At 34.7% G+C, this 144,179-nt stretch overlaps 1 protein-coding gene and 1 pseudogene across 2 annotated transcripts; both read left to right on the top strand.

Annotated features, from left to right (window-relative positions):
• The first annotated feature begins 26,870 nt into the window (after nt 1-26,870).
• On the top strand, nt 26,871-121,312 carry LOC148779371 (ABC transporter G family member 39-like; annotated as a pseudogene). Its single transcript, XR_016046178.1, has 22 exons — nt 26,871-27,029; nt 27,524-27,614; nt 34,099-34,246; nt 34,325-34,445; nt 34,905-34,993; nt 35,060-35,144; nt 115,858-116,017; nt 116,099-116,175; nt 116,264-116,317; nt 116,449-116,913; nt 116,972-117,092; nt 117,230-117,348; nt 117,443-117,587; nt 117,691-117,782; nt 117,953-118,027; nt 118,174-118,506; nt 118,975-119,265; nt 119,395-119,612; nt 119,735-119,955; nt 120,253-120,431; nt 120,529-120,715; nt 120,788-121,312. The product of XR_016046178.1 is annotated as an ABC transporter G family member 39-like (transcript).
• Nucleotides 35,231-36,679, top strand: LOC148779372 (pleiotropic drug resistance protein TUR2-like). Its single transcript, XM_088854432.1, has 3 exons — nt 35,231-35,522; nt 35,620-35,874; nt 36,226-36,679. The coding sequence occupies exons 1-3, from the start codon at nt 35,247-35,249 to the stop codon at nt 36,493-36,495; spliced, it is 801 nt and encodes a 266-aa protein (XP_088710558.1). The 5' UTR covers nt 35,231-35,246; the 3' UTR covers nt 36,496-36,679.
• Nucleotides 121,313-144,179: the final 22,867 nt, after the last annotated feature.

Raw genomic sequence — 144,179 nt, forward strand, 5'->3', positions numbered from 1 at the left:
ATTAACTTATAGATCTCTTCCTTTTTATATAATTAAAAAATTATCCTTTTTTCTTTTCTTTTTTTTTCAAATTTTACATTAGGTTACCTTTTTTTTTTTCTTTTCTTCTTTTCTTCTTTTATTTTTTGTTTTTTTTATTTTTTTCATATTTTGAGTTCTACAAAACTTAGATCTCACTATCTAAAAATTGGGTGGTCTCTATTCATCTGGACACAATATATTTTTTCAGGTGCATAGAGTGTACAATTAGAAAAATTTTATTGAGGTTAATCTATGAGTTGAAAAGGTTACATCTCCAAAATTTGGAGTCATAGAGTAATTCTAGGCGTGATTTCATCCGAGGGGGTAAATGAACATCCTACTCTTGAGGGAGTAGAATATATTTGGGCTTAATTGTTTATCTAGTGAGATGCTAATCGGGGTTTCTTATGCGATATTTGTAGAATGCCAATAGTATGGTAAATATCATCTCGTCGTCCATACTCAATATGACCTCTTGAGCCTTGTATAATGGATTTGGGCTGAAAAATCGCTCATCTCCACTGTATATGGTTGAACCAGTGTTCGCAAAACCGGTCGGTTAGAAAAGGAACTGGCCGGTTAGATTGCTACCGGCAGGGTGGCGACTCCGGTTAGGGCCGGTTTTGGCGGTCTACTCAGTAATTGGTGAGCTCCAAAAAATTTGGGTACAAACACCAGCCGGTTAGCCCTGAACCGGAGGTTTTTCCACAAAACCGATCGGTTTCTGCTAACCGGATCGGTTAGCATATATAACTCCCGATATAATGTAAATAACGGTAGAGTAGTAAATAACGGCCATTATTTCAAAATCGAGGCTGTTATTTGTAGCAGGCAATCTAGAATCCAAATTTTCACTTTTTTTTATCCCGTTTCGTGCCCTTTGTTTTATCCTTTTTCATGATTTATTGCTGTAAATCACTATCTATAATCTATAAAACAAGAAATTTGGATTGAAACATCGAAAAAACAAAAGTTTCTTGGATCGAAATGGCACATTTTTTAGGTTTTTGAAAATTTATGCCATTCTTTCAATAATTTCTTTAATACCTAATGGTTCTTAAATAAATTTAGTGGTTTTGATAGATAATTGAATTATTCATCAGATTTATGTTTCAAATTGTTCAGAAAACCAAATATTACGGGTTGATTTTAGCCCGAAATGCTGATGTTCAAAGAATTGGTATTCGATAAAAAAACACAGATTTTTTATCTATTTATTGGTCATTTTTTACTTAATTGACTTGTAGACTTTTATGATCAATGTTTGATCTCTTAAATAAAATAGGTATGTCTATTTATGATTGATTAAATATTTTATGTCCATTTTTCCGTTGCACCATATCATGAAAATTTCATAGATCTGAAATTTCTGCCCTTTTTTCAATTAAATTAAAAATACCAAATATTTATTTGATGAGATTTGGTGCGTTTGAAAGATGACCGAAGCCTTTATAATGCATGCATGTTTATTTGTTCGATTATCCTAACACTGAGGGTCGTTTCTTGCTCAAAATGTTGCTTGATTTTTGGGGGTTTTGGAAAATCGATTATTCTAAAAAAAATATTTTGTTTAATAAAATTATGTTTTTTGATAAGTATGGGAAGTTTTTTTCAATTTTGCTTAATAAAATTATTTTTAATAGAATTATGATTTTTTAATAAAATTACAGTTTTTGATGAATATGGAAAGTGTTTTTCCATTTTTCTTACTAAAATTATTTTTAATAGAATTATGATTTTTTTAATAAAATTACTTTTTTTTATGAATATGGGAAGTATTTTTTTATTTTTCTTAATAAAACTTTTCTTTTTGATAAAATTATTTTTTTGATGAAATTGATTCTTCTTTTTGATAAGTGCATGATAATGTTGCTCGATTTTTTTTAATTATGTTTTGTTAAGTGCATGATATAGTTATATTTCTAATGATGGAAATGAGACATTTTGTTTGTTTAAGTGAATTTAAATATTTTGTTTGTCTTATGTTCAATGAAACACTACACCATCGTCTTCTATGAGCTTGGTTCTTCTATTTTTCTATTCTTTTTTTTTTTTTTCCATTTTTCTCAAGGTTTTTGGAATGTTATGGAAAGAGCCTTTAAAAGATCAGCCGATTTTTTAAAAATCGGCCAACTCCCAATCTAGCCTGATTCCAAAAAGAGAGAGAGATTTACAAAGGTGACCTAAATTTCAAATCATCCCTCACATTTTGAGAAATTGATTTTTCTAAAAAAAATTCATTTTGCTTCGTACATTTATGTTTTTTTATCAACATGGGAACTTTTTTTCTATATTTCTTATTAAAATTATCTTTTATTTTAATAAAAAATAATGTTTTTTTTTATGAATATGAGAACTACTTTTCTATTTTGCTTAACAAAATTATTATTTTTTTATGAAATTATGATTTTTTAATAAAATTATGTTGTATGATGAATATGGGAAGTGGTTTTCTCTTTTGCTTAGTAATTTTATTTTTTGATAAAATTATGGTTTTTTAATAAAATTATGTTTTATGATAAATATGGGAAGTGTTTTTCTATTTTGCTTAATAAAATTATTTTTTGATCAAATTATTTGTTCTAGTGTTCTTATTTGTTGATAAAATCAATGCACAATACACTGAAATGGATATAGTAGATACATATAAGAGCAGTTGTGCATTGATTTTTCGTTTTGTTGCATGTCATGAGATGTACTTTTTGTAAAATATGCCTTATTTAACTTTATCGAAAAGGTATTATATGAATTATGTTTTATCTAACTATATGGAAGAGGTCCTTTCTATTTTTTGTCTTCATTAGTTGGCGTTTTTATTTTATTTAATAGCATCAAGCTACTTTTGTTATTTTCAAAAAAGTGCATAAACTTTCATTCCTTATGTGAGCGATTTGTATACAAAAGAAACTAGAAAGATTTTCATATAAGGTTTGGAACGAATATGTTAATTCTTGAAAGAAGATGTTACATGACAAAAATATCTTCAAAAAATATCCTAAGATATTTTCATGTACAGGACCATAGTATTCAAATATTAATTTATAAAAAATTGTTTCAACTTTTGTTTTTGTAAGATAAATATTTGTAACAAGATATTATACACTTAATCTAAATATTTTTATTTTTTTGGGAGTTTTTGACCCATTTTTTTAAAAAAAATCTACTTGACCGGTTAGTGCGGTTAACCACCCGGTTAGTCCGGTTCCAATTCAAACCGCTCCCAGCTCCATGTCCGGTTAACCGTTCCAGTTTGATTTTGTTAACACTGGGTTGAACATCAAAAAGTATCACGATTCTCTCACTCTTTTTTTTTTTTGGATAGAAAGTAACTTTTTTCTTTTATTCACGGTTCTCTCTCTAGATATCTCCTCGAGTCGAAAAGAAAATTATTAGATCAAGGTGATATTTAGATTAGTAACTTTTTACTTACTTTAAAATGTTAGAGTATTATATTTTCAAATTCCGCCATAGCAAATCATACCGGTCCTAAGTCAAGATAAAGGAGGGGGTTGTGTTAGGTTGACAACCAGCATAAAACTTTGTAGCATCTTTTTATGAATCCTAGACAACTCCAAATAATTAGGATAATGTTTAGAAGCTAATGATAAGAATACTAATTTTTTTACTTCATTTAACTTTTCAAAGCTAAGTATTTGATGGGAGGTGGTTTGGGAGTTGAATTTGTTTTATTTCCAGTTAATTCTCATTAAAAGTTGAAATATAAGCACGAATAATAGCAACAAATTTTAGTTTTTGGAGCAAATATTATTATTCTTTTGCCTTGTTGCTTATGAAGGAGCTCTGAAAGTGGATGGGAGAGGACCAACGGTTTGGGATACTTTTGCTCATTCTTTTGGTAATGCAATTTGTTTGAAGCCAATATAGTATTAAAAAAGATTGTATACTTTGAGACTATTTATCTTAAATATAAGGAGGTTACAATTACTCCTAACCATTAGATATCCAATTGGATGGTTTGAGGTATATCACAAAGTTCAAAACTTTTTTCTTTGAACTTTGAATCTAGTTAAAGACAGATTCCCATGCATTCGATTTGAAATCTGATAGATAATAGTGATTGTGACCTCTATGTAGTAAATGGTTCTTTTTATATGTCGGTCAAAGCACCTAAAAAAAAGAAAAAGGGTGAGGTTTGTATAAAGCATCAACTTTAAATAATTAAAATAAGACATGCTTCAAAATTATGTTGAAAGACAATTGTTGTGTTGGAAAGCTTTGCGATGGCATAAAAATATTTTGTTACCTATAATTATAAAATTTAAAGCTCCAAAAATAATAATATTGAGCAGATCTACAAACAAATACAAAATTCAGAAAATGGGTGGTCTAGATAATGCATCACAAGATGCACTACCTTGATTATTTGAAATCCTTTTTTCTCTTTATGTTCATACATCTCGATGTTGAGATGATCAAATTGAAGTTTCTTTAGCATTGAAACAACCTTTTCCGAACACCTTACTTCAACAGTATAAGGTTGGCACCTTATGTAAACTTTTTTTCTAAATTGAATGAGAAGGTTAAGTAAATAATTTTACCATTGGTGACTTTTAAAGTCCCTTAATTTAAGCAACTCCTAAAGAATTTTCATGAAGAACCCCAAATTATTTTGAGCATGTGATCCAAAACAATTAAGGGTACTCTAGTAATTTGTTCCACTTAGATTAATTTTTTAGCCTAATGAATCATATAACCCTACTTGTTCTGGTTTTTAAACCTTGAGCATGTTTCTTGAATTGAAAAATCTTCTTCCGCATTCATAATCTTGAAGAAAAACAAGTTGGACATTACTGGTCAAATAATTCAATTTTTGCTTGGGAAATTAACTTATAGATCTCTTTTCTTTTTTATAAAGAAAAATAATATTTTTTTTTTCCTTTTCTTTTTTTTTACATATTTTACATTAGGGTCACCGTTTTTTGTTAGCTGACCCCCCCCCCGGCATGTAAGTTTTTTTCTTTTATATCTCGATCTGAAACTTACAAAACTGGACTGAATCCTCCATTTTTATTTATTATTATTATTTTTTTAATTCGGTATGGTATTTGAAGCACCAAACGCCCTTGAATGATGAAAAAAATGGCTTGAGTTATAAGGCAAAAAAAAAAAAAAAAATGCTGTTTGGCACTTGAAGTCCTGACTCTCGACTCTTTGTTGTTTTTTGCTAGATCCAGTACTTGAAGTACCTACCCAACTAGAATGACGAAAAAATGTGATCTGGTACTTAACAGATCGAACCGGTTTGTGGAAAAATACTTGGTAAAGGTCAGTCAGGTATTAGAAATACTGGACAAAAGATAATGTAGAGATGATCTAGAATTTCAAGTGCCAAATTGAATTTTAGAAGAAAAGGGTCTTGTGTTCAGTCAATCTTGTTGTACTAGACCACGGTTTTTTGTGAAAAAATAAAAAGCAGACAAAAGTAAGATCCGCACATAAAATGTGAAAGAATAGAGATTACTTTTCAATTCCAAAATAATAAAAGGGATATACAGATTAATTTTCCTTTTTATATTCCAAGGCACACAACATACCTATAGTATGAGTGTTGTTGAGATGAAGATATTAAAATAAATGAGTGACAAAACAAAAAATGATAAGAGGTGTGATTTGGTTCAAATGGAAAGCTCTAAAAAGGAAGAAGCACGCCCAAAAGGACATATGGATGGAAGTATGAGAAAAAATATGATAGCCTATCGTCTTAGTGAAGGTGTGACCCTCAGTAGAACAGAATGGATGAACATGATTTGTTTGACCGACCCCAAATAATTGAGATAATGCTTAGATGATGATGATATGTGAAGGCATAATACTTGAGACTGAGGTTGAGATAGTGGTGGTAGCACCACTTAAACCTTAGCTTAATCCAAGTTTCTGTTTCCACTGACGTATTCGAAAACTATTCACTACTACTAAAAATGGGTAAGGCCCGTATTCCCCTCAGATATTACCCAAAAAAAAAAAAGAAAAAAAAGAAATATGGCAATATGGCCAGCGTTACTTTGTTATCTATTACCGAATTAATTTATATGGTGTTTGTAGATGGTAGTGGCTATATAAATCAGACAGGAATCGATCACTACAACAAACTCATTGGTGCACTCGTAGCCAAAGGTACAGCAATCTCTCTCTCTCAATTGGATCTCTTGTTGTGAAAAACATCTTTCGTCTTTAACTTTAGTAGAGAAAACCCCGCTCTCTCTCTCTCTCTCACACACAATTTGATTACTTGTGAAAACCTTTGGTCATTTTATGATAAATCTCGGCCGGACTTGGACCTGTAAAAAAAAAAGGGATTTGGATCCAAACCCAGATCCAATCAGACCTAGACCTGGACCTCATTGGACCTGGACCTAACCCAAGCAAAAAGAACAATATATATAATATGGAAAAAGCTGAGTTTAGCCCACTAGCTCATATAAACATATGAGCCCAACGGTCCAGATTGAATCTGGGTCGATCTGACTACTATAGATGTCCAGCAGTGTTTGAATTTTATTTATTTATCTACAAATCCAAATCACTTGAAATTTTAGACTTGTGTTTATAAAAACTAGGTGAATTTTTGAAAAAATATCAAAAAAATATTTTACATGAAATAAATTAACCAAAATACCCTCCAAAAGTTTCGAGGCTATTTTGTTCATTGTTTTTTATGAATAATTATTTTTATTTTTTTATTAGGTGTGCATTGATGAGAAGTACGCATACCTAAAATTTTAAATGATTTGAATTTGTAGAAAAATAAATAAAATTCAAGTATTACCGGACATCTGTGATCTTCAGATCGACCCAGATTCAATTTGGACTATTGGGCTCATTTGTTCATATGAGCTGGTGGACTAATTCCAGCTTTTTCCTATATATATATATATATATATGTGTGTGTGTGTGTGTGTGTTATCTTAAATTTATACATGTAATATTTAAATATTATACCGAAAATATATAGTTATATTTCTTTAAGGAATTGTCTACAAAAAGATCATTCATCTTTTATAGATAAAGATCACAATTATTCTCACTCATTAGATGTCAAAGTGAATGGCATGGACTGAGTCACAAAGTAATAATATATATATATTTTTTTAAACTTTGTGTATATTCAATAACACTCTTATAACCACCTATTTTGAAATTTAAGGGACAATAATGATTGTGACTTCTATGTACAAAAGATAAAAGGGTTTTGTTAGGCTACGCCACTTCGTTGTCTATACCCTTACAGTTCTCAACATTTTTAGACACTTAGATACCTTTGTCCTATAGTACAGTAACCTTTTGTTTAGGGGTATTTTAAGTAATTAGCCAAAGGTAAACTAGGAATTTTTAATAGAAACAAAAGTATTTATTAACAATAGTGGACAATAACATCACAGATATATTATATAACATCACCTATTGTTTTTTAACTACTAATACAATGCCACTATTTTTTTATAAAAATATCCATTCTACCATTCTAAATGACAAAAAATGAAAAATTTTGTATTACAATTCAAGGGTATTTAAGTATCAAAAAATGTTGAGGAATTTAAGGTATACACCACATTGTAGCCTAAAAAAACCCTTAAATAGTCTCTTTGTAGGCAACCCCTTTATTTAAATATTATTAAAATATTATATAGTAAATATTATAGATGATGTTTCCAATAGGGCCTAGGATTATAGATGATGTTTCCAATAGGGCCTAAGATTATAGATGATGTTTCCAATAGGGCCTAGGCTTTATGAATATAAAATAAAGCCTCACCTCAAATCCTTATGAAGAATGCCCTTTCGGCATCAGAAATCTTCATGATGGTTCAAAAATTAACCTCCAACACTGACAATAAAATTTGAAACTCAAAAAATGATTCAGATCTTGTTGATATGTAAACACTTATTTCTAGGGTGAAATGGATGGTCCTAGATGATTTGTTAGCATATATACTATTTTTAAAATTTAAAATCCTATTGTTTTTTGCAAATCACAATGTTCAAGCTAAGATGATCGATTTAAAGTTTCTCAACACTTGATTAGCAATTTTTGATAAGTTATGAGGTGCGGCTTTACTTAATTTGATCGGACTGCAGCCCCATCAAACCATTTTCCAAATATTATTTATATAATAACACTATTTGAATCGGGGTTGGGTCGCGTCCACATGGATCTAGACCCGAACCCAAATAGTATTCGGATCGGATATTTGGACCCGGAACCAACCCACAGGGTCCAATTATTGGACCCATACTTAGATCCGGGTCGGGTCCGGGTCCAGGTCCGGGTCCATTTCCATCCCTACATATCTTGTATTGAAAAATCTCTTTGGTCTTTAAGATTAGTAGAAATAATCTCTCTCTCTCCCTCTCTCTTAATTTGAACATTGCAATCATATCTAACAGTAGTAAATGGTTTTTAAGTAAAAAGAAACTCTCTCTCCCTCTTAATTTCAACATTGCAATCATCTCTACCTAATAAAGAAATTTTGCAGGCATTGAACCCTATGTCACCCTCGAAGACAAATACATTGGATGGCTCAACTCAACAATCATATAATATATTCCATTTTTTTAATCTTTCAATTTCAACAACAAATGATAACAATAATATGTGAAAAGATTTCAGTGTTTCTATGCTACAACTCCATATGGGTTTCAAACAGTATGATACCAGCTCATGAACCATCCTATTCCTACCGACATTGAGCTGAAGAATGGCACATCTCGGCCATCTGTTGTTGGCATCAGGTGGTTGAGGAGTTGAAGCATACTGTTTGATGCCAAACTTTCAGCATAATAGATTTTCCATAAAAATATATTCATTGTTGCTGCTGCTGCTTGTTGAAATAACCTGCCCTTCAAAGTGCTTGTGGAACATGTTTGGTGGGTGATTGTTGTTTGTTATTTTCCTTCTCAAACAGAGCAGATTTCGCAAATTATGCCGAAACATGCTTCCGATTTTTCGGCGATAGGGTGAAGCACTGGATCACTTTCAATGAACCACACACCTTTGCCATTTAGGGCTATGATGTAGGTATACAAGCTCAAGGAAGATGCTCTGTTCTCCTTCACCTCTTTTGTAGATCCGGAAATTCGGCCACAGAACCCTCCATTGTTGGGCATAATGTTCGTCTCTCACATGCTACAGTTGTTGACATAAGTAGAAGAATATACGAGGTAAATATTTCACCTTTTTGGTGAAATTATACAATAAGATAGTTTGCTAGGAAGAAAACAAGAGTCGCCTGATGTGATTCGGGCGGTTGGGACCTAGTCACCTAGCGTAAAATCGGGTGGTTCGTAGTTCGCCATTGATAAAGAAAAGCCTTGTGGATAGAAATGACGCATTCAATCCTCCAATTGGTCAAAAGACTTAGTCAGAGGTAGTTTCAATCTAAAATTTTGATAACCATCTAAAAATTACTATATGATTATTTTCCAAAAAAAAAATTTTGAAGTTTGATTTTTTTAGTCTTTAAATCTCACCATCTAAAAAATGGATAGTCTCTGTTCAATTTCGAGATATTATTTATTTCAAGCACATATAAGGTGCAATTAAGGATTTTTATTTATTTATTTATTGAAATTAATCTATGGGTTGAAGACGCCACATCCCCATAATTTGGAGTTCTAAAATTAATTTTACTTGAGAAATAAATGAACATTATACTCCCATGAAATGAAATATAATATCCTTTGGCTTACATTAGATGGGTTTTGGTGTTTGTGACCACTTTATAGGAAGGGGACTGCATACACTCGGTTTTTCTTATTTACTTGTTTCTCTTTTAATGGCATTTTATTGATTGTTGAAAAATGGTGCTGAAATAATTTTCTTATCAAAATTTAAAAGATGCAGTTTCTAAAAGGTTTAGGTTTTTTGAAAACAAAGTAAATCCTCCCATCAAATGCTCTTTTGGAAAGCACTTTGGGCATCGGAAATCTCTATTATGGCTCTAAAATCAATTTTGATCACCGAGTATGAAAAACTTAACAAATTTAATGGTATAGATCTTGTGGATCCCTGAACATTTATTTTTAATGGATGGTCTAGATAATGTGTTACAATATACACTATTTTTAAGTTGTGAATCTTTTTTTTTTACAACCATAATGATCAAGGTCGAGATGATGGATTTGAGGTTTATCTGATGCCAGAACTACATTTTTTGGAGAGTTTTGATTTGGATTTGGATCTGAAACTCCACAACACCATCATCTCGACCTTGGTCATTATGATTGTGAAAATAAAAAGATTCACGACTAATTTTTCCCATTAGGATCTGGATTTGAATATGAAAAATATACATGGGATCCCAAACCAGACTTGATCTAGATCGAAAATATTCAGATCCGAATCCGAATCCAAACAGTAGACATGGGATCCAGATTTAGATCCAATCGGATCCAAAAATATATTTTTATATATTCTTTTATATATAATGTAATATAAAATAATACTATATAACATAGGGAAATGTATCTATATGTAAAATAATTGGATCGGATCTGGATCGAATCCGCCTATACATGAATTCGATCTGAATTACTCTTTGGATCTAAATTTTGGATCCGGATTCAACCTATCAGATCCAGCTCTTGGTTTTATACCAGGATCCGGGTAAGGTCGTAAATTGTGTTTCATATCCAAAATGGGTGAATTCTCAGCTCTATTTAATATGTCCGAGGGAATAAAATTTATTGTTTTCTCTGATCAAATCTATTGTATCCATGAGAGCCTGAAATTGGGACGTGGTTTACCTAACCAAGCGCTCAACCTGAAAAAAGGCAAAGCAACAACATTCACATCAATACGAAAAAAGTCACAACTTAGAGCTGCACACAGACCGTCCAACTTTTCTTTTCCTAGGATAGATCTAGGAACTCGAATATTTTTTCTTTTAGTTTTTTAAAGTAATAATTCGGTGCTTACAAAGTGGATCCCAAAATTTCAGATAAAAAAAATCCCGTGAAGAAGGATATTTGCCCAACAGAGTTCCAACTTCTAACTATTTTTTCAATTTTCTCTATTTTTTGAATGCTATAGATAGAATATTTCTATAGATAGAATATTTCTATAGATAGAACATTTCCTTACCTTCACATCCTCTTCCACTTTAATCTAAACATCTCTTCTTTCTATAATGTCTCTCTCTTAAACCTCTCTCTTGCCGTGAGTTTAAGAGAGAGAGAGAGAAAAAGAGATGTTTAGATAGAAGGGAGAGAAGTTTAGATAAAAAGGACACAAATATAAAGAGGTGTGTTTGGTCAAAAGGGGCTTATTTGAGTTCAAAAGATTAGAAGATACAATAATTTGAAGTCATATGTTGTCAAAAAGATTTTGAAAGCTTGGGTCTCTTGATAAATGGTTTTTTAAAATAAGGTGTATGGAGAAATTTTCTCTTTAATTTTTTATTCCAACTCATAATCATGTATCTTACAAATTTTTTTTTTAAACTAAATAAAAAACAGTGGTAAATTGTAAAGCAATTCCTCTCCAACATATTTTGACAAATTTCCCCTTTCTATTATCCCCTTGCAGTAAGCCAGGCAAAGCAACAAGGGTCCATTGGAATCTCATTTGATGTGATGTGGTATGAACCCATGTCTAATTCCTTAGAAGACATCGCCGCAACTCAAAGAGGTCAAGATTTCCAATTCGGATGGTAATTAACCTGCCCATTTGACGGTTGTATTTTTCTCTTAAATTCTCTTGAAAATGTATACAATGAGACCATTTACTTTCCATACAAGGAGGTCACAATTGTCATTGGCCGTTAGATTTGATATCAGATGGTTGAAGATGTGTCAATGTTTGGGCACAAAGTCTAAAATAAGATTTTTCGGATGTTGCAATACACTTTCATCTATTGGATTTCATAGCACGATTGGGACCTCCTTGTATAAAAATAAATAGTCTCATTATAGAGTCCCATTAATTAAATAATAATTTAGAACATAATTTAAATTTTTGAGAAATATTGAATGGTAATTTATTTTTTAACTATTGCTTTAGTTTAAATAAATAAAATAACTCTAAAAGTGTAATAACAAATAAAGAGATAAAGAAACGTAGAAATACAAGTGATTGATTAAGCTATCTTCATTTCAAAATCTCATAAGCATGTGGTACGTTGGTGAGTTTGTGCACACACGTGCTTATTTACATATGAGAGAGAGAGAGGGGGGTGTGTGATGAAAGTATTGTGTACCAAAAAAAAAAAGAGATCATGAAAATTTTTTAAACAAGTGATAAAAATGTTTGAATTAAGTGAGCTCCTTGATCCGACTCAAGAAAGTCCGAGTTTGGCCGAGAAAGTTTTGATAAGTAAAATTAAGAACTTATTTGAAACCTAGAGACTTGGGCGATTCCAGGGTATTTTGGCCCCAAATCGCTTGGCACCTGATTTGGTCTGGATAGGCTAATATTGGTTAAGCGATTTTCTAAACACTGGCTCAAACCTTTAAAAGCCCATGTCAAGACTCGGGCTTCCCAGGGTCTTAAGCCCGAGTTAGAGGCCGGCCTACAAAAACAGCATGCCACTTCCATATCTCCACAGTTTTACGTTGAATCTCTAGATCTATACGTGCATGTGCATGTGTGTGTGCGTGTGCGTGTACGTGTACGTGCTATGTTGTGCTGATTTTCACTAGAGTGACATCACTATAGTGACAACAAATTTCGTTGAACAAATTGCAAGTTCATGGACCCTTTGTTTTTCGGGGACTATCCGAGCTCATTGAAAACTCAGGTTGGAAGCCGTTTGCCACAATTCAGCAAACCCCAATCTGCTCTGATTAAGGGTTCCATAGACTTTGTGGGCATCAATCACTACGCAACTTATTATGCCCATAAAAACACCTCTAACATTATTGGTGTCCTTCTCAATGATTCCCTATTAGACTCTGGGGCTCTCACCCTACGTAATTCTCATCTATTTGGATTTCAATTGCTTCTTTAAAATTCAATAAATTGGATTAATTTAGCCTGATTTTGGAAATTTTAATTTGGATTTATTTTGGAAATTTTGATTTTGTTTTTCTAAAAAATTTGCCTTAGTTTTTGCAAAATTAAGTGAAATTTGATCAGAGCGTATTTCACGAGGATGTGGTTGTATGAGGCAACACCTGAAATAACCATCTTGAAGATGGATTGAGGATCCAAAATACCTTTTGGTGACTTGTAGATCCATTTATGCCCTAACTATGGAAATTAAAACTCCAAAAATTGTGCAAATCTAGTGTGTATGTATAAAGACTTGAAATGGATGGTCCAGATGAAATGGTACAATATAAACTATTTTTTAAAGCTTGAAATCCATTTTTACCAGATCCATGATCATAGAAGTGGAAATGATTCATTTGTAGAGTTTCCAATGCTTTCGAAGGTGATTTTTTATGATCTAGAGGTGAACATGATGGATTTCCAGTGCTTTTACCCCTGAATTTTAGGTGTTGTCACAAGCAACCTCAGCCACACCAAAGCCTCATCAAATTTGATGGCTTTATCAATTTCAATTTTTTGTTCCCAAGTTTCCAATAACCCTATATTATGAGTGGGCAGTGCTGCTCATCTTTTGGCATTACTATTGTTGTTTTCCCTTTTAATCTTTCGAACTTCTTATTTTTGGCTTCTATGTGTATCTGTTACTCACTATTTCCTTTGATGCATTTACAGCTTTTAGAAATGGTGAACCCATTAGAGACAAGGAACAATTCCAGCTCAAACCTCGTTACTTCAATGAATATTATTAATACATAAAACAAATGGTATTGTAAAAATATTATATGCTTCCATGTTTGAGGAGCAAAATGTGCATTTGCTCTAGGAGTGAAATCAAAACCCTAGCTGGTACTTTGAAGCAGTGGTTTAAAAAACAGATTGGTACTCTAGATTGGGCATCCCAAAAACCCAACCAGATTGGTGAATCAACGGTTTGGATTGGGAATCGACCGAATCGATCGGATTCAACAATAAAAAAATCCAAAAAAAATATTCAAAATCATTATAAATGTTGTTTTTTAGGAATCCAATAAGAAATTAAGGTACTACATTATTAACTTTCATTTGTTTTCATTAATATGTGACTAATGAGATATTTTTTCCCTGTATGAACTTATATTAACCATTAAATCACAAAAAAAATAAAATCATAGAATTATCATGGATGCAATATATAATCATACATGGACTACAATAAAAAATGGATTAAATCGATAAAAAAATGGCCACTAAAATCTTGAATTGGCGGAAACACTAATCCACTAGAAAAATCCCAAACTATTACAACCTAACTAACTATAATCCAAACTTATTACAACCTAACTAACTATAATCCAAACTTATTACAACCTAACTAACTATAATCCAAACTTATTACAACCTAACTAACTATAATATTATATACTGAAATTGAAATTGTTGGTTTACATTATATAATTATTTTACTATACAATAATAACAAATCCAAAATATCTTATAATACCATCTAATTTAAAATATATTATTAACAACTGTAAGAAAAAATAGTACATTACATAATTTATAATGCAAAATTAATAAATAAAATATAAGATTTGGATATCAATGTAAAAATTATTAGAATACGTACCAATTTTCAAAATAACACTTTATTTTTTCAAAAATCTAATGTAAAGGTTTCTAGAATAAATTTAGTAGAAGAGATTGTTATGAGAGAGAGAGAGATTTCAAATGGCCTCATTGTATGAACCCTATCTTTAAATTAATATTCCTAAATTTATGTTAAAGACCATCATATTATAAAAATAAAAAATATAATTAGAACATTTATTCCAAGGTAAAAAAAAATCTAACAATAGGCATTCATTATAATTAGACTATTTATTTTTGGGTAAAAAAAATTCTAACAGTAGGCATTCTTAGATGAGAGAGAGAAAAAGAGCTAATATGCTCCAAGCATATATTGTATGGGTGCAGTTGGCATACAACCGCATTCGTAGCTGTAGAGGTAAGGTGGACCTTCAGATTTTATCATGGTATATAATTTTGATGTAAAATGTTCTTAGGATTATCTCAAAATCTATTTTTATATCTAATTATAAAACTTAAAATTTCAAAAATGATTGAAATCAAGTAGATTTATAAACATATGAAAATCTTGAAAATGGACAGTGTAAATAATATATCGTAAAATGCACTATTTCTACGACTTAAAATCTTTTTATTTTTCATGGTCATACATCTCAATGTCGAGATGATCAATCAAAGGGTTTTTCAACATTAAAACTACCTTTTTTGATGGATTTTTGAGGTGCATCTGTAGTTTTGCATTATAAAGTTGCATCCTTAGGGATCGTTTGGGTACCTGAAAATCATTACGTGACAATAGATTACAAGAAAATATGACATTTCCACTGTTTGGGTACACTTAATCGTAAGGAAATGGAAAGATATTAAGCTAAATTTCCCCAAAAATTAGACCCCAAAAATAAAAAAATCCATTACGCACGGTGATAGGTGAAAATCTATTACGACGAGTAATTTTGGGAAATCTTTGGCGTGCGTTTTTGCCTATTCTATTCTTGATTAAAAAAATCTTCTAAGCCCTCTCTTTATAATATCTTGGTGATCCCTCCCTTTTTAAGCTTGTCCCCTTATCTAAAGGCATCAACTCTCATATAAAAACAAAAAAAATAAAAATACAAATTAGTAATCAATAATAAATTACACCACACAAATCATAATAAAAGTTTCACACAACATAATGTGATCCCTCCCTTCTAGTTTACTAATCAAACTTCTTCCCATTTTTTAGCTCGTATTCTACAGATTTTGAATTTAGTATCATAAATTTATTTTTTATTTGAAATTACATAAAGAGACATTTGAAAGACTTCTATAAAAAATAAATAAAAATAAGGCTTATCATAATAAAATTATGTTATTCCAATCATATTGTTCCAATGATTTATCATGTTGAAACCAATGTCATGTTAGAAAACATGTGATTGCATATAAGTGCCAAAGGCACTTAAAATAAGTAGGAAATAGTGTCATGATTGTAAAATGGTATAAGTTATTATTAGAAAATCTTTTTAGAATGGTGATAATGTTATTATTAGAAATCTTTTTGGAATGGTGTGATGATGATTTTAATTCAGTATTTTAGTGGAATTTTGTGACAAAAGAGAAGGAAATGATAATTATGCATTTTAGTGAAATTTTGTGACAAAAAGGAAAGAAATGATAGTTTATAGGCACATGCTAGTAAAATGTTGGTAGTGCATTTCCTATATTTCTTCCAGACATAGCCAAACAATAACAATGTATTTCCCAGGTAGCATCTAAATATTACCCAAACAGTAACAATTTATTTACAGGTAATGTATTACGAAATATATTTCCAAGTATCCAAACGGCCCCTTATATAAACTTTTTCTATTGTATTACCTTTACATGTCTAATTTGAGCTTACAATAATTGCAGCTCAAATTGCATCCTTATATAAACTTTTTCCATATTATATTACTTTTACATATCTAATATAAGCTTACAATAATCGCAGCTCAAATGCATTTATTTTTTTTGACAAGCAAAATAAGAAGATGGCGCTGCCCAGGCTCAGGCCAAGTACCTTCAATGTGTAAGAAAGACGTGATAACCAACTACACCACATGCCTACTTGTTGTATTATTCACATGAATAAAAGCCTGAAAGCCTTTATTGTATTGCCTTTGAATCACAATAAGTACCATGCTCAAATCCCACATCAAAAAAATGAAGACGTGAATAAAACCTTCCGTAGTACTACACACATTGCATGCTTGAAAAGCATGATGAAGCATGAGGCAGTGTGCCCAAGGATACGTGGCGCTAGGGGCTCATGGTTGATGGAGACATACGTCGCCATGTGATTGTTTCCATTTTTATTGAAAATGATAAAAATGCCTATTGTTCCCATTTTTATTGAAAATGATAAAAATGCCCTCGACCTTGCCGGATTCCGTTTTATAGCTGGATCTGGAACAGTCCAGCTGATACCCGATCCGAATCACGACACATGTGGCGATGTGATTGTTCCCATTTTTATTGAAAATGATAAAAATTCCCATTGTTCCCATTTTTATTGAAAATGATAAAAATGCCCTCGACACGGCCGGATTCCGTTTTATAGCTGGATCTTGAACAGTCCAGCCGATACCCGAGCTCAGTTCCAGATTGAATCGGTGTTTTTTTGAACTTTTGAACACCCAAATTTGGTGATATGAGCTGCCTAATTTAGCTACCAACCTAAGAAAAAAAAAAAAAAAAAAAAAAGAATATACGATACGCACCTTAGAACTGCATGAAAAGCTTCACATTGAGGACTGCAAACAAATTGTCTAAATGGTCTGATCAAAATGATTAGCACTTAAAAACTGTTTCTTTTAATTTTATAACACTAATATGGTTATTTAAAGGAAAGTATATAATGAAATCATTTACCTTTGATATAAGGTGGTTATAGTTAATCTTAGAAATTGGTTGACTGCTTTTGTTTCATTGACCATGTTTAAAGTTCAAAAGAATTTTTTCAAACTTTGTCACACACTCAAGCTATCAGATTTCCCATCATATGGATATAAGTAAGTGTGACCTCCCTATACCAAAAGATAAATGGTCTCATTGTATACAAGAGCCTAAGGTCATTGACCCTAGGAAGCATATGTAAATTCTGCTCCCAAGGGAACAAAATGTACATTTGCTCCCTTGGACCAAGACCTTGATATTATTATTGCTACTTCTACTCATTCATTCGATGATAATGATGATGGTGATGTTGATAATGGAGCTAACAGTGATATTAGAAAAGGGGATGTACTTGATGTCTTAGGGGACACAATTGTTAATCTGCGTCCGCGATGTACCAAATGTCCACTGGGGTCAATGCAGGTAAAAAATGGCAACTTTAAAGTTGATTATCAGATAGAAGACGTATGTACATCATTTAACTGGAGTAGGAGGTAGAATTCTAAGATACATTAAAGGCTTTCGCCATAAAACTTAAATAAACATTTGAAATATATAGTTTATATGTTTATTAAAGTGTCAAACACGAGTTTTTGGCATTCATGACGTATCGGCACATGCTCAAAATATTAGATATATGTGTTCCAATTGCATAGCTCCATTCAAATTAACAAGTAGGCCATGAGCACTGGTGTCTTAAAATGCGAAAAGTATACACTTATATTTAGTACAAGGTGATCACAATTAATGTTGACCAGTAAAATGTGAAATTGGGTGATTACATGTATTGCATTGACTAAGCTCAAAATTCAAAATAATTTTTTTCAAACTTTGTGACACACCTAGGCTTTCAGATTTACAACGGATGGTTATAAGTAATTGTATCCTCCTTGTACCAAAGGTAAATAATTTCATTGTATACAATCCCGTTAAAATATTTATTATTTTTTTACCTTGTGTGTTTATAAGGATAGACGATCCAGACAATTCCCTAATTCCCATCAAGGACACGTTGAAGGATGAGAAGAGGATCAAATACCATAATGACTACCTCACAAATTTGCTGGCTTCCATGAGGTACGTTGCTTTATTGACTTGTGAAATTCCATTATTTTTCAATTTGAATTGCAAAATTTTGTACTTTTCCCTTTTAATTTTGGGAGAATCAGGGCTAAATAAAGGTGGCAATGGACCCGACCAGACTCGAGACCTGGTGGGTAGACCTGACCTCCGATTTGGGTATAAGTCCAAATTTTTCAGGTTCGGGTCCAAAACCTAGACCCAAATACTATTCGGGTTCAAATCTAGCCCGACCCATTACCACTCCTAGGGCTAAAATTTTGGCACATATAAATTTCAAAATTACGCTCGTTATGGGTAACCAATGTGAACTTTGTCGAATTTTCTATTTGTACAACCCATGAAGTCATTGTGTTACATGAGTTGCCTAATGCGAAGAAAATATGGCAATCATTTAAACTTTTAAATTGTATTTTACAATATGAGACCATTTACAAGGCTATAAGGTCCACCCACTACTTTCTGTAATCTAAAACTTTTAAATTGTTATCATTTAAATCAAATATCCCCCCCTCCCCCCCCCCCCCCCCCCCCGCCCCCCCCGTCCCCCTCAAATTTAAATCTCATAATCCATGGCTTTTGTTGACCCCCTTCCTAATTTGGAAAGGTAGATTGTGCGTTAGGGGACGCACTTCTACAGTAGCCTCCCCTTAGCCATGTAACATCCATCATGGAGACGGATGCTGGAAAATGGTAGCTCCAAAAAGTTTGAAATCAATAGTGTTAAAATTATGTAAAAAAAATTATTTTTTGTGTTTTTAATTTTCTTTTTTTTAAGTTACTACTTGTCATTGTTGAGATTATACATTCCTCAAAATTTTGAATCTAAAATCTCTATCTAAAATGGATTTTAGAGGGAGGACTCATTAAAAAAGGTGACTCCGTTGACTCATAGAAACCTTGTCCTCTTATTTTGGAAAAAGTTCATATAATTGCGATGCTCTAAAGAATCAAATTAGGGTAGATCTCAAAAATTTGACTAGAAGAGGTTGTTTTGATGCTCAAATATTCTCAAATTGATCATCTTGACCTCAAGATGTAGAAACATGAGAAAAAAAAATGATTTCATGTTTTAGAATTAGTGTAACTTGTAATGCATTTTTTTACCGTCAATTTTCAAGTTTTCATAGATATGCTCAATCTATATTATTTTTTAAGCTTAAAATTTTATAATTAAATATAAAAATATGTTTTAAAGCTATCACAAAGATTTCCAGTTTTGAAAACACATTTATCGATACTATTTAAAGGTGCTCTTTACTTTCATTGTTTAGAGTTTCGGCTCTATAGAATCCACACTTTAATTTTTGCATAGAACATGAAAAATGTTTTCCAAATTTGGTACAAAATACTTTGAAATTCCATAAGCTTCCAAACTTTGGCAATTCCAATTTTACGAGGATGGATGCATTATAAAGGGGTATTTTGTGTGGTCTCTCTTGGACAATTGGGAATGGGCGGCCAGATTTACTTTGAGATTCGGCCTCTACGTCATAGATTATAATGATAAGCTCAAGCGATATCTAAAGGACTATATTCAATGGTTCAAAAACTTCTTAAAATGATAATGCAATTATGTTTGTCTCAAAAAGGCATATAATAAAACTGTTTACTTTTTGGTACAAAACGGTTATAATCGCCTGTAACACTCGCATACGAAATCATGCAACTGAGGGTGCACTATTGACTCGTGCTCAAAATCCGAGGAAGTAGTCCTCAAATTTGAGGGTGCACTATTGACTCGTGCTCAAAATCCGAGAAAATAGTCCTTAATTTTCTGTCGACAAATAACACAATCTAGCGATCCAAATTCACGCTACAAGACTCGTGACTTTTGCGATATGAAAAGTATAAGTCACATCATACAATCTCTTTTTTTGTATTATTATTTCGATGTATCTCATCATTATTTTTTTATTTTTATTTCAATGTTTTTAAAGATCCATTGTCTTTTGACCAATCCGAGTTTCTATATATTGAATTTTATCCAAAAGATTAATGGTTAATAAGAATAAAAAAAATTGTAGGTACCTTCAATTTAGACTTTTTAAATAACCTCTCCCCAACCCACTTTTTTATCGCAACTTTTACCCCAAAACATACTTTTTTGGCAAATACCCTACAGTTAAAACTCATATTTATTTGGATGAAGATACCCTTATCTGTACAAACTCGCGTCACATCCCGGTAGGATGCGTAATGACCAAAGCTTAAGTGTCGGGCCGCAGTAAAAAATTGTCGCACCGTTACAATAAAACCACTGCCGTACCCCAATGCACAGCTACCGGACCGCATGAAAAATATGTTGGACCGATGTAAAAGAGTGCTGGACAGATATCACCTTGTGCCAGACCGAGCTAAAATCACAATCGGACCCATTGAATATTTGTCAAATCGAAGGCACCTTGTGCCGAACCACGCGCACACTATACTAGCAAAGAATACAATGCTGGACTGGCAGTTGGAAGTGCCAGACTGACAGTTGGAAGTGCCAGACTGACAGTTGGAAGTATTGAACCGACTGCACCTCATGTTGGGAATATGACACGAGCTTGTACGGATAAAGGTTTTTTGGTCTAAATAAATGACTTTTTAATTGGAGGGTATTTGTAAAAAAAAAATATTTTGAAATAAAAGTTACGAAATAAAATTGGTTGGGAGGGAAGTTGTCTAGAAAGTCCAAAGTAAGGGTATCTGTAATTTTCCCATAAGAATATCCATATCCTAAATATTTGTGAAACCCCTTCGACGTCTTTTAAAACTCGAAACAGTTAGGTGAGTTGTCAGGTTCAATTTTTTTTGTTTTTTTTGAGAAAACTACAACTGTTGTAAACTCTACACCGCATGCTCCAACAAGCCACTCGGCCCTATAGGTTCTCCACGGTACAAAAAGAACTCTATACTTGAGGATACTTAAAATATCCGAGATGCCTTTATGAATACATCAACACATATTTCTCCGTCCTTTCATAAGTCTTCAACAATCCTTGTGCGTTGCTCCCTGCCCTTCCTTGCCTGAGTAGCAACATCAGCTGCAGGATCATGCTTCCTCCTGTTAGTGGTAGCGGCTGCCCATTCCTTCAAGGTACATGCATCATGGGCAGTATGTTGGCCATGCTATCTGTTGTCGGTTGCATTTTCTTCGTTGAGCTCTTGTTGGAAGCTGAGAGCGTTGCTTCTTTTCCCGAGAGGATAATGTCGTCAGATGAGGAAGACTTGAACTCCTCATCACGCCCCAAGTCCACCACCGGCACAGATGTGCTAGGGGTATGAACTGCTGCCGTGTCGGCACCTTCTTCATTAGTATCATGGGAAGGGCCTTGAGTGACTTGGTGGTCATGCCTATTCAAAGTGACGCCACCTCCCCCTAATGCATCCCTTCCATCATTGACCCCAGTGCCAAATATGGTCTCTAAGACCTTGAAGTATAAAGGTAAAGTCTTGCCATTGTATCTTTTTACAAAACTATTCTTCTGTAAATAAAACATATGCATGTATTCAATTTGTGGGAACATTGCACTGAAACTTGCATAACCACATAGAAATAGACAATGAAAGGGTTTTCAACTCACCACTGTATACTGAGCCCATAGGACTGGTTCACCAGTCTCCATATTTCTCCCATAATCAAACCCAAAACCAGATTGTGATAAAGTTTTACTTCCATGAACTTGGTCCTAAATTTCTTGTATTTATTCTTCAATCGTTCTAAGTCATAGGAATTTCCAATTGCCCCTTTCATGAATTATATCATTCGGAGTCATGCACCTTTTTTTAGGCCCCTACCTTTTGACCTCTTTCAACAAGATATCAATAAATTGATTCTCCTCTGCAACGTTCTACTGCGCAAATTGTCTGGTTTCGCCTTTTCGTGATTTGCTCCCCATGACAGTATTTTTACTGGCCGTTGACGATTGGTTATCCATTCCTTCGGAGACAAATAGTGCATTTATATATTTACTAAATCGTATGGAGTGATAACACCACCTATGCACAAGGCATATGGACAATTGACCATTCATATATAAATTTGTTACAATATATCTACAATGATAACCGTTCATAGTACCAAGTTAACGATTTTGTTTACAATGCAAACAAGAGAGATCTTGATAGGACGATCCCTCAGATCCGTACAACAAAATGATTTTAAAAAAGTGATAGAGAGTAAGGAAAATCAAATTCTGATTTGAGGCTAGATCTACTCAGAAATGAGTAGATCCGCTCTCAGATCAATGGCATAGCCAGCATTGATCCAAAAAGCACGAAAGAATAAAATAAATATAAGATCCTAGATCTAACAAAATAACTAAAAAATAAAGGAAAAAGCATAAGAAAAATGCTTGGCCAAGCCAGTTGGCCCGGCAAACCCGAGGCTTCAAGGCCTCGCCCGTATCAGGACCGGCTGAGTTTATGCCGTACGTCCTTTTTTGTCTCTCTTCAAGTTTTGACCAAGCCTTGGCTTGGTTGGATTTCTTGATCTAAGGGTGGCCTAAAGCTAGGGTTTTCCTAAGTCTAAGATTTGCTAACCGGCTTTTTGTCTCTTTATCTTTTTCTCTCTCTTCCTCTCTTTCGTTTTCTCTGAGCTCTCTCTCTCTCTAAGCTGTTTTATTTCCTGGGCTCTTTCTCTCTAGATTTCCTAGCCTCCAACGTTCCACCTCTCTCTCCCAACTCTTCCCTTTCTCTCCCCTTAAACACGCTAGTTTTCTTTTCTTATAGACCTAATAGGGATGTGGATTGGATAACTACTAAAACTATAGGATTTGCTCGGTATAGAATGGATAACTACTAAAAACTATGGGATTTGCTATGTATAGAGTAGATAACTACTAAAAACTATGAGATTTGCTAGGTCTGAGTCGTAGGATGGGGACCATGGATTATGGTTGGTTTAGGGGTCTACTGAAATAGTGTGGTCCTATGGTTTTTTTAAGGTTAGAAAAATCATGGAATTTTACCAATTTTAAAAATGTGGTGTCTACAGTTGCCACTCTTTGGCACTCCCTGTCCTTCGAGGGACAGGTGAGTGCCAAAGAAGTAGACACTCTTTGGCACTCCCTGTCCTTCAAAGGGCAAGTGAGTGGCAAAGATAATGTAGACACTTTAATTTTCATCATGACGTATTGTAGTCAGAGGACATACCAACTATCCTTCCAAGATATTGCTCCTTCCGCTCACCCACTTAGGGTATTTTCATTCTAGGGTTTTCGGCATGAGATGTCGATGAGTTACACTAGCTTAAAACTCGAGTTGGATTTTTTGACCTGACACTTTCTTTTATTTTCTTAGGGTTTTCTAAGGTCTTTTATAGATTTATCTTGTTTAGGCAGAGGTTTACTTGGTCAATTCTAAAGAGAGAGATGAGGTGGCAACATGGTAATCATCATATATTAGTGTCCAAACTCCTTCGTTTTTAAAAGTATTTTTAGAAATAAAACCTAGAGCCTTGAACTGGTCATGATTTTAACAAAGAAATTAAAGTTCTTTTAAAACATATGGCATATGATGAAAATTTTGAAATGAGAAAGATATTTTGAAAAACAAATTTTTAGTTAGCAGTTTTAGCTCCTGCAACCATGGAGCCCTTTAAGTAGTTTAACGTCATGCAGCGATGGACAGGGTAGTTGGCAGTTATACTCATGCAAACGATGGAGTGTTTTTTAAAAGAAAAGTTTTGAAATGAAAGTTTTAAGATTTTTATTTCTTTTTAATTTTTTTTAAATGTGGGTCTTACAGTTTAACCACTTGTAACCCCTTTGGTAGACCCTATATGAGTGTGTCGGCTCCTTGCTTGAATCTTCAGGACGAGGAATCATCAAGTATTTCATTATCTTCCAACCTCAACTCTTGTATTTCAATTCAAAGGAGAGTTCTTTGGAGTTTTCAAGCAAAACATAGTTTTGAAAATACAGGATACTGCCCCTGGGTGTTTAGAGTCTCTTTGGATTTCCGATTTAGTTCCTCCATCATTCACCTTTCAAAGTCCAGATGATCGATGTCCTTAACAAAGTTCCATCAGGCTAATGCTTATTGATTTTTCTTTTGACACTATTCTGACTCAGGATGAAGGAAGAGAAGATGTTTACATATAAAAGACTTTAGAGAATAGAAGGAAAGGAGAAAACTTCTTCTTTTTCATCACTTCCAGCATTTCGGGTGTTCAGCCTGGTAGCCATTTTTCCAACACATGGGGTTCCATTTAAAATTTAAGCCCAAATGCTTTCTTTTTTTTTTTTCCTTTTTATTTCTCCCTTGGGTCCCTTTCGGGTGTTCAGCCCAGCATATTTTATTTTATTTTATTTTTTGAAGAAGAAAATGACGATAAAAGAAGACGAGGAGGAAGAAGAAGAGTCAACGGTGTTTTATTTTATATTTTTTATTTTATATTTTATTTTTTTATTTATTTTTTTTATTTTTTATTTTTTTTTATTTTTTATTTTTTTGGCATTTCGCTTTAAGACTATGTAAGGATTTGATCATCTTTTCCTTATCCAAGTAGCAGGGAGGTTCTAATATCAGCCATCCTCTGATTTCCTTTGCCCCAGGTTGGCATCGAATATTTCTTTGACAATGGTCATCAAGCTCCCTTTGGATTTATCTATTGAATTGCCCCACTTGATCCTTGATTTTGGGACTAATAATTACTCTTAGTTTCCTAATCCCTTACATGGATGGATAAGCTCATTAGTTATTCCCCGTTAATGGGATAATTTGTATTACTCATTAAGCGTTAATGCCTTTTGAAGTTTGAGGCGTGAATGCCCTATTTGGTTTCTTGCAAGGGGTGATCACTCACCCAACTCCTTTTTTATTTTTTTTTCATTGAAGATTTTTTGCTCTTCGGAGGTTAACTCCGTAATAGGCTCCTCCTTAGTGCTCGAACTTGGAGGAGATTCTCGCAGGAGAAGAGTGACTAAGTTAACATTGGATGACCTTATGGCACGTTGGGAGTCTGCAAACAAGGGCTCAATCTCATTAACTGCCCCTGTTGTGCCCTCTTCATGAGAGGAGATTACCTCTATTTAGTAGTTTGATGGGGTTGCCCCTGCAGGGCTTTATGTTCTGTTAGGAACTTGTTTTTCATGAGATGAACTTTTGTGATATGGGCATACCCCAGTTATCGGAGTTGTGCTCCTGCCCTAGTTAAGCTTTAGAAATCTCTCCTCTTGAGGAGGTGACCCAATTTGGTCACCATATGGGTGGATCATCTAGGAAGTCTTGTGAAGACGGCCCAGGTGGGCCTCTTAGAATTTTTAGAAGGTCAACTTCTAAAAATAGTTGAGGCAGTAAGTCTCCTTGAAGAATTTTCTCATCTGCCTCCTCTTGAGTTATTCTCCCGGAATTAAGGTTTTCTTGTCACCATGAGTTTGGAACTCCACAGTTTCTTAGTCTTGGTTAAGCTTATGCTCGAGTTCGCCTTGCTTTTGCCAGTTTGATTCATTATCATACATGTGTGATTCATTTATTATGTGAATTTAGAAGTACAGGTTGAAGGGATCATCTGCCCTAGTTTGATTACCGATGATGGGGACTTCTTGTACCTCTTTCGAGACTACATCTTGGAGTGGAATTCCACATGTGATGACCCTTTCTCGTATGTTTTTTGGGTTAACTCCTGGGTGAGCTTATGCTCGTTTTGTTTTTCATCTACGAGACTGTCCAATTGATTTCTTCTTGTGCTCCAAGGCCATTGTAGCTGTTTTTCAGGTTTGAGTGCAGTGCAGTTTGTGATTCTTCTGAGTTAATCAGGTTGACATCAGAATTGTTTGTCGAGACATCTACAGTTTCTATTTTTTCTCTACCAATCACCTCTTTCTTTTTAACACTTATCGTATTGTTATCAATGAGGTCCTGAACTCTATGCCTGAAAGCTCGGCACTCTTTAGTATTATGAGCATAATTTTGATGCCACTCACACCATCAAGATGTATCACCTCCATGGAAGGGAAGATTCCTGGCTACTACAGGTAATTCTATGAGCCTTGCCTTAAGCAATGTCTTAATGACATCGGTCATAAGCTCATTAATGGGAGTGAATTCCCTTGGTGTGGAAGTCTGCATTCTCCATGTGGTAAAGTAAGTTTTAATCCTTTCTTTTGAATGGTTTGTAGAAGGGTTGCTTTTCTTGATTATGTTCACCTCTCCTTCTTGAGAGGGTCTTTCGCCAGTCGAGTTATCAAAGACTATAGCCTCATCCTCCTTAGCCCGTTCATAATGCGCTACTTTCTCAAGTATAAGGTCAAACGAGTAAGGAACCGCTCCATTGCTGAAGAACATGACATATTCTGAAGTCATGTTCTCTAATGTTATTCTTACCTTCACAGATTTAGGGAGTGGGGTTTCGACGACTCGTGTAGCGGTCTCTCTGAATCTTGTTATAAATTCAAAGGGAGACTCGTTCGACTTTTATTTGGTGGATGTTAGCTCACCAAGGGTAATGGGTCTTGGCCCCGCCTGAATATTTCGTCAGGAGTTGCTTGAGGGTTATCCTTCATGAATCTTTGGTGCCACATCAAAGGAACCTCTGATAAGTCATGCGAAAACATGACCTTAAGTTGGTTGGGTAAGTCTTGCAACATATGGACCATTAATAAGTAGGTGTTGATGTGTGCCTCAGGATCCTCTTTCCCAAAAAATTTGTGTATGAATTCTAGCATCGCAAACGTTACTGGTAGATCTTCTAGGTGTCCTAGAGTTTCTTGTACATAGGTTTTAGGAGTTGAGAAGTCTCATATTCTCATTTCTCTAAAGAGTCTTAGAGGCATTTCATGTAGGTGAATTGAGACGTCGTTATAACCGTGACCTTGCTCGGCTGCATGGTCTGTTGAACCTGGATTTGTGGTACGTGGCTTGTATAGACTGGCTTTCCCATGTAGCGGGTTGCCCCATGGATTGAGCCTAAGGACTATGTTGAACTTATTATGCCAGTTGTCGGCCTACAGATTCACTCGAATTGAATTGGGTAAGAACAGACCCATTACTCGGAGTTTGCACTACTTGGCCGCAAGAAGGCCTACAGGTTAGAATAACCACTTGATTAGGATGGACGACTCAAGCTGCTATGATGACTAGACCTCTAACCTTTGACAGTGAAGTTCGCTTGTCCTTGACCTTGACTGGATGATATAACCCTAGGGTTATGATATTCTCTTGCCCCAACACTGGACTGAAAGAGTGCAAGGAGGTCATAACTCGATTGAATTGGCAGGCTAGCACCTCTAAGGTTATCATGGTTTGAGCCAAGTAGTTGGCATGGTTTATAGCATGAGCTTCTGACCTAACCTGCTTGGATTGACTACATTTGATGGTGTACCCTCGGTTCAACGGGTCTTTAAAGAATACATGCACCTTATGATTGTCTTGATACCGAGTTAGGTCAAAATTTTGACTTTTACTGGTGCTGGGTTGCTTGGGTAGACTTTCTCTAGCTGTGTGTGAACCCACTTGCCCCCTAACTGGCTGATTACTAAGACTAGAATGTAACTGGTTGATTACTAAGACTAGAATGCTGGGCTGCTAATTGAACATTAGGGTTAACCCAGCTGGGATTGACTGACTCATACATCTAGACCGGGGTCTTACTCTTAGTGTGCCAACTAGATTTGAGGCTAACCCCCATGTCATGGAGGATTGCCCCTGGCCTAACCTCTTGACTGTTCGGGGTATTACGGCACTATTAACCTGTTGGCTCGTGGCTTCCAAATGATTGCCCTGAGGGCGCTTGGACGGCTAGATATGATTCCATATGGGTTGAGACTCGATTCACTAGCACGAGTGCTTTGGATTTGCGAGGGAGCACTATGACGATGCCTCTTGGACTGACTAGGTTCTCTAGATCTAGACTGGGTTGAAACCATAGGGTTGGACCTTGCTTTGCTTTGATCTTGGGTCATAACTCCTAAACTTGTGCTAGACTAGAAAGGTTGGACCTAGCTTGGGCATGGACTTAGATTAGGCTGGATGGACTTATGTTTGAATCCCAAATAGAGGTGAGCCCAGTCTAAGTCTAGGAACAACTTTGAATCTAGACCTAAGAAAAGACCAGACTTGATGGATCTTGCTATACTCGATTGGTTTCAATTTGAACCTTAAGTTAAGATGAACCTAGTCTAGTTCTAGAGGAATCTCTATACTTAGACCTAGGCTAGGACCTAGACTGAGATCTTAACTAGATGGGTACGAGTCTTGGCTCGAACCGAGGAGGCACCTAGGTTTGAACTTAGGCGTGAAGCCGGTTCGGACCTGGACTAGGCTAGCCACAAGCTTGAGTTTGAACTTAGAGGGTTGGTTAACAGACCGGTTGTTGACCCGAATTGGATGAAGGTTAGGTTAAGCACGAGCCTTGGCTTTGACCAAAAGGGGGCCTAGGTTTGGACCTAGGTGTAAACCTGGTTCGGACTTGGGCCAGGCAAGGCACAAGTTTGGAGTTAGACCCAGAAGGTTTTGAAAATCAAACTGGGTGTGGACCCGGACGGGATCAAGGTTGTGTTACCAAAAGGGGGCTTTGGTTCGGACCTGGGCTAGGCTGGCTACAAGACTGGACTTAGATACAAAAAGTTTCAGCTCGGACTAAAGAGGATCCGGACTAAGATCTAGGACTAATCAATCGAGATATGCAAACAATGCATTCGAAAACTTTGCCTTAAACTATAAGTAAGCTCGGTCTGAGTGGGTTCCTTACTATTGAAATGCGGTTAGGTTGAGTAGGTCCCCACATAGGTCCTGGCCTCCTGTTATGGAAATCAACCAAGTCCTACTATGTGTGGAGTTGCTTTGAGGCTAGGGATTATGGAGGGGCGCTCACAGTTAAAGTTACATAAATCTCAACCTCCTCGGCTCTCAATGCTATCTTTCCCTCACGACCGTTAGTGCAGGATTTTTGGAGTTTTCAAAAAATTTGTTGGTTTCCCGAGCTTCCCCAGTCCGTTGTGTGCAAGAGTGTGTAAAGAATCTTGCAAGTGAAAAGAAAAATAGCAAACAGGAAAACACACAATGCAAGAAAAAAAAAGGAGTGAGCACTTGGCACAAATTGTGCCAAGTGAGGTGTGCTTCGGGTCAGGTTTTTGACCGACCAAATGCATAGTCAGATGTGCGGGTAAGCAACGCCCAAGAAGGTATACAATTAATAAAAGTGGAACCAGACACAACCCGTGCCTAGTTGAGCATGCCCCAAGTCAAGGGTGACTCGATCAGGGCACAATTAGATAGAGAGTGCAGATGACCCTGAATTTTATTTATTTATTTTTTAATGAAAATAGAAAGTAGTGGCAACTATCGAATTACAAGAAAATAAATGAAAAATAGAATTATTATTTTTTTGACAAAAATTTTTCTTGTTTTGGAAAGAGGGAGAGGCCAAAGTTGAATTTTATTTTTTATGAGAAGATTCTTTATTTATTTATTTTTCTGTGAAAATGAAATGATATACAAAAAAAAACTTTTATAGCAAAATTGATTTTTTTTTTTTTAAACCAAAGAAGCTTTAAAAGTTGTTTTTTCTATCTTGCAAAGCAAATTTTTCTTTTCCAAAAATGAAAAATGCCTCAAAATTTTTTTTTTTTTTTTTTTGAAACCAAGATAGCATTTTGCCTAATTTTCAGATATGAGAAATACCTTTTAAAAAAAAAGAAAAAAATTGAAAGCAAGATTGCCTTTAAAAGATTTCTTTTGTTTTTTAGACAAAGATGCCTAAAATATTTGCTGATTTTTTTTTTTTTTTAGGAAAGTGATTTTTTATTTTAAAAACTAGCTAAAGATACCTTTTTTTTAGTGGATAAGAAAGATGGCCTCAAACACCCACTCTTTTTCTCTCCCTTCCCCATTTTCTCTCCCTATTTTCTCTCAATCTCCCTTCCCTGTCCATCTCTAGCTAACTCTTTTATAAATTTCCTCTCAAGGGATTAGTTGCTATCTAAGTAAATCTCCTCTCAAGGAAAGAGTTTCTATCTATTCCCCAAAGTTCTCTTAACAACTCACACACCTCATCCCACTTAACTTAAAGTCACTTATTATTGATATGAAGAACTATGCCATGAATACCAAAGAAGAAAAATTATTCCATGAATATCAAAAAAAGATTAAAGCAGAAGAGTCCAAAGAATGTTTTTGAACGTGAATACCAACGGTTAACAATTAACCCAAAGCGTTAACTATGGAATTATCTCCAAAAAGAAAGCTCTACCTCTTAATCAAAAAGTTTGCTTCTTTTAGTAAGATAAAAGAAAATGAATAAACAACAAGGAAACCTTACGAGGAAATAAAAGAAGACAACAACAAACTAAAACAAACAAGGAAACTAAAGTCAGAATCCCAAAAGAAAATATTTATGCCCTTCTCTCTCTTTCTCTCGGTCTAAAACTCACAAAAGTTCAAGGAGATGAAAATAAAATAGAAAACATTGAAATCTGAAAATTTCTAGCCATAAACAAAGACACGCAGTCCCCCGAAACACAAGAAAATTATTTGGAACAGATCCAAGCCCTTAACAAGTTGGAGTAGGTGGAGAGAGAAGAAAATAGGAAGTTGAGTAGCCTCTTTTAATAGAGATAATCACGAACCCAAAACAACTTTTTAGAAGTAGAAACGAAACAGACACATAAACATAAACATGCTCTTATCACAAAATTCAATGAGTAATCCTCTTTCTTTTTTTCTGTTTTTTCTACTTACAAACAAATATAATAATAAATGAATAAATAATGAAAAGAAATACTAACGGAAAAAGGTAACAAAAACAAGGCATATGGACAATTAAGAAATATTAAATCTTATGGAGTGATAGCACCACTTATGCACAAGGCATATGGACAATTGACCATTCATATATAAATTTGTTACAATGTATCTACAATGATAACCGTTCATAGTACCATGTTAACTATTTTGTTTACAGTGCAAATCAGATAGTCTTCATAGGAAGATCCAGCAGATCCGTACTACAAACTGATTTTAAAAAAGCGATAAAGAGTGGGGAAAATCAAATTCTGGTTTGTGGCTAGATCTACTCAGAAATGAGTAGATCCGCTCTCAGATCAATGGCAGAGTCAGCATCAATCCAAAAAGCATAAAAGAATAAAATAAACATAAAATCCTAGATGTAACAAAATAACTAAAAAAATAAAAGAAAAAAAGAATGAGAAAATACCTGGCCAGGCCAGTTGGCCCTGCAAACCAGAGGCTTTAAAACCTTGCCCATATCAAGACCGGCTGAGTTTATGTCGTGTGTCCTCTTTTGTCTCTCTTCAAGTTTTGACCAAGCCTTAGCTTGGTTGGATTTCTTGATCTAAGGGTGGCTTAGAGCTAGGGTTTTCTTAGGTCTTAGGTTTGCTAACTGGCTTTTTCTCTCTCTGGGCTCTCTATCTTTCTCTCTCTCCCTCTCTTTCTTTTTCTCTGAGCTCTCTCTCTCTAAGATTTCTTTTTTCTAGTTTCTTTCTCTCTCTAGATTTTCTAGCCTCCCATATCCCACGTCTCTCTCCCATCTCTTCCCTTTCTCTCCCCCTTAGCACGCTAGTTTCCTTTTCTTATAAACCTAATAGGGATGTAGATTAGATAACTATTAAGAACTATGAGATTTTTAGGTGTAGAATGGATAACTACTAAAACCATGGGTGTGGATTGGATAACTTCTAAAAACTATGGGATTTACTAAGTCTAGATGACTAACTACTAAAAACTATGAGATTTGCTAGGTGTGGATCACATGATTGGGAACATGGATTATGGTGGTCTATGGTTTAGGGGCCTTCTAAAATAGTGTGGTCCTAGGTTTTTCTAAGATTAAGAAAATCATGGAATTTTGTCAATTTTAAAAATAGGGTGTCTACAAATTTATATCAATGTATGGGAAAGGCAAACAGTTCTAATCCCATTTCTTATTTCTATAGCTATTGTTTCACATTAGTGGAGCAGATAATGATATCAAAATCAGACAAAAAATAGGTGTATTAAACACTGCTACATATTCAGCAGCATATGACCAATTATCTCATGCATTTAGGATTTGACTCAAATAATGAGATCAAATGATGTTTGATCCACTTATGCAAACCAATGACATTCTAAGTAAGCCAATGACATCATAATGATATCAAAATGATATCAAAATCAGATAACAAATAGTGTGTTAAACACTGCAGCATATTCAGCAACATATGACCAATTACCACATGCATTTAGCACCAAGATTTGACTCAAAATAAGATCAAATGATGCTTGCTCTACTTCTGCAAACCAATGACATTCTAAACAAGCCAATAACATCATAATGATATCAAAATCAAATAAAAACAATGTGTTAAATACTGCTGCATATTCAACAGCATATGACTAATTATCACACGCATTTAGCACCAATATTTGGCTCAAAAAATGAGATCAAATGATGTTTGAGCTACTTCTGCAAACCAATGACAGTCTAAGCTAGCCAATGACATCAAAATCAGATAACCAAATAGTGTGTTAAGCACTTCTGCATATTCAATGGCATATGACCAATTATCACATGCATTTAGCACCAAGATTTTACTCAAAATGAGATCAAATTATGCTCTATCTATTTCTGCAAACCAACAATATTCTAAGCAAGCCAATGACATCATAATGATATCAAAATCAGATAAAAACCAATTTGTTAAACATTGTGCTACATATTCAGCAACCTATGACCAATTATCACACGCATTTAGCACTATGATTTGATTCAAAATGATATCAAATGATGCTTGATCTACTATTTCAAACCAATGACATTTTAAGCAAGCCAATAGCATCATAATGATATCACAATTAGATAAAAAATAATGTGCTAAGCACTATTGCATATTCAGGAGCATGTGGCCAATTATCACACACATTCAACACCAAGATTTGACTCAAAATGAGATCAAATGGTGCTTGATCTACTTCTGCAAACCAATAAAATTCTAAACAAGTCAATAACATCATAATGATATCAAAATCAGATAAAAAATAGTGTGTTAAACACTGATGCATATTCATCAGCATATGTCCAATTATTACACACAATGAGCACCAAGATTTGACTCAAAATGAGATCAAATGATGCTTGATCTACTTCCACAAACCAATGACACTCTAGGCAAGCCAATAACATCATAATGATATCAAAATCAGATAAACAATAGTGTGTTAAACATTACTGCATATTCAATAGCATATGGACAAATCACTCACATTCAGCAACTCAAAATAATAACAAATAGAGCTTGATCTACTTCTGCAAACCAATGACATTCTAAGCAATCTTATAACAACATAATATATCAAAATCAGCTAAAGAATAGTGTGTTAAACGCTACTACATATTCAGCAGCATATGGCCAATTATCACACACATTGAGCATCAAGATTTGACTCGAAATGAGATCAAATGATGCTTGATCTACTTCTGCAAACCAATAACATTCTAAGCAAGCCAATGGCACAGTAATAATATCAAAATAAATAAAAAAACAGTATGTGAAACATTGCTGCATATTCGACAGCATATGGCCAATTATCACTCACATTGAGCACAAGATTTGACTCAAAAAATGAATGGAGAGAGAGAGTCAGTTGCATAGTTCAGAATAAAGGTACAAACCAGCAGGATAATAAAATCTTCGTCAAGAAGCTCCGCGAGCGCATAGACAGGTATATATATATATCTATATCTCACACATGTTTGCTCTTCCTATCTAATGGTGGTTGGCTTTGGCTTTGGCTTTGCAGAGTGAATATAACATTGCCGGAGGTTGAGATCAGATATGAGCAACTCAGGGTGGATGCAGAGGCTTACTTGGGAGGGAGGGCTTTGCCCACTCTCCTTAATGCCACCCTTAACACCCTTGAGGTGCCTACTCTCTCTACTACATGATTGTATTGGGATCCTACAGCAACTACTATATTTGAAAAGAAATATACAGAGAAAATACATTCGAACTTAAAAATCCTTGAATTCTTAAATTGTTCTCTTGAGAGACCTATAATGGCCTTAATAATTGAAAAGAAACAGTATATAAAGCTACCATATATTTTTAATACAAAGAGGTCAGAATCACTCTCATATGTCAGATTTAAAATGCAGTGATTATAAGCGTGTTTTGGACTAGACTTCAAGTTAAAAAAAAAAAAAATATGACATCCAAATTGACATCTAATAACTAGGAGTAATTATGAATTCCTCGAATGGTCTCACTTCGAACAATCGTGACCAAAAAAACCATTGGAATCACCTAAGAAAACATACAACTTTCTGCAATACCTGTGCTTTCAATTTCATATTCACTTAAGAGAGACATGTTGTTGGCAGAGCTTTATGAGTTTCCTGAAGTTGCTCAAGAGCAAGAAGAAGCCCGTGACAATTCTCAAGGGAATTACCGGCGTGATAAAACCCGGAAGGTGGATAGACAAAACTACTTCTCTCTCTCTCTCTCTCTCAAACAATGTGTGTTGGTGTGATGACAGGATGACCCTGCTACTAGGCCCTCCAGGGGCTGGAAAGACCACCCTCCTCTTGGCTCTCGCAGGAAAATTGGACAAAAGCCTCAAGGTGGGTTCACTCTTCCTACAGTTTCATCTCCAAAGCTTTTTCTTAAAATTTAACTATAAAAACTAGCACTTGAGAATGTCTTCTTAAACTACCTAACCAAGAATGTTCAAGATAGATATTTATATTGCCTTCCATGCTAGTACTTCATGCATTCCAACTCACTGTTGTTCTAACCTCACTGTGCTGCACGAATGGTCAAAACATAGAGAGCAGCAACAAGACTTCCTCAATGCGATGGGTTCCATGTTCTCTGCGGTTCTCTTCCTCGGGGTGAATAATGCATCTTCAGTTCAGCCAGTGGTCGACATAGAGAGAAGTGTATTCTATAGGGAGAGAGCAGCTGGGATGTTCTCAGCCCTTCCATATGCCTTGGCTCAGGTATGAAACAAATTCAACAACTCACAACTTTGATAAAAAGAAAATACAGGTATATCTTTTGATGGCAATGGCAATGAAAGTGAAATTGTGTTTGTAGGTTTTGGTGGAACTGCCTTATGTGTTTGTACAAACAGCTGTATATGGGGTGGTGGTGTACTGTATGATCGGATTCGAGTTCACTTTGGCAAAGTTCTTGTGGTTTTTCTTCTTCATGTTCTTTACCTTCCTCTACTACACATATTACGGGATGATGACTGTGGCCTTAACTCCCAATGCTACTTTTGCCTCCATTCTTTCTTCTGCATTCTATGGTGTATGGATGCTCTTCACTGGCTTCTTGCTCCCACGCACTGTAAGTGAATTACACATCTTTCGTTTTCCTGGTTATTTAATTTAAAATATAATTGCTTCATATTTTCTTGAAACTAGGATTCCAATCCAGCCAGCATAACTATGTTTTTTCCTTCAAAATATCATGTTGTATAGGTTAGCTCCAATAGAGGACCACATAAGCCTTCCTTGTATGGCTCTTTATTACTTTCATTAAACTTATGTCGAATGAAGTCTAAATTCTAAGTTCCTTCCAATTAACTTATAAAAAACAAAGGTCAAATGCTATGACATTAGCAAAATAGAGATAACAACTTCCATAACAATGTATAGATCATTTGTGAGAACTTCATGGCCATTCCCATGTTTGCAGAGCATCCCCGGCTGGTGGAGGTGGTACTACTGGGGGTGTCCCGTCGCCTGGACACTTTACGGTTTGATGGTGTCTCAGTTTGGAAATGTGACAAAGCAGTTGCTCACGGCCGAGGGCAACCCCGTACCGCTACGCGACTTCCTCAATGCTTCATATGGATTTGATTATGACATGCTGCCTTGGGTTGCCTGTGTTGTTGTTGGCTATGCCATCCTCTTCGCCCTTGTCTTTGCCTTATCCATTCGCACCCTTAATTTCCAAGCTAGATGAATGTTTCATGATCCTCTCATTCACTTTATTGTTTCCTTTCTTCTCCCTTTCATTCTGGAAATGAGTGTATTCACAATTTTCTCGCATGTATTTATCCATTTTTCTCCCTTGATATAAGGTCAGGTGTATTTTGGCTTGCAATGTCCCATCTCAATTCAATGAAATATGATTGAATTTTTGTGTACTTGATCAAGATCTCGTTTCCTTTGTGCTTGGTTTCATTATATTATAATGATACGGTGACATAATATCACTCCCCTTCTTTAAATGTCTCAACCTGCATTCTTAAGAACATAAAATTCCTATTTGGTGTTGACAAAGAAAATTACCACCAGACAATAGCAATAAACAATATCATAGAAAAGAAATGACCGAAATATTTTGTGTTGGAGTTCATAGTCGACTCCCACGGTAGAGTAGAGTACACCCGTCGTCGCAAGACACTTGCCCAGGAGGATTCCTTTTCTATAAAATTTTGCAAAACATCATCAATTCACCCAGTGTTCTAAAACCATGGCAAACTCGGGCGAGTCTTTGGGTCCAATAACAAAGAAACAAAACAAAGGAATAATGATAAAAATTTAGAAATGACATAAATCAAGCAATTCTGAAGGTGTAACATAGACCTAGATCATCCACCCACCAATCTCAATCTGTATCGACCAATTTTGATCTGGATAGACAAGTTTTAGTTGTTTAAATTCACAATATGAATAATAATTTAATCAAAAAAAAATTACTTAAGAACCCAGCTATGAGCAGACGCTTCCTGGACCATTTGTCTTATGTAAATTTTAAATTTTTTTATTTTATTTTTTAAGATTGACAATTGGGACAAAACATAGAAAATCTACAAATTTTAACCCATATGCAAATATTTACATGCGGGATTAAGTTTCCAGTATACTTCCTCTAGAGGATTGAATTGTTTTCGTTTTGTATTAATTCATAGGAGGTTTTTAATAGTTAGCCAACTAAAAAGCATTTTGGTCAAAAACCAATGATTTGAAACTTATATAAGTTATTGGTATTGAGGGTGTGGTTGGCATCGAGTGCGTGGTTAGAAGTGGTGAGAAAAGATACGAAGACGTATAGAGTCGTCGATGGTATGATCTAGAAAAAGTAAAATTGCGAGATGATGTTGATAATAAGATACCCGAATTGGTCAGGCTCAACCGATTTGCCGATTCTTTGGGTGACAAACGAAAAAAACAAAATAATACTTCTAAATTTTGAAAGATTAAAAAATAAAAATAACAAAAAAATAAAGTTCCTTGTGTGATTCACCTATTTCTCTCACGCAAGTCACTCTGTACCAAGCCAATTCCAGGTTATGGACAAGAAGTCCCAGAGCATGATCAACGATTCATGATCTACATTGACATTTCTTGATCTGAACCTCCGATTTTTAAATCATCAAAATACAAAACCATCGTTCTTCTTCTAAATGAGGCAGAGAGGGGAGGAGGTAAAGAAGAAGCTAGAAAGTAAAAAATTCTTCTCCTTTTTTTCCTCCCTGTGAGAAGGGGGACCTCATCGTCCGCAACACCAAAAACATATTCAAATTAGAACTTATCAAATGCCGAAGCTTGGGGCAGCTGAGGTCAGAAAAGAAATATCTATATAAACCTCAAAATGATGTTTTCTAGCTAATACCCATGCACAAAAAATTCACTTATCTTGAATGAAAATACCCTTCCCTCGTAGAACAAATTACTTTCGATAGAGAAGGCAGTCCGGCATTTTGAACCAGTGGTCCGGTGATTTTTTTTGCTGGAATGGGCGGTCCAGCGATTTTTTTTATTGGAATGGGTGATCCGGTGTTTATTTTCTTTGTTGGAATAGGCGGTCAAGGCATTTAGAAGTTACTGTCCGATATTTTGGAGTTGCGGTCCGGCATTTCGAAGGGGCAGTCGATGTTTTGATATGGCAGTCCGGAATTTTGGGAGTACATTAGCTGAGCAGTCCGACGTTGTACAAATGCGGTCCAGCGTTTCTTTTTATTGGGATTCAAAAATGATTTCTCATGTGAAAGAAGGGTATTTTTGTCAAAAAAGATGTAACTTTTTGAGTTGGGTGTATTAGTTATAAAAGGTGGGTTTAGAGAAAAATAAATGCAGAAAGTTTAGGGTAGGGGTAAAGTGTCTAAAAATTATATTTTTGGGGGTTTTTAGTAATTTTCCCTATTTTATATATAATATCAAAATTATTTATATGAATTTTTAAAAAAGTCTTGAGTCTTTCCCCTAGTCGGCCAAAACACCGAATTGCTTCATTTTTTTCACCAAATCGAATAACTCTCGTAAGCGAATCTGACAACATTGGGAAAATGATGGTCCCTGGTCAAAAATACAAGTGCTAATGGGTAAGGTATACGACCACAAATTGATAGATCTGGTGGGTCAGGTCTGAGTCTACTTCAGGCCTTGGTCTGCTTGACTCAGACTTGACCTAGGGTGGAAACGAGTCCCGAACTAAGAAGTGACATGTGTGCATATTCTAGTGGCATATGTGTATACATGATATTAAATATGGTGCGCTTTGCATAGAGCCGAGGCTCTGAACAAGCAAAGTAAAGCACACCTTCAAATAGTGTCGAGAAAATGTGGTTTTAATACTGGAAATCTTTGTGATAGCCTTAAAATAAATTTTCATCTTTAATTATAAAATTTAAAGCTTCAAAAATAGTGTAGATCGAGCAAATCTATGAAAACTTGAAAATTAACAATCCAAAAATGTGTTACAAGAGCAATATTTCTAGAGCTTAAAATCCAGTTTTTTCTTATGTCCATGCATCTTGATGTTGAGATGATCAATTTGAGGATATTTGGGCATCAAAACAACCTCTTCTAGTGAAATTTTTGACGTTCGTCCTAATTTGATTATTTAGACCCTCGCACTTGTACAAACTGTTTCCAAATACATACGCTAATTATCAAAGCTCACCCTTCCCTGAAGAATATGCACTAGTTCTTGGGAAGATTGCAAAACCAAATTCAAAGATGAATAAAATTTATTAATTGAAGCCTTTATTCCAAAAGTATATTCTTTGTTCTCTAAATTCTTCAATGTATCTTTCACGGTCCTGGTGTTTGGTTCCTAAAATAAAAATAAGGAAATATTAGATTAAGAAATACTTGCAAGTAGTGAACTTAATTTTATAATCAAGTTCTATATTCTGAACATTTATTGATATGTTACCGTAGAACAGTCTAGCTATTTCATTTGTAATCCAACCTCATTAAATAACTCTTATTCAATAGAAAAAAGTTTATATAAGTGTGAGGCTCTAAACAATCAAATTAGGGCGCACTTCAAAAATTTCACTAGAAGATGTTGTTTTGATGCTCAGATGTCTTCAAATTGATCATCTCAACCTCAAGATGCATGGACATGAGGAAAAAATAGATTTCAAGTTTTAGAAATAGTATTTATTGTAATGCATTTCTAGACCGTCAATTTTAAAAAATTTCAAGATTTCATAGATGTGCTCAATCTACACTAGTTTTTAAGCTTTAAACTTTATAATTAGAAATAAAATATATTTTAAGACTATCTCAAATATTTATGGTCTTAAAACCACATTTTTCGACACTATTTCAAGGTGTGGTTTACTTTGATTGTTTAGAGCCTTAGCCCTATACAAACCACACCCTATTAAATATTATGTCTTATTATAGTAATTAATATAATTCTTGTAAAATGCTATTAGATATAACTAAATTTGTTACTTAAAAGTTCAATGAAAAACAATAATACTTCGATGTCTATCGAAATTAAAAGTAAAAACAATATTATAGGACTATTCCAAAAAATTATACTTTTAATTTTAATAGATATCTAATTATTACGGTTGGGAGACTATGCCAAGGTAGAGAATTTGATATCTCCATAACAAAATTTGATAAATATCTAATTATTATGGAATGTGATAAGATATCTTTGAACTAGAATTTAGGGAAAATATCTCCATATCATCTATTTTTAGGTTTTATATTTGATAAATCCAAGGTTTCAAAAGATATCTTCTAACCCGGTGGTCATTTAAACTTATTTTTTAACCTAAACAAATATGAGAAAGACATGCTCTTTTTAAACCCAATAATTTCTCTCTCCTCACTTATATATGCCGAACTTCTCTCTTTCTCTTTCTTCCTGTGTCTCTCACTCGCTCTCTCCTCCCGTGTTTTTCCAAACACCTCTCTCTCTTTCTTTACGGTAACCTTTTACCTTCGTGAAGCCCTTCTCTCTCTCTTTAGAAGTTTGGAATGATGTCTTTTGGAAAAGACATGTCTTTTTAGCTTTGTTAGACCAAAAAAACTGGTTTAAAATAACTCAGGGGGTTAGAAGAAATAAAATCTATAATTTTTATATTCCAAGATATCTTTTAAAACCTTGGGCCTATTATGAAACGAAACTTAAAAAGAGGGTATATAGATAATTCCCCTAGAATTTAATAGATACTTGGGGCGTTCCGGCCCTAGCCAAATTCTCAAATAGTCTTCACCAATACAATATGGCCAAGTAGTAAATATGCAAATCAAATACATAATAAATAAACTTGATCCAGAATGCATGCAAAACGGCAGATGACATGGAATTTATAGATAGTAATTTATTTACGTAATCACTAATCATTTTCTCATTACTTCAAGCCTATCCCTAGAACACAAAAAATGAGTAGACACTAAGTATGAGAAATTACAGGAAATAAACAATGAAAAAGGCAAAATTGAGTATTGTTAACCTAGTAAAACTCTAATCTCATGATTGCATATTTCATAGGGAATGGAAAGGTCAAAGATTGCTACAACTTCAATCAGGAAGTCGCAGCACAGAGAGCTTCAGGTGAAGCAGGGATGAGTGTTACCTGTGAGAGCAAAGATGGAGAGAGAGATGATGTAAACGACACAGAGAGGGAGAGATGCGTCGAGAAGGAGGATGGCGTTCGGTAAATATTGCAGTTGAGAGTGTTTTTGGAGAGGAAAATGGACAAAAGAGATAAAAGATGGAGAAATGGGTGAATAGGCAGCATCTTTGAAGCGGTTAAAAGCATACGACTTCAAACCGCCCTGAACTGTTTTATCTTTTTTCTTTTGAGAGTAGTTCATAGTTCTCAATTTTGAACCGCCATGTAGGGCTGGCAAAGGGCCGGGCTAGGCCAAGGCAGATGGGTATATGGAAGTGTTTTGTCTTGTTTATGTAATGAGATGCATAAATGATCTTCAATCTCTGTAAAGGGCCTTTAAAGTGCCAATTGAGCGACGTCTAGGTACCAAACCGAGTCATTAAATTGATTTGTGTTTATGTTAGGCATGCACATATATAGGCATGTGTATGCATGTATGCACGCATGCATGCTAGCTACTAGCTCCCTTAATAATGAACAAGGTTGTGCTGCCAGATCTCTTACCTCACCTCCTAAAATAGGGAGCCAGAAAGTTTTATTTGCCCTTAAGGGGCATTTAGGACTCAAGCAGCAGGACATTCCAAGCCTGAGAGCGAAGCTCGAAGGGCAAGGAAGGCCCGGTTGTAAGATAGTGTGCTTTGTTTCCTTTCTGGCTCCCTCTCTTATTCCCATATAGAGCTAGCCATCGACAGTATAGCCATAGCATGCTCGAGCCCAACACAACATCTGAGACTGGGGCACAGTACCTTGGCTAGTGTCCAACCCTAAGTCCAAAAGTGATTGTTGAGTAGCCCTCTTCAGTTTTGTCGATCCGTTCATCCCTCTGTCAACATGCCAAAATCAAAATGATATGATATATAATAACCCTTCTCAACTAGGTTAGAATACAGAGGTGGAGCCAGATTGATCATAACCTCCTTTGTTGGCAAGTAAGGAGTTCTAGAGTAGTGCACCAGCAAGCTTGTTTACCATCCTGGGGGCGTATGTTGTGAAAGTTCTGCTTGATGACATTCTTCCCATCAAGCAGGTGTAATAGTGCCGCCTCCAGTTTATTGATGCCATACTAGCACTTGTATGTCAACTATTTAGGTTGGTAAGTACTTTTCTCCTAGCAATATGGATGTCAAAGCATGTATGTGGCCTCCAATTCAAATGTAGTTGCATTTGTTCTTGGGCCAGGGCTGGGCCGGGCTAGGTACCTTGGTAAAATTAAAGAAAAACGAAGCAAAAAAGATAAATAAATAAGGGTTGTGCTGATCTTGCTTGGCCTAGGCTCGCTCTCCAGCCACCCGGTCCATTGCCACCCCTAACGTCAAGAATTTAGTTTTTGGCCGTTTGAAAGTTTGACCCTTAAACCTTCAGCTACTTCAATGTTTTGTGGGCAGTTTGAGAACATCAAACCGCTCCACACTTTTTTTTACTCTATTTTTGATGCAGAAAGCATTTTGAAATACGCAGCCTAAAATATTGTGGAGCGCTTCAAATTATGGTTTCTGCTCTTTTTTAATATGTAAAAAATTATTTATATTCAAAATTGATCTTTCAAATAGTTTTTACTTTCTTAGAACCTACTTGAGATATGAAACCCCAAATGCCACTTTCTTACTACCTAAAGTTCCCCTAATATTCTAATATTTTAGGATAATATAGAATCTTATGTAATTCTAATCATATGAGTTTACATGCCTTGTTTCATAAGGTCAAATCATAACTTCTAATATTAAGATAACTCCCAAATATCTGAATCTCCAAATATTCAACTTGTAGTTGAATTTTGTGAGATTTGATTTCTATGCTTAAAATTATTGAGTCTCGCTTCCTCTTTTGTCTCCTCCCCCTCCTCCTTTTTCTCTCCTCTCAATAAAGACATCCACCCGACTTCCCTTTCTCCCTCTCTCTCTCTCTCTCTCTCAATCTCAATCTCAATCTTTCTCTCACACATGGTGGATCACCCTCTCAATCTCAATCTCTGTCTTTCTCATGGTGGATCGCCACCCCCCTCCCTTTATCTGTCTCAATCTCAATCTTTCTCTCATAGTGGATGACCCTCTCAATCTCAATCGCTCTCTCTCATAGTGGATCACCAATGAAAACATGGTTAATCTCAAGAGAAAGCAACCCAACCTCTCTCTCTCTATATATATATATATATAAATATTAGGGTTTCACTCTTATGCTCATCTGCTCTTCTTCTATCTTTGTTGAAGCTTGAGCTCTGAGCTTTAATGTGGATGGAAAATAAAGTGACCCAGATGTTATGCTTTTTCAAGACCAACATTATAGTGTCTTGGATGATTTCACGCTTTAGCATGACCCATTTTAAAGACCATTTAAATCCCCATTGTTGAAGACTAAGATCAGATAACCTAGAGACGAAAGACCATTGTTTCTCTGTCAAATATATGTGGGCAAAAAATAGAAAACAGATAATAGAAAATTTTAATATATGGAAAACCTAACAATGCCTTTATTCAAATTTTATAAAATTTGAATTTTAATATATGGAAAACCATCACGGGGTCGTCTTGAGATAATGACCTAGGGCTTTAACTCTTGGATTGCTCCTCTAACTATCAGCCTCTATAGTGAAGTTATATCATAAGAGACACTGATTATCTTACACTCGGGTTGGGGTCATCTTGAGTTAGCTTTCTTTATAGTTTTGACCCTTTCACTACTTTAACCACCGAGTCACACAGTGTTTGGGTTTTGAGAGACTTTCATCTCTCTCTTTCTCTTTCTCTTTCTTCTCTCCCTCGATCACTTTTAAGGAGCTCTTTGGTTTTGTGATATAATTATAGTTTCAGTCATGTAACTCCATTTTCCAAATCCTCTGGGTACCAAGGTTTCGAGGCTAGTGCTTTTCCTTGTCTCCAATAATACCTCTTGAGAGAGGTTACGTAGGGAGAGTGTCCAATTTTCCTTGAGTCATTTCCTAATTTCTTTTTACTTTTTCTTCTTCTTCTTCTTCTTATCACTTCTATACCAAGTTCACATTAAGTAATTCCTATTCTCTTCTTTCTACCCTCTCTTTCTTATTTTTTTAACCACTCTACCGCCAATACTAGAACCATTAACCCATAAAGCACATTAAAAAGGAGTACATTATATTTGGATTTCATTAGCAGTTTTCAAGTGAGAGTCCAATTGAGCTGTTGAGTTTAGAGAGGGGATCGAATTCAAACCGCGCTACTGGATAGCCGGAGCGCTTTTGTTCAATGATCTAGAAGGGCAATAACCCGGGCTTATCCCACAAACTCAAACCGCGGTGAGGTAGGTGCTCGAATCCATCTCTTCATCGCTCTAAAATCCTTGACACACGAGCCGCACACACGCTGGTGAGGCTAGGCGATTGTTCGAGAGGGGTCAATTGAACCCGAGTCCTTGAGGGAGACCGAGCATGATAGATCCAGGCCCGACCGCGGACATGTAGATCTTTTGCATTTAAACGAAAAGAAGGTGTCAAGTGTTCGATATACTGATCATGGTTTTGGCTCTTTCAAACCAAAAAAACCCCATTTTTCTTTGCTTTACCGGAATGGGGTGCCCCGTTCTTCTTCTCTCTTGCTCTCTCTTTGCCATTTTGCCAATCTAGCACTATTTTCGCTCATCTCTGGTCAATTCGAAGCATAATCTTCTCAATTCAAAGCACAATCTTCTCAATCGAATCAGGTATGTTTCAAAAAAAAAAAAAATTGGGAAACTAAGATTTGGGAAATAGGTTTTTGGCGATAAAATAATCCCAAAATTGGTGAAAATTTTGATTAGAATTTTTTGATATTCATATAATTATTTGATTGGGTTTGAAAATTGGATTTGGGTGTTTAGGGTATTGGAGATAAAAGAACCCCACATATATATATTATTTCTATTGAACACCCAATGGTGGTTATTTTTGTTCTTTATATTTATAATATTAGTTTTTTGTTATGTTAGTTTACAGCGTTAATTGCAATAGTGTTTGCTTAATTTGGAGTTCTCGACTTAGTATTCTTCGGATCAATCATTCATTTGTTCCTTCATGAGGAAGAAAACATTGTTAACCCCATTTCGAAGGTCGCAATATAACTGCTTGAAAGGTTACAACAAAGGGCCAAGGAGATTATGACAAATTAAATGGCTTTATAACCCAAAAGGTTGTTCAAAAGTAGCAATATTGTATAGTCCAAGTAGTTTGATGTTTTAACTTTCAAATTGGGGCCAATATAGAAATAAAAAAAGGGAAGTATAAATATTTTTATAAAATTTATATTTTTCTCGCTATCCAGCCGTCCATTCTGAATGGATGGCTAAGATGGCCACAATCACAATATCACGCCTCTACACTATTATATTTTTAATTTTTTATATAAAATATTTTGACACCAAATTTTGGGTGTCAACTTCTTTCTTAAACTCGCACCTGTACAAAATATTAAAAAAATCCTAAATAAAATAAAATAACCTAAATGCTTTGAGGGTATTTTGGTCATTTTACTTTTTAATACTTTTTAGGTATGCCCGATTGAAATTATGGTATGTACTAAATTTCATATTCACATAATTTGTATGAAAAAATTAAAAATAAAATTCTCTGAAGCGTTGGATCTAAATCAAACAGTCAGAGGCTCACTTGATCAAAAGCGAACAGCTGGATGGGGGAGAAGTATAAATCTTCCATACAATAATGGAAATATAGAAACCTTTCCCATGTTAAAAAAAGTAGGTCCTTATTTTAAAATAGGATTGTTTACAAAAAAACCACTTACCTTTGGGTGCGGTTTGTATAGAGATGAGGCTCTAAATAATTAAAGTAAAGTGCACTTTCAAATAATGTCAAGAAAGATGATTTCAATACTGGAAATCTTTGTGGTAGCCTCAAAATATATTTTTGTATTTAATTATAAAATTTAAAGCTTAAAAAATAGTATCGATCAAGTAGATCTATGATAACTTGAAAATCTTGAAAATTGACAGTCAAAAAATGTGTTACAAGATGCACTATGTCCAAAACTTAAAATCCATTTTTTTCTCATGTCCATGCATCTTAATGTCGAGATGATCAATTTGAGGATATTTGAGCATCAAAACAACCTCTTCTAGTGAAATTTTTGAGGTGGGCTTTAATTTGGTTGTTTAGAGCCTTGGCTTTTTATAAAGTTTTTTTTTTACATTTTATACAAAGAAGTTATAATCACTCTTGTCCTTTAAATTTAAAAAGAAGATGGTTGTAAAAGTGTCTTTGATAAGACACGAAACTCAAAAAAAAAACAATTCTCGTGACTCAACCCAACCATTTAATTTGATATGTAATGAGTGTGACCTCCTTGTACAAAAGATAACATGTCACTTTATTGACAATCCCTTCTAAAACTTCAAACAGAAATTTAATTCCTTTAAAATTAACCAATCTTTATTTAAATTTCTCTAACCATTAAGAGCCTTCATGAGGTGAGAGAGCGACACCTTAAAAAAATATATCATGAGAGAATTGATTGAATTGCGTCCACATTACGGTTGGCGACAAGCCAATGAGAACTATGGGGCGACAAGCCAATGAGAACTATGGGGAGGTGTCTTTCATAGCTTTAGATGTGTTAGTTAAGGGAAAACCATGGTTCCACGATGTTCTGTCCTTGCTGAAAGAACTATAAAAAAGGATAAAGAAGCCCTTCGAAGGTTTTCTATGGGATTCTCAGTACGAGGTGATTTCCTGCTCAAAAAGTCATTCGATGGCATCATTCTACGATACTTTGATCAGCCAAAAATTGACCAAGTATTGACAGAGTTACACAATAAAGGAGGTCATTCTGGTGTAACCGCCTTAGCTTAGAAAATCAGGCGCAAAGGCTATTACTGGACCACCATGGCTAAAGATTGTTGGAAGTTCGTAAAAAGGTGTCCCAAATGTCAGCTTTATGAATACCTCATCCACGCACCGTCCGTACCACTCAACTCAACACTGCCTGTATGGCCTTTTGCCATGTGGGGTCTTGATATCATCGGAGTGATCTCATCGAAACCCTCAAATGGCCACCGTTTTCTATTAACGGCTACAGAGTACTTCACCAAATGGGTAGAGGCCGTATGATTTGTCAAAATTGAGGGACAACATGTTGCTCGTTTCATAAAGAACAATATTGTATTCAGGTTCGGTGTTCCTGAGTCAATCATTACTGCCAATGGATCTAATTTCAAAAATGAAAATGTCTCTAAGGTGTGAAAAAGTTTGGGATAACGCAGAAATTCTCCACACCTTACCACCCTCAAGGAAATAAACAAGCAGAGGCTACAAACAAATGACTTCTCAAAATTATAAACAAAGTAATAGAAGGTGGCAAAGATTGGTATGAAAAGCTAAATAACGTGTTATGGGCCTACCGGACAACTGAGAAGACTCCTATTGGCATGACCCCATACTCATTGGTGTACGGTATGGAAGCAGTGTTACCTATTAAAGTTGAGATACCGTCTCTCCGAGTACTTATTCATAAGGATTCAGATGAGGAACAAAAGATCGAAGGACGAATCGCTACCCTCGTTAATTTGGATGAAAGACGATTACGAGTAACACAAAATATTGTCGCTTACCAGTGTAAAATCCAGAAGGCATACCAAAGTAAAGTTGTTGCTCTACAGTTCAGGGAAGGGGACATGGTACTCAAGAAAATCTTCCACACTCCTACAAACCCACACCCTTTAGGCAAGTTCAAACCTATTTGGGAGCGGTCATTCGTAGTAACCTGAGTGCACGCAAGCAATTCTTACAAGATCAATAATCAGGAGGGATGCGTGCTCAACGACCCCATCAATGCGATGTATCTAAAAAAATACTACCCGTAATGGGTTCAAAAGAGTGGTGAAAACCTGAAAAGACTTCATAAAAAAATAAAAAAAAATGGACGTGGTGAAAAACTGAAAGGGCATCACGGGTAAAAAACTAAAATAAAATAAAATAAAAAATCTCCAAGAAGGAGCTTCTGATTTAAAAACATTCAAGTACAAAGAAGTACTTGCAAGTTCCAACAATACGGCACAAAATAGACCTTGAGGACGAAGACTCCTCCTAAACCCTATAGGTTCCCAACATAACCAACTCAGAAAAATGTGGGAGAGTGTTATGAATGGAAACCCGAAGTGGCTTCGACGAATCTTGGAAGAACATCGGGACCTCTCCAAGATGAAAGCTCAGCAAGAAGTCAGATAACTCTTCATGGACCCATGAAGCACAGAATGAACGCTCCAAAGGTAAAAAGACAACTTCAAGACTTTTGAGTTCTCATGATCCCACAAGGAAATTTTTTCATCATCTTTGGAAAAAATATAATAAAGAAAATGACCACCAAAGGGGTCACAGGTGGCAAAAGTGTAAGGTCAGTCCCTTTTAAAAGCGATTTTTCAATCTAAATGTTAAAACCCTCCATTTCCAAAACCTTTTTAGAAATGACTTCTTTATCACTACAAGAGGTTAAACTGTTAGTCGATCTAGCTTCGTTCTCAAAGCTAACTTCCTATGCCTATTATGAAGGTTTGAAACTAGTTAGGCACTCTATGGTTGTATGAGTATAACTACCAACTACCACATATCGAAGATGGGTGAACCTCGCCAATGACTATATTGGCTAGTCTGGGAGCGTTTTTCTCTCAACTGAATCCCCTGGTGTAACATAAAAGAGCTGAGATAGGATAAAAGTCAAACTTGTACAATGTAAAAGAGTCGAGACAGGATAAGCGTCAAACTTGTCCAACGTTAAAGAACCAAGACAAGAAAAAAAACGTCAAACTTGTGTGACGTTAAAAGAGCCGAGACATGAAAAAACGTCAAACTCGTACGACATTAAAGAGCCAAGACAGGAAAAACATCAAACTCATGCGACGTTAAAGAGCCGAGACAGGAAAAACGTCAAACTCGTGAGACGTAAAAGAGCCGAGACAGGATAAGCGTCAAATTCGTGCGATGTTAAAAAGCCGAGACAAGAACGACATCAAACTCATGCGACGTAAAAAAGCCGAGACAGAGACCGTCCAGCCTAGTATGATGTGAAAGGTCGGGTGTATCCAGGGTACAACTACCCTGTTCAATGGAAAAATGTCAAACTCGTGCGTCGTAAAAGAGCCAAGACAGGAACTGTCCAGCCCTGTATGATGTGAAAGGTCGGGTGTATCAAGGATACAACCACTCTATTCAATGGAAAAACGTCAAACTCGTGCGACGTAAAAGAGCCGAGACAGGTATCTTCTAACCCTGCATGTCGGGTGTATCCAAGGCACAACCACCCTATTTCAATGGAAAAACATGAAACTCGTGCGACGTAAAAGAGCCAGGGCAGGTACCATCTATCCCCATATGATGTGAAAGGTCGGGTGTATCCTATGCACAACCACCCTGTTCAATGGGAAACCGTCAAAATCGTGTGATGTAAAAGAGCCGAAGCAGGTACCGTCTAGCCCCGTATGTTGTAAAAAGGTCGGGTGTATCCAGGGCACAACCACCCTGTTCAAAGAATTCCATTTATCCCCGTATTGACGTTCATCGCTGCATGACGCTAAACTTCTTAGAGGACTCTATGGTTGCAGGAGTTAAAACTGCTAACAAACATTGTTTTTCGAAATATCTTTCTCTTTTCAAAATTTTCACTATATGTGTTATCTTTTCCAAAAAATTAATTCCTTTGTTAAAATCGTAACCTGTCCTTGCTCCAGGTTCTATTTCAAATCTCCCCTTACTTTTAAAAATTCTAAAAGAGTCATAAAAAAATGAAGGAGCTTGGACACCCATTTATGATGACTACAGTGTTGTCGCGATCGCGTTACTGCCTCGTCTCTTACTTCTGATTTGGCCAGACAAGTCTCTTTTTATAGAAAGCATTTTCCTATAAACAGCCTTAGTAAACCCTAAGGAGATCAAAGAAAATGCCTGGGTTAAAAATTCCAACTACAAAGACCCCTGAAGTTAAATGGCATGGCTAGAAAATCCAACTCGAGTTTCAAGCTTGTGTAACTCGCCGACATCTCACGTCGAAAATCTTAGGAGGAAAAATGCCCTAGGTAGGTGAGCTCGGTAAGCACCAAGACTTGGAGGGATAGTTGGTGTGCCACCTGACCACGTGACCTCAGGAAGAAATTTAAAATGTCTGCTTTATCTTTGTCGTTCACCTGCCCTTAGAAGGACAGGGAACACCAAAGTGTCTACTTCTTTGCCACTCACCTGTCCCTCGAAAGACATGGAATACCAAAGAGGGGCAACTGTAGACACCCCATTTTAAATATGGCAAATTCTATGGTTTTTTAAACTTTTAAGATTACATTATCTTAGAAGACTCAATTTAATTACCACAAAACTACCCAAATCCTATTCCAATTTGAAGTATAGCCCAAGAGCTTTCCAACGGCCCAAGAGCTTTCCAACTGTCCAAGAATCGCCTGAATAAGACTTATGGAAAAAATAATATAATAAATGACAATTTAGTCCTTGTAAGACCCAATTGTCGGGCCATGGGTAGGGCTGTAACAGGCCCGACAGGCTTAGAAGCGGGCTGATCATGCAGTCAACGCATCTAATGACATAGCAAACGCGTTTTTTTTAAATAGGTAAGGATAAAACATAAAGACAAATCCAAAAATTTTCAAAAAAACTCTAAAAATTTTAGAAAAAATCACCAATTGAATCTTATAAATACCCCCTCTTCACAAGAAGAAAACCTCTACTACCTTTTTCACCCAATTCTATGCCCAATTCTAAATCTAAAAGAGAAATATTTTCATAAGAAGAACTTCCAAACGAACTTAGTACTTCCAAATGAACTTATCAGCCAAATCCTCTCATCACTATCTGTAAAATCCATCTGTACGTTCAAGTGCTTGTCCATATCATGGAAAAAATTTCTCTCCTCTCTTTACTTTACTCGAATCCATTATATCTCTCCACTCTTACCTTCTTTCCCTTTTGCCCTCTTCTATATCAAGAAGAGCTTCTTCTGTCTAAGCCTCTCTGATATAGTGAAGGGCGCAGAGATACCCCTTAAACCCATAAGCTATTAAGGGGGGATCCTCACTAGCACATCAATATAGCATCCCATAGCCCAAGTTTGATGTGCTACATGGCCTGGGATTTCAGGGATTTTCTGACCCTCTCGATTTGTACAAACCTCGCAATGGAGGAGCACATTGCTCTCCCCAGGCTTCAACTATAGTTTGGAAGATCTACAAGTCACATCCTTGGAGTTTATTTCAACCATGTTAGCTTATCCTTTACAATTTAGTGACTAGTTTTCATATATACATCGTTTAATGCTGAGCATTGGTTGTTTAGCTCCTCCAGTGGACATTGGAAAAACATAATAGGTGGTTTTGAAATGTTTTCTCATCCGCAGAAGGCTACTTATCTGTACATAAGAGGAAGATGTTACCGACTCTACAATGGCAATAGGGTTGCCATCTTGGACATGGATAGTAGGAAGTGGGAAACCCTCCGTTGCCTTTTGAAGTGAAAGCCTCGGTGGTCCCTCCTCTTGATATAGACAACAGAGAAGAGAAGTTCAAATTGGTGGAGGGTGGGAGTGGAGATAGAGTCTGCCTAGTTGATGAGTCCATAAAGGTAGGGCTAAGGAAATGGAACCTTTGCCTATTGGAGGAGAAAGCTGCGGCGATGATGTTCCATTGGGAGGAGAAAGCTAGGATTAGCCTTTGGAAAGATTGTGAGCCTCTCCTCTCTTTTTTCTTCTAGGGATGCAACTTGCACCAGCATTATCCATTAGTAGTGGCTATGAACCCCTCACTCTAGAGCATAAAGAATAAAATTGAGCTTTTACTCTACGATATAAGGGGAAATAAATTGGTGAAGAGGAGTAGTATTAAAGTGTAGAGGAATAAAAGTTTTCTATGGGTGGATTATAATGGCGACGATGATGAGGAGTATCTAGTTGGGGACCTTGCCAGTTTTACGGGACCCAATTCTGACCCTATAGAGAAACACCCCTCAATTGCAATTATTTGCTCCATAATTAATAATAATTGCAATTAATTCTACACTGGTGACCCGCAATTGGAATTTTCCTTTGGAAGGAATTATTGCTTTGGTTATCATTCTATTTTCATCAATTCAACCAATAATTCATTTGCATTGCTTGTTTTCTTTGTTTGTGGTTGTTTTCAATTGAGATCTTATTAACTCTATGTTATTTTTCTCTTTTTATTTTTTTGGTGTTATATCCATTTATGTGGATTCAAGTCTGGATTAAGCCTTCTTGTTCTATTAATTATTATAAATAGACTTTCCTTGTCTATACTTTCTCCCATGAAAAATTATGAATTGTTATTGACTTCTTATAAGCTTCCATCAATTTCAATTTCCGAGACTTACTTTTCTCTTATTTCTTTTTGTTTTTTTCAATGACCAAATCACTCAAACCTAGCAAGTTACACTTTTTTCCAATGCTCAAATGAGTCACTTAGACTTGGCAAGCTGCTCTCAGGATGAGAAACATAGAATTGGGCGAGTGTAACTGAATCATTGCCTCGCATATTATGCCAGAGACCAGGCTTGAGTTAGACGTGTTTTGTACTTAACTAGGACAAGTTAGTCACCCCGCTCAGCCTCTTTGGTAGATGACATGGGCTAGTGACCCAAGTTAGTCTGAGTTGTTTTCAAATAATGTATTTTACCAAGACGAGGCATATCATACATCTTCTTAATTATTCTTTTAAGGTGAGTCAGTGTGGAGACGGCCCCTACCCTTATTAGGACTTGAGCCGCGTTGCAAATCATCAAGTACTAACTAATTAAACCTGGGCTCTTTCCTACAGCTTCCTATTTTACCAAAGACCAAGTCAGTCACTGACTAAACCTTGTTTGCAGTTGACTTGAGCACAGACCCGTCCTTCTTTCAAAACACTTCTTATATGTTAAAAAGGATATTTGTAAGAAAACAGGGGGAATGCCCCACCTAGCCCCAAGAGAGGGGCACGCCCCATACACTAAGGCGCAAGCTTTTGGGGGGGGGGCCACACCCCAAGTATAGTTCCAAGGGTAGCTTACCACATCCCCCACCCAAGCATAGTTCCAAGGGTAGCTTACCACACTAGGTATAAAGATCTAGCCGACCAAGCCTAGGTATTGAGACATATCCATCCAAACTAGGTACTGAGATCTAGCTTACCATACTAAGTATTGAGACCTAGTATAGCATGCACAGGCATTAAGGCCTAGTTTTGAAAAAATTTTCAACTATTGCTCTCTGATTTGAAAGTGTTGAGAGCATGAGGCCTCCCATATTTTAAATATGAGAGAAAGACCTTGAGGTAATCTTCTGCAATTTATCTTATGTTTATCCAGTTATGTGTTTCATGATTCCAAGATCAAGATTATCCAATTTTGTTTGTGCAACATAGATTTGTGAATATGACAACAAGTGAGAGTCATTAAGATTCCTTTTTTAGTGTTTGTATTGTTTCTCATAATGTATTTGGACTCTTGTAAGCAATCCAAGTAGAGAAAATAAAGAAAAAAAAGAAAAATTTTAAATTGTCTACACTTGCCTGGGTTGTATCGTCCTACTTTCAATCACCCTAACATCCAACTCTATCTTTGTAACCCACATTTGACATAGCTCCAATTTTTGGACCCTAAAATGCGATTTTTCCACGCATGATTTTTGAAGTGTGGCTAGTCACAAGAGAAAGAAATGCTACCAAGTTATCCAAATTAGGAGTCATGTCAATTCCTTTTAAATATCATCCTGGTTCAATAATCAACCTTAGAGAGAGATGGTAGCAATACATTGCTATCAAATTTAACAAAAACTCTGTTGTTTCTTTTAAAAAACCTGCAATGTAAACGATTTCCTTTTTAAATATTTTCCCTTCAAGTCATGAATATAAACAATAAAACAAATTGTTTTTTTTGAGCAATTTAGTGGGGATGACGAGCCCCTAACCGTTTTTTAAATCGTTAATGGTTTTTTAAGTTAGTAGGTGAAAATGGGGTTGGGGTCGTGGTGGTAGCACCACATGTGCCCCAGCTAAGGTTACAATATAAGGAAGTTACAATCAACCCTAACCGATGGACATCAAATTAGTCCCATTAAACAAGATCAAATACATAAAAGCAAAAATCGAAAATTTATCACATACCCCTAGTTGTTAAATTTTCATATTTGACAATTAGTGGTGATTGTAACCTCTAGCAGTTGAATTTCGAATTTGACAAGGGTGATTGTAACCTCCTTTTACCAGAAGTAAATAGTATTATAGTAAGGATGTGGTTTCCATAAGGTTGCAACCTTAAACAATCCAACTAAGGTGGACCTTCAAATTTTATCATAATATATAATTTTAATGTAAAATGTTCTTAAGATTATCTCAAAATATATTTTTATATCTAATTATAAAATTTTAAATTCGAAAAATGGTTAAAATCAAGTAGATCTATAAACATATGAAAATCTTGAAAATGGACGATCTAGATAATATGTTGTAAGATGCACTATTTTTGAGATTCAAAATCTTATTATTTTTCATAGTCATACATCTGAATGTCGAGATGATCAATAAAATGGTTTTTCAACATTAAAAGGACTTTTTTTGATGGATTTTTGAAGTGCATCCGTAGTTCTACATTTAAGGTTGCAACCTTTATATAAACTTTTTCCTTATAGTAAAGGGGAAAGTTTATATAGAGCCAGGGCTCTCAATCAAATTAGAGCCTACCTCAAAAACTTCACTAGAAGAGATTGTTTTGATACCCAAATATCATCAAATTGATCATCTCGACATCCAGATGGATAGACATGAGAAAAAAATGGATTTCAAGTTTTGGAAATAGCATCTTGTAACACATTTTTTGACTGTCAATTTTCACGATTTTCAAGTTTTCATATATTTGTTCGATCTATACTATTTTTAAATTTTTAAATTTTATAATAAAGATGAAAATATATTTTAAGGCTATGACAAAAAATTTCAGTATTAAAATCATATTTCTTGACACTATTTGAAGGTCGGCTCTAATTTGATTGTTTAGAGCCTCGGCTCTATACAAACCTCATCCTCTAGCATATAATTGTACTAAAAATTTTATAGGAATTTTTCTTTTTAATTTTTTCCCTTGAGTTATTCGACAAATGTTTTTTCGAATTTCCAAAACTAAAACTTCTTGGGAACCTTACTAAACAAATTCCTCTTAATATAAATTAATCACTATAGCACATTTATCACTGTACAAAATGACTTTTCTCGGTCATCATCGTAACTGAGATTTTGGGATTTTCTTTTACCTGTTTCCATCTATGAACTTGATTGTTTCCATCTATAACCTTGCTTTTTGCCGAGGGTGCGTCCAATATTCAATATTTTTGTGTTCGAAAAAGAAGTAACTTTATCAGGGAAAATGTGATCATAATATTCCTTGAACTTGCATAAATTAAGGTGACTTTTGACCACTACTTCTGATAATATTTATCTGTAATATGAAATATAATGTGTGAACTATTTCAAAATATAAATAGTCAGATCAAGAAGAATTAAACCCCCAACCCTTCCCCCTCCAAAAAATAGAAAAACATTATTTCAAATATCTAGAGAACAAAACAACGCAATATAGACATTCTAATTAGTAGAGAATTAGAGCGACTTGAAGGAATTGGACAATTAAATATAAATAGTCAAATTTTTATAATAGAGAATTAGAGCGACTCATAGAAACTGGACAATGCAATATAAATAGTAAAATGAGCAAAGGATTGGAGTGATCCAAAATGGGACGTTTGGTTCGTGTGAAATTGTTTTCTAGAAAATATTTTCATATAAAAAAATCTCTTGTATGGTTGAGTGTGGGAGTATTGTTGAAAAGATGCACTAAGACCAATTGATATGAAAATATTCCCACAGTTAACTACAGAGAGAAATATTTCATGTGAAAATATTTTCTAAAAAGTAATCTATATTAAAATGTAGACATCGATTTTTATATTTCCAAAGTAATTAAAAAAAAGGAAAACGTCTTATAAACAAATATATATATATATATATATATATATATATATGAAAAAGCTGGAGTGCCCACAAGCTCATATGAAAATATGAGCCCAACGGCTTAGATTGAATCTGGGCCGATCTGACGATCACGGATATCCGATAGTATTTGCATTTTATTTTATTTTCTACAAATCCAAATCACTTGAAATTTTAGGTGTATTCATCAAAACTAGGTGAATCTTCAAAAAATATCAAAAAAATAGGTTTGAAAAAAGATGGGATTAGCCTACTAGCTCATATGAACATATGAGCCCAACGACTCAGATTGAATCTGAGCCGATCTGATGATCACGGATATCAGGTAGTACTTGAATTTTATTTTATTTTCTACAGATCTAAATAATTTGAAATTTTATGTGTGTGTTCTTCTCATCAAGGCGCACCTATTAAAAAAAAAAAAAATTTTTATTTGCGAAGAAAATAACCAAAATACTCCCAAAACATTATGGGGGTATTTTGGTCAAATTATTAATGTAAAATAGTTTTTTGATATTTTTCGAATGTTCACATATTTTTGATAAATACATTCCTAAAATTTCAAGTGATTTGGATTTGTATAAAAAAAACTAAAATTCAAACACTACTAGACATTCGTGATCGTTAAAATCGGCCCATAATCAATCTGGGACGTTGGACTTATATGTTCATATGAGCTAGTGGGCTAATATCATATTTTTCCTATATATATATATATATATATATATATATATATATATATATATATATATATATATATATATGAAAATTCTTTTGTGAGCTAATGGGCTCATAAGAAAATATGAGTCCAATGGCTCAAATTGAATATAGGTCGATCTAACGATCACGGATGCCCGATAGTGTTTGAATTTTAATTTTTTTTTCTACAAATCCAAATCACTTGAAATTTTAGACGTGTGTTGATAAAAAATAGGTGAATATTTAAAAATATTAAAAAAACATTTATATGAAAATAAGTAACCAAAATACCTCAATAAATTTTTGGGGTTATTTTGGTTTATTTTAATTTTTCAGATTATTTTTGTTAATTTTTATTAGGTACGGCTAGATGAGAAAAATATTCACCTAAAAATTCAAACACACTCGACCGTTAGATCGGTCCAGATTCAAATTGGACCATTGGGCTTATACTATTATATGAGCTAGTAGCATCTTCCAGATATATATATATATATATATATATATATATATATATGTATATATGTATATATATATGTATATATATATATATATACATATATATATATATATATGTATATATATATATATATACATATATATATATATATATATATATATACATATATATATATATATATATATATATATATATATATATATATATATATACATATATATATATATATATATATATATATATATATACATATATATATATATATATATATATATATATATATATTAGGTGAATATTCTTCTCATCTAACCAAACCTAATAAAAATATAAAAAAAAAAAAATCCACAAAATTAAAAATGACCAAAATATCCCTGAAAGTTTACAGGGGTATTTTGGTAACATTTTTTCATGTAAAATATTTTTTTTATTTTTTTCGAATATTCACCTATTTTTATCAATACACGTCTAAAATTTCAAGTGATTTAGATTTGTAGAAAAAAGATTAAAATACTATCAGGTATTCGTGATCGTTAGATCAGCCTAGATTCAATCTGAACCATTGGATTCAATTTTTCTTATGAGCCCATTAGCTCACAGAAGCATTTCCCTATATATATATATATATATATATATATATATACCCATTGTCCCCATTTTTTATGGTTCTTTCCATAAAAATCTTTCAATCTTGATCACCCCTAAAATCTCTCATGCTTTCTCTCTTCCTATCCACGTTTCCCTTTTTCTCTCTCTTCTACACAAGATTCCATGAAAATCTCTATTACATAAGCTTGAATAAAAATCTCTCTATCTCTTTTAAAATCTCTCAAACTCAAGAATTATCTATATTTATATATATCTTTAATTTCAAATCTCTCCCCTCTAGGCATAAGGTTCAATAAAAATTTCTTACATAAGCTTCTACAAAAATCTCTTATCTCTTCTAAAATCCATCCACGCGCATTCTCTCTCCCCACCTTTTCCTCTCTCTCTCCTACATATAATCTTTCTATAAAAAAAATATTTTATCTCTCTTAAAATCTCTCTCCATGTCTCTTTCTCTCTAGTTTCTATAACAATCTCTTATACATTCTTTCCCTTCATATCTCCTATCTCTTATACATTCTTTCCCTTCGTATCTCCTTCTCTCTATATCTATCTCAAAGCCTTTAACACTCTCTCTCTAGTTTCTATAGAAATTTCTTATACATGCTTTCCCTTCATATCTCCTTCTCTCTATATCTATCTCAAAGCCATCTTGTTAGAGGGATATTTGACTTATTGAAACTTTTTCTTTTTACCCATCCAAATTTTAAAATTTAGAAATTGTCTTATCTCATTAGTCAACAAAAAAATTGTTATATCTCTTTTTATTTATTTTTTTCAAAGTATCTATAGAAATCTATCATGCATCCTTTCCCTCTATATCTCCTTTTCTCTCCCACGCATGGTTTCTATTAGGATTCTATTGGTACATGAAGGTGATATTTATAAACTCTCCTATCTACAGTGAGAATTCGTTTGTTTGCATATAGATTAAAATATCTCTCCATCTATATATTAACTCTCTCTTCTCTGTCTCACCCTCTCTTCTCTGTCTCCTACAATTCCTCTCTTATGGCAACCTCTTCACAAGAAGAAATACCCCACCACCACTTTCTTCTCCCTCCCAATCCTATGCCTAAAAGAGAAACTTCTTCACATGAAGAATACTCCTATGGACTTCCAAACGATCTTATTGAACGAATCATCCCATCGTTGCCTGTAAAATCCATCTGCAAGTTTAAGTGCTTGTCAAAATCATGGAAACAATTTCTCTCCTCTCTCTACCTTGCTCGAATCCATTATATCTCTCCTCGCTTACCTTCTGCCCCTTTTGCCCTCTTCTATACCATGAAGGGCTTCTTCTGCCTACGCCTCTCTGATATAGTGAACGGCGCAAAGATACCCCTGAAACCCATAAAATTATTAAGTGGTGATCATCACAAGCAAATCAATGTAGCATCGCATAGCAACGGCTTGGTGTGCTACATGCCCTGAGAATTCAATGATGCTCTGCCCCTCGCGATCTGTAACCCCACAACGCATGACCACATTGCCCTCCCTAGGCTCCCACAATGGTCTAGAAAATCTAAAGGCCGCATCCTTGGGTTTTATTTCAACCCTAGTAACGTATCCTTCACAATTTTGGTGACCTTTTTCCTATATACAACGATTGGTGTTGAGCATTGGTTGTTTAGCTCCTCAGATGGATACTGGAAGAAAATAACAGATGGTTTTGAATTGTTTCCTCATCCGGCTACTTACTTGTGCATAAAAGGAAGATGTTACCGACTCTACAATGACTATCAAACAGCTCGCATCAGGGTTGCAATCTTTGATTTGGATAGAGGGAAGTGGGTAACCCTTGCGTTGCCTTCTGAAGTGAAAGCCTCGGTGACCACTCCCCTTTATAGAGGCGACGACAAAGACGAGAAGTTCAAATTAGTGGAGGGTGGGAGTGGAGATAAGATTTGCCTGGTTGATGTGTCCATAAAAGAAGTGCTAAGGATTTGGAACCTTTGCCTGTTGGAGGGGAAAGCTGGGGTGATGGTGTTCCATTGGGAGGAGAAAGCTAGGGTTGACCTTTGGAAAGATTGTGAGCCTCTCCTCTGTTTTCCTTCTAGGGATATAATCTTTCACCAACATTATGCATTAGTAGTGGCTATGGACCCCTCACTTAGGTGTATAAAGAATAAAATAGAGCTTCTACTCTACGATGTAAGGCGAAATAAATTGGTGAAGAGGAGTTCTATGAAATTGAATATGAGGAGGGGGTTTCTATGGGTGGGTTATAATGGGGAGGATGGTAAGGACTATCTAGCAGGGCACATTCATGTCTTTCCCTATCGAGAAACACTCCTCCATTGCCACTACAAGGAGTAGATGAGGATGGAAACTAAGAGCTGAAGGAAACTCCTATTTGAATAGGGTTAAAATTTGAATTGAGATTTTTTTTATGGAGGTAGAGATATTTCCTTGAAAAGAAGAGACATGAGGAGAGAGAGTGTGTCTATTTAACCAAAGTGAAACGTAGTTATAGGGAGAGATTTTCTTTTTATTTTTTATTTTATATTCAAGTGGGGTGACTTCTCAATTTGATGAGACTTGGGTATTTTTGTAGTGAGCTTTTTATGAACGGAAAAGATAAGAGGTTTTTCTTCTCATGACTTAATTTATAAAAACTTTATTTCCTCCATAGTTGCTGAATTTTGTTGGTTTTAAGTTCGAAATAATGCCAAATTTAATTTTGCGGTCTCCTTTAACATCTTAATTGTAACTGCAATTACTTCAGCAGTAGTAACTTGTTATTGGAATTATTCTTCGGAGAGAATTATTACTTTGGCATTCATTCTCTTTTCATCAATTGAACCAATAATTTATTTGCATCCCTTGTTTTCTTTGGTTGTGGCAATTATGATTTTATTAACTCTATGTTATTTTCATTCTTTTTTTTTTTTTGGTGTTATTTCAATTTCAATTTTGGTGGCAATTTCAATCAACATATTCAAGTCCGAATTTAGCCTTCTAATCCTTGTTGTTCTCTTAGTAGAGACAAAGAGAGTCTTTTGTAGGAGAGAAAATTAGTGTGTGATACTTCTTATCATAGTTTGGTATTGGGGTTGTTGTGGTAGCATCTCTTGTGCCTAGCTAAGGTCCATGCTTCCATTATCACTTAACACATTAAAAAACCACTAACCATTTAAAAAATGGGTAGGGGCTTATCATCCCCACTAAATTACTAAAAATAATCTCCAACATTTTCCTAAAAGTGCCTAATGCATTAAAAAACCACTAACCATTTTAAAAAATTGGGTACGGGCTCGTCATCCCCACCGAATTACCAAAAATAAGCTCCAATATTTTTCTAAAATTGTTTCACATCACTGCTAAATCTCTTGCCAAAATTAAAATTGGGTACAGGCTCGTCATACCCACTGAATTACCAAAAATAACGTCCAATATTTTTCTAAAATTAAATTGTTGTTTCATTAAAATCTCTTGCCAAATTAAAGTCCGGTAGGGACTTATCATCCCCACTAAATTACCAAAAATAACCTCCAATATTTTTCTAAAATTGTTGCATATCACTGTTTCATTAAAATCTCTTGCCAAAATTAGAATCGGGTAGGGACTCGTCATCCCCACTAAATTACCAAAAATGACCTCTAATATTTTCCTATTAAAATCTCTTCATTAAAATCTCTTGCCAAAATTAAAATAGGGTAGGGACTCGTCATCCCCATTGAATTACCAAAAATAACCTCTAATATTTTCCTAAAATTGTTGCATATCAATGCTTCATTAAAATCTCTTGCCAAAATTAGTGCGCGGTACTTTTTCCTTAGACTTCTAAAATTAGTGCTGGTACTTCTGAATGGACGACTAAGATGACATCAATGCTTATATACTTCCCTCTATCTAATCTCTTTTCTTTAGATTTCCAAAATTAGTGCTGGTATTTCTGAATGGACGACTAAGATGACATCAATATATCTATACTTCACTCTATCTAATCTCTTGCCAAAATTAGTGCACGGTACTTCTTGCTTAGACTCCTAAAATTAGTGCTGGTATGTCTGAATGGACAACTAAGATGATCTCAATGCTTATATACTTCTTTATCTATTTCAAGAGGGATTTGGTCATTATATTTTATTAAAAAATTCTTTTTAATATTTTTGTTGGTGCGTCCTATTGAGAAGATGATAAGTACCAAATTTCATATTCATACAATTTTTAAAAAAAACTCTAAAAATAAAATTAGTTTGAGACGTCGGATGCCTCACTTGATCTAAATTGGATGGCTACATGGGGACGATAAAAGCCATGTGAGATACTTTCTATATCAACAAATCAATCCTTATCTAAACATACTATATTTCTTTTTCTATGTTCTAATTAGAGATAGAGAGCGATAAATAAAGTATATTGGATCGAGTTTAGATGCTTATCATATCCACGAAATCAATTTGGAGCAAACTCAATCTTATCAACGATCTCATTGCTCCCGTATTTATGGGATTATGAAGAGAGAAGAAGATGAGAGACTTTAAGATGATTTACGATTTTTTTTTTATATAAGAACTCTTGAAACAAAAGACCCATGTAGCTAATTATTAATATATATGTTGCAATATTATACGGTATCCTAGCATATATATAGAGGTTACGTATATATACTTGACCTCTATCTAAAATTCCCATTTTAAAGAAAATTTACGTCGTGTGATATTTATGTATATCAATAATAATATAATGTGAAATATCCACATATATTATAATAAATGTCAATATCATAATTACTAATAGTAATGATCAAGGTTAAAAAGACGGATTGACGATCCGGATTGTTTACCTCAAAAATCGTGTCGGATCAATGGACCCGTATCGGATCGGAGAATCATTTGAATCGGCAAGTTGTCTCAAAAACTTTTCAAAAAATTACTATAAATCTCTAAAAATTCTGTTCTTTTAGTTTCTAAAAGAAATTAGGATTGGTGCTTTATGTACTTTCATTACTTTATAAAAATAGATGAATATTGAGCCGTTGTTTTCCAGTTTAAATGCTTATATAATAATTAATTATAATATAATATTATAATATTACATCAAAACAATTTAAAATATTAGAAAATACTTCCATATAATAAGATTAACAAAACAATTTATCATATAAAATAAAAATTTAGCATCACATCAAAGTATTAAACATTTATTAATTCGATTTACTCATCCAAAATTATCATAACCTAACTAACTATATTAAACATTGAACCGTTTTTTGCTACTTTTTCTTTTTGTTTCCAGCACGTTCTTATGTTAGGTCAAATGCAGCTTAAATGCCAATTTAATGTGTGAGTTTATTTGCCACAGCAACGATTCACCACCAGAACCAGCTATTGGAGTATACATTTTGAAAACCATATCATTTCTCTCTCTCCATCCCTGTCAAAGACTTTTTTCTCTGAGTTTCTCTCTGTAAGACTTCTTTCTCTTAGTTGCTCTCTCTAGGCAATATAATTATTTTTTATCCTTCTCTATGCAATATAATTATTTTTTATCCTTAAAGTTTTGTAAAACCTGAAAATCTAGGATGGGTTGCTCTTTTCTCTATAGAAAAAAGTTATGATGATAGATTTTCAGAAATTAACATTGTAAAAAAAGATTTCAAGAAATTGAACACACCCCTCTTTTTTTTTTTTCTTTTTTTCTACGTTTGTATTGTTCTCAGGAATTTTTGTTTTAACTAAAATTCCCTGTTTTTGCGGGAATTCTTATTTAAACTATAATTCTTTTTTTAAAATGGAAAATCTTGTATGAGGAGAGATTTTTAACGAATGGTTTCTCTTGTTTATTTTCCATTTTGTTTTTGTGAGTATTTGGATAGAAGTGAATGTTCAGATTACATAATTATGAGTTTGTTTGGTTGATTTCTTTAGCTTGGTTTTAGTTGGTTATTGAAGAGAAAGTGATCCTTCTTGCATTAATATGTGTGGAAAATATAGAAACTTGCATTGATGTTTAGGAACAAAGTTGTGTACTACTAAAGAACTAACATAGGTAATGAACTGCTTTCTTAATATGGGTATACACATAAGACTAAAGAAAATATTGTTCTTAACCTTGAGGTTTCTATATTTTCCACAATATAAATATTTTTTTTTTTCTTTGATTGGTTATTGAGTTACAGTGAATTTGGTTGGTTGATTTCTAGTTTTCTAATAGGGAGTCAAAAGCGGTTATTATATAAAACAGAATTAAATCAAATGATAGTCTTTAGCTATAATGTAGTCGCCACTTTATTAGATTTGATCTTAAATGGCTGAATTATTATTTTTTTCTATCAAAAAGATATTGGGTGAAGAATGGAGAAAGAAAAGGGATTTGATCTTAAATAGCTGAATTATAATTTTTTCTATCAAAAAGATATTGGAGAAAGTATATTGAGTGAACAATGGAGAAAGAAAAGTGCATGTTACTCTGATCCTAAAGTATATGGGGTGAACGTTATGGCCGATGCAGAAGTATCTCGAGGAGTATCTGGAGAATCAGCTTCAAACTGTTAGCACATCAGTAGCAGGGGAAATGGGATCGACTCAAGATCAAACGAATGGGAAACTACTAGGATCTATTCATTTTATGTCTCATTTTTTTATTCAAATCTCTCATTTTTTTTATTCTTTCATTTGTTATGTGGACAATTGAATGAGACTAAGGAGCCGTTTGGGAACCTGCAAATGAAAATAGATTAACTTTAATGGTAAAGAAATGGAAAAAATTATCCGAGATTTCCCTAAAAATCAATAAATCTATTAAAAAAAATCTATTAGGCGCTGGACGGCTAATTGGAGAACTGTGATAACCAATATCTCATTTTACAAACCGAATCGCACATATATTTAAACCTCAAAAATTAAATATCTTCCTTTGGAAACCGAATCACATATATATTTAAACCTCAAAATCTAGAACAAACACATATATTTAAACCTTAAAAATCAAATATCTCTCTCTGGAAACCGAATCACATATTTATTTAAACCTCAAAATCTGAAACCTAGCTATTGTTTATCTCCAGATATGCAAATTTTTTTTTTTTTGGGTTCTACAACCAATAGCTATTATTCCAAAAAAAAATGGATTTGGGTTCTCATTCCAGATATCCAAAATTTTTTTTTTGGATTCTGCAAACAATACGGATTTGGGTTCTCGGCTAAGATCAGTCTATTTATTTTTTTTGGCCTTATTTTTTATTTTTTGGTGTCGTTTGCTAATAAATTTGAAATACTTAAGTTCACTCGTAGAGAATCGTCAAAGCAGCATATTTGAAATTTATTTTTTTTTCGGAACTTTTTTAAATTAATTTACCTCTTCAATCTCCTCCAATGCCCCAATATAGTTTGTCCTCCAATACATCTCATTTAGTCATATAGCCTTCTAGGTTACAAGCCAAATTTCTTCAAACTTTTTTTATCTTTTGAATTTGCCATGGCTTTAGCACAAGAAAAGAAAACATAAAAAATATGATAGCTTATCATAATAAAAGTATGTTATTCCAAATTATTAACATCTTGAAAACATGTGATTCCAAGTCAAGACGCAAAGGCATACAAAACGTGTGGGTAATTCTTATGTCTGAAGCAATTATAAAGTTTAAGCTACATACTAATAGGGATTGTACGCTCAACCATGTCTTCGGTATAAAGCCAAAAAAGAGAAAAAAAAATAATTGGTAATGCATTTTCCATATTTCTTCTGTACATAGCCAAACAGTAATAATGTATTTTTCAGGTTCCATCTAAATACTACCCAAACAGTGACAATCCATTTGCAGGTAATGTATTATGCAGTAAAATATACGTCAGTAATATATTTTATGGACAATATATTTCTAGGTATCCAAATTGTCCCTAGGTTACAATAGTTCTTGTACATAAGAATTTTTGCCCTCTCTCAATATGATATTTATTTCCTTTTTATTTGTTTCCTTTTGTAGCATTATGAAATGAAGCATTTCCAGTTTGGCCCGAGGGGTATTGAATGTGTGCTTTTATTGAGAAATTGCTGCCAAATTTCTGCCAAAATCCACGTCGATAGTGGACTTCCAAAGATTGAGATTCAACAGGTCCACTTCTAATGGCCATAAAATGGTTTTGTATTTATTTATTTATTTTAATTTAAAAATTATATTTATTTAAAATTTGGTGAGTAGATACAATTCTATAGATGTACTTAGAAAAATAAAAAGAATATATTTTTAACACAAATTGACCAAAATATTTATGAAACATTAAGGGATATTCTAATTATTTTTGGCAAAATAATTTTATTATTTTTATTTTGTCTACGGTATAAAAATACATTTACTTACCAAATTTAAGAAAAATATAGTCACTATGTTTAAAAAATGGATCGGTGCCCCGGATTGCGCACCCCCCAAAACCCATCTAGAACGGTAAATTGGAGATCCGGATCAGGAATCGGCCAAACCGGTTGGATTAAGCCTTAAAACAAATAAAAAAAAATTGCTAAAATTCATTATAAATACTTTTTTTTAGGAACCCAATAAGAAATCGGGGTACTACATTATTAACTTTCATTTTTTTCATCAATATGCGAATATTGAGATTGTTTTTCCATGTATGAACTTATATTAACCATTAAATTTACATCATACAAAAGAAAAATCATAGAATTATCATGGATGAAGTATATAATCATACAAGGACTACAATAAAGAATGGATTAAATCGATGAAAAAATGGCCACCAAAATCTCGAATTGGCGGAAAACCCTAACTCGCTAAAAAAAAAACCCAAATTATTACAACCTAACTAACATAATCCAAAATTATTACAACCTAATTAACTATAATGTTATATACCGAAATTGAAATTGTTGGTTTATTTTATAGTTATTTTATTATACAAATAATAACAAATCCAAAATACCTTGTAATATCATCTAATTTAAAATGTTTATTGACAACTATAAGAAAAAATAATGCATCACATAATTTATAATGTACATAAATTAAAATAAATGAAAGAAAATATTTGTTTATCAATGTAGAAATAAATTCTAAAGTGGTATGAGTTAATGTTATTTTTCTCTCTTAAATAAACTATTTCATTTGATAGATGTCATTGTATAAGAGAGAGATCTATTTATGAAATATTTAATTTATACACCATTATACAAATGACAGAGAGAGCTATTTATAAAGTATCTAATTTACTTTATACATATACACCATTATACAAATGACAGAGAGAGCTTATAAAGTATGTAATTTACTTTATACATATACACCATTATACATATGAGAGAGTGAGAGAGAGAGCACCAATACCTTATTTGCACGTACACCGTTTGATGGGAATTATCCTACATCGAAGTTTAGAGAAGATTTGATTGGTATAAATTGTTTGTGGTGGCTGCTTGTTAATGTGTGTGCGTTAACACATTATGAACCCCGTGTCGAGTTATGAACCCCCCATGACCGCTGAGTTATCACTACAAATTGTCGCCGGTTCGCCTTTAGACATGCACACGCCCAAATCTGAGTTATCGCTACAAATCATCGCCGGTTCGCCTTTAGACATGCACACCATGACCTTTGAGTTATCGCTACAAATCGTCGCCGGTTCGCATTTAGACCTGCACACGTAACCACTGAGTTATCGCTACAAACCGTCGCCGGTTCGCCTTAAGACATGCACACCATGATCGCTGAGTTATCGCTACAAATCGTCGCCGGTTTCCTTTAGACATACACACCGTGACCGCTGAGTTATCACCACAAATCGTTGTCGGTTCGCCTTTAGACATGCACACTGTGACACTGAGTTATCGCTACAAATCGTCGTTGGTTCGCCTTTAGAACTGCACACATGACCCCATTTCTTAGCCGTTTGATTCAACATCGATGGCTACAATTGTTCGTGCTACAATGTCACACCAAACACTATTTTATTTTCTTTTTTTTCTACCAAACATTTTTGGATGAAATTTTGGACGTCCCATCATAAATTTGTGGTGAACTTGGAAAAAATAAAAAACAAATACTTCCCATAAATATAAATAAGCAAAATACCCTTGATATTTTCAAGGGTGTTCTAGTAAATGTTTATCACCGAAAATATTTATTTATTATTTTTATCACGTGCGCCCCTATCAAATCTATGCATGCCCCAAATTTTGTTTCAAAATGATATGTAGAATAAAAAAATGAAAACAAAAAACTATGAACCGTCCTATGAAGATCGGATGATTAAGTAATTTCATTGAGGTAAGGAAATTATTGTTGGATTGGGTGCTATACAAAATCACTCACATTAGAAAATCTCATATTATGTGGGATTGTAATTGATATTGATAAGTTTTCGAAAGAAAATAAAAATCCAAAAAGATTAGGACTCTTAGATATGTCGAGATATAGGTAATATCTCTAGGAAGTTTCCTATTTTGTATGGATTCCTAACTTATATATATATATATATATATATATATATATATATATATATATATATGAAAAATAAAAGTCTTTCCAACGCCTATAAACAAAAATGAATAGTGATTTTGCCTACCCTCATCACCGTCCAAATTTCATCCCACGGTCACGATTGTCTAGTAGTGTTTTATTTTTTATTTGTATTTTTACTAATCTGAATGATCTAAAATTTGGAGGGTATGTAGATCTTACTGAGGCGCATCTAATAAAAATATAAAAACCATTATCTGTAAAAAATAAATTGGTCAAAATACCCTTGAAATGTTTTTAGGTACTTTGGTCAATTGTTTTCATGTAAGATATTTTTTTTTTTAATTTTAGAAGATTCCGCTATTTTTTATGAATACACGCTCCAAATTTCAGGTCATTTTGATTTATAGAAAAAAAATAAAAAATAAAACACTACAGGTCAATTGTGACCACGCGATGAACTTTGAACGATGATGGGGGTAGGCGAAATCATTATTCATTTTCTTCTATAGGTGTTGCGTAGTATTTTCCATATATATATATATATATATATATATATATATATATATATATATATATATATATATATATATATATATATATATATGGGATGAAAGTGGCGAAAATTTGTGAGCCCTATTTGGGTCACCATATGAGAATTATGGTTTCTTTTAATGAGATAGAAGGGCAGAACCTCCTGTGCATAAGATGCAAGGTTTCCTCTTAGAGAGAAGAGAGTTTTCTTTGGACAAAAACATTGTGATAGTATTTCTTTTAGACTCTTGAAGATTGAGAGGTTTGTTTCTTGTAGAGAAGTAGTTCTCATAGAGACTTTGTGTTGTTCTTGTTTTTAGTTAGAGATGAAATCAGTTTCTCATTGCTCTCGCGTCTCTATCCGGTATTGTCGGTAATAGTCGCCAGAAGTAAAAAGCACGAATGGAGAGCGGTTTAAAATGGTTTGCTCGACTGTGTTTTTGTCGAGATTTGTTCCAAAATCTTTCATGTAACTTTCATTGATATAGTGGTTTTCTGTTTGTTGTGCCTGTGGATGTAGCCCTTTTGGGGTAAACCACGTAAATCTTTGTGTTCCTATTTTATATGTTTCATGCTTTATTTTATATACTTTATTTTCCAAATATTAGCTCATCGAATTTAGAGCTTCCGCGTACAACAATTACAAGGTACAAAAGGAGAAAAGAGAGATAAAAAGAAAAAGCAAAAGAAAAGAGGAGACCAAGATGAGTAAGAAAAAGAAAAAAGAAAATAGATAGAGAGAGACGAGAGAGAGAAAGAGCTAGGAGGAGCCTAGTTTGGCTAAAAAATCAGCATCGCCATTTCTATCTCTGAGCATGTGGCAGAATTGAACCTCCTTGTCCTTGATGGCCAAATAAATATTATCTAGAATGGAGGTCAAATGCCAAGGGACCGAGGGAGGATGTTTGCTCTAATTGATAACATCCGCCGAATCTCCCTCAATTATAATGCGCACATGGTTGCTCTACAGTCTTGAGACTCATTCTTGCACTGTTCTTAATTTTGTTTCATTGATATCACAGTAAGTAAGACTACCGTAGTAGGAAAAGATAGTGGGGCCCTCATGATTCCTAAGTAGCCCACCAAAACCAATTGAAAGAGTTTGAGACCTTACACTACCATCAAAATTAAGTTTCAACCAACCAAGGGGAGGTGCAATCCATTGAGATGATCACTGAGTCTTGTGAGGACAATGAAGAAGAATGTCTGTGAAATTGGTAAAGAATAGCTCTTTCAGATACATCATTATATTCAAAGAAGACTGAGCCTACAGAATTGTAAGCCTCATAATCCCTTTAATGGCCACTTCGAATTAGCAAAAAGTTATGTGATGTTCTCTGGCATCACCCACTGCCAATTAGCAATTCCAGCAGCCCAGAACCACATATACCCCACAAAAGGGCATTGGATAAAAAGATGGTTGCAATCTTCATCCGCATTCTTGCATAAGAAACATACATTAATAAGAATCTTCCCCCCTTTCTTAATTGATCCCCAATAAGAACCCTTGCTCCAATAGCCACAGAAAAGCTCCAACTCGATTTGGTGTTTCAATTGCCCAAACTTTGGTATTCCTATTGATCATCTCAAAGATTCTATCATTACTAACCTCAATATGAAGGGAGCTAACTAAAAAGATGCCAGTAGGGGAAAGTTCCTAGAATAGCTAATCCTGTCTGTGAAAAAAGAAACAAAAATAGCCTAATTTCTACATCAATGAAATGAACTGATGCTCTATGCTTTTATTTACCCTTTTAACTCTAAGACCAATCTTGCAAGTACATTCAGTTCCCTGCCCCTCCACAACAAGCTCTGCTATGTAAGCTTGTTTATTCACCACTCAACTATAAACCTCAGGAAACAAATTCTTCAAAGAAATATTGTCCAGTTATTTCCCCAAACAAATTTCCTCTATTGGATTTTATATCTATTGGATAAAAGTGATCGCGACTTCCTTGTAAAAAAAAATATGGTCTCATAGTATACTCTAAGACCCTGCTTTTGTCATTTAGTTTTATTTTTTTAATTTCTAATTAGAAAATGTACCATTAATTAGTTAGGAAATTCAAATGAAATGAAGTCCACAAAAAATAAAAAATTGAAACTTGTCTTTTTCTATTTGCTTCTTTGATAACTTGATTTCGATATTTTTTTGTAATTCTGGATTTTGTTGGATACATGGGCGCGAACCTGAAATGAGATTGGTAGAGAGAAAGTAAAGGGTACATGAAAATGAATTGAATTTTCAAAATTGATCTAATAAAATAAAATACTTTCAAGAAAGCCCTTCCTTATGCTTGTTTTTTAAAATTCTAACTAAAAAATCCTCAAAGGAGAGAAATATGTCGTAGCAAACTCATCCAAATGAAATAGAGTCTACAAATAAATAAACAAGCAAAATTTTTATTCCCTTTATTCGTGTTCTTTTAAAATAATTTTGAAAATTTTAATTAATAAACATAAAATAGACTCACCCTAAATTTTACATAGGCATAGTCACGATAGGGTGATTTGGTGGCTCCACTATCATCCGATTTAATGGAGCATTCAGGTAGGGTTGGGAATGGGATTGGACCGACCTGTCCATTTGACATGTCAATGTGGGCTGTGTTTAGGTCTGGACTCAGACAACGGACCTGGCTTGATCATGACCCAACCGATCGGGTGTAGTCCAACTTGATCCCTATCATGTTGGGCTTAGATCCGAACCCGACTAGACCCAAAAATATAATGTGGGACTCGGACCTAGACCCATACCCGATTTAAAAATAAAAATATCGATATATTTAAATGTATTTCATGAATTTATTAAATATATTTCATGTATTTTTAAATATTATAACAAAATATATAAAATATATTTATTCAAATATTAGAACCATAATTGAAAGCCAGGTTGTGATCTTGGGACCTATGGATTATGGGCCACCACACTTCCATTACGCCATTTTGATCTCATGGCATTTGTTGCAACAAAATATATAGTATATCTTCTCTTAAATGACTGAGCCATCTTCATGGTCTATGATGTTGAAAATCACCCTTCTCATATGAATTTCATCAATATTTCTTTGTTGACATCAATATAAGCTCGAATTTCTTTGATGTCTCAAATCAAAATAAATCTAAACTCGGTCAAAATTTGAGAATTTGAAGTAACTAGCTAAGCTTAATGAGGAATTCCAGAAAGAAAATTTGAGAATTTGAAGTAATTAGCTAAGCTTAGTAGGAATATCTAGGTTTAGGAGGGCAGGATTGGGTGTTAAAGACAACAACAGCAAACAACTTGCCGTAGGGCCCGGACAAATCATGCAGAATTTTGGGCACTACTACAAGGCCTAAAGTTGATCTCCCAAAGGCAACTTGCATTACCTTGCGTCATTGAATGATACTCTCTAAATGTCATTAATTGATACAAAAAGGAGTCAAAACCTAGGAAAGGGTTGCATCATGGTGGTAGCACCCCCTATTTGAAAAAACAAATAGGGGCCTGTCTTTCTCACATAATTACCCAAAACAAAAAAAAAAACAAAAAAGAGTTAAAACCACATTGGAGATTGTAGGCAGTATGATTGGAGGTCATGGATTTATATAATGTTTACTATGAGGCCAATGATGTTGCAGTTAGGCAGTCAAGATTGGGGGTAGATTTGCAAAATCTCAATATTACTGAGTCTAATTGTGTAAATCCATGTGTATTGCGTTATGTTCTCAATAAAAGCTCTGTGATATTGTCAAACAAACAAAAAGATCGAGATATTAAAGAACTCAAAATATTTTCTTCTCTTTTTTTCCTCTTGAAAGATAATCATTTTGTTATCTTTAGAGTCCAAAGTTTCGGATAAAAAAAATTCTCTCAAGTAGCTCTATTGCCTAAGGGAGTTGTACAATGATCCGGCATAAGCGTGCTATGCACACTCATCTTATATTCCCTCCCTCCTAAAAATCATATCGCAGTTCAGTGCATTGGTTGGTGTAGCCCACAGTAAAAATGCGGCTTATTTGAAAATAGTTAAATTAACATTTTATCAATTTTGGCTAGTCGGATCAATCAATTTAGATGGATTAGATTGGCTAATACAGTTAAACATCTCTTTTTAGTTTCTATAATATATTTTATAACATTAAATAGCTATTCTTAATTATTTTTAAAAAATATTGGTCCAATTGATTCACTCTGATCAACCAAATTTTGAGCCTTTCTAAGACCAAAGATTAAGGAATATGATCACATGAGCCGACTAGCTGGACAGCCGAGATTGAAGAAAAAAGTGACACTGACTAGATTTGTATGTTAGTAAAAGAGTATTTTTTCAAAAAAGTAATGATATGAAAAATCTAAATTTTGAACGTTTCATTTAGGAGCTCCAAAAAAATATACACTGCCAAAAAATACGGTAAACATGTCCGCCGTTCTGAACGTCTGAGATTACCTCTTTTTGTTCAATCTGAGCCATCCAGCCTACACTTTGCTGTAGGCCGCCGGGCTCACAGAATTGTCTTGATGATCCGTTTCTCACTATAGATTTTCTCATTCTAATGTCTAGATTGTGTAACTATATTTTCTATCTCGTTTTAGAAGAACAAGTAAAACAAAAAAAAATATTTTAGGGGAATTTATAAATTAAATCGCATTTTATTTTTAGAGTCTAAAAATAGTCTTCTATAAATCTTTTAGGGGAATTTATAAATTGAATCGCATTTTATTTTTAGAATCTAAAAATAGTCTCCTATATTTGATATTTTATATGCAAATCTCACTTTTTGAGAGCGTGTGTGTTGATTTTATTATACTTCAGATTAAGCTGAAATTTGATACGTATATCTTCTGACTATCACATGTATAAAAAATAAAAATAAAAAATAAAAAAATTTGTCAAAATACATATTACAATATAGATCTATTTTAACTTTGAAATTATTGAATTATTATATTTTTTTATAGTGATAAATATGAGCATCCAAATTTCAGCTTAATCTGATATATAAAAGAAATTAAATTTAGAGTAAAAGCCGAAATTGAGCGTAAAATATTAAATATACAAGTCTATTTCTCAAATCCAAAAGTAAAATGAGATTTTTTGCAACATTTAAATATACAAGTCTATATTTTGAAGAACCCCAAATTATTATGTGTGTGATCCAAAACAATTAAGGATATTCGAGTAATTTGTTCCACTTAAATTAATTTTTGAGCCAAATGAATTATATAGCCCTACTTGTTCTGGTTTTTAAACCTTGAGCATGTTTCTTGAATTGAAAAATCTTATTCCCCATTCATGATCTTGAAGAAAAACAAGTTGGACATTACTGGTCAAATAATTCAATTTTTTGCTGGGGAAATTAACTTATAGATCTCTTCCTTTTTATATAATTAAAAAATTATCCTTTTTTCTTTTCTTTTTTTTTCAAATTTTACATTAGGTCACCTTTTTTCTTTTCTTTTCTTCTTCTTTTTTTTTATTTTTTGTTTTTTTTATTTTTTTCATATTTTGAGTTCTACAAAACTTAGATCTCACTATCTAAAAATTAGGTGGTCTCTATTCATCTGGACACAATATATTTTTTCAGGTGCATAGAGTGTACAATTAGAAAAATTTTATTGAGGTTAATCTATGAATTGAAAAGGTTACATCTCCAAAATTTGGAGTCATAGATTAATTCTAGGCGTGATTTTATCCGAGGGGGTAAATGAACATCCTACTCTTGAGGGAGTAGAATATATTTGGGCTTAATTGTTTATCTAGTGAGATGCTAATCGGGGTTTCTTATGCGATATTTGTAGAATGCCAATAGTATGGTAAATATCATCTCGTCATCCATACTCAATATGACCTCTTGAGCCTTGTATAATGGATTTGGGCTGAAAAATCGCTCATCTCCACTGTATATTGTTGAACCAGTGTTCGCAAAACCGGTCGGTTAGAAAAGGAACTGGCCGGTTAGATTGCTACCGGCAGGGTGGCGACTCCGGTTAGGGCCGGTTTTGGCGGTCTACTCAGTAATTGGTGAGCTCCAAAAAATTTGGGTACAAACACCAGCCGGTTAGCCCTGAACCGGAGGTTTTTCCACAAAACCGATCGGTTTCTGCTAACCGGATCGGTTAGCATATATAACTCCCGATATAATGTAAATAACGGTAGAGTAGTAAATAACGGCCATTATTTCAAAATCGAGGCTGTTATTTGTAGCAAGCAATCTAGAATCCAAATTTTCACTTTTTTTTATCCGTTTTCGTGCCCTTTGTTTTATCCTTTTTCATGATTTATTGCTGTAAATCACTATCTATAATCTATAAAACAAGAAATTTGGATTGAAACATCGAAAAAACAAAAGTTTCTTGGATCGAAATGGCACATTTTTTAGGTTTTTGAAAATTTCTGCCATTCTTTCAATAATTTCTTTAATACCTAATGGTTCTAAAATAAATTTAGTGTTTTTGATAGATAATTGAATTATTCATCAGATTTATGTTTCAAATTGTTCAGAAAACCAAATATTATGGGTTGATTTTAGCCCGAAATGCTGATGTTCAAAGAATTGGTATTCGATCAAAAAACACAGATTTTTTATCTATTTATTGGTCATTTTTTTCTTAATTAACTTGTAGACTTTTATGATCAATGTTTGATCTCTCATATAAAATAGGTATGTCTATTTATGATTGATTAAATATTTTTATGTCCATTTTTCCGTTGCCCCATATCATGAAAATTTCATAGATCTGAAATTTCTGCCCTTTTTTCAATTAAATTAAAAATACCAAAATTTTTTGATGAGATTTGGTGCGTTTGAAAGATGACCGAAGCCTTTATAATGCATGTATGTTTATTTGTTCGATTATCCAAACATTGAGGGTCGTTTCTTGCTCGAAATGTTGCTGGATTTTTGGGGTTTTGGAAAATCGATTATTCCAAAAAAAAATATTTTGTTTAATAAAATTATGTTTTTTGATGAGTATGGGAAGTTTTTTAAAATTTTGCTTAATAAAATTATTTTTAATAGAATTATGATTTTTTAATAAAATTACAGTTTTTGATGAATATGGAATGTGTTTTTCCATTTTTCTTACTAAAGTTATTTTTAATAGAATTATGATTTTTTTAATAAAATTACTTTTTTTTATGAATATGGGAAGTATTTTTGTATTTTTCTTAATAAAACTTTTCTTTTTGATAAAATTATTTTTTTGATGAAATTGATTCTTCTTTTTGATAAGTGCATGATAATGTTGCTCGATTTTTTTTAATTATGTTTTGTTAAGTGCATGATATAGTTATATTTCTAATGATGGAAATGAGACATTTTGTTTGTTTAAGTGCATTTAAATATGTTGTTTGTATTATGTTCAATGAAACACTACACCATCGTTTTCTATGAGCTTGGTTCTTCTATTTTTCTATTCTTTTTTTTTTTTTTTCCATTTTTTCTCAAGGTTTTTGGAATGTTTGGAAAGAGCCTTTAAAAGATCAGCCGATTTTTTAAAAATCGGCCAACTAACACGTGATTGGTTGTTGGCCGATCCCAATCTAGCCTGATTCCAAAAAGAGAGAGAGATTTACAAAGGTGACCTTAATTTCAAATCATCCCTCACATTTTGAGAAATTGATTTTTTTAAAAAAAATTCATTTTGCTTCGTACATTTATGTTTTTTTATCAACATGGGAACTTTTTTTCTATATTTCTTATTAAAATTTTCTTTTATTTTAATAAAAAATAATGTTTTTTTTTATGAATATGAGAACTACTTTTCTATTTTGCTTAACAAAATTATTATTTTTTGATAAAATTATGATTTTTTAATAAAATTATGTTGTATGATGAATATGGGAAGTGGTTTTCTCTTTTGCTTAGTAATTTTATTTTTTGATAAAATTATGGTTTTTTAATAAAATTATGTTTTATGATAAATATGGGAAGTGTTTTTCTATTTTGCTTAATAAAATTATTTTTTGATCAAATTATTTGTTCTAGTGTTCTTATTTGTTGATAAAATCAATGCACAATACACTGAAATGGATATAGTAGATACATAAAAGAACAGTTGTGCATTGATTTTTCGTTTTGTTGCATGTCATGAGATGTACTTTTTGTAAAATATGCCTTATTTAACTTTATCGAAAAGGTATTATATGAATTATGTTTTATCTAACTATATGGAAGAGGTCCTTTCTATTTTTTGTCTTCATTAGTTGGCGTTTTTATTTTATTTAATAGCATCAAGCTACTTTTGTTATTTTCAAAAAAGTGCATAAACTTTCATTCCTAATGTGAGCGATTTGTATACAAAAGAAACTAGAAAGATTTTCATATAAGGTTTGGAACGAATATGTTAATTCTTGAAAGAAGATGTTACATGACAAAAATATCTTCAAAAAATATCCTAAGATATTTTCATGTACAGGACCATAGTATTCAAATATTAATTTATAAAAAATTGTTTCAACTTTTGTTTTTGTAAGATAAATATTTGTAACAAGATATTATACACTTAATCTAAATATTTTTATTTTTTTGGGAGTTTTTGACCCATTTTTTTAAAAAAAATCTACTTGACCTGTTAGTGCTGTTAACCACCCCGGTTAGTCCGGTTCCAATTCAAACCGCTCCCAGCTCCATGTCCGGTTAACCGTTCCAATTTGATTTTGTTAACACTGGGTTGAACATCAAAAAGTATCACGATTCTCTCACTCTTTTTTTTTTTTTGATAGAAAGTAACTTTTTTCTTTTATTCACGGTTCTCTCTCTAGATATCTCCTCGAGTCGAAAAGAAAATTATTAGATCAATGTGATATTTAGATTAGTGACTTTTTACTTACTTTAAAATGTTAGAGTATTATATTTTCAAATTCCGCCATAGCAAATCATACCGGTCCTAAGTCAAGATAAAGGAGGGGGTTGTGTTAGGTTGACAACCAGCATAAAACTTTGTAGCATCTTTTTATGAATCCTAGACAACTCCAAATAATTAGGATAATGTTTAGAAGCTAATGATAAGAATACTAAATTTTTTACTTCATTTAACTTTTCAGAGCTAAGTATTTGATGGGAGGTGGTTTGGGAGTTGAATTTGTTTTATTTCTAGTTAATTCTCATTAAAAGTTGAAATATAAGCACGAATAATAGCAACAAATTTTAGTTTTTGGAGCAAATATTATTATTCTTTTGCCTTGTTGCTTATGAAGGAGCTGTGAAAGTGGATGGGAGAGGACCAACGGTTTGGGATACTTTTGCTCATTCTTTTGGTAATGCAATTTGTTTGAAGCCAATATAGTACTAAAAAAGATTGTATACTTTGAGACTATTTATCTTAAATATAAGGAGGTTACAATTACTCCTAACCATTAGATATCCAATTGGATGGTTTGAGGTATATCACAAAGTTCAAAACTTTTTTCTTTGAACTTTGAATCTAGTTAAAGACAGATTCCCACCCATTCGATTTGAAATCTGATAGATAATAGTGATTGTGACCTCTACGTAGTAAATGGTTCTTTTTATATACGTCGGTCAAAGCACCTAAAAAAAAGAAAAAGGGTGAGGTATGTATAAAGCATCAACTTTAAATAATTAAAATAAGACATGCTTCAAAATTATGTTGAAAGACAATTGTTGTGTTGGTGTAACAATCCTAAAATTAAAAAAAAAAAAAAAAGGAGAAAAGATGCTTTTAAATAGGTGATGGTCTGTTTGAGTATGATGGTCCTTGGGGACCATCACTACTTTCAAAACCTTTTACTTCGTTGAACTTTTGCTTGCCTGTTTTGCTTGCTTGCTTTTGCTTTCTGCTTGCAGCTGGCAACGTCCTTTAGCGGACGTGGTTTTCGTACGTTAAAAGCAGACTTTTAACGCGACACCTCAGGTATGAGGTAGAGCGTAATAAAATAATATAATAATACGTTATAAGAATTTAAATAGGGGATGTGAGCACTCCCACCCTAAAACAAAATTTTGAGATCTCTCTCTCTCTGGTCGAAACACAGTGAACTCCTCTCTCAAACCGAATTTTTTATCGGAAGGTCCCTCCCAAACATTTGTGGGTAAGTGACATCATCTTTCTGAAAAATAGTATATTTTTAATAAATAGTGATATTTCCGTCTAGGATCTTTATTTTATCAGTTTTGTGTGTAAGTGACCTCATTGTCTCTAAAAATAATCCAATCTTTTTAAAAATAAAATGAAATAATTATTTCTGCTTATTAGCATGAATTTTAGGCGCGATAAATTTTATGCGCATGTGACCTCATTATCTTGAAAAATAATCTTTTTAATAAAAATTGTGATATTTTATCTATGTTAGAAATTTTGAATGCTGTAAATTAGAAAAATAAATTTATTTATTTTTCTTGTCTATTGTTAGAAATAAATGTGATATTTCTGCTTTTAGTAAAGATGTGATATTTCTTTCTACTGTTTTGAATATTTAGACATTGTAAAATTCATGTGCAAATGACTGTCTTATTATTTAAAAATTGACATTTTTGCAATTGATTATAGTATTGTTGTGAAATGTTTATTTGTGAATTGATATTCCATAAATTGTGATAATTCCGTATTCTTGAATTTTTATAAGAGTTTTTTTATACATATTAAATTGGCAATTATACTAGAATGCCTTTACAAACTGCTATATTTGATTGGTTATTTTTGAAATGTTATAGAGAGTGACTGTTATTAATGGTTTAAGTGAAATTCATATTAATGGTTTCAGTGATATGTTGAGTACATGATATTGCTGCTTTCGAATGTTTAAAGAGATTTAGAAATAATTTAAGTATGCAAGTGGACTCATCCGGTTCGTCGGTGAGGTATAAGTGGACCTATCTGGGACGCCCATAGGTATTAAGTGGACTCATCCGGTACGCCGGTGAGGTATAAGTGGACCTGCAGGGATTAAGTGGACCTATCTGGGACGCCGATAGGTGACCTACTTGGGACGCCAGTAGGGTATTTTGTGAAATCCTTTGAATTATGTACTGCCGTTAAAAGTGTTATAAACATTTCAATTACTCGGATTATACTTAATTATGCAATTATTGAAAGTGAAACTGTTGATGCATTTCTTTTAATAGATCTCATTTTGGAAAATATTGTTATCTTTCAATCATGATTATTTTTAGGATTATGATGATCACTTACTGAGTAGCCAAACTCATCAAACTATGGTAAACATTTTTCAGGATAACTACGGATTCATTTTGAGTGCTAGTCAAGATCAACCTTGAAAGATACTGTTGTTGTGCTAGCTTTCTTTATTTACTATGTAAGACCTCGCCACTGTAAATTTGTCCTATCAATAGATGTATATATGTTTTGTCTGTCACATCTAAGGAATAACAGTATTGTAAATTCATGGGGTGTGACAATTATGGTATCAGAGCAATAGGTTTAAGATCATTAGGAAATTTAAAAAGAATGTACTTAAAACCACATTTATTGTGTGTACAGACAGGGATAAAGTCAGGATCCAGAATAGCTGAAGCCAATATGGAAGGAATTCACAAAGCCTTGGAAAATATGGTTGCTCTAATGCAACATCAGATGGAAAACAACAATCCACCCAGGCAGTCAGTTACAGGAAATGGTGGGAGCAATATCGAACAATTTAAGAAATTAAACCCACCTTCTTTTAAGGGTGCTGTAAACCCACTGGAAGCCGAGGGATGGATTATGCAATTGGAAAAAATATTCGAGGTTATGGAATGTCCTGATGATAGGAAGGTGGCCTTGGCAGTTTTTATGTTAGAAGGTGAGGCACAACATTGGTGGCGAATGGCAAAAGGAGTATTGGTCAAAGAAAATAAAACCTTGACTTGGGAAGTATTTCTAAAGGCATTTAATGAAAAGTATTTCCCAGATTTTATTCGAGACCAAAAAGAAATGGAATTTCTAGAATTAATCCAAGGAAATAGGACAGTAGCACAGTACGAGGGTAAGTTTACTGAATTGGCCAGGTTTGCACCACATATGATTAACAATGAGGCAAGAAAGGTGAAGAAATTTGAAAGGGGTCTCAGGCCGCCTGACAGGGAAATTGAATTCTCCATTGAATTAATGCCAGGGGTAGCACCAATTTCTAAGGCACCTTACGGAATGGCTCCTGCAGACCTGAAACAACAATTGGAAGAATTATTAGATAAAGGTTTTATCAGGCCCAGGGTGTCACCTTGGGGTGCTCCAATACTGTTGGTCAAAAAGAGAGATGGGACTATGAGATTGTGTATTGATTATAGACAGTTTAACCAAGTGACAGTGAAAAATAAGTATTCATTATCTAGAATAGATGATTTATTTGATCAATTACAAGGATCACAAGTGTTTTCAAAAATTGATCTTAGATCTGGATACCATCAGCTTAAGATTAAAGGTGAAGATATACTCAAGACAGCTTTCAGAACAAGGTATGGCCATTATGAATTTTTAGTTATGCCTTTTGGATTAACTAATGCACCGGCTGCATTTATGAATTTGATGAATCGAATCTTTAGGCCCTTTTTGGATAAATTTATTGTGGTATTCATCGATGATATTTTAATTTATTCCAAGAATCAGAAGGAACATGAGCAGCATGTAAGAATGGTATTGCAAATATTAAGAGAAAATAAATTGTATGCCAAACTTAGTAAATGTGAATTTTGGCTTGAACAAGTGACATTTTTAGAACATGTCATATCAAAAAAAAGTCTATCAGTTGATCCTTCAAAGGTTGAAGCCGTTGTTAATTGGAAACAACCAAGTAATGTGACTGAAGTTCGAAGCTTTTTGGGATTGGCAGGATATTACAGAAAATTTGTAGAAGGATTTTCTGAAATCGCAATCCCATTGACTCGATTGACACAGAAAAATGTCAAATTTGAGTGGACAAGTGAATGTGAGGAGAGTTTTCAAGAACTAAAAGTTCGATTAACTTCAGCACCTATTTTAACTATTCCTGAGGGGAGTGGGGGATTTGTGATTTATAGTGATGCTTCACATAAAGGTTTGGGCTGTGTATTAATGCAATATGGGAAAGTAGTGGCATATGCATCCAGTCAGTTGAAAGAATATGAGAAAAAATATCCAATTCATGATTTGGAGCTAGCTGCAATAGTATTCGCTTTGAAAATATGGAGGCATTATCTATATGGTGAGCAATTCGTAATATACACGGATCATAAGAGTTTGAAATACCTTCTCTCTCAGAAGGATTTAAATATGCGGCAGATAAGATGGATGGATTTCTTAAAAGATTATGATTGTACAATCCATTATCATTCAGGAAAAGCTAACGTTGTGGCCGACGCTCTAAGTAGAAAATCTACGAGAGTCTTAGCTCATCTAATGATCCAAGAAATGCGATTGTTAGAGGAAATAGTGGATTAGCATCCAACTCCGTCCATTAATGGTGTGGTAAGTATGATTGCCAATATTAAGGCGGAACCCCAATTAATCCAACAGATTCGATTGGCGCAAAAGAAAGACCCTCAGCTTATAACAATTATAGAAGAGGTGAAGCAAGGAAAGAGAGATGAATTCTCTATATGTAGTGAGGATTTGCTAAGATTCAAAGGTCGGGTTTGTGTCCCGAATGATAAGAGTGTAAAGAAAGCTATCTTAGAAGAAGCACATCATTCTCGTTATACGATACATCCCGGAAGTATTAAAATGTATCAGGACCTGAAGAAAACCTTTTGGTGGAATAATATGAAAAAAGAGGTAGCACTATTTGTGTCTAAATGCCTAACATGCCAGCAAGTAAAAGCTGAACATCAAAGGCCCGCTGGGTTGTTGTAGCCTTTACCGGTGCCAGAATGGAAATGGGAGCACATCTCTATGGATTTTGTTTCTGGCTTGCCTAGAACAAATTCAGGACATGATAGCATTTGGGTCATTGTGGACCGGTTAACCAAAGCTGCCCACTTTCTACCGATTCGCACGACGTACACTTTGGATCGACTGGCTCAGCTGTACATTAAGGAAATAGTGCGGTTGCATGGAGTTCCTATCAGTATTGTATCGGACAGGGATACTCGGTTTACTTCTAAATTTTGGGCTAGACTACAGTCAGCCATGGGGACGAGACTCACCTTTAGTACTGCCTTTCACCCCCAAACTGATGGACAATCAGAGAGGACCATCCAAATCTTGGAAGATATGCTGAGGGCCTGTGTTATTGACCTTACAGGAAGCTGGGATGACCATTTACCCCTGATTGAGTTTGCTTATAATAATAGCTTCCAAGCCAGTATTCAGATGGCACCATATGAAGCCCTGTATGGAAGGAAATGCAGGTCACCCATGTGTTGGGACGAGGTTGGTGAAAGAAAGCTTTTGGGGCCCGAAATTGTCCAGGTAACCACAGATAAAATAACATTAATTCGTGAAAGGTTCAAGACAGCTCAGTGTCGGCAAAAGAGTTATGCCGATAACCGAAAGAGAGATCTTGAATTTGAAGAAGGTGATCGAGTTTTCCTAAAAATCTCACCAATAAAGGGTATTATGAGATTTAGCAAGAAAGGAAAGTTGAGCCCACGTTACATCGGACCATTTGAAATCCTGGAAAGAATTGGAGGTGTCGCTTATAGACTTGCCTTACCACCCGAATTGGCAAATGTCCATAATGTCTTTCATGTATCTTCACTACGAAAATATCAGCCCGACCCATCCCATATCTTAAAATATGAACCTTTACCGATCAGGAAGGACCTATCCTTCATTGAGCAGCCAATTTTGATACTGGATAGAAGGGAGCAAGCGTTGCGTAACAAGGAGATTCCTTTAGTCCGTGTATTATGGCAGTACCATTCAAGAGAAGAGTCGACTTGAGAACGAGAAGACGAAATCAGAGAAAAATACCCCTATCTTTTCCAGTAATCAAGTACACAAATTTAGAGAACTAAATTTCTTTAAGGGGGGAAGAATGTAACAATCCTAAAATTAAAAAAAAAAAAAAAAAAAGGAGAAAAGATGCTTTTAAATAGGTGATAGTCTGTTTGAGTATGATGGTCCTTGGGGACCAACACTATTTTCAAAAACTTTTACTTCGTTTAACTTTTGCTTGCCTGTTTTGGTTGCTTGCTTTTGCTTTCTGCTTGCAGCTGGCAACGTCCTTTAGCGTACGTGGTTTTCGTAAGTTAAAAGCAGACTTTTAACGCGACACCTCAGGTATGAGGTAGAGCGTAAAAAAATAATATAATAATACGTTATAAGAATTTAAATAGGGGATGTGAGCACTCCCACCCTAAAACAAAATTTTGAGATCTCTCTCTCTCTGGTCGAAACACAGTGAACTCCTCTCTCAAACCGAATTTTTTATCGGAAGCTCCCTCCCAAACATTTGTGGGTAAGTGACATCGTCTTTCTGAAAAATAGTCTATTTTTAATAAATAGTGATATTTCCGTCTAGGATCTTCATTTTATCAGTTTTGTGTGTAAGTGACCTCATTGTCTCGAAAAATAATCCATTCTTTTTAAAAATAAAATGAAATAATTATTTCTGCTTATTAGCATGAATTTTAGGCGCGATAAATTTTATGCGCACGTGACCTCATTATCTTGAAAAATAATCTTTTTAATAAAAATTGTGATATTTTATCTATGTTAGAAATTTTGAATGCTGTAAATTAGAAAAATAAATTTATTTATTTTTCTTGTCTATTGTTAGAAATAAATGTGATATTTCTGCTTTTAGTAAAATTGTGATATTTTTTTCTACTATCTTGAATATTTAGACATTGTAAAATTCATGTGCAAATGACTGCCTTATTATTTAAAAATTGACATTTTTGCAATTGATTATAGTATTGTTGTGAAATGTTTATTTGTGAATTGATATTCCATAAATTGTGATAATTCCGTATTCTTGAATTTTTATAAGAGTTTTTCTATACATATTAAATTGGCAATTATGCTAGAATGCCTTTACAAACTGCTACCTTTTTAAATTTGAGCCCAAAATATTTGATTGGTTATTTTTGAAATGTTATAGAGAGTGACTGTTATTAATGGTTTAAGTGAAATTCATATTAATGGTTTCAGTGATATGTTGAGTACATGATATTGCTGCTTTCGAATGTTTAAAGAGATTTAGAAATAATTTAAGTATGCAAGTGGACTCATCCGGTTCGCCGGTGAGGTATAAGTGGACTTATCTGGGACGTCGATAGGGATTAAGTGGACTCATCCGGTACGCCGGTGAGGTATAAGTGGACCTGCAGGGATTAAGTGGACCTATCTGGGACGCCGATAGGGATTAAGTGGACCCATCAGGATGCTGATGGGGTATATAAGTGACCTACTTGGGACGCCAGTAGGGTATTTTGTGAAATCCTTTGAGTTATGTACTGCCGTTAAAAGTGTTATAAACATTTCAATTACTCAGATTATACTTAATATGCAATTATTGAAAGTGAAACTGTTGATGCATTTCTGTTAATAGATCTCATTTTGGAAAATATTGATATCTTTCAATCATGATTATTTTTAGGATTATGATGATCACTTACTGAGTAGCCAAACTCATCAAACTATGGTAAACATTTTTCAGGATAACTACGGATTCATTTTGAGTGCTAGTCAAGATCATACTTGGAAGATACTGTTGTTGTGCTAGCTTTCTTTATTTACTATGTAAGACCTCGCCACTGTAAATTTGTCCTATCAATAGATGTATATATGTTTTGTCTGTCACATCTCAGGAATAACAGTATTGTAAATTCATGGGGTGTGACAGTTGGAAAGCTTTGCGATGGCATAAAAATATTTTGTTAGCTATAATTGTAAAATTTAAAGCTCCAAAAATAATAATATTGAGTAGATCTACAAACAAATACAAAATTCAGAAAATGGGTGGTCTAGATAATGCATCACAAGATGCACTACCTTGATTATTTGAAATCCTTTTTTCTCTTTATATTCATACATCTCGATGTTGAGATGATCAAATTGAAGTTTCTTTAGCATTGAAACAACCTTTTCCGGACACCTTACTTCAACAGTATAAGGTTGGCACCTTATATAAACTTTTTTTCTAAATTGAATGAGAAGGTTAAGTAAATAATTTTACCATTGGTGACTTTTAAAGTCCCTTAATTTAAGCAACTCCTAAAGAATTTTCATGAAGAACCCCAAATTATTTTGAGCGTGTGATCCAAAACAATTAAGGGTACTCTAGTAATTTGTTCCACTTAGATTAATTTTTTAGCCTAATGAATCATATAACCCTACTTGTTCTGGTTTTTAAACCTTGAGCATGTTTCTTGAATTGAAAAATCTTCTTCCGCATTCATAATCTTGAAGAAAAACAAGTTGGACATTACTGGTCAAATAATTCAATTTTTGCTTGGGAAATTAACTTATAGATCTCTTTTCTTTTTTATAAAGAAAAATAATCTTCTTTTTTTCCTTGTTTTTTTTTTTTTTTTTTACATATTTTACATTAGGGTCACCGTTTTTTTGTTAGCTGACCCCCCCCCCCCCGGCATGTAAGTTTTTTTCTTTTATATCTCGATCTGGAACTTGCAAAACTGGATTGAATCCTCCATTTTTATTTATTATTATTATTATTTTTAATTTGGTATGGTATTTGAAGCACCAAACCTCCTTGAATGATGAAAAAAATGGCTTGAGTTATAAGGCAAAAAAAAAAAAAAAAAAGGCAGTTTGGCACTTGAAGTCCTGACTCTCGACTCTTTGTTGTTTTTTGTTGGATCCAGTAGTTGAAGTACCTACCCAACTAGAATGACGAAAAAATGTGATCTGGTACTTAACAGATCGAACCGGTTTGTGGAAAAATACTTGGTAAAGGTCAGTCGGGTATTAGAAATACTGGACAAAAAATAATGTAGAGATGATCTAGAATTTCAAGTGCCAAATTGAATTTTAGAAGAAAAGGGTCTTGTGTTCAGTCAATCTTGTTGTACTAGACCACGGTGTTTTGTGAAACAATAAAAGCAGACAAAAGTAAGATCCGCACATAAAATGTGAAAGAATAGAGATTACTTTTCAATTCCAAAATAATAAAAGGGATATACAGATTAATTTTCCTTTTTATATTCCAAGGCACACAACATACCTATAGTATGAGTGTTGTTGAGATGAAGATATTAAAATAGATGAGTGACAAAACAAAAAATGATAAGAGGTGTGATTTGGTTCAAATGGAAAGCTCTAAAAAGGAAGAAGCACGCCCAAAAGGACATATGGATGAAAGTATGAGAAAAAATATGATAGCCTATCGTCTTAATGAAGGTGTGACCCTCAGTAGAACAGAATGGATGAACATGATTTGTTTGACCGACCCCAAATAATTGAGATAATGCTTAGATGATGATGATATGTGAAGGCATAATACTTGAGACTGAGGTTGAGATAGTGGTGGTAGCACCACTTAAGCCTCAGCTTAATCCAAGTTTCTGTTTCCACTGACGTATTCGAAAACTATTCACTACTACTAAAAATGGGTAAGGCCCGTATTCCCCTCAGATATTACCCAAAAAAAAAGAAGAAAAAAACGGAATATGGCAATATGGCCAGCGTTACTTTGTTATCTATTACCGAATTAATTTATATGGTGTTTGTAGATGGTAGTGGCTATATAAATCAGACAGGAATCGATCACTACAACAAACTCATTGGTGCACTCGTAGCCAAAGGTACAGCAATCTCTCTCTCTCAATTGGATCTCTTGTTGTGAAAAACATCTTTCGTCTTTAACTTTAGTAGAGAAAATCCCTCTCTCTCTCTCTCTCTCACACACAATTTGATTACTAGTGAAAACCTTTGGTCATTTTATGATAAATCTCGACCGGACTTGGACCTATAAAAAAAAATGGGATTTGGATCCAAACCCAGATCCAATCAGACCTAGACCTGGACCTCATTGGACCTGGACCTAACCCAAGCAAAAAGAACAATATATATACTATGGAAAAAGCTGAGTTTAGCCCACTTGCTCATATAAACATATGAGCCCAACGGTCCAGATTGAATCTGGGTCGATCTGACTACTATAGATGTCCAGCAGTGTTTGAATTTTATTTATTTTTCTACAAATCCAAATCACTTGAAATTTTAGACTTGTGTTTATAAAAACTAGGTGAATCTGCGAAAAAATATCAAAAAAATATTTTACATGAAATAAATTAACCAAAATACCCTCCAAAAGTTTCGAGGCTATTTGGTCATTGTTTTTTATGAATAATTATTTTTATATTTTTATTAGGTGTGCATTGATGAGAAGTACGCATACCTAAAATTTCAAATGATTTGAATTTGTAGAAAAATAAATAAAATTCAAGTATTACCGGACATCTGTGATCTTCAGATCGACCCAGATTCAATTTGGACTATTGGGCTCATTTGTTCATATGAGCTGGTGGACTAATTCTAGCTTTTTCCTCTAAATATATACATATATATATATATATATGTGTGTGTGTGTGTGTGTGCGTGCGTGTGTGTGTGTGTGTGCGTGTGTGTGTGTGTGTGTGTGTGTGTGTGTTATCTTAAATATATACATGTAATATTTAAATATTATACCGAAAATATATAGTTATATTTATTTAAGGAATTGTCTACAAAAAGATCATTCATCTTTTGTAGATAAAGATCACAATTATTCTCACTCATTAGATGTCAAAGTGAATGGCTTGGACTGAGTCACAAAGTAATAATAATTTTTTTTTTTTTTAAACTTTGTGTATATTCAATGACACTCTTATAACCACCTATTTTGAAATTTAAGGGACAATAATGATTGTGACTTCCATGTACAAAAGATAAAAGGGTTTTGTTAGGCTACGCCACTTCGTGGTCTATACCCTTACAGTTCTCAACATTTTTAGACACTTAGATACCTTTATCCTATAGTACAGTAACCTTTTGTTTAGGGGTATTTTAAGTAATTAGCCAAAGGTAAACTAGGAATTATTAATAGAAACAAAAGTATTTATTAACAATAGTGGAATATAACATCACAGATATATTATATAACATCACCTATTGTTTTTTAACTACTAATACAATGCCACTATTTTTTTATAAAAATATCCATTCTACCATTCTAAATGACAAAAAATGAAAAATTTTGTATTACAATTCAAGGGTATTTAAGTATCAAAAAATGTTGAGGAATTTAAGGTATACACCACATTGTAGCCTAAAAAAACCCTTAAATAGGCTTTTTGTAGGCAACCCCTTTATTTAAATATTATTAAAATATTATATAGTAAATATTATAGATGATGTTTCCAATAGGGCCTAGGATTATAGATGATGTTTCCAATAGGGCCTGGGCTTTATGAATATAAAATAAAGCCTCACCTCAAATCCTTATGAAGAATGCCCTTTCGGCATCAGAAATCTTCATGATGGTTCAAAAATTAACCACCAACACTAACAATAAAATTTGAAACTCAAAAAATGATTCAGATCTTGTTGATATGTAAACACTTATTTCTAGGGAGAAATGGATGGTGATTTGTTAGCATATATACTATTTTTAAAATTTAAAATCCTATTGTTTTTTGCAAATCACAATGTTCAAGCTAAGATGATCGATTTAAAGTTTCTCAACACTTGATTAGCAATTTTTGATAAGTTATGAGGTGCGGCTTTACTTAATTTGATCGGACTGCAGCCCCATCAAACCATTTTCCAAATATTATTTATATAATAACACTATTTGAATCGGGGCTGGGTCGCGTCCAAATGGACCTAGACCCGAACCCAAATAGTTTTCGGATCGGATATTTGGACCCTGAACCAACCCACAGGGTCCAATTATTGGACCCATACTTAGATCCGGGTCGGGTCCGGGTCCATTTCCATCCCTACATATCTTGTATTGAAAATCTCTTTGGTCTTTAAGATTAGTAGAAATAATCTATCTCTCTCCCTCTCTCTCTCAATTTGAACATTGCAATCATATCTAACGGTAGTAAATGGTTTTTAAGTAAAAAGAAACTCTCTCTCCCTCTTAATTTCAACATTGCAATCATCTCTACCTAATAAAGAAATTTTGCAGGCATTGAACCCTATGTCACCCTCGAAGACAAATACATTGGACGGCTCAACTCAACAATCATATAATATATTCCATTTTTTTAATTTTTCAATTTCAACAACAAATGATAACAATAATATGTGAAAAGATTTCAGTGTTTCTATGCTACAACTCCATTTGGGTTTCAAACAGTATGATACCAGCTCATGAACCATCCTATTCCTACCGACATTGAGCTGAAGAATGGCACATCTCGGCCATCTGTGTTGGCATCAGGTGGTTGAGGAGTTGAAGCATACTGTTTGATGCCAAACTTTCAGCATAATAGATTTTCCATAAAAATATATTCATTGTTGCTGCTGCTGCTTGTTGAAATAACCTGCCCTTCAAAGTGCTTGTGGAACATGTTTGGTGGGTGATTGTTGTTTGTTATTTTCCTTCTCAAACAGAGCAGATTTCGCAAATTATGCCGAAACATGCTTCCGATTTTTCGGCGATAAGGTGAAGCACTGGATCACTTTCAATGAACCACACACCTTTGCCATTTAGGGCTATGATGTAGGTCTACAAGCTTAAGGAAGATGCTCTGTTCTCCTTCACCTCTTTTGTAGATCCGGAAATTCGGCCACAGAACCCTCCATTGTTGGGCATAATGTTCGTCTCTCACATGCTACAGTTGTTGACATAAGTAGAAGAATATACGAGGTAAATATTTCACCTTTTTGGTGAAGTTATACAATAAGATAGTTTGCTAAGAAGAAAACAAGAGTCGCCTGATGTTATTCGGGCGGTTGGGACCTAGTCACCTAGCGTAAAATCGGGTGGTTCGTAGTTCGCCATTGATAAAGAAAAGCCTTGTGGATAGAAATGACGCATTCAATCCTCCAATTGGTCAAAAGATTTAGTCAGAGGTAGTTTCAATCTAAAATTTTGATAACCATCTAAGAATTACTATGATTATTTTCCAAAAAAAAAAATTTGAAATTTGATTTTTTAACCTTTAAATCTCACCATCTAAAAAATGGATAGTCTCTCTTCAATTTCGAGATATTATTTATTTCAAGCACATAGAGGGTGCAATTAAGGATTTTTATTTATTTATTTATTGAAATTAATCTATGGGTTGAAGACGCTACATCCCCATAATTTGGAGTTCTAAAATTAATTTTACCTGAGAAAATAAATAAACATTATACTCCCATGAAATGAAATATAATATCCTTTCGCTTACATTAGATGGGTTTTGGTGTTTGTGACCACTTTATAGGAAGGGGACTGCATACACTCGGTTTTTCTTATTTACTTGTTTCTCTTTTAATGGCAGTTTATTGATTGTTGAAAAATGGTGCTGAAATAATTTTCTTATCAAAATTTAGAAGATGCAGTTTCTAAAAGGTTAAGGTTTTTTTTTAAAACAAAGTAAATCCTCCCCTCAAATGCTCTTTTGGAAAGCACTTTGGGCATCAGAAATCTCTATTATGGCTCTAAAATCAATTTCGATCACCGAGTATGAAAAACTTAACAAATTTAATGGTATAGATCTTGTGGATCCCTGAACATTTATTTTTAATGGATGGTCTAGATAATGTGTTACAATATACACTATTTTTAAGTTGTGAATCTTTTTTTTTTACAACCATAATGATCAAGGTCGAGATGATGGATTTGAGGCTTATCTGATGCCAGAACTACATTTTTTGGAGAGTTTTGATTTGAATTTGGATCTGAAACTCCACAACACCATCATTTCGACCTTGGTCATTATGATTGTGAAAATAAAAAGATTCACGACTAATTTTTCCCATTAGGATCTGGATTTGGATATGAAAAATATACATGGGATCCCGAACCAGACTTGATCTAGATCGAAAATATTCAAATCCGAATCCGAATCCAAACAGTATACATGGGATCCAGATTTAGATCCAATCGGATCCAAAAATATATTTTTATATATTCTTTTATATATAATGTAATATAAAATAATACTATATAACATAGGGAAATGTATCTATATGTAAAATAATTGGATCGGATCTGGATCGGATCTGCCTATACATGAATTCGATCTGAATTACTCTTTGGATCTAAATTTTGGATCCGGATTCAACCTATCAGATCCAACTCTTGGATTTATACCAGGATCCGGGTAAGGTCGTAAATTGTGTTTCATATCCAAAATGGGTGAATTCTCAGCTCTATTTTATATGTCCGAGGGAATAAAATTTACTGTTTTCTCTGATCAAATCTACTGTATCCATGAGAGCCTGAAATTGGGACGTGGTTTACCTAACCAAGCGCTCAACCAGAAAAAAGGCAAAGCAACAACATTCACATCAATACGAAAAAAGTCACAACTTAGAGCTGCACACAGACCGTCCAACTTTTCTTTTCCTAGGATAGATCTAGGAACTCGAATATTTTTTCTTTTAGTTTTTTAAAGTAATAATTCGGTGCTTACAAAGTGGATCCCAAAATTTCAGATAAAAAAAATCCCGTGAAGAAGGATATTTGCCCAATAGAGTTCCAACTTCTAACTATTTTTTCAATTTTCCCTATTTTTTGAATGCTATAGATAGAATATTTCTATAGATAGAATATTTCCTTACCTTCACATCCTCTTCTACTTTAATCTAAACATCTCTTCTTTCTATAATGTCTCTCTCTTAAACCTCTCTCTTGCCGTAAGTTTAAGAGAGAGAGAGAGAAAAAGAGATGTTTAGATAGAAGGGAGAGACGTTTAGATAAAAAGGACACAAATAGAAAGAGGTGTGTTTGGTCAAAAGGGGCTTATTTGAGTTCAAAAGATTAGAAGATACAATAATTTGAAGTCATATGTTGTCAAAAAGATTTTGAAAGCTTGGGTCTCTTGATAAATGGTTTTTTAAAATAAGGTGTATGGAGAAATTTTCTCTTTAATTTTTTATTCCAACTCATAATCATGTATCTTACAATATTTTTTTTTAAACTAAATAAAAAACAGTGGTAAACTGTAAAGCAATTCCTCTCCAACATATTTTGACAAATTTCCCCTTTCTATTATCCCCATGCAGTAAGCCAGGCAAAGCAACAAGGGTCCATTGGAATCTCATTTGATGTGATGTGGTATGAACCCATGTCTAATTCCTTAGAGGACATCGCCGCAACTCAAAGAGGTCAAGATTTCCAATTCGGATGGTAATTAACCTGCCCATTTGACAGTTGTATTTTTCTCTTAAGTTCTCTTGAAAATGTATACAATGAGACCATTTACTTTCCATACAAGGAGGTCACAATTGTCATTGGCCGTTAGATTTGATATCAGATGGTTGAAGATGTGTCAATGTTTGGGCACAAAGTCTAAAATAAGATTTTTCGGATGTTGCAATTCACTTTCATCTATTGGATTTCATAGCGCGATTGGGACCTCCTTGTATAAAAATAAATAGTCTCATATTATAGAGTCCCATTAATTAAATAATAATTTAGAACATAATTTAAATTTTTGAGAAATATTGACTGGTAATTTATTTTTTAACTATTGCTTTAGTTTAAATAAATAAAATAACTCTAAAAGTGTAATAACAAATAAAGAGATAAAGAAACATAGAAATACAAGTGATTGATTAAGCTATCTTCATTTCAAAATCTCATAAGCATGTGGTACGTTGGTGAGTTTGTGCACACACGTGCTTATTTACATATGAGAGAGAGAGAGGGGGGTGTGATGAAAGTATTGTGTACCAAAAAAAAAAAGAGATCATGAAATTTTTTTAAACAAGTGATAAAAATGTTTAAATTAAGTGAGCTCCTTGATCCGACTCAAGAGAGTCCGAGTTTGACCGAGAAAGTTTTGATAAGTAAAATTAAGAACTTATTTGAAACCTAGAGACTTGGGCGATTCCAGGGTATTTTGGCCCCAAATCGCTTGGCACCTGATTTGGTCTGGATAGGCTAATATTGGTTAAGCGATTTTCTAAACACTGGCTCAAACCTTTAAAAGACCATGTCAGGACTCGGGCTTGCCAGGGTCCTAAGCCCGAGTTAGAGGCCGGCCTACAAAAACAGCATGCCACTTCCATATCTCCACAGTTTTACGTTGAATCTCTAGATCTATACGTGCATGTGCATGTGTGTGTGCGTGTGCGTGTACGTGTACGTGCTATGTTGTGCTGATTTTCACTAGAGTGACATCACTATAGTGACAACAAATTTCGATGAACAAATTGCAAGTTCATGGACCCTTTGTTTTTCGGGGACTATCTGAGCTCAATGAAAACCCAGGTTGGAAGCCGTTTGCCACAATTCAGCAAACCCCAATCTGCTCTGATTAAGGGTTCCATAGACTTTGTGGGCATCAATCACTACGCAACTTATTATGCCCATAAAAACACCTCTAACATTATTGGTGTCCTTCTCAATGATTCCCTATTAGACTCTGGGGCTCTCACCCTACGTAATTCTCATCTATTTGGATTTCAATTGCTTCTTTAAAATTCAATAAATTGGATTAATTTAGCCTGATTTTGGAAATTTTAATTTGGATTTATTTTGGAAATTTTGATTTTGTTTTTCTAAAAAATTTGCCTTAGTTTTTGCAAAATTAAGTGAAATTTGATCAGAGCGTATTTCACGAGGATGTGGTTGTATGAGGCAACACCTGAAATAACCATCTTGAAGATGGATTGAGGATCCAAAACACCTTTTGGTGACTTGTAGATCCATTTATGCCCTAACTATGGAAATTAAAACTCCAAAAATTGTGCAAATTAGTGTGTATGTACAAAGACTTGAAATGGATGGTCCAGATGAAATGGTACATTATAAACTACTTTTTAAAGCTTGAAATCTATTTTTACCAGATCCATGATCATAGAAGTGGAAATGATTCATTTGTAGAGTTTCCAATGCTTTCGAAGGTGATGTTTTATGATCTAGAGGTGAACATGATGGATTTCGGGTGCTTTTACCCCTGAATTTTAGGTGTTGTCACAAGCAACCTCAGCCACACCAAAGCCTCATCAAATTTGATGGCTTTATCAATTTCAATTTTTTGTTCCCAAGTTTCCAATAACCCTATATTATAAGCAGTGCTGCTCATCTTTTGGCATTACTATTGTTGTTTTCCCTTTAAATCTTTCGAACTTCTTATTTTTGGCTTCTATGTGTATCTGTTACTCACTATTTCCTTTGATGCATTTACAACTTTTAGAAATGGTCAACCCATTAGAGACAAGGAATGATTCCAGCTCAAACCTCGTTACTTCAATGAATATTATTAATACATAAAACAATTGGTATTGTAAAAATATTATATGCTTCCATGGTTGAGGAGCAAAATGTGCATTTGCTCTAGGAGTGAAATCAAAACCCTAACTGGTACTTTAAAGCAGTGGTTTAAAAAACAGATTGGTACTCTAGATTGGGCATCCCAAAAGCCCATCCAGATTGGTCAATCAACGGTTTGGATCGGGAATCGACCGAATCGATCGGATTCAACAATAAAAAAATCCAAAAAAAATATTCAAAATCATTATAAATGTTGTTTTTTAGGAATCCAATAAGAAATTAAGGTACTACATTATTAACTTTCATTTGTTTTCATTAATATGTGACTAATGAGATATTTTTTCCCTGTATGAACTTATATTAACCATTAAATCACAAAAAAAAACAAAATCATAGAATTATCATGGATGCAGTATATAATCATACATGGACTACAATAAAGAATGGATTAAATCGATAAAAAAATGGCCACTAAAATCTTGAATTGGCGGAAACACTAATCCACTAGAAAAACCCCAAACTATTACAACCTAACTAACTATAATCCAAACTTATTACAACCTAACTAACTATAATCCAAACTTATTACAACCTAACAAACTATAATATTATATATTGAAATTGAAATTGTTGGTTTACATTTTATAATTATTTTACTATACAATAATAACAAATCCAAAATATCTTATAGTATCATCTAATTTAAAATATATTATTGACAACTGTAAGAAAAAATAGTACATTACATAATTTATAATGCAAAATTAATAAATAAAATATAAGATTTGGATATCAATGTAAAAATTATTAGAATACGTACCAATTTTCAAAATAACACTTTATTTTTTCAAAAATCTAATATAAAGGTTTCTAGAATAAATTTAGTGGAAGAGATTGTTATGAGAGAGAGAGAGATTTCAAATGGCCTCATTGTATGAACCCTATCTTTAAATTAATATTCCTAAATTTATGTTAAAGATCATCATATTATAAAAATAAAAAATATAATTAAAACATTTATTTCAAGGTAAAAAAAAATCTAACAATAGGCATTCATTATAATTAGACTATTTATTTTTGGGTAAAAAAAATTCTAACTGTAGGCATTCTTAAATGAGAGAGAGAAAAAGAGCTAATATGCTCCAAGCCTATATTGTATGGGTGCAGTTGGCATACAACTGCATTCGTAGCTGTAGAGGTAAGGTGGACCTTCAGATTTTATCATGGTATATAATTTTGATGTAAAATGTTCTTAGGATTATCTCAAAATCTATTTTTATATCTAATTATAAAACTTAAAATTTCAAAAATGATTGAAATCAAGTAGATTTATAAACATATGAAAATCTTGAAAATGGACAGTGTAAATAATATATCGTAAAATGCACTATTTCTACGACTTAAAATCTTTTTATTTTTCATGGTCATACATCTCAATGTCGAGATGATCAATCAAAGGGTTTTTAAACATTAAAACTACCTTTTCCGATGGATTTTTGAGGTGCATCTGTAGTTTGGCATTATAAAGTTGCATCGTTAGGGACCGTTTGGGTACCTGAAAATCATTACGTGACAATAGATTACAAGGAAATATGACATTTCCACTGTTTGGGTACACTTAATCGTAAGGAAATGGAAAGATATTACGCTAAATTTCCCCAAAAATTAGACCCCAAAAATCAAAAAATCCATTATGCACGGTGATAGGTGAAAATCTATTACGACGAGTAATTTTGGGAAATCTTTGGCGTGCATTTTGGCCTATTCTATTCTTGATTAAAAAAATATTCTAAGCCCTCTCTTTATAATATCTTGGTGATCCCTCCCTTTTTAAGCTTGTCCCCTTATCTAAAGGCATCAGCTCTCATATAAAAATTAAAAAAATTAAAATACAAATCAGTAATCAATAATAAATTACACCACACAAATCATAATAAAAGTTTCACACAACATAATGTGATCCCTCCCTTCTAGTTTACTAATCAAACTTCTTCCCATTTTTTAGCTCGTATTCTACAGATTTTGAATTTAGTATCATAAATTTATCTTTTATTTGAAATTACATAAAGAGACATTTGAAAGACTTCTATAAAAAATAAATAAAAATAAGGCTTATCATAATAAAATTATGTTATTCCAATCATATTGTTCCAATGATTTATCATGTTGAAACCAATGTCATGTTAGAAAACATGTGATTGCATATAAGTGCCAAAGGCACTTAAAATAAGTAGGAAATAGTGTCATGATTGTAAAATGGTACAAGTTATTATTAGAAAATCTTTTTAGAATGGTGATAATGTTATTATTAGAAATCTTTTTGAAATGGTGTGATGATGATTTTAATTCAGTATTTTAGTGGAATTTTGTGACAAAAGAGAAGGAAATGATAATTATGCATTTTAGTGAAATTTTGTGACAAAAAGGAAAGAAATGATAGTTTATAGGCACATGCTAATAAAATGTTGGTAATGCATTTCCTATATTTCTGCCAGACATAGCCAAACAATAACAATGTATTTCCCAGGTAGCATCTAAATATTACCCAAACAGTAACAATTTATTTACAGGTAATGTATTACGAAATATATTTCCAAGTATCCAAACGGCCCCTTATATAAACTTTTTCTATTGTATTACCTTTACATGTCTAATTTGAGCTTACAATAATTGCAGCTCAAATTGCATCCTTATATAAACTTTTTCCATATTATATTACTTTTACATATCTAATATAAGCTTACAATAATCGCAGCTCAAATGCATTTATTTTTTTTGACAAGCAAAATAAGAAGATGGCGCTGCCCAGGCTCAGGCCAAGTACCTTCAATGTGTAAGAAAGACGTGATAACCAACAACACCACATGCCTACTTGTTGTATTATTCACATGAATAAAAGCCTGAAAGCCTTATTGTATTGCCTTTGAATCACAATAAGTACCATGCTCAAAACCCACATCAAAAAAATGAAAGAAGTTTGACGTGAATAAAACCTTCCTCAGTACTACACACATTGCATGCTTGAAAAGCATGATGAAGCATGAGGCAGTGTGCCCAAGGATACGTGGCGCTAGGGGCTCATGGTTGATGGAGACATATGTCGCCATGTGATTGTTTCCATTTTTATTGAAAATGATAAAAATGCCTATTGTTCCCATTTTTATTGAAAATGATAAAAATGCCCTCGACCTTGCCGGATTCCGTTTTATAGCTGGATCTGGAACAATCCAGCCGATACCCGATCCGAATCACGACACATGTGGCGATCTGATTGTTCCCATTTTTATTGAAAATGATAAAAATTCCCATTGTTCCCATTTTTATTGAAAATGATAACAATGCCCTCGACACGGCCGGATTCCGTTTTATAGCTGGATCTTGAACAGTCCAGCCGATACCCGATCTTTAATCGCTCGGTTCCAGATTGGATCGGTGTTTTTTTGAACCCCCAAATTTCGGTGTTTTTTTGAACCCCCAAATTTGGTGATATGAGCTGCCTAATTTGGCTACCAACCTAAAAAAAAAAAAAGAAAAAAGAAAAAGAATATACAATACGCACCTTAGAACTGCATGAAAAGCTTCACATTGAGGACTGCAAACAAATTGTCTAAATGGTCTGATCAAAATGATTAGCACTTAAAAACTGTTTATTTTAATTTTATAACACTAATATGGTTATTTAAAAGAAAGTATATAATGAAATCATTTACCTTTGATATAAGGTGGTTATAGTTAATCTTGACAATTGGATGTGAAATTGGTTGATTGCTTTTGTTTCATTGACCATGTTTAAAGTTCAAAAGAATTTTTTCAAATTTTGTCACACACTCAAGCTATCAGATTTCCCATCATATGGATATAAGTAAGTGCGACCTCCCTATACCAAAAGATAAATGGTCTCATTGTATACAAGAGCCTAAGGTCATTGACCCTAGGAAGCATATGTAAATTCTGCTCCCAAGGGAACAAAATGTACATTTGCTCCCTTGGACCATGACCTTCATATTATTATTGCTACTTCTACTCATTCATTCGATGATAATGATGATGGTGATGTTGATAATGGAGCTAACAGTGATATTAGAAAAGGGGATGTACTTGATGTCTTAGGGGACACAATTGTTAATCTGCGTCCGCGATGTACCAAAAGTCCATTGGGGTCAATGCAGGTAAAAAATGGCAACTTTAAAGTTGATTATCAGATGGAAGACGTATGTACATCATTTAACTGGAGTAGGAGGTAGAATTCTAAGATACATTAAAGGCTTTCGCCATAAAACTTAAATAAACATTTGAAATATATAGTTTATATGTTTATTAAAGTGTCAAACACGAGTTTTTGGCATTCATGACGTATCGGCACATGCTCAAAATATTAGATATATGTGTTCCAATTGCATAGCTCCATTCAAATTAACAAGTAGGCCATGAGCACTGGTGTCTTAAAATGCGAAAAGTATACACTTATCTTTAGTACAAGGTGATCACAATTAATGTTGACCAGTAAAATGTGAAATTGGGTGATTACATGTATTGCATTGACTAAGCTCAAAATTCAAAATAATTTTTTTCAAACTTTGTGACACACCTAGGCTTTCAGATTTACAACGGATGGTTATAAGTAATTGTATCCTCCTTGTACCAAAGGTAAATAATTTCATTGTATACAATCCCTTTAAAATATTTATTATTTTTTTACCTTGTGTGTTTATAAGGATAGATGATCCAGACAATTCCCTAATTCCCATCAAGGACACGATGAAGGATGAGAAGAAGATCAAATACCATAATGACTACCTCACAAATTTGCTGGCTTCCATGAGGTACGTTGCTTTATTGACTTGTGAAATTCCATTATTTTTCAATTTGAATTGCAAAATTTTGTACTTTTTCCCTTTTAATTTTGGGAGAATTAGGGCTAAATAAGGGTGGCAATGGACCCGACCAGACTCGAGACCCGGTGGGTAGACCTGACCTCCGGTTCGGGTATAAGTCCAAATTTTTCGGGTCCGGGTCCAAAACCTTGACCCAAATACTATTCGGGTTCAAATCTAGCCCGACCCATTACCACTCCTAGAGCTAAAATTTTGGCATATATAAATTTCAAAATTATGCTCGTTATGAGTAACCAATGTGTACTTTGTCGAATTTTCTATTTGTACAACCCATGAGGTCATTGTGTTACATGAGTTGCCTAATGCGAAGAAAATATGGCAATCATTTAAACTTTTAAATTGTATTTTACAATATTAGACCATTTACAAGGCTGTAAGGTCCACCCACTACTTTCTGTAATCTAAAACTTTTAAATTGTTATCATTTAAATCTAATATCCCCCACCCCCCCACCCCCCCCCCCCCCCCCCCCTCAAATTTAAATCTCATAATCCATGGCTTTTGTTGACCCCTTTCCTAATTTGGAAAGGTAGATTGTGCGTCAGGGGACGCACTTCTACAGTAGCCTCCCCTTAGCCATGTAACATCCATCATGGAGACGGATGCTAGAAAATGGTAGCTCCAAAAAGTTTGAAATTAATAGTGTTAAAATTATGTTAAAAAAATTATTTTTTGTGTTTTTAATTTTCTTTTTTTTAAGTTACTACTTGTCATTGTTGAGATTATACATTCCTCAAAATTTTGAATCTAAAATCTGTATCTAAAATGGATTTTAGAGGGAGGACTCATTAAAAAAGGTGACTCCGTTGACTCATAGAAACCTTGTCCTCTTAATTTTGGAAAAAGTTCATATAATTGCGATGCTCTAAAGAATCAAATTAGGGTAGATCTCAAAAATTTCACTAGAAGAGGTTGTTTTGATGCTCAAATATTCTCAAATTGATCATCTTGACCTCAAGATGTAGAGACATGAGAAAAAAAAATGATTTCATGTTTTAGAATTAGTGTATCTTGTAATGCATTTTTTTACCGTCAATTTTCAAGTTTTCATAGAAATGCTCAATCTATATTATTTTTTAAGCTTAAAATTTTATAATTAAAGATAAAAATATGTTTTAAAGCTATCACAAAGATTTCCAGTTTTGAAAACACATTTATCGATACTATTTAAAGGTGCACTTTACTTTCATTGTTTAGAGTTTCGGCTCTATAGAATCCACACTTTAATTTTTGCGTAGAACATGAAAAATGTTTTCCAAATTTGGTACAAAATACTTTGAAATTCCATAAGCTTCCAAACTTTGGCAATTCCAATTTTACGAGGATGGATGCATTATAAAGGGATATTTTGTGTGGTCTCTCTTGGACAATTGGGAATGGGCGGCCAGATTTACTTTGAGATTCGGCCTCTACGTCATAGATTATAATGATAAGCTCAAGCGATATCAAAAGGACTATATTCAATGGTTCAAAAACTTCTTAAAATGATAATGCAATTATGTTTGTCTCAAAAAGGCATATAATAAAACTGTTTATTTTTTGGTACAAAACGGTTATAATCGCCTGTAACACTCGCATACGAAATCATGCAACTGAGGGTGCACTATTGACTCGTGCTCAAAATCCGAGGAAGTAGTCCTCAAATTTGAGGGTGCACTATTGACTCGTGCTCAAAATCCGAGAAGATAGTCCTTAAATTTTCTGTCGACAAATAACACAATCTAGCGATCCAAATTCACGCTACAAGACTCGTGACTTTTGCGATATGAAAAGTATAAGTCACATATGAAAAGTATAAGTCACATCATACAATCTCTTTTTTTGTATTATTATTTCGATGTATCTCATCATTATTTTTGTATTTTTATTTCAATGTTTTTAAAGATCCATTGTCTTTTGACCAATCCGAGTTTCTATATATTGAATTTTATCCAAAAGATTAATGGTTAATAAGAATAAGAAAAATTGTAGGTACCTTCAATTTAGACTTTTTAAACAACCTCTCTCCAACCAACTTTTTTATCGCAACTTTTACCCCAAAACATACTTTTCTGACAAATACCCCACAGTCAAAACTCATATTTATTTGGATGAAAATACCCTTATCCGTACAAACTCGCGTCACATCCCCGTAGGATGCGTAATGACCAAAGCTTAAGTGTCGGGCCGCAGTAAAAAATTGTCGGACCGTTATAATAAAACCACTGCCGTACCCCAATGCACAGCTACCGGACCGCATGAAAAATATGTTGGACCGATGTAAAAGAGTGCTGGACAGATATCACCTTGTGCCAGACCGAGTTAAAATCACAATCGGACCCATTGAATATTTGTCAAATCGAAGGCACCTTGTGCCTAACCACGTGCACACTATACCAGCAAAGAATACAATGCTGGATTGGCAGTTGGAAGTGCCAGACCGACAGTTGGAAGTATTGAACCGACTGCACCTCATGTTGGGAATGTGACACGAGCTTGTACAGATAAGGGTATTTTGGTCTAAATAAATGACTTTTTAATTGGAGGGTATTTGTAAAAAAAAAATATTTTGAAGAAAAAGTTACGAAATAAAATTGGTTGGGAGGGAAGTTGTCTAGAAAGTCCAAAGTAGGGGTATCTGCAATTTTCCCATAAGAATATCCATATCCTAAATATTTGTGAAACCCCTTGGATGTCTTTTAAAACTCGAAACAGTTAGGTGAGTTGTCAGGTTCAATTTTTTTTGTTTTTTTTGAGAAAACTACAACTGTTGTATACGCTACACCGCATCCTCCAACAAGCCACTCGGCCCTATAGGTTCTCCACGGTACAAAAAGAACTCTATACTTGAGGATACTTAAAATATCCGAGATGCCTTTATGAATACATCAACACATATTTCTCCGTCCTTTCGTAAGTCTTCAACAATCCTTGTGCGTTGCTCCCTGCCCTTCCTTGCCTGAGTAGCAACATCAGCTGCAGGATCATGCTTCCTCCTGTTAGTGGTAGCGGCTGCCCATTCCTTCAAGATACATGCATCATGGGCAGTATGTTGGCCATGCTATCTGTTGTCGGTTGCATTTTCTTCGTTGAGCTCTTGTTGGAAGCTGAGAGCGCTGCTTCTTTTCCCGAGAGGATAATGTCGTCAGATGAGGAAGACTTGAACTCCTCATCACGCCCCAAGTCCACCACCGGCACAGATGTGCTAGGGGTATGAACTGCTGCCGTGTCGGCACCTTCTTCATTAGTATCATGGGAAGGGCCTTGAGTGACTTGGTGGTCATGCCTATTCAAAGTGACGCCACCTCCCCCTAATGCATCCCTTCCATCCGTGACCCCAGTGCCAAATATGGTCTCTAAGACCTTGAAGTATAAAGGTAAAGTCTTGCCATTGTATCTTTTTACAAAACTATTCTCCTGTAAATAAAACATATGCATGTATTCAATTTGTGGGAACATTGCACTGAAACTTGCATAACCACATAGAAATAGACAATTGAAGGGTTTTCAACTCACCACTGTATACTGAGCCCATAGGACTGGTTCAGCAGTCTCCATATTTCTCCCATAATCAAACCCAAAACCAGATTGTGATAAAGTTTTACTTCCATGAACTTGGTCCTAAATTTCTTGTATTTATTCTTCAATCGTTCTAAGTCATAGGAATTTCCAATTGCCCCTTTCATGAATTGTATCATTCGGAGTCATGCACCTTTTTTTAGGCCCCTACCTTTCTTGACCTCTTTCAACAAGATATCAATAAATTGATTCTCCTCTGCACTGTTCTACTGCGCAAATTGTCTGGTTTCGCCTTTTCGTGATTTGCTCCCCATGACAGTATTTTTACTAGCCGTTGACGATTGGTTATCCATTCCTTCGGAGACAAATAGTGCATTTATATATTTACTAAATCGTATGGAGTGATAACACCACCTATGCACAAGGCATATGGACAATTGACCATTCATATATAAATTTGTTACAATATATCTACAATGATAACCGTTCATAGTACCATGTTAACGATTTTGTTTACAATGCAAACAAGAGAGATCTTGATAGGAAGATCCCTCAGATCCGTACAACAAAATGATTTTAAAAAAGTGATAGAGAGTAAGGAAAATCAATTTCTGATTTGAGGCTAGATCTACTCAGAAATGAGTAGATCCGCTCTCAGATCAATGGCATAGCCAGCATCGATCCAAAAAGCACCAAAGAATAAAATAAATATAAGATCCTAGATCTAACAAAAGATCCTAGATCTAACAAAATAACTAAAAAATAAAGGAAAAAGCATAAGAAAAATGCTTGGCCAGGCCAGTTGGCCCGGCAAACCCGAAGCTTCAAGGCCTCGCCCGTATCAAAACCGGCTGAGTTTATGCCGTACGTCCTTTTTTGTCTCTCTTCAAGTTTTGACCAAGCCTTGGCTTGGTTGGATTTCTTGATCTAAGGGTGGCCTAAAGCTAGGGTTTTCCTAGGTCTAAGATTTGCTAACCGGCTTTTTGTCTCTCTATCTTTCTCTCTCTCTTCCTCTCTTTCGTTTTCTCTAAGCTCTCTCTCTCTCTAAGCTTTTTTATTTCTTGGGCTCTTTCTCTCTAGATTTCCTAGCCTCCAACGTTCCACCTCTCTCTTCCAACTCTTCCCTTTCTCTCCCCTTAAACACGCTAGTTTTCTTTTCTTATAGACCTAATAGGGATGTGGATTGGATAACTATTAAAACTATAGGATTTGCTCGGTGTAGAATGGATAACTACTAAAAACTATGGGATTTGCTAAGTATAGAGTAGATAACTACTAAAAACTATGAGATTTGCTAGGTATGAGTCGTAGGATGGGGACCATGGATTATGGTGATCTATGGTTTAGGGGTCTACTGAAATAGTGTGGTCCTATGGTTTTTTTAAGGTTAGGAAAATCATGAAATTTTACCAATTTTAAAAATGTGGTGTCTACAGTTGCCATTCTTTGGCACTCCCTGTCCTTCGAGGGACAGGTGAGTGCCAAAGAAGTAGACACTCTGTGGCACTCCCTGTCCTTCAAAGGGTAAGTGAGTGGCAAAGATAATGTAGACATTTTAATTTTCATCATGACATATTGTAGTCAGAGGACATACCAACTATCCTTCCAAGATATTGCGCCTTCCGCTCACCCACTTAGGGTATTTTCATTCTAGGGTTTTCGGCATGAGATGTCGATGAGTTACACTAGCTTAAAACTCGAGTTGGATTTTCTGACCATGCAACTTAACTTTAAGGGTTTTTCACAATTTCAAATTCTTAAACCTGACACTTTCTTTTATTTTCTTAGGGTTTTCTAAGGTCTTCTATAGATTTATCTTGTTTAGGCAAAGGTTTACTTGGTCAATTCTGAAGAGAGAGATGAGGTGGCAACATGGTAATCATCATATATTAGTGTCGAAACTCCTTCGTTTTTAAAAGTATTTTTAGAAATAAAACCTAGAGCCTTGAACTGGTCATGATTTTAACAAAGAAATTAAAGTTCTTTTAAAACATATGGCATATGATGAAAATTTTGAAATGAGAAAGATATTTTGAAAAACAAATTTTTAGTTAGCAGTTTTAGCTCCTGCAACCATAGAGCCCGTTAAGTAGTGTAACGTCATGCAGCGATGGATAGGGTAGTTGGCAGTTATACTCATGCAAACGATGGAGTGTTTTTTAAAAGAAAAGTTTTGAAATGAAAGTTTTAAGATTTTTATTTCTTTTTAATTTTTTTTAAATGTGGGTCTTACAGTTTAACCACTTGTGACCCCTTTGGTAGACCCTATATGAGTGTGTCGGCTCCTTGCTTGAATCTTCAGGACGAGGAATCATCAAGTATTTCATTATCTTCCAACCTCAACTCTTGTATTTCAATTCAAAGGAGAGTTCTTTGGAGTTTTCAAGCAAAACATAGTTTTGAAAATACAGGATACTGCCCCTGGGTGTTTAGAGTCTCTTTGGATTTCCGATTTAGTTCCTCCACCATTCACCTTTCAAAGTCTAGATGATCGATGTCCTTAACAAAGTTCCAACAGGCTAATGCTTATTGATTTTTCTTTTGACACTATTCTGACTCAAGATGAAGGAAGAGAAGATGTTTACATATAAAAGACTTTAGAGAATAGAAGGAAAGGAGAAAACTTCTTCTTTTTCATCACTTCCAGTATTTCGGGTGTTCAGCCTGGTAGCCATTTTTCCAACACATGGGGTTCCTTTTAGAATTTAAGCCCAAATGATTTCTTTTTTTTTTTTCCTTTTTATTTCTCCCCTGGGTCCCTTTCGGGTGTTCAGCCCAGCAGATTTTATTTTATTTTATTTTTTGAAGAAGAAAATGACGATAAAAGAAGAGGAGGAGGAAGAAGAAGAGCCAACAGTGTTTTTTTTTTTTTTTTTTTTTTGCATTTCGCTTTAAGACTATGTAAGGATTTGATCATCTTTCCCTTATCCAAGTAGCAGGGAGGTTCTAATATCAGCCATCCTCTGATTTCCCTTGCCCCAGGTTGGCATCGAATATTTCTTTGACAATGGTCATCGAGCTCCCTTTGGATTTATCTATTGAATTGCCCCACTTGATCCTTGATTTTGGGACTAATAATTACTCTTAGTTTCCTAATCCCTTACATGGATGGATAAGCTCATTAGTTATTCCCCGTTAATGGGATAATTCGTATTACTCATTAAGCGTTAATGCCTTTTGAAGTTTGAGGCGTGAATGCCCTATTTGGTTCTTGCAAGGGGTGATCACTCACCCAACTCCTTTTTTATTTTTTTTTCATTGAAGATTTTTTGCTCTTCGGAGGTTAACTCCATAGTAGGCTCCTCCTTAGTGCTCGAGCTTGGAGGAGATTCTCGCAGGAGAAGAGTGACTAAGTTAACATTGGATGACCTTATGGCACATTGGGAGTCTTCAAACAAGGGCTCAATCTAATTAACTGCCCCTGTTGTGCCCTCTTCATGAGAGGAGATTACCTCTATTTAGTAGTTTGATGGGGTTGCCCCCGCGGGGCTTTCTGTTCTGTTAGGAACTTGTTTTTCATGAGATGAACTTTTGTGATATGGGCGTACCCCAGTTATCGGAGTTATGCTCCTGCCCTAATTAAGCTCTAGAAATCTCTCCTCTTGAGGAGGTGACCCAATTTGGTCACCATATGGGTGGATCATCTAGGAAGTCTTATGAAGACGGCCCAGGTGGGCCTCTTAGAATTTTTAGAAGGTCAACTTCTTTTGATAGTTGAGGCAGTAAGTCTCCTTGAAGAATTTTCTCATCTGCCTCCTCTTGAGTTATTCTCCCGGAATTAAGGTTTTCTTGTCACCATGAGTTTGGAACTCCACAGTTTCTTAGTCTTGGTTAAGCTTATGCTCGAGTTCACCTTGCTTTTGCGAGTTTGATTCATTATCATATATGTGTGATTCACTTATTATGTTAATTTAGAAGTACAGGTTGAAGGGATCATCTGCCCTAGTTTGATTACCGATGACGGGGACTTCTGGTAGCTCTTTCGAGACTACATCTTGGAGTGGAATTCCACATGTGATGACCCTTTCTCGTATGTTTTTTGGGTTAACTCCTGGGTGAGCTTATGCTCGTTTTGTTCTTCATCTACTAGACTGTCCAATTGATTTCTTCTTGTGCTCCAAGGCCATTGTAGCTGTTTTTCAGGTTTGAGTGCAGTTTGTGATTCTTCTGAGTTAATCAGGTTGACATCAGAACTGTTTGTCGAGACATCTAGAGTTTCTATTTTTTCTCTACCAATCACCTCTTTCTTTTTAACACTTATCGTATCGTTATCAATGAGGTCGTGAACTCTATGCCTGAAAGCTCGGCATTCTTCAGTATTATGAGCATAATTTTGATGCCACTCACACCATCGAGATGTATCGCCTCCATGGAAGGGAAGAATCCTGGCTACTACAGGTAATTCTATGAGCCTTGCCTTAAGCAACGTCTTAATAACATCGGTCATAAGCTCATTAATGGGAGTGAACTCCCTTGGTGTGGAAGTCTGCATTCTCCATGTGGTAAAGTAAGTTTTAGTCCTTTCTGTTGAATGGTTTGTAGAAGGGTTGCTTTTCTTGATTATGTTCACCTCTCCTTCTTGAGAGGGTCTTTCGCCAGTCGAGTTATCAAAGACTATAGCCTCATCCTCCTTAGCCCGTTCATAATGCGCTACTTTCTCAAGTATAAGGTCAAATGAGTAAGGAACCGCCCCATTGCTGAAGAACATGACATATTCTGAAGTCATGTTCTCTAATGTCATTCTTACCTTTACAGATTTAGGGAGTGGGGTTTCGACGACTCGTGTAGTGGTCTCTCTGAATCTTGTTATAAATTCAAAGGGAGACTCGTTCGACTTTTATTTGGTGGATGTTAGCTCACCAAGGGTAATGGGTCTTGGCCCCGCCTGAATATTTCGTCAGGAGTTGCTTGAGGGATATCCTTCATGAATCTTTGGTGCCACATCAAAGGAACCTCTGATAAGTCATGCGAAAACATGACCTTAAGTTGGTTGGGTAAGTCTCGCAACATATGGACCATTAATAAGTAGGTGTTGATGTGTGCCTCAGGATCCTCTTTCCTAAAAAATTTGTTTATGAATTGTGGCATCACAAACGTTACTGGTAGATCTTCTAGGTGTCCTAGAGTTTCTTGTACATAGGTTTTAGGAGCTGAGAAGTCTCATATTCTCATTTCTCTAAAGAGTCTTGGAGGCATTTCATGTAGGTGAATTGAGACGTCGTTATAACCGTGACCTTGCTCGGCAGCATGGTCTGTTGAACCTGGATTTGTGGTATGTGGCTGGTATAGACTGGCTTTCCTATGTAGCGGGTTGCCCCAAGGATTGAGCCTAAGGACTATGTTGAACTTAGTGTGCCAGTTGTCGGCCTACAGATTCACTCGAATTGAATTGGGTAAGAACAGACCCATTACTCGGAGTTTGCACTACTTGGCCGCAAGAAGGCCTGCAGGTTAGAATAACCACTTGATTAGGATGGACGACTCAAGCTGCTATGATGACTAGACCTCTGACCTTTGACAGTGAAGTTCGCTTGTCCTTGACCTTGACTGGATGATGTAACCCTAGGGTTATGATATTCTCTTGCCCCAACACTGGACTGAAAAGAGTGCAGGGAGGTCATAACTCGATTGAATTGGCAGGCTAGCACCTCTAAGGTTATCATGGTTTGAGCCAAGTAGTTGGCATGGTTTATAGCATGAGCTTCTGACCTAACCTGCTTGGATTGACTACATTAGATGGTGTACCCTCGGTTCAACAGGTCTTTAAAGATTACATGCACCTTATGATTGTCTTGATACCGAGTTAGGTCAAAATTTTGACTTTTACTGGTGCTGGGTTGCTTGGGTAGACTTTTTCTAGCTGTGTGTGAACCCACTTGCCCCCTAACTGGCTGATTACTAAGACTAGAATGTAACTGGCTTATTACTAAGACTAGAATGCTGGGCTGCTAATTGAACATTAGGGTTGACCCAGCTGGGATTGACTGACTCATACATCTAGACCGGGGTCTTACTCTTGGTGTGCCAACTAGATTTGAGGCTAACCCCCATGTCATGGAGGATTGCCCCTGGCCTAACCCCTTGACTGTTCAGGGTATTACGGCACTATTAACCTGTTGGCTCGTGGCTTCCAAATGATTGCCCTGAGGGCGCTTGGACTGCTAGATATGGTTCCATATGGGTTGAGACTCGATTCACTAGCACGAGTGCTTTGGATTTGCGAGGGAGCACTATGACGATGCCTCTCGGACTCACTAGGTTCTCTAGATCTAGACTGGGTTGAAACCATAGGGTTGGACCTTGCTTTGCTTTGATCCTGGGTCATAACTCCTAAACTTGTGCTAGACTAGAAAGGTTGGACCTAGCTTGGGCATGGACTTAGATTAGGCTTGATGGACTTATGTTTGAATCCCAAATAGAGGTGAGCCCAGTCTAAGTCTAAGAACAACTCTGAATCTAGACCTAAGAAAAGACCAGACTTGATGGATCTTGCTATACTCGATTGGTTTCAATTTGAACCTTAAGTTAAGATGAACCTAGTCTAGTTCTAGAGAAATCTCTATACTTAGACCTAGGCTAGGACCTAGACTGAGATCTGAACTAGATGGGTACGAGTCTTGGCTCGGACCGAGGAGGCACCTAGGCTTGAACCTAGGCGTGAACCCGGTTCGGACCTGAACTAGGCTAGCCACAAGCTTGAGTTTGAACTTAGAGGGTTGGTTAACAGACTGGTTGTTGACCCCAATTGGATGAAGGTTAGGTTAAGCACGAGCCTTGGCTTTGACCAAAAGGGGGCCTAGGTTTGGACCTAGGTGTAAACCTGGTTCGGACTTGGGCTAGGCAAGGCACAAGTTTGGAGTTAGACCCAGAAGGTTTTGAAAATCAAACTGGGTGTGGACCCGGACGGGATCAAGGTTGTGTTACCAAAAGGGGGCTTTGGTTCGGACCTGGGCTAGGCTGGCTACAAGACTGGACTTAGATACAAAAAGTTTCAGCTCGAACTAAAAGAGGATCCGGACTAAGATCTAGGACTAATCAATCGAGATATGCAAACAATGCACTCGAAAACTTTGCCTTAAACTATAAGTAAGCTCGGTCTGAGTGGGTTCCTTACTATTGAAATGCGGTTAAGCTGAGTAGGTCCCCACATAGGTCCTGGCCTCTTGTTATGGAAATCAACCAAGTCCTACTATGTGTGGAGTTGCTTTGAGGCTAGGGATTATGGAGGGGCGCTCACAGTTAAAGTTACATAAATCTCAACCTCCTTGGCTCTCAATGCTATCTTTCCCTCACGACCGTTAGTGCAGAATTTTTGGAGTTTTCAAAAAATTTGTTGGTTTCCCGAGCTTCCCCAGTCCGTTGTGTGCAAGAGTGTGTAAAGAATCTTGCAAGTGAAAAGAAAAATAGCAAACAGGAAAACACACATTGCAAGAAAAAAAAAAGGAGTGAGCACTTGGCACAAATTGTGCCAAGTGAGGTGTGCTTCAAGTCAGGTTTTTGACCGACCAAAAGCATAGTCAGATGTGCGGGTAAGCAACGCCCAAGAAGGTATACAATTAATAAAAGTGGAACCAGACACAACCCGTGCCTAGTTGAGCGTGCCCCAAGTCAAGGGTGACTCGATCAGGGCACAATTAGATAGGGAGTGCAGGTGACCCTGAATTTTATTTATTTATTTTTTAATGAAAATAGAAAGTAGTGGCAACTATCGAATTACAAGAAAATAAATGAAAAATAGAATTATTCTTTTTTTGACAAAATTTTTTCTTGTTTTGGAAAGAGGGAGAGGCCAAAGTTGAATTTTATTTTTTATGAGAAGATTCTTTATTTATTTATTTTTCTGTGAAAATGAAATGACATACAAAAAAAAACTTTTATAGCGAAATTGATTTTTTTTTTTTTAAACCAAAGAAGCTTTAAAGTCACCTATTATTGATATGAAGAACTATGCCATGAATACCAAAGAAGAAAAATTATTCCATGAATATAAAAAAAAGATTAAAGTAGAAGAGACCAAAGAATGTTTTTGAACGTGAATACCAACGGTTAACAATTAAACCAAAGCGTTAACTATGGAATATCTCCAAAAAGAAAGCTCTACCTCTTAATCAAAAACTCTGCTTCTTTTAGTAAGATAAAAGAAAATGAATAAACAACAAGGAAACCTTACGAGGAAATCTCGGTCTAAAACTCACAAAAGTTCAAGGAGATGAAAATAAAATAGAAAACATTGAAATCTGAAAATTTCTAGCCATAAACAAAGACACGCAGTCCCCCGAAACACAAGAAAATTATTTGGAACAGATCCAAGCCCTTAACAAGTTGGAGTAGGTGGAGAGAGAAGAAATAGGAGTTGAGTAGCCTCTTTTAATAGAGATAATCACGAACCCAAAACAACTTTTTAGAAGTAGAAAAGAAATAGACACATAAACATAAACATGCTCTTATCACAAAATTCAATGAGTAATCCTCTTTCTTTTTTTCTTTTTCTTCTACTTACAAACAAATATAATAATAAATGAATAAATAATGAAAAGAAATACTAACGGAAAAAGGTAACAAAAACAAGGCATATGGACAATTAAGAAATATTAAATCTTATGGAGTGATAGCACCACTTATGCACAAGGCATATGGACAATTGACCATTCATATATAAATTTGTTACAATGTATCTACAATGATAACCGTTCATAGTACCATGTTAACTATTTTGTTTACAGTGCAAATCAGATAATCTTCATAGAAAGATCCATCAGATCCGTACTACAAACTGATTTTAAAAAAGTGATAGAGAGTGGGGAAAATCAAATTTTGATTTGAGGCTAGATCTACTCAGAAATGAGTAGATCCGCTCTCAGATCAATGGCAGAGTCAGCATCAATCCAAAAAGCAGGAAAGAATAAAATAAACATAAAATCCTAGATGTAACAAAATAACTAAAAAAATAAAAGAAAAAAAGAATGAGAAAAATACCTGGCCAGGCCAGTTGGCCCTGCAAACCCGAGGCTTTAAAACCTTGCCCATATCAAGACCGGCTGAGTTTATGCCGTGTGTCCTCTTTTGTCTCTCTTCAAGTTTTGACCAAGCCTTGGCTTGGTTGGATTTCTTGATCTACGGGTGGCTTAGAGCTAGGGTTTTCCTAGGTCTTAGGTTTGCTAACCGGCTTTTTCTCTCTCTGGGCTCTCTATCTTTCTCTCTCTCCCTCTCTTTCTTTTTCTCTGAGCTCTCTCTCTCTAAGATTTCTTTTTTCTAGTTTCTTTCTCTCTCTAGATTTTCTAGCCTCCCATATCCCACCTCTCTCTCCCATCTCTTCCCTTTCTCTCCCCCTTAGCACGCTAGCTTCCTTTTCTTATAGACCTAATAGGGATGTAGATTAGATAACTATTAAGAACTATGAGATTTTTAGGTGTAGAATGGATAACTACTAAAACCATGGGTGTGGAATGGATAACTTCTAAAAACTATGGGATTTACTAGGTGTAGATGACTAACTACTAAAAACTATGAGATTTGCTAGGTGTGGATCATAGGATTGGGACCATGGATTATGGTGGTCGATGGTTTAGGGGCCTTTTAAAATAGTGTTGTCCTAGGTTTTTCTAAGATTAAGAAAATCATGGAATTTTGTCAATTTTAAAAATAGGGTGTCTACAGATTTATATCAATGTATGGGAAAGGCAAACAGTTCTAATCCCATTTCTTATTTCTATAGCTATTGTTTCACATTAGTGGAGCAGATAATGATATCATAATCAGACAAAAAATAGGTGTGTTAAACACTGCTACATATTCAGCAGCATATGACCAATTATCTCATGCATTTAGGATTTAACTCAAATAATGAGATCAAATGATGTTTGATCCACTTATGCAAACCAATGGCATTCTAAGTAAGCCAATGACATCATACTGATATCAAAATGATATCAAAATCAGATAACAAATAGTGTGTTAAACACTGCAGCATATTCAGCAACATATGACCAATTACCACATGCATTTAGCACCAAGATTTGACTCAAAATAAGATCAAATGATGCTTGCTCTACTTCTGCAAACCAATGACATTCTAAACAAGCCAATAACATCATAATGATATCAAAATCAAATAAAAACAATGTGTTAAATACTGCTGCATATTCAACAGCATATGACTAATTATCACACGCATTTAGCACCAATATTTGGCTCAAAAAATGAGATCAAATGATGTTTGAGCTACTTCTGCAAACCAATGACAGTCTAAGCTAGCCAATGACATCAAAATCAGATAACAAAATAGTGTGTTAAGCACTTCTGCATATTCAATGGCATATGACCAATTATCACACGCATTTAGCACCAAGATTTTATTCAAAATGAGATCAAATTATGCTCTATCTATTTCTGCAAACCAACAATATTCTAAGCAAGCCAATGACATCATAATGATATCAAAATCAGATAAAAACCAATTTGTTAAACATTGCTACATATTCAGCAACATATGACCAATTATCACACGCATTTAGCACTATGATTTGATTCAAAATGATATCAAATGATGCTTGATCTACTATTTCAAACCAATGACATTTTAAGCAAGCCAATAGCATCATAATGATATCACAATTAGATAAAAAATAATGTGCTAAGCACTATTGCATATTCAGGAGCATGTGGCCAATTATCACACACATTCAACACCAAGATTTGACTCAAAATGAGATCAAAGGGTGCTTGATCTACTTCTGCAAACCAATAAAATTCTAAACAAGTCAATAACATCATAATGATATCAAAATCAGATAAAAAATAGTGTGTTAAACACTGATGCATATTCATCAGCATATGTTCAATTATTACACACAATGAGCACCAAGATTTGACTCAAAATGAGATCAAATGATGCTTGATCTACTTCCACAAACCAATGACACTCTAAGCAAGCCAATAACATCATAATGATATCAAAATCAGATAAACAATAGTGTGTTAAACATTACTGCATATTCAGTAGCATATGGACAAATCACTCACATTCAGCAACTCAAAATAAGAACAAATAGAGCTTGATCTACTTCTGCAAACCAATGACATTCTAAGCAATCTTATAACAACATAATATATCAAAATCAGCTAAAGAATAGTGTGTTAAACGCTACTACATATTCAGCAGCATATGGCCAATTATCACACACATTGAGCATCAAGATTCGACTCGAAATGAGATCAAATGATGCTTGATCTACTTCTGCAAACCAATAACATTCTAAGCAAGCCAATGGCACAGTAATAATATCAAAATAATAAAAAAAACAGTATGTGAAACATTGCTGCATATTCAACAGCATATGGCCAATTATCACTCACATTGAGCACAAGATTTGACTCAAAAAATGAATGAAGAGAGAGAGAGTCAGTTGCATAGTTCAGAATAAAGGTACAAACCAGCAGGATATAAAGCGAAAAAGTATATAAAGCGACCATATATTTTTAATACAAAGAGGTCAGAATCACTCTCATATTTCAGATTTTAAATGCAGTGATTATAAGCGTGTTTTGAACTAGACTTCAAGTTAAAAAAAAAAAAAATACGACATCCAAATTGACATCTAATAACTAGGAGTAATTATGAATTCCTCGAATGGTCTCACTTCGAACAATCGTGACCAAAAAAACCATTGGAATCACCTAAGAAAACATACAACTTTCTGCAATACCTGTGCTTTCAATTTCATATTCACTTAAGAGAGACATGTTGTTGGCAGAGCTTTATGAGTTTCCTGAAGTTGCTCAAGAGCAAGAAGAAGCCCGTGACAATTCTCAAGGGAATTACCGGCGTGATAAAACCCGGAAGGTGGATAGACAAAACTACTTCTCTCTCTCTTTCTCCCTCTCTCTCTCTCTCTCAAACAATGTGTGTTGGTGTGATGACAGGATGACCCTGCTACTAGGCCCTCCAGGGGCTGGACAGACCACCCTCCTCTTGGCTCTCGCAGGAAAATTGGACAAAAGCCTCGAGGTGGGTTCACTCTTCCTACAATTTCATCTCCAAAATTTGGCACTTTTTAGAGAGAAAAAGAGAGAAACTTCAGTTCTTTGGGTGTGTTTGACAGGTTTCGGGCAAGGTGACGTACAATGGGCACAGTATGAGGGAGTTTGTGCCGCAGAGGACGTCGGTGTACATCAGCCAAAAGGATCTGCACATAGGAGAGATGACAGTCCGAGAGACCATGGATTTCTCTGCTCGATGCCAAGGCGTAGGAAACAGATATGGTTCGTCTCTCTCTAACAAACTCTATTTTTTGCTGCTGATTTTGTTGGAATGCTCTGCTTAAAAGCCACTGGTTTTTGTAGCCGTTCTTGCGGAGCTTTCAAGGAGAGAGAAGGATTAGTCCATAAAACCAGACCCTGATATTGATTTTTTCATGAAGGTAACATAGCAATGAAACAGACCTAACCCAGAAAGAAGTCATGGTATTAGCAGTCTCAATTCACCCACTGTTTCTTCTTCTTTTGTAGGCAATTGCATTGGAAGGACAAAAATCAAGCATCCTGACCGACTATATACTTAAGGTTTGGCACCCCAAATAAGACACTCTCCTCTCCCTTTCTCCCTCCAACTCAAATTTAGATTAGCATATTTGGGATATGTTAAAGAGAATGAGATGTTTTAGTGAGAAAATTAAGTTAGGAGGTGTGTGCAGCTGCTTGGGCTGGAGGTGTGCTCGGAGACCATGGTTGGGGACGACATGAGGAGGGGGATATCAGGCGGTCAGAAGAAACGCGTCACGACAGGAGAGATGATGGTAGGGCCCTCGACTGCTCTGTTAATGGACGAGATATCAACAGGGCTCGACTCCTCCACCACTTTCCAAATCGTAAACTGCCTCCGACAATTTGTTCATGTCTTCTCTGGAAGCCTTGTTGCCTCTCTCTTGCAACCGGCACCGGAGACTTATGATCTCTTTGACGACATCATCCTTCTCTGTGAGGGACAGGTTGTGTACCATGGACCGAGAGAATCAATTCTCAACTTCTTCCACATGATGGGATTCCGATGTCCCGAAAGGAAAGGAGTGGCCGATTTCTTGCAGGAGGTAAAACCTCTCTCTCTTACTGCAAGAGTTTCAATTGCCTCTCATTCTCACTTAACCCGTCCTATTGTTAAGGCAACCTTCTGTTTTCAGATTCTTTAGGCAATTCTTTTTGCTATTCAACCTGCATCAGATGTCTTTGTCTCTCTTCCTCTTTATCGGGGCACTAGGTCGAAACCAAATCATTTCGAACACATTTGGAGCATTTGCGCTATTGGTGATATTTGTCTTGGGAGGCTTCATTGTCTCAAGAGGTAATGTATCATGGATGTAGTAACATTTGATTATGTACAATGTTCATATTGTAACTGTCTCTGCGCTATTTTGCTTTAGTTTATATTACAAAAGTATGCACACCATTATAAATAAATTATTATCCAAATTTTGGCAGAGGACATCTACAGCTGGTGGAAATGGGGATACTGGTCTTCTCCTCTCATGTATGCTCAGAATGCTGTGGCTGTAAATGAGTTCCTATCAAATAGATGGATACAGGTTAACATGAAATACGCAAAAAATCCCTTTAAAACTTTTTTGGTTCATGTAGATTAGGATAAAAGAGTGCATGGAGGAAGTAGCTAACTATCTTGTACATGTGCAATAGAATGGTGTCCACATAGGCCAGCTACTCTTGAAGATTCGAGGGATTTTCACTGAAGCAAATTGGTATTGGATTGGGATTGGGGCTCTCATGGGTTACAACGTCCTCTTCAACATCCTTTACACCTTAGCTTTAAAGTATCTTGACCGTGAGTACAACATTTCAATTTCACCTTTTGTTGTTTCTACTGTTAGTTGATTGAAATGAAAAGAAGTTAATGGGAAAAAAACGTAAATTGTTTCATTATGCAGCTCTTGGGAAGCCTCAGGCATCTATCACAGAGGATACATCAGAGGGGAAGCATGAAGACCAAATTAAGGTCAATGGACATCTGAATGGAAAAGTATTTGGAAAGTAGAGAAGTCATAGAGGGAGATAGGCTCGTTTTCTCAACATTGAAAGTGTAGTTTGGATCCTATTACTTACCCAGAAAAATTTAAAAGGTCTCACTCTTTGTCATGTGTTTCTCTCCTTGTAGGAGACTCTACTACAACAAATGGAATGAAAGAGAAGAAAGGAATGGTGCTACCATTCAAACCGCTTGCGTTGGCCTTCAAGGAGATCAAGTACTTTGTCGACATGCCAGCCGTATGTCAAGATCTTCTTGACCCAATTTACTAGTAGTAGTGGTAGAAGTAGTAGCAGTTAATAGTGGATACTAAAATGATCCTGATGATAATTATGTCGATAGCCCCCAAAAAAAAGATAGTGAACTGAAAGGCCTAGGTGTGCAGGAAATGAAGGCTCATGGGGAAGAACAAGACCGATTGCAATTGTTGCAAGGGGTGAGCGGAAGCTTCCGGCCAGGCGTGCTGACATGCCTGATGGGTGTGAGAGGAGCAGGGAAAACATCACTCATGGATGTCCTTGCCGAGCATAAGACTGGTGGCTACATTGAAGGATCCATTTCCATCTCTGGCTACTCAAAGAAGCAAGAGACCTTTGCCCGTATTTCTGGTTACTGTGAGCAGAATGATATTCACTCCCCTAATCTCACTGTCCATGAGTCGCTCCTCTTCTCTGCCTGGTTGCGACTCCCAGCTGATGTCCAATCGCACACTTGAAAGGTTACACTCCTCAAATTCCAAATTTGATTGTCTTGTTTTTGGAAGTTCGACAATGGGATTTGAACCTTGGACAATGTGTTGCAGCCCCTAATATCCTAACCACCAAGCAAAGCACACCAATGTAAAAACAAATTCGATTATTGCACCCTTAGGAATAAGTATTAAGAGTTTTGTTTCTCCATTTAAAGCATCTAGGATTGTTCAATGGTCCAACACAAGAAAGACTATAGTGCTCGAAATTTTTCCTCAATCAACTCCATATCTTCGAAACTATATTGGACAGAAAATATCTAACTGGGATCTCTGCTAAATTAGCTATTGGCCTTTCCCTCGACTTAATTTTGGGCAGTGAAATTAATCCTGGTACAAAATCTCTAAATATTTCTACAATAAAGGGTCAAATTCTAGTTTCTTTTACGGAGTAGAGCTTTGTCTAAGTAACTAGAAATTTATCATTGTGATACCCAGGCCTTTGTCGAGGAGGTAATGGAGCTGGTGGAGCTGAACAACCTGAGGGAGGCTCTAGTGGGCGTGCCAGGGGTCAATGGCCTCTCCACAGAGCAAAGGAAGAGACTGACAATTGGGGTCGAGCTCATTGCCAACCCCTCCATCATCTTCATGGACGAGCCTACCTCGGGGCTCGATGCTAGAGCAGCCGCCATTGTCATGAGGACTGTAAGAAATGCAGTGGACACAGGCCGCACCGTGGTCTGCACCATACACCAACCTAGCATTGACATATGTGAGTCCTTTGATGAGGTATGTACTCTCTCACGCGTGCGCGCGCACACGCACACAAACAAATACTTAGTTTTAGGAATTCTGCCTTTAATATGTTCTATCCATTCGTTCCTATGTAATCCTACAAACAAATTTTCATGTTCTCAGCTCTTCTTGATGAAACGAGGAGGACAAGTTATCTACGCAGGCCCATTGGGGACGAACTCACAACAACTCACCGGCTACTTCCAATCAATCGAAGGTGTCCCCGAGATAACCTCAGGATATAATCCTGCAACTTGGATGCTAGAGGTCACCTCCATAGCCTCTGAGAATGGACTTCAGGCGGATTTCGCTAACATTTATGCCAATTCTCCTCTATATGAGTGAGTAGTTGCCTTAGTTCTTCTCTGTCTCTATGATGAAGTCACTCGTGATCCTCCCTTTTGATCTCCTTGGGAAATTTTAGTGTTTCGTCTTAAGATTACTACTTCCCCCATAATTGTAGGAGGAATATGGCATTGATTGAGGAGTTGAGCAAGCCAACACCAGGGTCTCAAGACCTACACTTCGAGACCCAATTCTCACAGCCATTCATGGTGCAAGCTGTGGCCTGCCTCTGGAAGCAACACTGGTCCTACTGGAGAAACCCTCAATACAATGCAGTACGCTTCTTCTTCACCCTGGTAGCCGCCCTCCTGTTTGGCAGCATATTCTGGGACATGGGAAGCAAGATGTAAGCATTCTCTTCTTTCTCCATTTCTGGTCCAACAGAAAAAATTATGATTGAATTGTCTCGCAAGTTTCAAATTTTTTTTTAACAATTTTCCTTATGCTTCCATTTTTCTCAAATTTTCCAAAGCTTTTTCGTAAAATTTAACTATAAAAACTAGCACTTGAGAATGTCTTCTTAAACTACCTAACCAAGAATGTTCAAGATAGATATTTATATTGCCTTCCATGCTAGTACTTCATGCATTCCAACTCACTGTTGTTCTAACCTCACTGTGCTGCACGAATGGTCAGAACATAGAGAGCAGCAACAAGACTTCCTCAATGCGATGGGTTCCATGTTCTCTGCGGTTCTCTTCCTCGGGGTGAATAATGCATCTTCAGTTCAGCCAGTGGTCGACATAGAGAGAAGTGTATTCTATAGGGAGAGAGCAGCTGGGATGTTCTCAGCCCTTCCATATGCCTTGGCTCAGGTATGAAACAAATTCAACAACTCACAACTTTGATAAAAAGAAAATACAGGTATATCTTTTGATGGCAATGGCAATGAAAGTGAAATTGTGTTTGTAGGTTTTGGTGGAACTGCCTTATGTGTTTGTACAAACAGCTGTATATGGGGTGGTGGTGTACTGTATGATCGGATTCGAGTTCACTTTGGCAAAGTTCTTGTGGTTGTTCTTCTTCATGTTCTTTACCTTCCTCTACTACACATATTACGGGATGATGACTGTGGCCTTAACTCCCAATGTCGAATGAAGTCTAAATTCTAAGTTCTTTCCAATTAACTTATAAAAAACAAAGGTCAAATGCTATGACATTAGCAAAATAGAGAACACAACTTGCATAACAATGTATAGATCATTTGTGAGAACTTCATGGCCATTCCCATGTTTGCAGAGCATCCCCGGCTGGTGGAGGTGGTACTACTGGGGGTGTCCCGTCACCTGGACACTTTACGGTTTGATGGTGTCTCAGTTTGGAAATGTGACAAAGCAGTTGCTCACGGCCGAGGGCAACCCCGTATCGCTACGCGACTTCCTCAATGCTTCATATGGATTTGATTATGACATGCTGCCTTGGGTTGCCTGTGTTGTTGTTGGCTATGCCATCCTCTTCGCCCTTGTCTTTGCCTTATCCATTCGCACCCTTAATTTCCAAGCTAGATGAATGTTTCATGATCTTCTCATTCACTTTATTGTTTCCTTTCTTCTCCCTTTCATTCTGGAAATGAGTGTATTCACAATTTTCTCGCATGTATTTATCCATTTTTCTCCCTTGATATAAAGTCAGGTGTATTTTGGCTTATAATGTCCCATCTCAATTCAATGAAATATGATTGAATTTTTGTGTACTTGATCAAGATCTCGTTTCCTTTGTGCTTGGTTTCATTATATTATAATGATACGGTGACATAATATCACTCCCCTTCTTTAAATGTCTCAACTTGCATTCTTAAGAACATAAAATTCCTATTTGGTGTTGACAAAGAAAATTACCACCAGACAATAACAATAAACAATATCATAGAAAAGAAATGACGAAATATTTTGTGTTGGAGATCATAGTCGACTCCCACGGTAGAGTAGAGTACACCCGTCGTCGCAAGACACCTGCCCATGAGGATTCCTTTTCTATTAAATTTTGCAAAACATCATCAATTCACCCAGTGTTCTAAAACCATGGCAAACTCGGGCGAGTCTTTGGGTCCAATAACAAAGAAACAAAAAAAAAGAATAATGATAAAAATTTAGAAATGACATAAATCAAGCAATTCTAAAGGTGTAACATAGACCTAGATCATCCACCCACCAATCTCAATCTGTATCGACCAATTTTGATCTGGATAGACAAGTTTTAGTTGTTTAAATTCACAATATGAATAATAATTTAATCAAAAAAAAATTACTTAAGAACCCAGCTATGAGCAGACGCTTCCTGGACCATTTGTCTTATGTAAATTTTAAATTTTTTTATTTTATTTTTTAAGATTGACAATTGGGACAAAACATAGAAAATCTACAAATTTTAACCCATATGCAAATATTTACATGCGGGATTAAGTTTCCAGTATACTTCCTCTAGAGGATTGAATTGTTTTCGTTTTGTATTAATTCATAGGAGGTTTTTAATAGTTAGCCAACTAAAAAGCATTTTGGTCAAAAACCAATGATTTGAAACTTATATAAGTTACTGGTATTGAGGGTGTGGTTGGCATCGAGGGCGTGGTTAGAAGTGGTGAGAAAAGATACGAAGATGTATAGAGTCGTCGATGGTATGGTCTAAAAAAAGCAAAATTGCGAGATGATGTTGATAATAAGATACCCGAATTGGTCAGGCTCAACCGATTTGCCGATTCTTTGGGTGACAAACGAAAAAAACAAAATAATACTTCTAAATTTTGAAAGATTAAAAAATAAAAATAACAAAAAAATAAAGTTCCTCTTGTGATTCACCTATTTCTCTCACGCAAGTCACTCTGTACCAAGCCAATTCCAGGTTATGGACAAGAAGTCCCAGAGCATGATCAACGATTCATGATCTACATTGACATTTCTTGATTTGAACCTCCGATTTTTAAATCATCAAAATGCAAAACCATCGTTCTTCTTCTAAATGATGCAGAGAGGGGAGGAGGTAAAGAAGAAGCTAGAAATATCTATATAAACCTCAAAATGATGTTTTCTAGCTAATACCCATGCACAAAATATTCACTTATCTTGAATGAAAATACCCTTCCCTCGTAGAACAAATTACTTTCGATAGAGAAGGCAGTCCGGCATTTTGAACCAGTGGTCCGGTGATTTTTTTTGCTGGAATGGGCGGTCCAGCGATTTTTTTTGTTGGAATGGGCGATCCGGTGTTTATTTTCTTTGTTGGAATGGGCGGTCAAGGCATTTGGAAGTTACTGTCCGATATTTTGGAGTTGCGGTCCAGCATTTCGAAGGGGCAGTCGGTGTTTTGATATGGCAGTCCGGAATTTTGGGAGTACATTAGCTGAGCAGTCAGGCATTGTACAAATGCGGTCCAGCGTTTCTTTTTATTGGGATTCAAAAATGATTTCTCATGTGAAAGGAGGGTATTTTTGTCAAAAAAGATGTAACTTTTTGAGTTGGGTGTATTAGTTATAAAAGGTGGGTTTTGAGAAAAATAAATGCAGAAAGTTTAGGGTAGGGGTAAAGTGTCTAAAAAGTATATATTTGGGGGTTTTTAGCAATTTTCCCTATTTTATATATAATATCAAAATTATTTATATGAATTTTTTAAAAAAGTCTTGAGTCTTTCCCCTAGTCGGCCAAAACACTGAATTGCTGCATTTTTTTCACCAAATCGAAGAACTCTCGTAAGCGAATCTGACAACATTGGGAAAATGATGGTCCCTGGTCAAAAATACAGGTGCTAATGGGTAAGGTATACGACCACGAACTGATAGATCTGGTGGGTCAGGTCTGAGTCTACTTCAGGCCTTGGTCTGCTTGACTCAGACTTGACCTAGGGTGGAAACGGGTCCCAAACTAAGAAGTGACATGTGTGCATATTCTAGTGGCATATGTGTATACATGATATTAAATATGGTGCGCTTTGCATAAAGCCGAGGCTCTGAACAAGCAAAGTAAAGCACACCTTCAAATAGTGTCGAGAAAATGTGGTTTTAATACTGGAAATCTTTGTGATAGCCTTAAAATAAATTTTCATCTTTAATTATAAAATTTAAAGCTTCAAAAATAGTGTAGATCGAGCAAATCTATGAAAACTTGAAAATCTTGTAAATTAACAATCCAAAAATGTGTTACAAGAGCAATATTTCTAGAGCTTAAAATCCAGTTTTTTCTTATGTCCATGCATCTTGATGTTGAGAGGATCAATTTGAGGATATTTGGGTATCAAAACAACTTCTTCTAGTGAAATTTTTGACGTTCGTCCTAATTTGATTATTTAGACCCTCGCACTTGTACAAACTTTTTCCAAATACATACGCTAATTATCAATGCTCACCCTTCCCTGAAGAATATGCACTAGTTCTTGGGAAGATTGCAAAACCAAATTCAAAGATGAATAAAATTTATTAATTGAAGCCTTTATTCCAAAAGTATATTCTTTGTTCTCTAAATTCTTCAATATATCTTTCACGGTCCTGGTGTTTGGTTCCTAAAATAAAAATAAGGAAATATTAGATTAAGAAATACTTGCAAGTAGTGAACTTAATTTTATAATCAAGTTCTATATTCTGAACATATATTGATATGTTTACCGTAGAACAGTCTAGCTATTTCACTTGTAGTCCAACCTCATTAAATAACTCTTATTCAATAGAAAAAAGTTTATATAAGTGTGAGGCTCTAAACAATCAAATTAGGGCGCACTTCAAAAATTTCATTAGAAGATGTTGTTTTGATGCTCAGATGTCCTCAAATTGATCATCTCAACCTCAAGATGCATAAAAAATAGATTTCAAGTTTTAGAAATAGTACATATTGTAATGCATTTCTAGACCGTCAATTTTAAAAAATTTCAAGATTTCATAGATGTGCTCAATCTACACTAGTTTTTAAGCTTTAAACTTTATAATTAGATATAAAATATATTTTAAGACTATCTCAAATATTTATGGTCTTAAAACCACATTTTTTGACACTATTTCAAGGTGTGGTTTACTTTGATTGTTTAGAGCCTTAGCCCTATACAAATCCCACCCTATTAAATATTATGTCTTATTATAGTAATTAATATAATTCTTGTAAAATGCTATTAGGTATAACTAAATTTGTTACTTAAAAGTTCAATGAAAAACAATAATACTTCAATGTCTATCGAAATTAAAAGTAAAAACAATATTATAGGACTATTCCAAAAAATTATACTTTTAATTTTAATAGATATCTAATTATTATGGTTGGGAGACTATGCCAAGGTAGAGAATTTGATATCTCCATAACAAAATTTGATAAATATCTAATTATTATGGAATTTGATAAGATATCTTTGAATTAGAATTTAGGGAAAATATCTCCATATCATCTATTTTTAGGTTTTATATTTGATAAATCCAAGGTTTCAAAAGATATCTTCTAACCCGGTGGTCATTTAAACTTATTTTTTAACCTAAACAAATATGAGAAAGACATGCTCTTTTTAAACCCAATCATTTCTCTCTCCTCACTTATATATGCCGAACTTCTCTCTTTCTCTTTCTTCCTGTGTCTCTCACTCGCTCTCTCCTCCAGTGTTTTTCCAAACACCTCTCTCTCTTTCTTTCCGGCAACCTTTTACCTTTGTGAAGCCCTTCTCTCTCTCTCTAGAAGTTTGGAATGATGTCTTTTGGAAAAGATATGTCTTTTTAGCTTTGTTAGACAAAAAAACTGGTTTAAAATAACTCAGGGGGTTAGAAAAAATAAAATCTATAATTTTTATATTCCAAGATATCTTTTAAAACCTTGGGCCTATTGTGAAACGAAACTTAAAAAGAGGGTATGCACATATATAGGCATGTGTATGCATGTATGCACGCATGCATGCTAGCTACTAGCTCCCTTAATAATGAACAAGGGTTGTGCTGCCAGATCTCTTACCTCACCTCCTAAAATAGGGAGCCAGAAAGTTTTATTTGCCCTTAAGGGGCATTTAGGACTCAAGCAGCAGGACATTCCAAGCCCGAGAGCGAAGCTCGAAGGGCAAGGAAGGCCCGGTCGTAAGATAGTGTGCTTTGTTTCCTTTCTGGCTCCCTCTCTTATTCCCATATAGAGCTAGCCATCGACAGTATAGCCATAGCATGCTCGAGCCCAACACAACATCTGAGGCTGGGGCACAGTACCTTGGCTAGTGTCCAACCCTGAGTCCAAAAGTGATTGTTGAGTAGCCCTCTTCGGTTTTGTCGATCCGTTCATCCCTCTGTCCATTCTGAATGGATGGCTAAGATGGCCATAATCACAATATCACGCCTCTACACTATTATATTTTTAATTTTTTATATAAAATATTTTGACACCAAATTTTGGGTGTCAACTTCTTTCTTAAACTCGCACCTGTACAAAATATTAAAAAAATCCTAAATAAAATAAAATGACCTAAATGCTTTCAGGGTATTTTGGTCATTTTATTTTTTAACACTTTTTAGGTGTGCCCGATTGAAATTATGGTATGTACTAAATTTCATATTCACATAATTTGTATGAAAAAATTAAAAATAAAATTCTCTGAAGCGTTGGATCTAGATCAAACAGTCAGAGGCTCACTTGTTCAAAAGCGAACAGCTGGATGGGGGAGAAGTATAAATCTTCCATACAATAATGGAAATATAGAAACCTTTCCCATGTTCAAAAAAGTAGGTCCTTATTTTAAAATAGGATTGTTTACAAAAAAACCACTTACCTTTGGGTGCGGTTTGTATAGAGATGAGGCTCTAAATAATTAAAGTAAAGTGCACTTTCAAATAATGTCAAGAAAGATGATTTCAATACTGGAAATCTTTGTGGTAGCCTTAAAATATTTTTTTGTATTTAATTATAAAATTTAAAGCTTAAAAAATAGTATAGATCAAGTAGATCTATGAAAACTTGAAAATCTTGAAAATTGACAGTAAAAAAATGTGTTACAAGATGCACTATGTCCAAAACTTAAAATCCATTTGTTTCTCATGTCCATGCATCTTAATGTCGAGATGATCAATTTGAGGATATTTGAGCATCAAAACAACCTCTTCTAGTGAAATTTTTGAGGTGGGCTTTAATTTGGTTGTTTAGAGCCTTGGCTTTATATAAAGTTTTTTTTTTACATTTTATACAAAGAAGTTATAATCACTCTTGTCTTTTAAATTTCAAAAATAGATGGTTGTAAAAGTGTCTTTTGGTAAGACACAAAACTCAAAAAAAAACAATTCTCGTGACTCAACCCAACCATTTAATTTGATATGTAATGAGTGTGACCTCCTTGTACAAAAGATAACATGTCACTTTATTGACAATCCCTTCTAAAACTTCAAACAAAAATTTAATTCCTTTAAAATTAACCGATCTATATTTAAATTTCTCTAACCATTAAGAGCCTTCATGAGGTGAGAGAGCGACACCTAAAAAAAATATATCATGAGAGAATTGATTGAATTGCGTCCACATTATGGTTGGCGACAAGCCAATGAGAACTATGGGGCGACAAGCCAATGAGAACTATGGGGAGGTGTCTTTCATAGCTTTAGATGTGTTAGTTAAGGGAAAACCATGGTTCCACGATGTTCTGTCCTTGCTGAAAGAACTATAAAAAAGGATAAAGAAGCCCTTCGAAGGTTTTCTATGGGATTCTCAGTACGAGGTGATTTCCTGCTCAAAAAGTCATTCGATGGCATCATTCTACGATACTTTGATCAGCCAGAAATTGACCAAGTATTGACAGAGTTACACAATAAAGGAGGTCATTCTGGTGTAACCGCCTTAGCTTAGAAAATCAGGCGCAAAGGCTATTACTGGACCACCATGGCTAAAGATTATTGGAAGTTCGTAAAGAGGTGTCCCAAATGTCAGCTTTATGAATACGTCATCCATGCACCGTCCGTACCACTCAACTCAACACTGCCTGTATGGCCTTTTGCCATGTGGGGTCTTGATATCATCGGAGTGATCTCATCGAAAGCCTCAAATGGCCACCGTTTTCTATTAACGGCTACAGAGTACTTCACCAAATGGGTAGAGGCCGTATGAATTGTCAAAATTGAGGGACAACATGTTGCCCGTTTCATAAAGAACAATATTGTATTCAGGTTCGGTGTTCCTGAGTCAATCATTACTGACAATGGATCCAATTTCAAAAATGAAAATGTCTCTAAGGTGTGAAAAAAGTTTGGGATAACGTAGAAATTCTCCACACCTTACCACCCTCAAGGAAATAAACAATCAGAGGCTACAAACAAATGACTTCTCAAAATTATAGACAAAGTAATAGAAGGTGGCAAAGATTGGTATGAAAAGCTAAATAACGCGTTATGGGCCTACCGGACAACTGAGAAGACTCCTATTGGCACGACCCCATACTCATTGGTCTATGGTATGGAAGCAGTGTTACCTATTAAAGTTGAGATACCGTCTCTCCGAGTACTTATTCATAAGGATTCAGATGAGGAACAAAAGATCGAAGCACAAATCGCTACCCTCGTTAATTTGGATGAAAGACGATTACGAGTAACACAAAATATTGTCGCTTACCGGTGTAAAATCGAGAAGGCATACCAAAGTAAAGTTGTTGCTCGACAGTTCAGGGAAGGGGACATGGTACTCAAGAAAATCTTCCACGCTCCTACAAACCCACACCCTTTAGGCAAGTTCAAACCTATTTGGGAGCGGTCATTCGTAGTAACCTGAGTGCACGCAAGCAATTCTTACAAGATCAATAATCAGGAGGGATGCGTGCTCAACGACCCCATCAATGCGATGTATCTCAAAAAATACTACCCGTAATGGGTTCAAAAGAGTGGTGAAAACCTGAAAAGACTTCATAAAAAAATAAAAAAAAATGGACGTGGTGAAAAACTGAAAGGGCATCACGGGTAAAAAACTAAAATAAAATAAAATAAAAAACTCCAAGAAGGAGCTTCTGATTTAAAAACATTCAAGTACAAAGAAGTACTTGCAAGTTCCAACAATATGGCACAAAATAGACCTTGAGGACGAAGACTCCTCCTAAACCCTATAGGTTCCCAACATAACCAACTCAGAAAAATGTGGGAGCGTGATATGAATGGAAACCCGAAGTGGCTTCGACGAATCTTGGAAGAACATCGGGACCTCTCCAAGATGAAAGCTCAGCAAGAAGTCAGATAACTCTTCATGGACCCATGAAGCACAGGATGAACGCTCCAAAGGTAAAGAGAACTTCAAGACTTTTGAGTTCTCACGATCCCACAAGGAAATTTTTTCATCATCTTTGGATAAAATATAATAAAGAAAATGACCACCAAAGGGGTCACAGGTGGCAAAAGTGTAAGGTCAATCCCTTTTAAAAGCGATTTTTCAATCTAATTGTTAAAACCCTACATTTTCAAAACCTTTTTAGAAATGACTTCTTCATCACTACAAGAGGTTAAACTGTTAGTCGATCTAGCCTCGTTCTCAAAGCTAACTTCCTATGCCTATTATGAAGGTTTGAAACTAGTTAGGCACTCTATGGTTGTGTGAGTATAACTACCAACTACCACATATCGAACATGGGTGAACCTCGCCAATGACTATATTGGCTAGTCTGGGAGCGTTTTTCTCTCAACTGGATCCCCTGGTGTAACATAAAAGAGCTGAGATAGGATAAACGTCAAACTTGTACAATGTAAAAGAGCCGAGACAGGATAAGCGTCAAACTTGTCCAACGTTAAAGAACCAAGACAAGAAAAAAAACGTCAAACTTGTGCGACGTTAAAAGAGCCGAGACATGAAAAAACGTCAAACTCGTATGACATTAAAGAGCCAAGACAGGAAAAACATCAAACTCATGCGACGTTAAAGAGCCGAGACAGGAAAAACGTCAAACTCGTGAGACGTAAAAGAGCCGAGACAGGATAAGCATCAAATTCGTGGGATGTTAAAAAAAAAGCCGAGACAAGAACGACATCAAACTCATGCGACGTAAAAAAGCCGAGACAGAGACCGTCCAGCCTAGTATGATGTGAAAGGTCGGGTGTATCCAGGGTACAACTACCCTGTTCAATGGAGAAATGTCAAACTCGTGCGTCGTAAAAGAGCCAAGACAGGAACTGTCCAGCCCTGTATGATGTGAAAGGTCGGGTGTATCCAGGACACAACCACTCTATTCAATGGAAAAACGTCAAACTCGTGCGACGTAAAAGAGCCGAGACAGGTATCGTCTAGCCCTGCATGTCGGGTGTATCCAGGGCACGACCACCCTGTTTCAATGGAAAAACATGAAACTTGTGTGATGTAAAAGAGCCAGGGCAGGTACCATCTATCCCCATATGACGTGAAAGGTCGGGTGTATCCCATGCACAACCACCCTGTTCAATGGGAAAACGTCAAAATCGTGTGACGTAAAAGAGCCGAAGCAGGTACCGTTTAGCCCCGTATGTTGTAAAAAGGTCGGGTGTATCCAGGGCACAACCACCCTGTTCAAAGAATTCCATTTATCCCCGTATTGACGTTCATCGCTGCATGACGCTAAACTTCTTAGAGGACTCTATGGTTGCAGGAGTTAAAACTGCTAACAAACATTGTTTTTTGAAATATCTTTGTCTTTTCAAAATTTTCACTATATGTGTTGTCTTTTCCAAAAAATTAATTCCTTTGTTAAAATCGTAACTTGTCCTTGCTCCAGGTTCTATTTCAAATCTCCCCTTACTTTTAAAAATTCTAAAAGAGTCATAAAAAAATGAAGGAGCTTGGACACCCATTTATGATGACTACCGTGTTGTCGCGATCGCGTTACTGCCTCGTCTGTTACTTCTGATTTGGCCAGACAAGTCTCTTCTTATAGAAAGCATTTTCCTATAAACAACCTTAGTAAACCCTAAGGAGATTAAAGAAAATGCCTGGGTTAAAAATTCCAACTACAAAGACCCCTGAAGTTAAATGGCATGGCTAGAAAATCCAACTCGAGTTTCAAGCTTGTGTAACTCGCCGACATCTCACGTCGAAAATCTTAGGAGGAAAAATGCCCTAGGTGGGTGAGCTTGGTAAGCACCAAGACTTGGAGGGATAGTTGGTGTGCCACCTGACCACGTGACCTCAGGAAGAAATTTAAAATGTCTGCTTTATCTTTGTCGTTCACCTGCCCCTAGAAGGACAGGGAACACCAAAGTGTCTACTTCTTTGCCACTCACCTGTCCCTCGAAAGACATGGAATACCAAAGAGGGGCAACTGTAGACACCCCATTTTAAATATGGCAAATTCTATGGTTTTTTGAACTTTTAAGGTTACATTATCTTAGAAGACTCAATTTAATTACCACAAAACTACCCAAATCCTATTCCAATTTGAAGTATAGCCCAAGAGCTTTCCAACGGTCCAAGAATCGCCTGAATAAGACTTATGGAAAAAATAATATAATAAATGACAATTTAGTCCTTGTAAGACCCAACTATCGGGCCATGGGTAGGGCTGTAACAGGCCCGACAGGCTTAGAAGCGGGTTGATGATGCAGTCAATGCATCTAATGACATAGCAAACGCGTTTTTTTTAAATAGGTAAGGATAAAACATAAAGACAAATCCAAAAATTTTCCAAAAAAACTCTAAAAATTTTAGAAAAAATCACCAATTGAATCTTATAAATACCCCCTCTTCACAAGAAGAAAACCTCTACTACCTTTCCCACCCAATTCTATGCCCAATTCTATATCTAAAAGAGAAATATTTTCATAAGAAGAACTTCCAAATGAACTTAGTACTTCCAAACGAACTTATCAGCCAAATCCTCTCATCACTATCTGTAAAATCCATCTGTACGTTCAAGTGCTTGTCCATATCATGGAAAAAATTTCTCTCCTCTCTTTACTTTACTCGAATCCATTATATCTCTCCACTCTTACCGTCTTTCCCTTTTGCCCTCTTCTATATCAAGAAGAGCTTCTTCTGTCTAAGCCTCTCTGATATAGTGAAGGGCGCAGAGATACCCCTTAAACCCATAAAGCTTTTAAGGGGTGATCCTCAATAGCACATCAATACAGGATCCCATAGCCCAAGTTTGATGCGCTACATGGCCTGGGATTTCAGGGATTTTCTGACCCTCTCGATTTGTACAAACCTCGCAATGGAGGAGCACATTGCTCTCCCCAGGCTTCAACTATAGTTTGGAAGATCTAGAAGTCACATCCTTGGAGTTTATTTCAACCATGTTAGCTTATCCTTTACAATTTAGTGACTAGTTTTCATATGTACATCGTTTAATGTTGAGCATTGGTTGTTTAGCTCCTCCAGTGGACATTGGAAAAACATAATAGGTGGTTTTGAAATGTTTTCTCATCCGCAGAAGGCTACTTATCTGTACATAAGAGGAAGATGTTACTGACTCTACAATGGCAATAGGGTTGCCATCTTGGACATGGATAGCAGGAAGTGGGAAACCCTCCGTTGCCTTTTGAAGTGAAAGCCTCGGTGGTCACTCCTCTTGATATAGACAACAGAGATGAGAAGTTCAAATTGGTGGAGGGTGGGAGTGGAGATAGAGTCTGCCTAGTTGATGAGTCCATAGAGATAGGGCTAAGGAAATGGAACCTTTGCCTATTGGAGGAGAAAGCTGGGGCGATGATGTTCCATTGGGAGGAGAAAGCTAGGATTAGCCTTTGGAAAGATTGTGAACCTCTCCTCTCTTTTTTCTTCTAGGGATGCAACTTGCACCAGCATTATCCATTAGTAGTGGCTATGAACCCCTCACTCTAGAGCATAAAGAATAAAATTGAGCTTTTACTCTACGATATAAGGGCAAATAAATTGGTGAAGAGGAGTACTATTAAAGTGTAGAGGAATAAAAGTTTTCTATGGGTGGATTATAATGGCGACGATGATGAGGAGTATCTAGTTGGGGACCTTGCCAGTTTTACGGGACCCAATTCTGATCCTATAGAGAAACACCCCTCAATTGCAATTATTTGTTCCATAATTAATAATAATTGCAATTAATTCTACACTGGTGACCCGCAATTGGAATTTTCCTTTGGAAGGAATTATTGCTTTGGTTATCATTCTATTTTCATCAATTCAACCAATAATTCATTTGCATTGCTTGTTTTCTTTGTTTGTGGTTGTTTTAAATTGAGATCTTATTAACTCTATGTTATTTTTCTCTTTTTATTTTTTTGGTGTTATATCCATTTATGTGGATTCAAGTCTGGATTAAGCCTTCTTGTTCTCTTAATTATTATAAATAGACTTTCCTTGTCTATACTTTCTCCCATGAAAAATTATGAATTGTTATTGACTTCTTATAAGCTTCCATCAATTTCAATTTCCGAGACTTACTTTTCTCTTATTTCTTTTTCTTTTTTTCAATGACCAAATCACTCAAACCTAGCAAGTTACACTTTTTTTCAATGCTCAAATGAGTCACTTAGACTTGGCAAGCTGCTCTCAGGATGAGAAACATAGAATTGGGCGAGTGTAACTGAATCATTACCTCGCATATTATGCCAGAGACCAGGCTTGAGTTAGACGTGTTTTGTACTTAACCAGGACAAGTTAGTCACCCCGCTCAGCCTCTTTGGTAGATGACATGGGCTAGTGACCCAAGTTAGTCTGAGTTGTTTTCAAATAATGTATTTTACCAAGACGAGGCATATCATACGTCTTCCTAATTATTCTTTTAAGGTGAGTCAGTGTGGAGACGGCCCCTACCCTTATTAGGACTTGAGCCGCGTTGCAAATCATCAAGTACTAACTAATTAAACCCGGGCTCTTTCCTACGGCTTCCTAATTTTACCAAAGACCAAGTCAGTCACTGACTAAACCTTGTTTGCAGTTGACTTGAGCACAGACCCGTCCTTCTTTCAAAACACTTCTTATATGTTAGAAAGGATATTTTGTAAGAAAACAGGGGGATGCCCCACCTAGCCCCAAGAGAGGGGCACGCCCCATACACTAAGGCGCAAGCTTTTGGGGGGGGGGGGGGGGGGCAAACCCCAAGTATAGTTCCAAGGGTAGCTTACCACATCCCCCACCCAAGCATAGTTCCAAGGGTAGCTTACCACACTAGGTATAAAGACCTAGCCGACCAAGCCTAGGTATTGAGACATATCCTTCCAAACTAGGTACTGAGATCTAGCTTACCATACTAAGTATTGAGACCTAGTATAGCATGCACAGGCATTAAGGCCTAGTTTTGAAAAAAATTTCAACTATTACTCTCTGATTTGAAAGTGTTGAGAGCATGAGGCCTCCCATATTTTAAATATCAGAGAAAGACCTTGAGGTAATCTTCTGCAATTTATTTTATGTTTATCCAGTTATGTGTTTCATGATTCCAAGATCAAGATTATCCAATTTTGTTTGTGCAACATAGAGTTGTGAATATGACAACAAGTGAGAGTCATTAAGACTCCTTTTTTAGTGTTTGTATTGTTTCTCATAATGTATTTGCACTCTTGTAAGCAATCCAAGTGGAGAAAATAAAGAAAAAAAAGAAAAATTTTAAATTGTCTACACTTGCCTGGGTTGTATCGTCCTACTTTCAATCACCCTAACATCCAACTCTATCTTTGTAACCCACATTTGACATAGCTCCAATTTTTGGACCCTAAAATGCGATTTTTCCACGCATGATTTTTGAAGTGTGGCTAGTCACAAGAGAAAGAAATGCTACCAAGTTATCCAAATTAGGAGTCATATCAATTCCTTTTAAATATCATCCTGGTTCAATAATCAACCTTAGAGAGAGAGATGGTAGCAATACATTGCTATCAAATTTAGCAAAAACTCTGTTGTTTCTTTTAAAAAACCTGCAATGTAAACGATTCCTTTTTAAATATTTTCCCTTCAAGTCATGAATATAAACAATAAACCAAATTGTTTTTTTTGAGCAATTTAATGGGGATGACGAGCCCCTAACCGTTTTTTAAATCGTTAATAGTTTTTTAAGTTAGTAGGTGAAAATGGGGTTGGGGTCGTGGTGGTAGCACCATGTGCCCCAGCTAAGGTTACAATATAAGGAAGTTACAATCAACCCTAACCGATGGACATCAAATTAGTCCCATTAAACAAGATCAAATACATAAAAGCAAAAATCGAAAATTTATCACATACCCCTAGTTGTTAAATTTCATATTTGACAATTAGTGGTGATTGTAACCTCTAGCAGTTGAATTTCGAATTTGACAAGGGCGATTGTAACCTCCTTTTACTAGGAGTAAATAGTATTATAGTAAGGATGTGGTTTCCATAAGGTTGCAACCTTAAACAATCCAACTAAGGTGGACCTTCAAATTTTATCATAATATATAATTTTGATGTAAAATGTTCTTAAGATTATCTCAAACTATATTTTTATATCTAATTATAAAATTTTAAATTCCAAAAATGGTTAAAATCAAGTAGATCTATAAACATATGAAAATCTTGAAAATGGACGGTCTAGATAATATGTTGTAAGATGCACTATTTTTGAGATTCAAAATCTTATTATTTTTCATAGTCATACATCTGAATGTCGAGATGATCAATAAAATGGTTTTTCAACATTAAAAGAACTTTTTTTGATGGATTTTTGAAGTGCATCCGTAGTTCTACATTTAAGGTTGCAACCTTTATATAAACTTTTTCCTTATAGTAAAGGGGAAAGTTTATATAAAGCCAGGGCTCTCAATCAAATTAGAGCCTACCTCAAAAACTTCACTAGAAGAGATTGTTTTGATACCCAAATATCATCAAATTGATCATCTCGACATCCAGATGGATAGACATGAGAAAAAAATGGATTTCAAGTTTTAGAAATAGCATCTTGTAACACATTTTTTGACCGTCAATTTTCACGATTTTCAAGTTTTCATATATTTGTTCGATCTATACTATTTTTAAATTTTTAAATTTTATAATAAAGATGAAAATATATTTGAAGGCTATGACAAAAAATTTCAGTATTGAAATCATATTTCTTGACACTATTTGAAGGTCGGCTCCAATTTGATTGTTTAGAGCCTCGGCTCTATACAAACCTCATCCTCTAGCATATAATCGTACTAAAAATTTTATAGGAATTTTTCTTTTTAATTTTTTGCCTCGAGTTATTCGACAAATGTTTTTTCGAATTTCCAAAACTAAAACTTCTTGGGAACCTTACAAAACAAATTCCTCTTAATATAAATTAATCACTATAGCACATTTATCACTGTACAAAATGACTTTTCTCGGTCGTCATCATAACTGGGATTTTGGGATTTTCTTTTACCTGTTTCCATCTATGAACTTGATTGTTTCCATCTATAACCTTGCTTTTTGCCGAGGGTGCGTCCAATATTCAATATTTTTGTGTTCGAAAAAGAAGTAACTTTATCAGGGAAAATGTTATCATAATATCCCTTGAACCTGCATAAATTTAGGTGACTTTTGACCACTACTTCTGATAATATTTATCTGTAATATGAAATATAATGTGTGAACTATTTCAAAATATAAATAGTCAGATCAAGAAGAATTAAACCCCCAACCCTTCCCCCTCCAAAAAATAGAAAAACATTATTTCAAATATCTAGAGAACAAAACAACGCAATATAGACATTCTAATTAGTAGAGAATTAGAGCGACTTGAAGGAACTGGACAGTTAAATATAAATAGTCAAATTTTTATAATAGAGAATTAGAGCGACTCATAGAAACTGGACAATGCAATATAAATAGTAAAATGAGCAAAGGATTGGAGTGATCCAAAATGGGACGTTTGGTTCGCGTGAAATTGTTTTCTAGAAAGTACTTTCATATAAAAAAATCTCTTGTATGGTTGAGTGTGGGAGTATTGTTGAAAAGATGCACTAAGACCAATTGATATGAAAATATTCCCACAGTTAACTACAGAGAGAAATATTTCATGTGAAACTATTTTCTAAAAAGTAATCTATATTTAAAATGTAGACATCGATTTTTATATTTCCAAAGTAATTAAAAAAAGGAAAACGTCTTATAAACAAATATTACTATTTTAAATATATATATATATATATATATATATATATATGAAAAAGCTGGGGTGCCCACTAGCTCATATGAAAATATGAGCCCAACGGCTTGGATTGAATCTGGGCCGATCTGACGATCACGGATATCCGATAGTATTTGCATTTTATTTTATTTTCTACAAATCCAAATCACTTGAAATTTTAGGTGTGTTCATCAAAACTAGGTGAATCTTCAAAAAATATCAAAAAAATAGGTTTGGAAAAAGATGGGATTAGCCTACTAGCTCATATGAACATATGAGCCCAACGACTCAGATTGAATCTAGGCCGATCTGATGATCACGGATATCAGGTAGTACTTGAATTTTATTTTATTTTCTACAGATTTAAATCATTTGAAATTTTATGTGTGTTCTTCTCATCAAGGCGCACCTATTAAAAAATAAAATAAAATTATTTGCGAAGAAAATAACAAAAAAACTCCCAAATCATTATGGTGGTATTTTGGTCAATTTATTTAATGTAAAATAGTTTTTTCATATTTTTCGAATGTTCACATATTTTTGATAAATACATTCCTAAAATTTCAAGTGATTTGGATTTGTATAAAAAAAACTAAAATTATAACACTACTAGACATTCGTGATCGTTAAAATCAGCCCATAATCAATCTGGGACGTTGGACTTATATGTTCATATGAGCTAGTGGGCTAATATCATATTTTCCCTATATATATATATATATATATATATATATATATATATATATATATATATATATATATATATATATATATATGAAAATTCTTCTGTGAGCCAATAGGCTCATAAGAAAATATGAGTCCAATGGCTCAAATTGAATATAGGTCGATCTAACAATCACTGATGCCCGATAGTGTTTGAATTTTAATTTTTTTTCTATAAATCCAAATCACTTGAAATTTTAGACGTGTGTTGATAAAAAATAGGTGAATATTTAAAAATATTAAAAAAACATTTATATGAAAATAAGTAACCAAAATACCCCAATAAATTTTTGGGGTTATTTTGGTTTATTTTAATTTTTCAGATTATTTTTGTTAATTTTTATTAGGTGTGGCTAGATGAGAAAAACATTCTCCTAAAAATTCAAACATACTCGACCGTTAGATCGGTCCAGATTCAAATTAGACCATTGGGCTTATACTATTATATGAGCTAGTAGCATCTTCCAGATATATATATATATATATATATATATATATATATATATATATATATATATATTAGGTGAATATTCTTCTCATCTAACAAAACCTAATAAAAATATAAAAAAAAAAAAATCCACAAAATTAAAAATGACCAAATTATCCCTGAAAGTTTACAGGGGTATTTTGGTAATATTTTTTCATGTAAAATATTTTTTTTATTATTTTTCGAATATTCACCTATTTTTATCAATACACGTCTAAAATTTCAAGTGATTTAGATTTGTAGAAAAAAGATTAAAATACTATCAGGTATCCGTGATCGTTAGATCAGCCTAGATTCAATCTGAACCATTGGACTCAATTTTTCTTATGAGTCCATTAGCTCACCGAAGCATTTTCCTATATATATATATATATATATATATATATATATATATATATATATATATATATACCCATTGTCCCCATTTTTTCTGGTTCTTTCCATAAAAATCTTTCAATCTTGATCACCCATAAAATCTCTCATGCTTTCTCTCTTCCTATCCACGTTTCCCTTTTTCTTTCTCTTCTACACAAGATTCCATGAAAATCTCTATTTCATAAGCTTGAATAAAAATCTCTCTATCTCTTTTAAAATCTCTCAAACTCAAGAATTATCTATATTTATATATATCTTTAATTTCAAATCTCTCCCCTCTAGGCATAAGGTTCAATAAAAATCTCTTACATAAGCTTCTACAAAAATCTCTTATCTCTTCTAAAATCCATCCACGCGCATTCTCTCTCCCCACCTTTTCCTCTCTCTCTCCTACATATAATCTTTCTATAAAAAAAATATTTGATCTCTCTTAAAATCTCTCTCCATGTCTCTTTCTCTCTAGTTTCTATAACAATCTCGTATACATTCTTTCCCTTCATATCTCCTATCGCTTATACATTCTTTCCCTTCATATCTCCTTCTCTCTATATCTATCTCAAAGCCTTTAACACTCTCTCTCTAGTTTCTATAGAAATTTCTTATACATGCTTTCCCTTCATATCTCCTTCTCTCTATATCTATCTCAAAGCCATCTTGTTAGAGGGATATTTGACTTATTGAAACTTTTTCTTTTTACCCATCCAAATTTTAAAATTTAGAAATTGTCGTATCTCATTAGTCAACAAAAAAATTGTTAACTTGTTATTGGAATTATTCTTCAGCAGCTCTGCCAACAACATGTAGATCTAATTATAATTTTATAATTATAATTTTATAAAATTATAATCTTATATAATTTTAAACTCATAAAGCTCTGCCAACAACATGTCTCTCTTAAGTGAATATTAAATTGAAAGCACAGGTATTGCAGAAAGTTGTATGTTTTCTTAGGTGATTCCAATGGTTTTTTTGGTCACGATTGTTTGAAGTGAGACCATTCGAGGAATTCATAATTACTCCTAGTTATTAGATGCCAATTTGGATGTCATTATTATTATTTTTTTAACGTGAAGTCTAGTCCAAAACACGCTTATAATCACTGCATTTAAAATCTGACATATGAGAGTGATTCTGACCTCTTTGTATTAAAAATAATTGTCGCTTTATATACTTTTTCTTTTCAATTATTAAGGCCATTATAGGTCTCTCAAGAGAACAATTTAAGAATTCAAGGATTTTTAAGTTCGAATGTATTTTCTCTGTATATTTCTTTTCAAATATAGTAGTTGCTGTAGGATCCCAATACAATCATGTAGTAGAGAGAGTAGGCACCTCAAGGGTGTTATGGGTGGCATTGAGGAGAGTGGGCAAAGCCCTCCCTCCCAAGTAAGCCTCTGCGTCCACCCTGAGTTGCTCATATCTGATCTCAACCTCCGGCAATGTTATATTCACTCTGCAAAGCCAAAGCCAAAGCCAACCACCATTAGATAGGAAGAGCAAACATGTGTGAGATATAGATATATATATATACCTGTCTATGCGCTCGCGGAGCTTCTTGACGAAGATTTCATTATCCTGCTGGTTTGTACCTTTATTCTGAACTACGCAACTGACTCTCTCTCTCTTCATTCATTTTTTGAGTCAAATCTTGTGCTCAATGTGAGTGATAATTGGCCATATGCTGTTGAATATGCAGCAATGTTTCACATACTGTTTTTTTTTTATTTTGATATTATTACTGTGCCATTGGCTTGCTTAGAATGTTATTGGTTTGCAGAAGTAGATCAAGCATCATTTGATCTCATTTCGAGTCAAATCTTGATGCTCAATGTGTGTGATAATTGGCCATATGCTGCTGAATATGTAGTAGCGTTTAACACACTATTCTTTAGCTGATTTTGATATATTATGTTGTTATAAGATTGCTTAGAATGTCATTGGTTTGCAGAAGTAGATCAAGCTCTATTTGTTCTTATTTTGAGTTGCTGAATGTGAGTGATTTGTCCATATGCTACTGAATATGCATTAATGTTTAACACACTATTGTTTATCTGATTTTGATATCATTATGATGTTATTGGCTTGCTTAGAGTGTCATTGGTTTGTGGAAGTAGATCAAGCATCATTTGATCTCATTTTGAGTCAAATCTTGGTGCTCATTGTGTGTAATAATTGGACATATGCTGATGAATATGCATCAGTGTTTAACACACTATTTTATCTGATTTTTATATCATTATGATGTTATTGACTTGTTTAGAATTTTATTGGTTTGCAGAAGTAGATCAAGCACCATTTGATCTCATTTTGAGTCAAATCTTGGTGTTGAATGTGTGTGATAATTGGCCACATGCTCCTGAATATGCAATAGTGCTTAGCACATTATTTTTTATCTAATTGTGATATCATTATGATGCTATTGGCTTGCTTTAAATGTCATTGGTTTGAAATAGTAGATCAAGCATCATTTGATATCATTTTGAATCAAATCATAGTGCTAAATGCGTGTGATAATTGGTCATATGTTGTTGAATATGTAGCAATGTTTAACAAATTGGTTTTTATCTGATTTTGATATCATTATGATGTCATTGGCTTGCTTAGAATATTGTTGGTTTGCAGAAATAGATAGAGCATAATTTGATCTCATTTTGAGTAAAATCTTGGTGCTAAATGCGTGTGATAATTGGTCATATGCCATTGAATATGCAGAAGTGCTTAACACACTATTTTGTTATCTGATTTTGATGTCATTGGCTAGCTTAGACTGTCATTGGTTTGCAGAAGTAGCTCAAACATCATTTGATCTCATTTTTTGAGCCAAATATTGGTGCTAAATGCGTGTGATAATTAGTCATATGCTGTTGAATATGCAGCAGTATTTAACACATTGTTTTTATCTGATTTTGATATCATTATGATGTTATTGGCTTGTTTAGAATGTCATTAGTTTGCAGAAGTAGAGCAAGCATCATTTGATCTTATTTTGAGTGCTAAATGCATGTGGTAATTGGTCATATGTTGCTGAATATGCTGCAGTGTTTAACACACTATTTGTTATCTGATTTTGATATTATTTTGATATCATTATGATGTCATTGGCTTACTTAGAATGCCATTGGTTTGCATAAGTGGATCAAACATCATTTGATCTCATTATTTGAGTCAAATCCTAAATGTATGAGATAATTGGTCATATGCTGCTGAATATGTAGCAGTGTTTAACACACCTATTTTTTGTCTGATTTTGATATCATTATCTGCTCCACTAATGTGAAACAATAGCTATAGAAATAAGAAATGGGATTAGAACTGTTTGCCTTTCCCATACATTGATATAAATCTGTAGACACCCTATTTTTAAAATTGACAAAATTCCATGATTTTCCTAATCTTAGAAAAACCTAGGACCACACTATTTTAGAAGGCCCCTAAACCATAGACCACCATAATCCATGGTCCCAATCCTATGATCCACACCTAGCAAATCTCATAGTTTTTAGTAGTTAGTCATCTACACCTAGTAAATCCCATAGTTTTTAGAAGTTATCCATTCCACACCCATGGTTTTAGTAGTTATCCATTCTACACCTAAAAATCTCATAGTTCTTAATAGTTATCTAATCTACATCCCTATTAGGTCTATAAGAAAAGGAATGCTAAGGGGGAGAGAAAGGGAAGAGATGGGAGAGAAAGGTGGGATATGGGAGGCTAGAAAATCTAGAGAGAGAAAGAAACTAGAAAAAAGAAATCTTAGAGAGAGAGAGCTCAGAGAAAAAGAAAGAGAGGGAGAGAGAGAAAGGTAGAGAGCCCAGAGAGAGAAAAGCCGGTTAGCAAACCTAAGACCTAGGAAAACCCTAGCTCTAAGCCACCCTTAGATCAAGAAATCCAACCAAGCCAAGGCTTGGTCAAAACTTGAAGAGAGACAAAAGAGGACACACGGCATAAACTCAGCCGGTCTTGATATGGGCAAGGTTTTAAAGCCTCGGGATCTCATTCTTTTTTTCTTTTATTTTTTTAGTTATTTTGTTACATCTAGGATTTTATGTTTACTTTATTCTTTCCTGCTTTTTGGATTGATGCTGACTCTGCCATTGATCTGAGAGCGAATCTACTCATTTCTGAGTAGATCTAGCCTCAAATCAGAATTTGATTTTCCCCACTCTCTATCACTTTTTTAAAATCAGTTTGTAGTACGGATCTGATGGATCTTCCTATGAAGACTATCTGATTTGCACTGTAAACAAAATAGTTAACATGGTACTATGAACGGTTATCATTGTAGATACATTGTAACAAATTTATATATGAATGGTCAATTGTCCATATGCCTTGTGCATAAGTGGTGCTATCACTCCATAAGATTTAATATTTCTTAATTGTCCATATGCCTTGTTTTGGTTACCTTTTTCCGTTAGTATTTCTTTTCATTATTTATTCATTTATTATTATATTTGTTTGTAAGTAGAAAAAAAAGAAAAAAAGAAAGAGGATTACTCATTGAATTTTGTGATAAGAGCATGTTTATGTTTATGTGTCTGTTTCTTTTCTACTTCTAAAAAGTTGTTTTGGGTTCGTGATTATCTCTATTAAAAGAGGCTACTCAACTTCTGATTTTCTTCTCTCCACCTACTCCAACTTGTTAAGGGCTTGGATCTATTCCAAATAATTTTCTTGTGTTTCGGGGGACTGCGTGTCTTTGTTTGTGGCTAGAAATTTTCAGATTTCAATGTTTTCTATTTTATTTTCATCTCCTTGAACTTTTGTGAGTTTTAGACCGAGAGAAAGAGAGAGAAGGGCATAAATATTTTCTTTTGGGATTCTGACTTTAGTTTCCTTGTTTGTTTTAGTTTGTTGTTGTCTTCTTTTATTTCCTTGTAAGGTTTCCTTGTTGTTTATTCATTTTCTTTTATCTTACTAAAAGAAGCAGAGTTTTTTATTAAGAGGTAGAGCTTTCTTTTTGGAGATATTCCATAGTTAACGCTTTGGGTTAATTGTTAACCGTTGGTATTCACGTTCAAAAACATTCTTTGGTCTCTTCTGCTTTAATCTTTTTTTGATATTCATGGAATAATTTTTCTTCTTTGGTATTCATGGCATTGTTCTTCATATCAATAATAGGTGACTTTAAGTTAAGTGGGATGAGGTGTGTGAGTTTTTAAGAGAACTTTGGGGAATAGATAGAAACTCTTTCCTTGAGAGGAGATTTACTTAGATAGCAACTAATCCCTTGAGAGGAAATTTATAAAAGAGTTAGCTAGAGATGGACAGGGAAGGGAGATTGAGAGAAAATAGGGAGAGAAAATGGGGAAGGGAGAGAAAAAGAGTGGGTGTTTGAGTCCATCTTTCTTATCCACTAAAAAAAAGGGATCTTTAGCTAGTTTTAAAAATAAAAAATCACTTTCCTAAAAAAAAAAAAAAAATCAGCAAATGTCTTAGGCATCTTTGTTTAAAAAACAAAAGAAATCTTTTAAAGGCAATCTTGCTTTCAATTTTTTTTTTTTTTTTTTAAAGGCATTTCTCATATCTAAAAATTAGGCAAAATGCTATCTTGCTTTCAAAAAAAAAATAAAAAAATTTTGAAGCATTTTTCATTTTTGGAAAAGAAAAATTTGCTTTGCAAGATAGAAAAAACAACTTTTAAAGCTTCTTTGGTTTTAAAAAAAAAAAATCAATTTTGCTATAAAAGTTTTTTTTTGTATGTCATTTCATTTTCATAGAAAAATAAATAAATAAAGAATCTTCTCATAAAAAATAAAATTCAACTTTGGCCTCTCCCTCTTTCCAAAACAAGAAAAATTTTTGTCAAAAAAATAATAATTCTATTTTTCATTTATTTTCTTGTAATTCGATAGTTGCCACTACTTTCTATTTTCATTAAAAAATAAATAAATAAAATTTAGGGTCACCTGCACTTTCTATCTAATTGTGCCCTGATCGAGTCACCCTTGACTTGGGGCACGCTCAACTAGGCACGGGTTGTGTCTGGTTCCACTTTTATTAATTGTATACCTTCTTGGGCGTTGCT

This window comes from Amborella trichopoda, chromosome 12, assembly GCF_054954075.1.
Source record: "Amborella trichopoda isolate Santa Cruz 75 chromosome 12, AtrichopodaSantaCruz75HAP2 v2.0, whole genome shotgun sequence".
NCBI classification, from domain to species: domain Eukaryota; kingdom Viridiplantae; phylum Streptophyta; class Magnoliopsida; order Amborellales; family Amborellaceae; genus Amborella; species Amborella trichopoda.

Excerpts from the sequence above, each read along its gene's own strand:
- LOC148779372 (XM_088854432.1), top strand. The coding sequence starts at position 35,247 with ATGTTCAAGATAGATATTTATATTGCCTTCCATGCTAGTACTTCATGC. Across the intron at positions 35,523-35,619 it reads TTCCATATGCCTTGGCTCAG|GTTTTGGTGGAACTGCCTTA; the intron begins GTATGAAACAAA and ends TTGTGTTTGTAG. Across the intron at positions 35,875-36,225 it reads GCTTCTTGCTCCCACGCACT|AGCATCCCCGGCTGGTGGAG; the intron begins GTAAGTGAATTA and ends CCATGTTTGCAG.